Raw genomic sequence first — 111,973 nt, 5'->3', positions numbered from 1 at the left:
ACAGGATTTTCTCTAGAGACAGCGTTTCTCAAAGACCTTCTTATGAAGGTTCTTAGCAGTGAATTTAACAGAGATTTCTGTAGGTACACAGGGTGTTAAAAATGTGACTTTAGTCTTAATGGATTTTAAGGCTAACATAAGAGTCAAATCACTCGCTCCCACAGTTTACTTAAGAATTGAGCATCTATCAACATATCACTATCCAAAGAAATTACAGCATCTTAGTACTTAGGCTACACATGCTTCAAGCACAATACATATTAAATTGCAAATCCAGAGATGCTATGAACTAATATATGCCCCCCCGCAACATTTATCACGAATTCTAGCATACACTTTTTAACGGCAAGACTATTTAACCATCTCCCAAGCTTAGTATGATTTCTTCGACTATGTCACAAGTTTCTCTTCAGCTTCTCACATTTTATTTGATTTTTTTTCTTCTGCTAGATCCGAATGGTAGAAAACACTGAAAAGCAAGACTAATGTCATTACAAAACAAAGATCCTTTTATATTAACCTTTAAACTACAGAAAGTAAGGGCTTTGTTACACCAGCTACGTTCACAGCATGCAGTTAATAACTCTTCTAGAATTCACAATGTATTTTTCTACGCTAAAATATGTGAAGTATTTAACCCCATTTTATACATCCAACATTTTTAACATACTGCTGCTTCTCAGGACCAAGCTAGATAGATTGCATTTCCTCTGGTCAATATGTCTCCAAAAACAAATAAACATTTCCATTTATACTGTATCTGCCACAATTCTTCAGCCAGTGTCAACGAAAGAGCAGAAGGCAGGACTCAGGCCGCCAGACTTGTTCGAGCTCCACCCCGTCATACCAGCAGGAATTTAGTAGCAAAGTGACGGTTTTAGCACAAGTAGGAGGTCTGACACCCAATTCAGCACATGCAAGGAGCAGAGTTAAAGGCCCAACAACTAACTTGCTTCTTTCAGGAAACAGCATGGGTTTGAATGTTTAAAAGCATCTGCCAAATACCGAATCAAACAACGACTTTTTTTTTCTGAAATTTACACATATAAAAATTTAATGAAAATCAAAGTGGCATAAAAAAACCCCTATGCTATTTCAGTCCATAAGTGAATATATATTAAGATAACTAGTTTTATAATTTGATAAAGAATCCATATAGATACGTATGATTTTTAGCAGGATATGAAGGGCACAGGAACATTTTTTTTCACTTAACAAAAAACACCGATACAGTATTTTTGTTATACTGGTATTTTACGATGCTTAAAACAATATACACTAAAACACATCAGAATGTAACAATATAAAGGGGTGAACTGACTTTGCTGATGAGACCTGTGGAGATTTACACCTTACAGTGTTTAGTGCCTTACTGGAACAAAAAATAGGCAAGAGCATAAAACGTTGCATATTACTTTAAGGCAAACAGAACTCATTCTATACAAAAAAAGTCAGTTGGATGAATCTGACAATTATGCTATGCAACAAACCAGTTAATACAGATGAGAACATGGACCTGAATTCAAGCCGAACTGAACAGCAGCGGTAGTTAGCCTTGCAGTAATTTCATGACTTCTCCATCACATTTCTAGGCCCTAGTTAGGCCAAAATGTAGAGCTAGTATGTCCCCCACAGCTCACGGATGAGGGGTCTGTGATCATGACGGGGGTTCCTCTCCACCTGAACTGTTAGCTTTAGAACATGAGCCACTGTGCCCTGCACAGCCACGGACCACTGTCAGCCTGCATCAGCTGCACCAGCTGGGCAGGGAGAGTTCACACCGCCCCTCCTAAGGCAACTCTGATTGCTTACATTACACTGAAGCACTACTAAAGTGAAGAATTCACTGTATTGTAAAGGTACTACACAGGGCTTCATGTGTACCTTTCCATCTACTCTGACGAAGAGACACGAGATGCTTTCCAAAGAGGAGAGAAGGACCTGAAATGTGAGCAGAGTCACACTCTTGAACCCTGCTTCCCTTTAAGGAAAAAAGCCATGTAAGGCTTTTTCCTGTAGCGGATTTCAACCCCCAGGTCATACTCTGCTCATCTAAGCAGCGTGCTGGAGGAGGGGAGGGAATGATTGCCGCCCGCGCTGCCGTCCCACCTGCCTGGGAAGGGAGGTGAGCAGCTGTCCCCTCTGCTATGCGGGCAGCCTCTGACCTCCTACCTCCCCGCAACGGTGCAAAGGCCAGATCTCAGCAGGCCTCCGCGAAGGGCAGGAACGGCACGCGCGGACTCCACGTCTGTGCTGCCCACCCCACGTGCTCTCCAGCCACCGGCCGGGGATGTGTGGCAAGTCACCGCCTTGGCAGGAGAACGGGGCATTTGCCCCACAACCCACTTCCCACGTGGAAACCCATGCACACCAGCCAGAAAGCAAAGGGGTGCTCGCGAAACATCCAGCAGTTCAGACAGGTCACTGTCTACCCCGACCTACAGAGGTAGGCAGACCAGCTCCAAATTGAGCTACACAGCAACTCAGTGGCTGCCTTACCATAGCCACCCCATGCCCACTGCTGGAGCTGAGAAAACTAAAAAAAACCCAAATAAACCCTCGCTGTTACATAAAACACTCTTAAATGATGAACTGTAAACAACCAATGGTGTCTGACTTGGAATATTCGCTGAGTTTATATAGTTTTAAAGCAAATTCTTTGCTGATAAGCATTTGTTAGAGCAACGCAGCGGTGCTGAGATACCACAAAAATGAAGTCCAAGAATGAGGAGGAGCACAGGCAGTGGTACCAGATGGGGGGCAGACGCAGAATTTTCTCTGCTCTGGGGCAGAAGAGTATTTTTCCTCAGTGAGGACTTACTGCCATTTCCACTTCTCCCAGCTCTTAGGTAGCAAATGACTGGGATGAGCAAAGGATTTCATTTGCTTTGACTTAACTGGAACTTCTCCATTTAGCCTGGTTTCAGGAACAAAGATCCACACACACCTATTCACAGTGGGAACTGTGTGTAGGAAAAGCTAAATATATTAAGGAGTATCTGCTTGCCTGCATTAGCAAATGTCCCTATTAGCTGAGCTCAAAATGGGTTTTTGGTTTTTTTGTAGGGACAATAATGTACGAGGTGGTGTCCTTGCAACCTGTCACAGTGTGGGTATGTGACACTATGCTATATGCCACACCAACAGGCAGAGCTCAGTGTGGAGAGGTATTCACAAGCCAGTCTCCACAAGGATGTTTTCCGTATCGATGGAGCTTGAACTTCCAGAGAAGGAGGAAGAGACTTCCAGACCTCCATGGACTGTTTCCCTTCACTGACCGAGCTCTGAAATGGACTAAAGGATTTATCTATGCACTGGACGGAACTGAATATGTGAAACATATTTACCTAGAAATTATGAACAAAAGCTGTGACCTTCCTTAAACCCTGTTCAGCTGTGTGTCAGAGTAAATTTTATCCAAGTAGCAAGAGAGAGGTCCTGCCTAGCTAGTCCCTGGGCTTCAGCACTACTGCATTTGCATGACACTGTCAAGACACAGTATCACAGATTTCATACTAAACCATAACTGATAACATCATCATGTCTGACAAAGCTATGCAGTTGCTAGGAAGCTTATAAAGAACACAATACAACTACTAAAAGTAAAGAAACAAAAAACTGTTGCATTTGAGCTTAGTTCAGCAAAACTAGCATAATACTTCTGATTTCCAGCTCAGCTGTTCATCCCTCCCTAATCCAAATAAGTAGCTATATTTGTGAGCTTTCTAAAAAAACTTTTGATTCTCAGCAGCTGCACATACACAAAAAGAAGGGATTAAAAATTAACCAGTGATTGGCAATCTGCAACTTCCAAAACCTTGCCTCCATTTGAAACATGGAAATTGAAGAACTGTAGTACTCAAACTGATGTAAAACACATTTGTTATCAGATTTAATGAGCTATTACTTTGCAGATAAATTAATGAAGTTAAAATAGAATTGTATAGATACCTTTTTAGCTGTGACATCAAATGTATTTCGCATGTTCAATCCTCTGTTATTAAGGCTTCCAATAACTTATACACCAATGGGTAATAAATGTGATATGAAAATAAAGAAAACTGACAAAAGAGAAGGGGAAAAAATGTCGGAAACTTTACCTTACGGATGGCAGTTACACTAAGAGACAAAAATAGCATAAAAAGATCATGCAACCCAAACCCAAAATCTCAGCTGACAATTGCCACACATCAAACTGGACCACTACCACATCTATGCTACTAGAAATCCCCATCCAGCATTTTTTCTGCAAAAAAATGCTTCTAGTCCGGACACATTCCTATGATTAGAATGACTTTTTAAGTAAACCTGCATGAAATTTGGACGAATCCCATCCAAAAGGGAGAGGAAGTAAATGAGCGTTAAACAAGCATGAGCAGTTTCAAGCCCTTTTTATGAGCCTACGGAAGTCTCGCTGCACGAGCAGGTGGTTGGGCTTCGTCTAACCCAACACAGATGTCTGCAGCCGAGCTGGTTGTCATGGCTCCCTTTACAGTCAGTAGAGAAAGACCAGTGCTTCTTGGGCATATTTATTCCAATCTTGCAGCAAAACTGTAAAATCCATGAGATGAACTGTGCCCTGCACAGTTTCTGGAGAAGCCACCGCGGAAAGCAGCTCGGAGGCTGGCAGGGTATTAGTCCTTCTCAGCGCTGGTTCTGAGCAGCAGTAGGGACAAGAAGCGGTGTCCTGACTCTTCTATGGCACACTGAGCACATATTAAATGGAAATCCCTGAGGTTTTTCAGGTATGCCATCTCTGTCAGTGATGGAGGACAGAACCCAGAATGACTGAACCCGCAGCGGACAACCAACAACTGCAGGTCTCGTTTCAGAGCTCTGACGTAAATACACAGAAGCACTCTCCAAATACAGTGGATTTAGGTTCATTTTCTTCAGGCCTTAAGTGCTGTTCATTCAAAACAAAATATGTAACACAAATTCAGTCTATCCTTAAGAAGTAATGACTTGCGGAAACAAGGTTTCTTCTGAGCAATAGCTCCAAGGAAGGACATCCTGGATTTTGAGGAAGAAAACCACAGTGCCAAAGCACATTTGTTCACATCTGGTTAGTTCTTATTTCACTCTACAATATATTACACTATCATTAAATATTTTCATACTTTTTTACATGAAAAATAATATCTCTTTATGTATTTCAGCAATATTTCTGCTTGTTTCTTTTCAGTATCATCCATCGTACTGTACAGCTGTTCCCTGTTTCATTTCAAATACTTTAACCTGTAAAATTTGTTGTAATTTGCTTTAGGTTCTTTTCCAGATGCTGGAAATGTGCAGAGGCAGACAGGACCGGCACAGTACCGCGATGAAAGTGAGTGTGTGAGAGTGTGTGAGAGCGGGCATTGCTGTGCTGGTCCAGCTGAGCATCGGGAGGATAACGCACTCCTTCCCCGAGACTGCCGCTGCCAGTACAATGTGATGCATGTTATCATTTTTAATGTAGTTTGGTGACAGGCTTACTGTATGTATCTATGTAGGTTTGTGCATCAAAATTAAAGTTGAATATAAGTTTAAAAAGCTAAATGCAGAGAATAGTAGTGCAACGTGAAAATAACAGATTAGTGTTAATTTTAGCTGTGTAGTAGATATTATACTAGTAGCAGTAAACTCAGGAATATGATTGAACAGTCTTTAGGAAAACCACTTTTGTACATACACAGCTACACATTAGAGTACAGGAAAAATAAAACTCAAGGCTAAACCTGGAGAGAAGATGCTGAGTTGCCTTTATAACATGGTTTGACACATAGGATTTGACTCAGTGGATGACAGACCAACTTGCCTGTGGGCTTCGGGTGCCTGTGCCAAAATTAGTAGACTTCTCAGTGAGAGCTCGCATGGAACTATCACTAAGGGAAATCAGATCGGGGAAGAAAAACAAAAATGTGAGTTAAATGTTGCTAAAACAGTAAGTTTATTCATCCTAATCTGGTCTGCTTAAGACAAAAGTAGCCTGATTCTTTTTTAGGGTACAAGAAAGCTGTGGGCATTCTTCTTTAGATCTCTGCATGTTATATGAGCGACTACATGCTGTTTGTACTTGAAGATTAACAAGGGTGCACCTTGTACATTTATTCCCTTTTAGATGAGCAGAATGTTTCTTATTTTAGCCATGGCAGCTATTTGATAAGAGAGTAATATTTTGAACTGAAGTGTAAGAGAAAAACACACAAAAGAGATATTGCAGAGCTTAACTTTCATTGTAGCCCTTCGTGCTTTCTTCCAAGCTCCTACACTCACTGTCAGGCTATTGTACTCAAGGTACTATACATGACATGCTCTTCCTTTACTGAGCAAAATCGAAAAGGCATTCATCAGTGCTCAGTACGGTGTGGAGAAAAAGGACACGTCTAGCAGCTCATAAAGCCACCCGGCCAAAACCAGCATCGTTATTTTCTTTCTGTTGTGCACACTGCTGACCTGCATTTAACTGGCTGGATAAAAAGATCCGTCCAATTGTGCTGGGGGTTTCTGGTCAACGCCACTTAGCAACAGAAGGAAGAGACGGCTACCGTCACTGGACAAGAGCTGAGCTCTAATACTGGCTTGGCCAGTGACCTCCTGGGTAACCTTGAAAAAGTCATTTCAACTCTCAGTGCTTTCATCTGTGGCTGTTTTGCTCATAGCACTTCAGACCAGCGGCTGCTTCTTCCTGTGCAAGCACACTTTTAAGGACTTAGTGTGGCCGACAGCGCCTACTGCTAACAGCAAATGCAAAAAAAAAAAAAAAAAAATTTCAGAAAAAAAACCTTAGCAACGAACTACGTTATCAATTTATCAAAAAAATACATTATCCAGTAAAAATTTCAGTTTTATCTTTTTCCCCTGTGTATTAAAAGCACAGATATTAGCAATATGTAAATAGTATGCAAGCAACGTAACACAATGTAATTTAAAAGGCACCTGTATTGTTACTTCCCACAATGCCCCAAACTCCGGGCCAAGCAGTGCTAACCACCTGTTGAACTCTGAGCATAGTAGGACGGTATAAAATGAGCACGAAGATCCAGCAAGCTTTCCAAAGCTTTCACGTGACAAGGTGAAGTTTCTCCTTGGTTCCCCAAGGCTTTCTCAGCAAGCAGACCATCAGGAGGTGTCATGCCGGTGAGTAATGGCAACAGTTCTATTACTAAGAGCTTCTTTGCATTTGTAAACAGATCACTGCTTTTATGTTCTATTACACATTGAAGACGTCCTAGCTTATGAACACTGCCTGCAGAAATACCTGTTTTATCACTTTTTCATTAGCGGACTCCTTTCTACTCCCGTACCAGCTCTCAAATACCGGCTTGTTTGAAACCAAGCCTTACGGCATCTGGCCTCCTTGTACCCTGCGTGTGAAATGAAACACAGGGTACCCCCACATCGAGATGCCCTGGGCAGAGAGGGCTCCTGCCCACTCACACCAGCCTCTGCAGGAGCTCCCTAAAGAGCAGCTCCCAAGCACGTGAGGAAGACAAGCAGGGAAAACCACGCAGCATTTTCAGAGCCTTTCAGTGTTGGCATCTGAATGTTATGGGGTGACATTTTAAATTTTTCTCTTCACTGCTATGCAACCTGAATAACAACTGCTTGTATTCTTTGTAGTCTCTTAGGGTTGTATCTGAGATATACAAACTCTGAAGGACACCATAATTAATAATTAACCATTGATGAGATGGTGAAAATGAGAACAAAGAAAGAGATGCTCAGAGATCGGGTGAAAGCCTCTACGTATGACAGCGTATGGCTTAGGGGTAGAAGACGGTCCTCACACAGCAAGAGAAATGTCAGTGGCCAAGAAAACAGGACCCACAATAACCAAGGAACTCGGTGAGGAGTTACTGTTCTCTGCAAACAGGGGGTAAGGGCTCAGCTTTGCAGCAGTGGGAGCCTTGCTGTGGCTGCGGAGACCACAGAAATGCCCCAGGAGGCAAAGAGAAACTGAGGAAGACAGCCAGCGTTACTCTTGAAGAGCAAGCTCCATCAAAGCTGCTTCTTGCTCTCCATTTCCACACCTCTTCCTTTCTCCCTGCACCAGGCACAGCAGCCTCCAGCTCCACCAGCCCTGCGAGCTCCAGCAAAGGCCCCGTTGGGGCAGCAGATCACCCACACCCCTTCAAACCCAACAGGGAGGAACCCGGGGCTTCCTCTGAGCTGAGCTCCACCGGCACAACCCAAACCCTGTTGCCTCCTGCTGCTCCAGCCCCTGCGGATTCTGAGAAAATTTGGTAATTTTGGATTTAAAAGAAAATAAAGAAAATTTGGGGAACTGCGCATTGTTAAACGACTCTCCGCAGAAAGAATGGGAAAGGGAAGCAGGCTCCCGATGCCGCTATTTCTAATCTGTCCCCCAATTCTCACTCTTCAGATAAAACTTTCAGAGGCTCCTTTGACCCTGAACAGTTATTGTAATTCAAGTCGTAACTCTAGAAGTAGCTTTAGCAACTTAACCCCCTCATCACATGTGATTAAATATGCATGTACTCCTACTGCAGAGATAGTAGACAATGTCTATCCTCTTCTTTAAAAATATAAAAAAGTATGTTACACAAATTTGATGGTCAAAAAACTATCCTTCTGAAGGAAAAAAAAAATCACTAATCACTGCATTTGCTCCTTCCCTCCACATTTTACCCTCATTTCTGTAAGGGGGAATCTATTTCTTTACCATTCCTGACAGTTAGGAGGCATTTAGAGAATATACCCTAATTTGTTCTAAGGGAATAAGGGCTTGGGTTTTTGTTCTGTTTTTTTGTTTTTGTTTTTACAGATACTTAAAAAGCCCTGTAGTAAGAGAGCTATACCACATATTAAAATGTAGCGCCTCTGTCCTTCAACTGCACTAAAGCAGGAGTCAGCTACTGAATATTCAGAGCCAATATAAAAAAAAAGATAGAAATTGAACAAGGCCCCCAGCAAAACACCCATTTCAGCAGAGAAAAAAAACAGAAGGCCCTGATAGGCCTTGAAACTGTGCTATACGCTTCACAAGGGAAGGTTGCTCAAGAAACAAAGTCTGAAAAATGGGTAAAAAAGATGTAGAGAAGATTCAGTGAACAAAGCTGAAATGACTGCCTGGTAGATTTGAGAGGAAGAGGACACTTGCAGTCTTATCTGCTCCCATGGGCTTCTGCACCTCTGCAGAGCACCTTGCAACTGGAGAGGCTTCTATGCCGGGACAGGGGTGCCTGCCTGTGCACAGATCACACTACACCCAGATAACATCACAGGTGTAATGCCGCAGGTATGGAAAGTAACACTATAGGCACGGAGGAAACAGGCTGAGGGACATGACTTTCAACTAGTATTTAAAGGATACCCACTGACTTGATGCTCATCGATTGTACCTTTATAAAGGACTCCAACCATCAGAAATCTGACAGAAATATTCTACTTTTTCCTTTAGCAGGCAACTTTTAACAACAAATACTTGTGAGTCTCTGTTTGTTTCGCAAGGTCCTTACAGTATTACTATGTACTGGTCTTCTCACTCCTGCAGCCCACCAACCTTGCCGCATAAACCCAATACATACACCAATACCTATGTTGTTGCATGGGCGACGTATGGTTGGTAAGAGTAATAAATATCAGTTCTTCAAGGTCATGCTTTTAACAAGCATCCATGAATTTCCAACCATGCCCCATCACTAAATACTGGAAAGGAACAACCTGTTCAAGGTACCTCTAAATACCATCTGCTTAAATATCTTCAGAAAGTTTGAACCGAAAGCCATGTAGGACCTATAATTTCTCTATATTCTCTTAAATGAAGAGTAAAACTTCTGAAAAGGTCTAGCAACACTTCTGTTTCGTTCAATGAAAAAGTTCATCAGAAATGAAAGTGTCAAAATGCAAGGCAAAAGAAAAGTTACAGAAATGAACTAGGAAGTCCAGAGCAAGTAGCCCACAAAATAATTCCTTTCACGCCCCCGCCACCTGTGTACACCCAGTCCGTTGACCAGACTATGGGGAAAGTAAAACCGTTCAGAAACCGTATTGCAATGCCTGGCAGTACAGACATTCATCTAAAACCATGAGCAACGACTCATTTTTCAAATGCCAAATGATACGATGACAACTCCTGGGGTCCTACACTACATAATGCTACACACCACGAAACCATCAATATGATATAAGAAACTGAGAATTTTCACTCCAGAGCACTCTCAGACTGAAAGAAAGATTGAAAGCTAGAAAAGAAAAACCACTCTTTACTGTACGTTATTTCAGTGGTATAAATTGGAATAATCCTGGCTGCTTCTGTTTCAAACGACTTTGTGCAGAGAAGTCAGGTGAGGCAATGGTATTCTGCATCTGGACAGTATCACCAGGTTTTTACCCCAAATAATAGAGGTGAAAAGGTGAATAGTGGAGCAAGTCTGGACTGCTAAACCAATTAAGTCTCTCTTGAAAAGGAATCCAAAACAACAGCAAGAGCTCAGATACTACAAAGCATCCTTTTCAGAGGTATTTCATTACACCTGGCTTTCTTCCTGGGCTGAGGTCCAGAAATATCAGTGCTGCCTTATTTTTTTCCAAGAAATAAGTTGCTTGAATAATGTGCACCTTGTGCTCTGCATTGAAACAGATGATCATTCATCTCCTTGAATTTTTTTTTGCCATTCTGATCTTTCTTCCCTGAGTTATATGGAAGTATTTTTCAATTTTTAGCAGAAGCCTGAAAACAAACTTGTGAATTACAAACAAAAATCTCACAAAACACAGAAAGACCTTTTCTCGGTAGTTCTTTATTCACTCCAGGGATCCCACCTCACCCTATGATTCGTACCAAGGAGTGTACAAAAACCCAAAGACGACCACAGCCCCACTGCAGAACGATGAAAGAAAAGTCTAGCCTCTGCTGAAGCTCAGCTCGGGTATCTTCCCCGTCCCTGTGGGGAAGGCAGGACAGAGACACCCAAAGGAAACCCCCGCTCCCATAAAGACGTCACAGATCTCTTCTCTTCGAAAAAAGACTGCACTTAAATACTTTAAAATTACTCCTTTGATGTGCCCTTTGACTACCTCCCTATCCCGGAGGGAATTTCTCATGCCTTTTAATTCTTATCACCAAATTCAGCACCTCTGACTCTCATCTTGTCTGAGGGCAATGATCTAGTGAGAACTGACTTCAACCCATACTCAAACAGGGTAATTTAAATAAATATAATATCTATGTCTTTGTGACTCAGAATCATGACAATTTAGTACGTAGCTCCCTCTTTATCAGCAGTGGACCATCTGGAAGATGCTGTTGCATTTTGCTTTTTCGATGACGTAAAATTAAAATCCCTACCACTTGTGGCCTCTGGAAAACAGAGTCATCTGGGAACCTTTCAGCACTGTCACACCTTGCCAGGCAGATTAAAATCTTTGAAAGGTACTTGCAATTTTAACCTTAGTGGTAATCTCTGCTTCACAAGGGATACCCAAAGGAGACAACGGCATTTTCACGGAGGCTATTACAGTGGCCACAAATTCAGCTGTAGTCCTGGATGTATCTGCTGCAGCTTTCAAGGCCAGTTTAGACACACCTCAGACGTTGAGCGCAGCTGTGTCTGCTGGCTTTCCAAAGCGGGGGGCATCTTTTTCTTCTGTATTCACTCACTCACAGAAGAGCCCGTGACTATGGGTGCAGACTGACGTCTGGCCACAGAGTGGATTTCACAGCTCTGAGCCGCGAGGGCAGCCGGCTACACGTTCCTTCACGCCTCTGGGCTGTCCTGACACAGCCACTGCTGTCCTTGCCCTCCGCCAACTTTTCAGCCAGATCTGTTCATCAGTCTGGCTCGCTGGTGTGCCTGCAAACTGGGAAAGAACAGAGGTTCTTGCAGCAATCCTTGTGTGCTTTAGCTATTGTTTCCTTTCATCTCCATAGCACTTTACAGCTTTTAAATATTATATTCATAAATGCTGAATGCTTCCTCTGCTACTTAAACAGCAATTTAAGAGAGCAGCTTGAAGTACTATGCCTCATAAAAATGGAGCTTGTCATGGAGAAGAAGGAAAAACATTGTAAGCTATAATCGTTTTGAGAAAACATTGCTGGAAGATATATAATCCAACATGACACTTGAAGTTCTTGCCACGGAGCATTGGATCATAAAAGGAAAAATACAATTTTTAAGGTCTATTTTCACATCAGTGCACTATACATCCTGTCAGAACAAATGGTGCACTAACTTAAATGGTAAATAAAAAATACTTTATTTTCACAGCCAAAGTATTTCCATTCCAAGAGTAACTGTAAAAACAGAGCTACTGAAAGTGAGTGGAACTGTAAGAACATTATATCATAACAGAAATTTTATATCTCAGCAGAGAACAGTATGAGGTTACTACACCTCCTTAAGCCAGAACAAAACAATAGGAAAAGATTGACCTTTCTGTCCCACCTTGGGTTTCAAATATTATCGGTTAAACAAAGCTCAGTGATGTAAATCAAAAGCAAACCACACACCCTACCATGTCACTCCACTGGGGATAGCACTAGATTGTCCTAAGAAGTGCAGCAGCACGGCAGCTGTGGGTGAGGAACAGCCAGAGGAGCGAGCATGCCCGCGGAGCCCCACGCTGAAACCACTCTGGGGGTCACCATGAAACCCAACAATGTGGCCAAATGCTTTTCAAACCAAGGGATGGCAAAAGAGGACTTTTCACCAGCACTAGATTATATATGTTCTCCTACTGTAAAGAACAGGAGCTAGCAGGTGAATGAAATCGCTGTATTTTAGAATATAGCAGGGGTAATGAAAGGGTTGAAAAGCAGAAAAGTTCTTTTCTACGCAGGGAAAAGAACATGCACCTTTGCTACTATGAATAAGAGCCCAGAGAGAGCGAAAGGACATGTACATGGTACGTATGTGTGACATGTGATACTCCAAAACTCAGTCTCCTCCTCCTACCTGAAGGCCCCGGGAGAAGACCGCATGGTTTTTGCCAGGGGTGGGAGTCCACAAGGACCCTTTGGAGCAGCACTACCTACACCCCCCTGTGACATGCATTACCTTCCCGTTGGGCAGAGATGGAGGGCTTTTACCTGGTCACACTGCACCCATGCTCCGCCGTCACCCCACGCTACGCCGTCGCCCCACGCTACGCCGTCGCCCCACGCTATGCTGTCACCCACGCTGTGCCGTCGCCCCAGCCGCACAGCACGAAGGGCAGGGCTCACCGCACCCAGCGGGCAGCCCTTACGCTCCAAGGCTTCGCGCGGGGAAGTCCGGGCCGCCGTTCGGGCCGGGTGAGGAACACGTTTCCAGACACCCGACCCAGCCCGCCCGGCCGCGTAACCCTAAGTGTTGTGAAACCCGGGGTCTCCCAGCTCCCCCGAACCCGCCGCCAGCGCCGCTCCCCGCCCGACGCCCGTTTCCCGCCAGAGGCCGCGGGCGGGCCCGGCGGGGCGCTCACCCGCGCAGCGCAGGCCCTGCGAGAGGACGAAGCGGCAGCAGAGGTCGCACCACGTTCCCGCCGCCGCCGGCCCGAAGCGGTGCGGCGGCTCCGGCGGCGGCGCCTCGAAGATGGTGCGGACGTGGCGGGGCCGCGGAGGCGCCGGCCGGCGGCGGCCGCGGTACCCGGGACTCGGGACGCCGGCGGGCGCGTCCGGCTGCGGGAACATCGCCCGCGCCGCCCGGCCCCGCGGCGGCTTCCCCCGCCCGTCGCCCGGCGCCGCCGCCATGCGGAGCGGGGCGCGCCGGCCGCTGCCTGCCTCTGCCCGCCGAGCGGCCGGGGCGGGCGGCGGTTGACGCCTCACGCACATGACACCCGCGGGCGAGGGGAGCGGGGAGGCGGCGGCGGCGGCGAAGAGGGGGGGCGCCGCGGCGCGCCCGCGTCCTCGCCCGACCTGGCGGCCGCCGCGCGGCTCAGCTGAGGGCCGCGCCGGGGAGGGTGCGGGCCGGGGAGCGCGGCGCGGCCGCCGGCGGCTCCCCTCAGCGCCGCTCTGCCGCGGCCTCGCTTCCCGAGTCCCCTCAGCGTGAGACGTCTCGGGGAGAAACAGCCACAGCCGGGGGCTCTGAAACGCCTCCGGTCTGCCGGCCCCCTGCCCCTGCCCGCCGCCGCAGGAAGCGGTTGGTGTAACCAGCACTTTCACCTGCCGCTCTCAAGGCGTTCGCTAACACGGTGTGTTACAAACAGAAGATGCGGAGCGTTCCCAGGAGGTACGTCTTACTGCCGTAGGTAAAACAATTAAGACCTACACTGCTTGTGGCGACTTTGGTTTTTTGTTTCCCAAGCTGAAGTTTCCACGGGACGCGTTTCAGAGAGTCGCTGCCTGTCGCGGCAGGTGAGAGCCGTGAGCCGAGCCGTGAGCCCCGCCGGCAGCCGCCCCGCGCCGGGCACGCCGGCAGCGGCGGCCGCGGAGGGGAGGGGGAGGCGGGCGCAGGGCGGGCCCCGGCCCCGCCGATCACTCTTCCGAGGCCAGCCTGCGTTTTTGTAGCGAGCTGGCAGCAAGTGGCAGCACCGTAAGCAAGGTAAAGCCCGGATCGACCAAACCTACAGCTTCAGAAAACATTGTCAGTGAGCTGCTACTGCGTTTGACTGTCACGTCCCCTACGCAGTAGAAACATCGTCTACTTTAATGCAGCCTTGCACAGATTTTAAGTGGTATAAAGTGGGATGTGGCCCGGCTGTGAGGCGTTTTCAGGATGTGGAGGTGCAGGATTTACGAACAATTCATCTGCACATTCACGCAGAGGGTTCCAAGGAATGAAAGTGCAAAAAAAAAAGCGAAGTCTTTTCACTTGATTTCTTTGAAGATTGTAAACTGCTCCTGTCCACTTAAATTTGAAACTGCTGTAGGGCTCCCATGGCCGTCACCACGGGAGCAGCAGTACGATTTTGCCAGCGTCATCTACTTTCACCATGAGTTAGCAAATATGCCTGCCAAGCAAAGCTAAGCGCTTGCGTAGCAAGGTGCCAAGCTCGGCTCTCCCCAGCACGGCGGCAGGGCCACACAGCCGGACGCGCTTGCTCACAGCCAGCTCTGCAATTGCTAACAAACCCTGCGTCGTACGGCATAAACGTACACGAGGATGCTGAAGCGACCCTCACGCTGGCAGAGGGGGAGCTGGCAAGAGCTGATGATGCACTTCAGTAGGTTCTCATTAAAATGATCTGCCCAAGTTACTTAAAGCAACTAGTCCAGGAATGTTTCGCGTGGCTGGGCAGCGGTGACACAACCCGTGCCTTGGTGGGATGGCTGTGGAAGCCTGGGTAGTCACAGACTTCATTGGACACTTTTGTAAGTTTTCAGGAGCAGAATACAACTTTGAACAACTGCAGTGTGCCCGTGTTTGTAGCGCGCCAGCAGCTCTACCTGTTGCTGTCAGTCTTCCTTGTCAATAGGAAGCAAAGTTCTCCAAAAGATGTGCATCTACAAGCACAGCTACTGCTGGCCGGGTTTGTACCAGTGTGAAAATCGCAAACTCCACTGAGGGATACTACCCCTGCCACATTTTTTTGTGATCAGTGGAACAAATAACAAAAAAACCCAGAAAATTAAAAGGTCATGCAGCCTTGCCAATGGCAGAATTGGCCACAAGAGCTCCCAACAGTTAACGTGTTCCTAAAACCCCTCTTCAACCGATTCTGCTCACTCCCCAGAACAACCTGTTCTGGCACTCGACTCTCTTTACTATTGGAAAGATTTTTCCAAAGTCATAGTCTGGATTTTTTTGTTTTGTGCACTACAATCTATTACTATCCATAATCTCTAATCCTTTTACCACATACATAGTGGTGAACGCTGATCTTCTGTAACAGCCTTTAGATGACTGAAGACTTTTGCTCCCCCCTTCTTCCAATCTTCTCTTGTTTCAGCCAAGCAACTGGCGAGAGGAAATGGTCTCAAGTTGCGTCAAGGGAGGCTTAGACTGGACATCAGGAAAAATTTCTTTACTGAAAGAGTGGTTAAACATTGGAACAGGCTGCCCAGGGAAGTGGTTGAGTCACCATCCCCGGAGGTATTTAAAAGACGTGTAGATGAGGCGCCTAGGGACATGGTGTAGTGGGCATGGTGGTGTTGGGTTGACGGTTGGACTTGATGATCTTGGAGGTCTTTTCCAACCTTAATAATTCTATGATTCTAATTCCCATTTTTTCCCAGTCCCCCTCAGGTGAGTTTTCCAGACCCTACCCATTTGTTTTTTCTCCCCTAACTTTTCTTCAGGTGGCCAGTCTGTTTTTTAATTTTTATAAGCCGGTTTAGAAGTGCTTGTCATCGGACTGGTCACAGGTAAACCAAGTTTTCCTCTGCACAGACCGGGGTGGGTGTCCATCCCACTGATTTTCAGGTCCCTAGCTAGAAGCCATCAAATGTGGCTAGCCAAACCAATTACCGTGCCCTCCCTGGAAGGGATTTCACAGTAACAGCAGGCTATGCAACTACTTAGTAATAGTTCTGTGTTTTATTTTACCCAAAAAAGTTTACGCAACTGCAGTTTATTCCACATCTCCCCTCTCCTAGGCTTCAAGCTTAAAAAAACCCGAAAAGTAATCTTTTCCATTCAGCCTTTTTAATCCTTGCCATAGTATTATATCCAAAATTATTCTATGATTACCGCTTCTACAGTGATTAACTAAATGAGTACCGATTGAGCTCCACCAGTGGACTGTTTCACGCCGAACAGAGACAAGGAATTTTGCCATCGTCACAGAGAACTAATATTGTTCAGAACACACGTCCGCAGAGTGGTTAAAAAATAAAAACAAAGGATTAGTGGCTCTACCATATTAGCCTATGCTAGTGATTCTATTGTACAGGACATGTTTTCTGGACAGCTGGCTAATGCAAGCTAAGCTGCAATTTGCTACTTCAGATTTCAGGCTTTGTATTGTACTTATGAGGAAATAAAAATTATAAGGTAATACTGAAATTAACAGAAAGTGAAATTATGGAAAGACACAGAAGTAAGTACACACCATAAGTGGTTGATGATATCTTTATGCCATTAAGTCATTCACTCATGCATTTTCACAATTCATATGAAGGCAGGTTTGTTCAAGTAACAGATAATTAATATACCAAGCTAAACCCCCCAAAACAGTAAACCAGCTTCAGGAGGAAGAACCATATATTACTTTCTATTACTTCTTTTGGCAAATCAGTAGCATGACTGATAGTATCAGGACACTTAGTTTGAGCCAAAAATGGATGGTACTGTACACTATGCTTTGACTTGAAAAATATATTTGCTTCATAAGAATGTAATCAGCAGATAATGAACTGATTACTTCAAGTTCCTTAGCTACCGCTTAGTTAAAATTACTTTAGGAAAAGAAATTTTAACAAGATTAAAATTACTGATGTATTTAGCAACACTAAAACCAGCAATGTTTAAAATGAACATAAAATATAACAAAACATTTTCAACCATGTAAAAGAATGCTGCGTGTACTTCAATATACAGACTATATCGTTACAATTAACTTTCTTTTTCAGACTGCTTCAGTATAAAGAAGTTGAAAATGACATATGCCAACTAACACTTGATTCCTTTCAAAATTAAGAACTTTTGAAACAATGAAGTGTTACAGACATAATATTGGAAAAAAATACAATTTATGCACCGTTTGAGAGGCCAATTCTTTTAACTCTTTATGCACGTGTTTTACTGACACTTAGTGATACTGCAGCCGTGAATGAACAAATATACAAGCAGGCATTAAAACATTCCAGTTAGACATGATTCTGGTATTTTAAAACAAACAGTTAAGAATGCCATGGCTAACCAAGGAAAAACATGTAACAAACTGTTGCACTCCTTTTGCATAGCTAGATATTTTGGGGGACAAAGCTTGCAAAGAAAGAAGCTGCTCACATGGGTGTAAAAATATTTGAATTCCCTTTTAATATTGATTCTCACCAAGAACACTGGAAAGCAGGTCTCGGACATCAAGGCAGTGAATTTGCTCTTCTTTTAACAATGAAAGAATCAATTATAAATTTCATAAGTTTCTATTCAAATATTAAAAAAAAAAAAGCAATGTTTTGTATTCTGACCTGGACAGATAAGCAGGGAATAAGCATCACAAAACTATCAGATGCTATCACAGGTTACCGCTGTTTAGTTTATACCTAAATGTTTCACCATTAATTATGGAAAATTCTAAATATAGTTGGTCCAGCTCTTCTTACAGATGTAATATAGCAATTAGAAGTGCTGTTGGACACCATTGAACATCCAGGGCCAGGTTTCCGCAAGGAAAGAATGAGTCCTGCAGTATTTGCATGCTCTTCATCTGAAACAAGTAAGTACACCTGCAGTATCCAAACAAAGTAAGGGATGTTTTCTGAGTTTTTGTTTGTTTGTTTTCCTCTTTTCTTTCTCCTCTCCTACGTATTTTGGAGCGGACTGTTTCATTCTGCATCTCTGCAACCCAATCAGTTACTGAAAGTAGTAACTACTGATACTGGAAATATAGTCTTACAAAATTTTCCACCTAAGTTTGATATCTCAGTCGTAAGTCAGCAGTAGGTGTGGTCCCTTTTCAAGATCTAGACTGGTAACTTATTTTTCCAATATTCAGTTACTACTGAGGCATGATGCTATCTAGTCTACTGACTGCCCACAAATTCTCCTAATACTGATTTTTAACCTTTTTTAAAAATTATGCCTGCAAATAGGATTCTGAAAATGCTACTTTATTTTAAGAACCCGCTTCTCTTGCAGCGAACAACAGGATTTCAGGGAAACTCTGAAAATGCTGTACTCTAAAAAAGGAATTTTTACATTCAGTCTTGACAACCTGGAATGCAAAACTTCCACATACAGAGCAGTCAAATGATTACAGACAACATGGCACCAAATGTGGAGAGGAACTTAAAAAAATATCGTGAATTTGTTTTCTCAAGTAGAAGTGAACTAACAGTTTGGATGTGAAGAAAAGAGAAATGCATTTCCACTCTGTCCTATCTGCGCTTTTAGTCCCTATTCACACTTATTTAAAAAGATCTCATTTAAAACAGTCGTCATGTTCTGTGATGACCAGAGTCATTCAGCTGGACTCCAAAATAATAGTGGTGGTTAAAGGAAATCCAAAACACACTTTAAAGACCATTCATAATATTTAGAATTCTGCAAGTCCTCTTGCAATAAAGACTAAATTGCATTATGAAAAAGGGGCAATATTCAAAGCAAACAAATGTTTCATCAACAACACTTTTGCCTTTGTCAGAGATCCTCCAAGGGGCTAAATTCCCTGCCAGGAGTAATTCTATTCTAACATTGACCAAAAAAAGATATATATTTCTTTTATATTTACATACTATACATATTTACATTTTTTTAATACTACAGTTGTAGAGGAAAAAAAAACCTGGATACAGATTTATTATCTGCCTTTAAATGTCCCAACAGTATTTTTTTCCCTTTGAAAAAATTTACAAGTCATCCAGCTCCTTTGAAAGCTAGATACAGTCCACGTTCCGCAGGCCACCATCCACAGTCAAAGCACCAAATCTAAAATGAAAAAACAGTGTCTTCTTAGGTGATTGACTAGCTTATAGAATCAATCCTTAATTCATTATAATTTATTTATGGGTTTTTCTTTTCCCTTGCCACATGCCAACACATGCATTTGTATCTAACTTTTGTATGTGAAAAGAAGATAGAAGAAAGAATACTGTGCTCCAAGTATGGGACTCTGGGTGGGGAACAAAACAAAACCAATTCAGCTTGAAGCTAAGCTCAGCTCTACCAGCAATTTACCCTGAAGCTTTCAGGAGATCATTATTTTAATATATTTTATCATCATCATAAGAAAAAAAGCAAAGTCAGTCTGAATGTGGTAGTGACAGTAAGATTGTAAGAAATATGTTGGCCTCTTTCTCTTCACTTTATTTAAGCAATCTGAAAACTGAAAAATCATTCATTCAGATTGGTATAATTCCACAGTTGTTAAAAATTATGTCTAAAAGTGAGGTGTTAAAAGACACCACTGGATTGCTGCAAAAGTATTGTGTTTCAATTCAGAATTAATCTGTCTGTGCAACAGATACTTTTATTAGCTAAACATAAGTAACATGAAACAAAAATGCCATGATTGCTGCATCAGAATGATTTTACAGTAAGATTTCAAGGTTTTGAATACATTCTTTTTTTGTTACACCTCACATCAACAGTTCAAAAATATATTTACAGTTAAAGAGATTATAGAATCGTCCCTTAGTTTAAGTTCTGGATCTACAAAATGTAACAAATTAAGCCGGTTCCTAGTATCAGCCCAAAAAGGGAAAACAATTGCTTGCCTTTCCAAAATGTGATTGTTCTCAGCCAGCTCTTTAACAACCCCTTCCATTTGCTCCTTTAGTTTCTTCATACTGTAGTAACAAGAAGCGAAAGAAAGGTTAAGATTTTTATGGGAACAGTTATCTGCTACGATCACTCACCACCACAAAGCTTTCAGCAACTTGTCATTACATACAAAATAAAGGACAAATAACAGGTTGGTTATTTACTAAAAGCTTCCAAATCTGTACCACTACTTCAGCAATATAAAGTTTTTTCTGCAATATAAAATTCTTGGTCTTAATACAGCAATCACTAAGTCAACCGTAATTTTTTTTTTCAATTCACCTGTATAACAGGTATAGAATATTACATCAATCCAATTAAGAAATTCTCACCCAAGAGTCATTTCCACTAATGTGTTTGAGCTTGGATAGACTGTATTCATTGTATGTTTCATCCCACTGGAAGCTGCAAACATTTTCTGTGGCAGAGCATCTTGTAACTGCAATGGATAAAAAGGAAATGTAAGTTACAAAATAAGTTGTCATATATATCTTGATGTCCACCTTAAAATCCTTCTTTAAATTCTTCATTGCTACAATGCCTCATAAAATCATTACAGTAGTAAGGTGATCATGGCAAGTTCTGTATTGACGTGACCTATAGTTCCCTGATTTGTTCCATCTTCTTAACTGTCTTATACTTTGATAATAAACTCTCAAACGGAAGAATTATCTATTTGTTATGTTTGTAGATATCCTATGGCACCAGGATCCTAATCAACAACTGACTTTTTAGTAGTGCTACTAAAATACAAACAAGTAACACGTAAAATGCTGCTCTCCACCATTCCTTAATTGCTTTTACATGTATCAGGTGCTTTTCTTTTACACCTATCAGGTGCTATATTTCCTTTATAAAGAATAATAATTTTACTGCATGAAAATGCTCTTATTCTCTCAATTTTGAGGTAATTCTGATAAGTTTGCATCCTGCAGAGTCACCATCCAAATTTTAACGAAACATTTTCTTTCATGTCACCAGCCCCGTTGGTTTAGCATGTATCCTTAAGCACGTATCCCCTAATCTTGAATATGGGAGTAGTGTTTTAATGCTTCTTAAGAGTATTAAGATAAACCTCTAAGTGCTCAGATACCATTATGATAACAGTTACACAGAACACTTCTCAATGAACCCATGTCCATTTGCACAGATCTTTTGGGCGGGAATGCTAACACTACCAAAAAAAAAACAAACCCCAAAACCAAACCCCACAAAAAAAACCCCAAACAATCCACCACCACCCCCCCCCAAACCCCAAATCAAGTCAGGATTCAAAAAATCACGCCACTTTCTACGCCATTCCAACATCAGCAATGAAGCTACTATAGACCAAATACTACATCCATGCAGCCCTATATTTTAATACGACTGCATTAATGTAAGACTCACTATAAACAACACTATTGACATTAAACAATATGGCATAGTTTTTTATCTACGCAAACACTTTACGTAATTTTGAAGCATTTTACCTCATTTATATAATCCTGGTATTTGGATACCTCTTCTTCAATATCAAAACACTGGTTGGTGAGAGCCAGTAACTGCTTCCTTGTGTGAAGCATTTTCCTAAAAGAAAAAAAGTTTTCTTTTAAGAGCTTCCTTTTATAAATGTGGTGCAGTGAACATTACCAAATATTAAAGAAGAAATCAATAGCTTGCCTTGTCCAGTCCTCAGCCTTGTCCAAAAATGTATCATACTTGCTGACACATTCATCTTTGAATAGAGCTATGGCTTTTGTAGCATGCAAATACAGCTTTTGCCTGCAACACAGAACAATCGGAACAGTGTTAAACTGCTTTCAAAACACCATTGCTCTAACTTACTTTCTGAAGCTTGGCGAAGAGGTATGTGGACTTAAAATCCCTTCAGCCAACTTTATTCATGCTGTTGTAATGTGTAAGAATTCAACACACTGCATTAACTGACAGTTTATGTTTCAAAAATATTCCCTAGTGGGGAGGAAAAAAAAATACTTGAAGCATTTAGTTGTAATTATTTGTATACGAACAAATGGTCAAATGTATTCTCTCAGTCAGTATTTATCCGAGCAGGTATATTTAAGGAAAAGGGATTCTAAATAGAAAGGACAGAAATCCTTATTATTTCTTTTTTGTCTTCTGCAGCTACTTGGAACTTCCAGCGTATATGAATAATCCTTTGTGCTGAGTAACCTACATGCAAGCAAAAAACAGGATTTTTGTGTCAGCTTAAATTTATGACAAGAGAAAAAAGCAAGCAGGTAAGGACAGGAAAGCAAAACAAAACCCAAATCTGGTTAGTGTTGCAGACAGTAATCCCAGTGTAACTGCCATACCATGCTATGCATTACACCAGTAAGCAAAACTAAGGGATACTGGGACATTACAGTCTAACACCTGCTTCTGGTATTTCATTAAGTCTTGCATGATAGCTATTGGTTAATCAGATTCTGGCTGGAGTGTAGCTGGATTGTCATCAGGCATGCATACCTGTCATTCAACCAGAAAAAAATTTGAACTGAGTGCTGCTCCCTTGTCTATCTAGTGGTAAATATTACAAAGGACAGCCTCTGTTGCTAATGGCACACAGTTCTTAACAAAATCCATTGCCATTTCTCTCTGTGATGAATCAAGTAAAATAAGATGTAGTTAGCATCTCAAAGATACCGGAACAATCCCAAGGAGATGCTTGTGGCATATATACCAGTATTCAAAACCACGAAAATGAAGCCTCTTTATTTAAAGTTATTCACATATTAATGCAAGGACACAGTTTGAGTAGTAGAAAAAGCCCGAAAATTTCTTTAATCTGCCTAAGCGAGTGCAGTTTTAAAATGAGCTATGGACTGTGTCCCAATGTTTGCCTGTTTTCCAACCATATCCTTAAGAACATATGACGAAATTATCACTCACATTATCTCTCACATTAAGTTCAGTCCCTTGCTGTTGCAGGGCAGTGATGTCTCCAAGTCTCTTTCAGTGTATCAAGATCTATCTTACAGGTTTCCTGCCCCTACTGTCCTTCATCTTAAGGCAATCTCGCCTCCACTTGGCAGTTATCCCATTTATCTTTCACTATGGGAAAATGAAGTGGCATGGTTGTGAGAATACCAGTGCCTTCTGCATGTTAGCTTTCTATCTGTAATTGTCAGTGAAGCCACACTAGTGGTAGCAACAGCAAGAATTTTTAGAAAATTACAGAAGCGGTGTCTAAATTCATATAGCACTCAGCAAAGTCTAGGGAACCACTCAACTGACCAGCCACTAGGAGAATAACTTAATTACTTAAACACGAGTGTCCAGCATCATTTGAGATGCACACGGATATCCTGCCCTGCTGTCCATCCAGAAAGGTGTAGGTTTCCCATTTGTCTTGTGTCCTACCTCCCAGTCTCAGAGCATGTCTCAAATACCATAGAATCATAGAATCGTTTAGGCTGCAAAGGACCTTTAAGATCATCGAGCCCAACTGTTAACCTAACACTGCCAAGTCCACCACCAAACCATGTCCCTAAGCACCACATCTACGTGTCTTTTAAATATCCTCAGGGATGGTGACTCCACCACTTTCCTGGGCAGTCTGTTCCAATGCTTGACAACCCTTTCGGTGAAGAAATTTTTCCTAATGTCAATCTAAACCTCCCCTGGCGCAACTTGAGGCCATTTTCTCTTGTCCTACCGCTAGTTACTTGGGAGAAGAGACCAACACCCACCTCGCTACAACCTCCTTTCAGGTAGTTGTAGAGCGCAATGAGGTCCCCCCTCAGCCTCCTCTTCTCCAGACTAAACAACCCCAGTTCCCTCAGCCGCTCCTCATAAGACTTGTGCTCCAGGCCCTTCACCAGCTTCGTTGCCCTTCTCTGGACACGCTCCAGCACCTCCATGTCCTTCTTGTAGTGAGGGGCCCAAAACTGAACACAGTATTCGAGGTGCGGCCTCACCAGTGCCGAGTACAGGGGCACGATCACTTCCCTATTCCTGCTGGCCACACTATTTCTGATACAGGCCAGGATGCCATTGGCCTTCTTGGCCAACTTCTTGGCTCATGTTCAGCCGGCTGTCAACCAGCACCCCCAGGTCCTTTTCCAGCCACTCTTCCCCAAGCCTGTAGCGTTGCATGGGGTTGTTGTGACCCAAGTGCAGGACCCGGCACTTGGCCTTGTTGAACCTCATACACTTGGCCTCGGCCCATCGATCCAGCCTGTCCAGGTCCCTCTGCAGAGCCTTCCTACCCTCGAGCAGATCAACACTCCCGCCCAGCTTGGTGTCGTCTGCAAACTTACTGAGGGAGCACTCGATCCCCTCGTCCAGATCATTGATAAAGATATGGAACAGGACCGGCCCCAGTTCTGAGCCCTGGAACATCACTTGTGACCGGCCGCCAACTGGATTTAACTCCATTCACCACAACCCTTTTGGCTCGGCCGTCCAGCCCGTTTTTTACCTTAGAGCAACTTAAATAATATTAGGCATCTGCGTATGAGGAACGGAATCAATCCTGAGACACGCACAGCAGCATGAGCAGAGCAGCTGTTCACAGTTGCTCAAGAGTTAGTCAGTAGAGTCAGTGGAGCCTCATGGGAGTCTAGACACTCAGGTTACATACAGACACTTAATGTGGCCACCTCTCATAAGTGATAATTTTAAAAAGGCATGGAGAACTGCATTAAAATCTATTTTGCATGCTATATTTCCTGGAAGATTAAATCATTCTAGAATGTCATTCAGCTAGCCCGTATTTTATTCATCTGTAGAAAATTATCTCCGCCTTAGTTAAAAAGTCACTTTACTCTTACTGAGGGTTTTTTCCTCCGTAAAAAATCGGGAAGAAAAATGTACTTCCTATAAGACAGTTATGTCCAGATAACAAACATGTATTTCGTATCTACATTTAGAAGGTCTATCAGTGAAGAAACTCCACTGCCAGAAAGCACCTCATTATCGTATGCTGGCACCCCTATGTATTTAAGATATTTAAAGGAAATTTTTTACAAAGCAATCCTAAAGAGGTTATAATTTACAATAAAAATCAACAGAAGAGGTTATTGGCAAAAGCACCTGAAGGACCTGAAAGCAATCATGGTATTTCCCAAAGGTAACTTCAAAACTTACTTGTCAAACTTGTGAATTTGTTCTTCATTATAAGGAAGCCCTAGGATCAGAGCAGATGACAGACATTACCAGTTTAATTCTGTTAGTTGTATTTATGTAAAACTCCAGTAAGTTTACCATTTCCTATATAGTTTCCTTCTCCTATCCTGATAGGTGAAAGTGGTCATTTACGTTTTTTTTTCCTCCTCTTCAGTCTTGCAATTCAAATTTATGAGATTAATGGCATTTCATTCATATGGGCTTTAAGACAGTACCTCACTAAGAAAGACCTACAGATATATTCACTGTTGCTGACTAACTCTCCATTCCTACCACAAATATCCTAGTGGAATAAGGAATGACCTCTCCTTTACATTGTAGTTAATGTTAAAAGTGAATCAAGTAAGTTACTTACTTCGTTCTGCTTTGTCTTTTTTGAACTGATAATAAATATCTGTGATGGAACGTAGCAGTGCCTGCAGCCTTTCTGGACTAGAGTGACAAAAGGAAGAAAATGAGATATTTCTATATATAAACTTAAGTACCTATCAATGAGTTTTATGAGCTATAACTCAATGTAGAATTCAATACATATTAAAACAATTAATACAGTTACTCACTTTCTGTCTTTTGGATGCATGCCTTCCTGACTTGCCCAGGTGTCAGCCAGTAAACCACCAGGAGAAAGCTTGTTTTTGGTATCTTGAAGACTAGTTTCTATTGTGCCTTGAGAGCTGGAGAGCTACGTTAAGAGCAAGAAAGTTCAATCTTACCACTGGGTAAAGTAAAAAATTACTTGAGGCTGAAAACAGACTGAGCACGTTAATACTAAAAACCCATTGTTTCACTGACCTTCATTAAAGAAATATGCCCACTTATCTGCATCGGCTTTGCTAGAACATGGTATTATTAAAGAAAGAATCATCTTTGATGCTGGCATTTCTGTTAGTTAATATTTATTTTCTTTCAGCATCCTCAACAATAAGTTTCTACCTTTCATATATTCCCTATTTACTTCTACACTTGTTCTTCTGGTTTGTTAATAATTCATATAATGACTATCCCCATAATTCATACATTCCTTTCTCCGCAGTTCATACAACCTTCAAAATAAAAATGCACTAATCAACTTTTGCTTTTAGAATGGAGAACTTGATACCTGCTCCCAGGACACCAGTGTGTAAAGTTATTTTCAATTTTCCCTTACTTGTCTGGAAACATGATGCAAATTTCAAAGCAGATCACTCTGCAGTGTGTTTGTATATGTATCATGTTAGAAAGCCAACAAAGTAGTTTAAAGTTCCTTAAGGAAAGGGAAAAAAAACTTCAAAGTAAAATATTTCATAATTTTAATTTTTTACTTGAATATTTTAGAAAATGAGACTGTATTTTCAGGTGGTACTTATTATTTTCACTACACTGGGCTAATAAAAAGATTTACTCTGTTTCCAGAAAGATATCCACATCTCAGTACGGGCATTTTAAAAACCTTTGAAATGTCTTTGAAATTACTTTGAAAATTCAGAGTTGTTATTCACAGAAAAATCTATGTTATCACATATTGCCTTTTTCTTTAGAAACACCATTTTGAGAATGACACGAGCTTTGTAACAGACTTACACGCAACAGTTTTGTGTGTATCTCTGAAATTTCATCCACTTCTGATGCTTCCAAGTTGATCTGCATCAAATTCTCATATCTGACCACAAAAAATACAGTTAGAAAAGAAAATAAACAAACATTGAATACACTCAAAACATCCTTTGAATCTAGAGATTAACAATAACTACCTTTTCTTGATATGAAATACAGTATCTATCAAGCAGCAACCATGAAACACTGACAACCTTTAATGGCCATTAATAATGTAAACATTTTAGTTATAAAAAAAATTCCTTGAATTTTTTTCCTACATTTGAACGGTTAAAAAGAAGTTTGAAACTTCCATTCCTGACTTCTTTATTCTATTCTCTTTACTTACACTCGACAGGCAGTGGAAAACTATTCCCTCTCATCAAATAATTTTTAAAAGGTTACCAAACTAAAGTTACTTAAAGTAGTCAATGACACACAATGAATTAATACTCCGGTGCACCAAAATGCTTTTCTGTGGAAACTTACTGGAAAGGCTGAGTTACCAAAACCTTAAAGGCTGGGTTAATAGCACCATCTGTTCATATTGATACTTTCCATATGACCATAGCTCAAGTGCCAAGTAAATCATTCGGGCCGGTATTTTTCCTGTTGAGTCTCAGGTACATTTTATTTTTAAAAACACCATCAAAACCAGCTCAGCTGCTTTCAGAAAATACCTACTTTGCCTAAGTTCAATACTTTGTTTACCTTTTCAAATAAAAACTTCGCATTGTGATGCTTTGAAGCATAGCCTTGAAAAGGGAGGACAAACAAGAGGACATGTCCTTTGCTAACTCCATAAAAGTCTTCTGAAGTCAAATAAACTGAAAATCCTGCCCCTTCGTAAGGAGGGGGAGGCCAAAAGACTATGTACAAACACATAGCAAATTTCTGTTTACATGAGAACTACTCCAGTTCACAAGTGAACATAATTTTTCTTCAAATTGCTGCTCTGAGATACTGCTGAATGCACTAGAGTCACAAATCAGAACCTACAGCGGTTTCTTCTGAGCTCTAAGTGGCTTTCTTCTGTGAGGACCTGGCAGAATGCAGGAAGAAGATACCTGGACCAAATACAGAGTGAACAAGAACCAGTCCTGTCAACTAGTGTAAACTGGCTTGAAGGAGAGTTTGGATTACAGCCCTGATGATTTGTAACTAGGCTACAGAGGTATACTTTATCTTTCTAGTTTCACTGTTGTTTTTTTTTTTTATTTTTAAAAGCAAGTACCTTAAAGCCCAGGTGTGTCAGTTTGTACTTGTTTGGCATGCACACAGCAAATCTGACAAATTATGTTGTATCCATAATTACTACGTACAAGCTTTTCAATTCACACATGTGTAGCAGCTCCAACATGGCTTAAGTCTATTCTTAAGTCTACTCCGCAAACCCAATGGCTCTACATGTGTGCATTAATCATCTTCTGGGCATCTGCATTTTCAGAGCAGCCTGGAAGCAAGTTTAGAGAATCCTATGACCAAGACAGCATTTGGGGGAGACTGGCATCTGGTGGAATAGGAAAACAACTACCCACAGGAGAATCCTATGAAGAGCTGGGGTTTAAAGTTTGTATCAAAACGCATAAGAATAACACACCTTAAAGACTAAGCTAATGCTAGTTTGTGGAAAGACTGAACAAAACACTGCAAGGACAGTGGAAAAGAATGTGACTGAGGACTGGACATTGAGTGGCACTCTGAGATGAAACAAAGATCGGGAGAGAGAAAAAATGAAACTTGGATGGAGAATTCAATGGTGCAATCCCATCTCCTACAGACAGCACTTGACTGAAAGAGGTAGGACAGAAGAGTCTGACCACTGAAAAACATTTGCTTCCTTGGAATGGAAAACAAGAGAAATAAGTCTCTTCTGTGGTCTTTGAAACTTGCAAGTCTCCTATGCTAAAAGATAACAATTCTTTGGTTGCTCCTTATTATAAATTTTGTCAGTTTTAAAGAAAGTGCTCTAAAAAACTTTCTACTATTATAGATCTAAATGGGTCCATATGGGCAACAGTGAAATTCTGTGATACAGACCTCTGCCATTTGAATTAACCAAAATAGAGAAAAATAACATAATAGTCAGGCACTTAAAAAAATGACAAGTAGAATTTCCTCTGCAGTTTACTTGGCATCCCTATGTGCATGCACTGTGATCTAGTGATATCCTAATGCAGATTTGTCTTTTGGGGGGGGGTTGGTTGGGTTTTTTTTTCCCAGCTGCTCTATGTTATATTTCAACATTAAAATTCCTTCCATGCAGAAAATGCTATGGTCTTAAAGCTGTGGAAGGGGCAGTATTTAAAGTCATCCTTAGTAAACACACACAACCAAACTCAGTGACAAAAGCACTAAAGCACTAATGAAAGGAAAGCTACTCGATTCTTCGTCTTTGATAGCTTCTAAAGTAAACAACAGCAAATGAGCTGAGTCAGAGAAGAAAGGAGAAAAAGAACACATACAATTACTACTCAATAGTAACTACTTGTTCCCATTAAGTTAAGCAGCAAAATTAACACTCTAATTTGAGTAAAACATATTACTAAATCTGCTTAAGTCACTGCCATCAGCAAATCCATGCCGATTCAAATTTAATTTTTATATGCAAAAACTCTGTAAATAAACATAACTTAAAATACCACTGTCATTAAAGATGATAATGAAAATCAGTGCATTCAGTGTAGTGCTTCTACTCACATTTTCTCAGCTTTCTCAATGTTTCTGCTGCAGAAATCCAGCCTGATGACAACCTCTGTCTTTTTATGAACCATTTCATTGTAATCATCCTTGATTATTTCACTAAAAAAGTGAAGCATTAGTCTATAACAAAAGTATTCAACTGCCATCTTACCAGCAATCAGTAATACAATAATATACCTACAGTAATAACTGCTAGTAAGAATTGCTTTCTGTTAGAGATGCATTAGTATAATCCTCATATAAAACTATCTTGTGCAAGCTGCTCAATTGTACCTGCATGTCACCAGAGGTTAGACTTAAATTATCCACAGAAGAAAGTGAAATTGCAAATACCTAAACCTTATTGTCAGAAAAAATGATTTTTGTTTCCTTAATGACAGAAAGAAGGAAAAAATTCAGAAAGTCTATTCATATTCAAGGAGTAAAGAAAATGTCCCAAGATACTGGGAGATCACAGAATTGTGTGTTGATAATCAAGGCATACCTCAATTAAAAAAAAGAAAATCACAATGAAATTCAATCAGTTGCTTACATTAGCCATCGTACTCCTTTTCGCATCAGCTCCTGGTAAAGTAGCAAAGAACTGGCAACTCTACAGGCATAACATACGATACCTGTTACTGCCTGGTGGAAAAAACAATCAACATTAATACTAACCTGGCATTCTCTTAACAATTGTTTCGAGTCAATTAATCACAACAAAGCAACACAGATTAATGAAAGAAAGAGCAACATGAAGATGGTAGTTTAAAATACATAACTTTGCCCAAACTTTAGTCGGGAGATAACCAAACGCTCATTATGGAGGCAGAGCTAAACATGGTAGTGAGTTTTTCCAGTTATGCTGAAATATCTGTTAGGGATGAAAATAAGCCTCCTATAAACAAAAATGACACTGCTTACTCTCAGGATTTACTTTAATTTCTGGAAAGTCACAAGTACATTTCTTCAGTAGTTTAGGAATTAAACACACACATTAAAAGAAACTTGTAAAAAATGACATGTTTTTAAATTCTAAGGATAGGGACTCTCCTCATTCACCTAATTCCACTTACAAGTTTGCTGCATTATTTAGAATTGTGAACAAAGTTTCAGAAATGATAATTTACAATATTTTAAATAATTATTATCAACTGATGACTTTATTAATTGTAAAGAATTGTAAAGGTATTCAAAGAGACATATGCCTTCAGGACTACCATGCCTGAATACAAGGCTCCTCAGCAGTCAGTATTTCATAGGCATAGTATAAACGGTGGTCACAAAGTCAAAGCATGGCAATGCATACATTCAGTAGTTTTAGAAAAACGACCAAAAGAATGAAACATCCTCTACTTGTCTCCCACAGATTCTGAAAATTTGCAAGAGAGGCAACAGAAATTCCAGTCTTCTGTAGAGTCCTACAGACTCCTCTCTATTGAGAGAAAGATGAAAGTTATTTTTCTTATGTTAAGTTTTGCACCCTCACAGGCATGTTATGAATCTTCTGGTTAACTTCAGGACTCCAAAGTGGCAGGTTCCTTTCCCCCACATCACTGAATTATGCAATAACAAAGCACTTGGACTTTAGAAGGCTGTTTTTTGGGTTTGTTCTTTTTTTAAAAATACAAACATATTCTGTATACAAAGTATGGCTTTAATATACTTTTGGAGACCTTGTTAACAAATACATTTCTGTCAATCAGAATCCTCACTAGCATATTAAAAATTGTTTCATTAACATTATTAATCTGAAAATCAAGTAGCTTTCATTTCAGTATCATTATCTGAGACAGGTATATAAATTAAAATCATAATTACTCACTTTAGCCATACTGGCATCCCCATCCAAATCATAACGTTGATGTACTTTAGGAAGTAAAACTGAAACATAAAACAAACATCTGTATTTTCTTATTTTCCGTAAGAGACTTCAAAAGTTCAGACTGTTTCCCCTCTCCACCCTGTACATTGTTTTTATGTGTATGTACATGGATTTTCATCTAATCTGTTACTGCCAAGCCTTTTAATATCATGTGGTTCTCATGCACACCTTCAAAACCAGCCTTTGTCTTAAATGCTTTAAATAACTTGGTATCTTCAGCAAACCTTCCTTCACTTCCTTTTCCAGACTCACTTTTGAACATGCTGCACAGCACAGATTTCATGCAGGTCTCCACTAGCGATCTCTCTCCATTGAGAAAGCCAATTATTTATTTCTGTTCTTCAGCCCTATATTTGCCTGCATGGGAGACAGTTCCCTCTTATCTCATGGCTGCTTAGTTTCATTGAGACTCTTAAGGGCAGGACTTCACCAAATAGCTTTTTAAAACCTAGGGTAGCCTCTATCAGCTGAATCTCCTTTGTTCTCATGCTCATTGACTCCTTCAGAAAGCTCTGACACAATGTAAAGGTCCTACTGATCCTTCCACAAACAGCTCACCTACCCACACTCTTCAGCACCTCTGTCTGAGTGCCAGCTGGCCCAAGCAGTCAGTTCGTAGGACATACTGACAAAAGCAACACAGACCTCTCAGCTGGAGGCATGTCCTCCAGCTCACCTCTTAAGAAAAAGGACTCTGGCATAGGGCCCTCTATAAGCCTCCCAATGATAAATGGAAATGCAAAAACTTAATTTCTTTTTTTTCTGTTATGGCATTACCTTATCTTCTAAGCAAAGGTAAGTTGTTAAGACCTCCTTTGTTAACTGAAAGGCTAACCACATTCATGACAAATTAAAAAAAAAAAAAAGGCAAAACTTGAATTTCCACTTAGTGAGTAATGGAACAAAAGAACCAGCTTTGAGTTACATTCTATAATGTTCCTTTCTACTTGTTGAAAGTGTCATGTTTCAAAAAATTTCAGAACTCCATATGCACCACTGCATCTTAACACACAAATGCTCAGGTTCACAGCACTAGGAACATTACAAGCAGCTACTGTTTCTGTAAAAATATGCTGGATACTCCGCATTTTTGAAAAAAATTGGACTGCATACTTAGAACTTCAGGCATCAACAGAGAAAATTTTCAAACACTGTTTCTAAGACATAACAGACATAAACCGATAATTAAATAACCCAAACTATTCACAAAAGACAGCAATAAGAAAGAGGAAATGACTTTCATATACCTTCTTCATAGATTAATCCGACAATGTTCACAGCCTCCCTGCTTACTACAAAGATAGGATTCTCCTCAGTTGTTCTGGGGAAGTGCTGTGCCAATCTGCCAGGCTCTAGTATTAATCGCCGACCTTCATATATCAGTTCTTGATTCTGAGATGGTATTTTTGTCTGTTTGTAGACCAACTCATGAAATATAGCAGCTCTATGACACAAACAATATATTTAGTAGTAGTTAGACTCACTACAATAGTTCAACAATTCAGATTTTGTATTACTTAAATAAAAATCCCTTTTACTTCTGATTAATTAAGAACTGGTTTTACACATAAAGCTTTTGACTTACAAGCAGAACAAAAAGCAGAACACTGCCTAAGGCTCCAGGTTGCTCCATAACAAAAATAAATACTATTTCCTACAAAATATCAAACTTCCCTTTCTACCTCTGATTTTCCACCGAAGTTTATGTCTACGTAAACAAACTTGGCCTGAAGTCTGAAGGTCAGTAAAAACAGGCAACACCAGATGAGAGGAAGGAAGCATACTTTAGTTTTCTTGGGCATACCCATTTCTTCAAAGGAGATGGATGATCTCTCTAAGAGAAAAGTCTGGCGTTTTACATGTCAAAAAGCACATACCTTAAATTCAGCCTGTAAGCTAACAGACAGCCAGATTATCTCCTAAAACAGCAGTGATAAGGAAGACCAAAGACACTTTGGTATTTTATTTCCAGCAATCAATGGATACAAGGCATAAGAATTTATTCCCCCCCCCCCCCCCCCAAAAAAAAAACCCCAAACAACAAACAAACAAACAAAACCTCCCACAAAGAAGAAAAACCTTAACAACACTAACAGGAAGGACCAATTTGCCTCCTGTGCAGCACTAGTACACTGTCACTTCTTAATACTACAGCTAGTATATAAATAATTATAAAGGTAAATAATAATAAAATAAATTTAAAAAAATAAAGTACAAATAGCAGTTTGAGCTACAAGCAAGATATCTCTGCAAAAATAGTCTTTGAGCTCTCTCAAAATACAAATGACAGAATACAAAAATTGGAAACGGCCAGAATTGTATTTACACATTTGATGAAATAACTGTATCTGTTCACGTATTAGAGAATAACACATGCTCTGTATTATGTGTAATAAGGCAGAGAAAAGGCACTTATTTTTGTATCAAACTGTTAACCAGACTTTACAGCTTTTAACATCAGCACTTAATGACCATAAAGTGAACTCCATATAACTCAGGCTCAGGATCCTAAATTGTACCAACTACAACTTCAGAACTCCTGTGAGAGTTTTATGTCAGACACAGATGATATGCACATTTTGTATTCTTGAGGACAAGGTAAGAAAAGCGAGAGTTGAGAACAGTCTCTGGAAAACTACTTTGTCAATAAGTAACATATACAAATGTGGGATGAGTTGGTATCCATTATGAACACAGACACATTGTATCACGTCAAGGATTAAGTCTGTGTTCTGTCACTGATTAAGACCAAGTTTAAGATCAGTTTATTTGACCTTCAATGATTTTATTTGTATTTTTGATCAACATGCTTCTATGCACTGTGACTACACAGGAGAATTACAAGCTTCACTTCCTCAGATAAACCGCCAAGGAAAGGCTAATGAATTTGTAACACTGGTGATCTGAGGTCACAGTACTGTTTGCCTGAATAAGAGCAAAGTCATGAAAATAGAGAGAGAGAAAACTTACGTATTATAGCTGTGAATATAAATTTTGTGCAAGGTCATCTGCTGTAGTGAAAAGATGTGGATTATTATTCGGTGCAGTATGTCACTCGTCTCTGCAAAGAACTGGTCAAATCCCCAGCATTTTTCCTGGTCTGCTTCAAGAATATTTGCAAGGACAGGTGTGAGCAGTACCTGCAGACCCCTAGAGGACACCAGGAAGAGATAAGACAGCTTGGATCTACTTGGATCTTTTCACCTTGTAACCAATTGCAATACTTCATTTGACTTGTCTCATGAATGCAAATCTATTATCCCTTGAAGAATACTCCAGTGCCTTTTTTTTCCCCCCTCTACTGAACAACAAAATGTTCAATGGTAATGTCCATTGTTTTTCATTGATACACACACTTTATCTCTTTCCTTTTTAGGCTCAACTATCAAGTATTTTTTCCTTGGTATTTGACAAATTTCACGGGCATTGGAAAAACAGCATGCAATTTAAAAAGTCTACATTGTAGAACTAAGGTCACCTTCTATCACTGCTGGGCAGTAGTCTTTTACCCAGCTCACCCCACACACTTACCACAGTTCATCACTTTGAAGGAAGCCACTGCCATTTATGGTTTGCTGGCTGAGTTGCTTGTGTGAGCACACTATGTTGCTTTCAATCAAAATCAGCTGGGTTAGCAAAGACTCATTATTTAAATTGACAACACTAACAGAATTCATCCTGATTGATATGGGGCTAAATAAGTACTCCACACATGCAGCTCAACTGCTGCAAAGAAAAATGTGCAACTATTGCCTTCAGTCATTACTATTCCAAGAGAAAGGCCAGCTTAAATTTCTTGTATTTCTACTTTGAGAACCTGAGTTGCAAGAAACTCTATGGATCCTACTCCTGTGTTACCATGAACAACTTCTTCAAAGTTTTATCATTATATACACGTCAAACCTGAATCCAGCGGCAACACCGGTAACATTTTGAAGCAAGCTCCAGTGGCTTACAAGCACACTGATGGCCCCATTAGAGGTCAGTGGATGCTGCTCAAACTCACTTTAGTACTAACCTTACAACAGTAAATACTGTTTGAATGCTACTTGAAAATATTACTGTAAAGAGATGTTTAATGAAAAAATCTGCTTCCTTTATTATTTCAAGCACTTCAATTATATGGAATAAGCAGAGGAAACAACCGAGCAGTATCACGAAAAATACAAATAAATTGCAAGTTCTGCACACTATAAACTAATGAATTGACATAAAACAGACTTTCACTCTACACCCCTTATGGATCTACATATTTGGCTTTCAGAAAAGTTTGCTTCTAGAGTCTTTCATTCATTTCTTTCTCCCTTTACCGTGAAAGAGCAGTAACTTTAAAGTACTGAAGAAGTCTCAGGAAGATAAATAGGTAAATGGGTTATGGGAGGTGTTTTTAAGATCATATGGAGATTAGATCTTCCATGGCTCTTCCTACTCAGTATTAAGACATATGAAGCAAAAATATGATGATAAAAAAATTTAAAAGATACTGTGAGATTATGTTAAATGTGCTGATGTGAATTTTTTTCTGGCAAAAATGCAAGTCTCTGAACTGTCTTTTCTTGTAATTTCCTTCCTACTGCCTAATCTTTGTAATGTCTGAAGTCACATTCTTGCAAGAAAGGGGGGCCGTCAATTCAAAGTTTATTAAATCTTCATACTCTTTCCTGAGGGTGGAGAAAAAATAGTAATAATCTTTCTTCTACTCACACCACTTGAGATTCTTAGATGCTCATTTGTAAATTAGCAGTCATAAAACTATTTGGACAGATGGGAAGAAAAAACACTTGATAACCTAATAGTCGACTGTACTGATCTACTGAAGAGTTCAAAGAAAACAACTGCAACAGTCAGATCTCTGTTCCAAAGACCCAATCCTGAGACAGTAACTGGTAAAGCCCAATCAAGTAGCATTGAAACATTTTGTGAGAAGTTCAAACTTACTTTGAAAGACTACAAGAAACAGGCATCTCCCAGCTCCACTCAATTGGTCCATTTTCTGCTTTCTGTATTCCAGAAATGGCACCAGAAGGCTTTCCAGTGATTATTTTATACCTGTAATACATTATAAAAATAATAAAGACTTCAACTACTACCTCTTATATATACATAGGTCGAGTAACTCATCCTCAAAGGTTTATCAATAATATAAATCTAAACAAGAGGTTGGCCTACATTTGTAGGGGGTGCAATAATTAGGAAGTTTCACTTACAAGCTGACAGAGAGTGTTAGTAAACAATGAAAAGGAAACACATGTTGGAGAAGCAACTTCGTCTACCTCAGGTTTGGGAAAAAATTAGGACAGATTTCAGGCATCACTGAAGGAAGCTGCAGTTTTTTCACAAGTGTAAATTAATCAAAGTCAGATTTCCAAGGCAGTTCAATTTAGGCATTCACATGACTAACTTCTAGCATGTTCCATGGCAAGAGGTGACATTTAGCCACCACTTGGGGATAAAGTCACTTGGGGATAAAGAAGGAACAGGAGGTGGACTTTGAGAAATTACTTTAACTTGGAAACATCTAGCAATTTGGATACAATTTGGCATTGTCTAACTTTGTACTGAACAGGCTAGTATTTCTCAAGTTTCTCATAAAACGCATCAGGAGCAATAGGCTTTTTGCAGCAGAAAATTTCAGTTGTGCTTTCTCTTTTTGGAGGACGAGGTACATACAAAACATATGTTCCTTGCTTATCTCTCAAGCAGATACAACAAGAATGCCTGTGGGATAATCACAGGATGGGCAGTTCTTAAACTAAGAAAATCGGAGTCAGCTTTGCAAGATGTTACTGGCCTATTAGAGTCCCTGAGTACCACCTTGCTTTATTTTTTAAATGCAACACACAGAACAACAACAAAATAGAACTAGACTGAGATGAAACAGGAATCAATTCCAACCAGCATGTCATAGACACATCTCTGTTTCCCATTCAGGAGCTACCCCTGCTATCTTCAGCCACAGTCCACAACTATGCTACTCAAAAAATGTCAGTCTCATGGGTAATGCATGGGAAGACAATCATTTAAAGGACAACAAAAATTTGCAGCACTGAAAATCCACTTCAGAATACCATAATTTTGCCTGAATATCCAAGTTATATACACCATACTGCAACAGACCAGCCTAGTGCCATGGTAAAGGAAAGATGTGTGGAAAAACATCAGTATTTTGGGGGAGCTCTGATGCTTAATTCACGTCTTAAGGTGCCACACAGTAAAATCCTTGTTGAAGCAGAATGTTTATACTGGTTTTGGCTGGGATAGAGTTAATTTTCTTCATAGTAGCTCATATGGTGCTGTGTTTTGGATTTGTGACCAAAACAGTGTTGATAACACAGGGATGTTTTAGCCATTGCTGAGCAGTGCTTACACTGAGCGTCAAGGCCTTTTCTGCTTCTCACACCGCCCTGCCAGTGAGTAGGCTGAGGGCAGGCAAGAAGTTGGAAAGGGACACAGCCAGGACAGCTGACCCCAAGGGATATTCCATACTATATGACATCATGCTCAGCAATAAAAGCTGGGGGGAGAAATTTGCCAGCGCAGCAGTTGGTCAGGGACTGACTGGGCATCAGCTGGCTGGTGGTGAGCAATTGGGGTTTTTTTGCATCACTTGTTTTTGTTGGTTTTGTTTTCCTTTGGGTTTAGGGGTGGGGGGGTTTTGTTGTTGGTTTTTTGTTTGTTTTTTTTTTTTACTTATTAAACTGTCTTTGTCTCAACCATGAGTTTTTGCACTTTTATCCTTCCAATTCTCTTCCCCATCCCACTGCGGGGGAGTGAGCGAACAGCTGCGTGGTGCTCAGCTGCCTACTGGGGTTAAACCACAATAAAGTTAAAGAATGCTTTTCCTTAAATATTTTCACTATTTTAATGTTTACTGTATGTGTGTAGGATTCCTTGATAAAAAGCATTTCATGGACTGACTTAATTTATGAATAGGTAAAATTCTCCTTCTAAATTACCTACATCACTTCCTTGTTTCTACGAGGTCCTTCAAAAGGTCGGAAAGGCAAACTCCCTGTTGCAGCATGGTAAAAGGTCACTCCTATGCTCCACAGATCAACTGTTGCTCCGTACTTTTTCTGATGCTCTTTCCTCAAAACTGCTCGCTCATACATATCAGGATGCTAAAGAGAAAAAAAAAAACAGAAAAAAAAGAAGTTAGAATTCCTTTATGAACAATATAAAGAACAAAAACCCAATCTATCATTTCACAGCAAGATAATTTGTCATTCTAAACTTTCAGCTCTTTAATCGAAAAGCAAAGTTAGCTTGTATCATAGAATTTGCTTAAGTTATTCTGACAGAGTATCACAAAAGCGTTCCTAGGTATGATAGCCACTTTTACTAAAGGTTTGCAAACAATATTTTAAAATTTAGCTAAAGATTGACTATTAGAATAAAACACCACTAAAAAAGAGGACAAAGCCAGTATTCCTCCAGATGATTCTGAAACAACAGAAACCAAACTGGAAAAAGATCCACAGCAAAGGAGAATATCGGTTACAATACTACATGTGGGAAACCATGGCAGGAAGAAAATTATGCCTAAGATGTTTGTATTGATGCTTCTCTGCCTGCCTCTCTTTGGTTAACTAAGACGTCAAGTGAATCTTAACTACATCTAACGTCATCCAAGTAGCTCAAATACAAACCGAAAAAATATCTACAGAGATAAAGGCAAAGGCATTCATAACTAAAACACTGTTGTTCTTTCTTTCACACAAGGTAACAGTGGAAGTTGGACCTGGAAATTAATTAAAGGCTACTGTGCTCAGATCAGCAGAAGAACTGGCATGACCCAAGGTGAAAAAGTGGAAAGTTATAAAAACAATTATAAGACAAAGGACTAAATACTAATGCCCAACAGTCCAACCTTCACCTATTCAACTCTCATCACAAAGGACTCCGGGCTTCAAACAGTTCTTCAACAGAAAGTGAAATCATATGGGCTTACTAAATACTCTTCTGTGCCGTAGAGAGAAACAAATTGTTCATCATCTTCAAGTTCTCTTGCAGCACCAAAGTCTGTAAGTTTGTAAACAGACTGACCATCTTCACCTATAACACGCATTATATTGCCTGGTTTGATGTCACGGTGCACTATTCCATTCTCCCGGAGATGATTCATCCCAGCCACTTCAATTAAAAAAAAAAAAACAACAGAATTTATGTATACATCTTGACACAGACTGCACAAGCATTGAATTGTAACTGAGGCTAGGAAGACATATGTGTTTAGTTTCTCATTGGGAAATGGGAACGAGAAGGGACACTCAATTAGCAAAAAGACCAGGACCAGACAATACTCTAAGCATTTTTGCCTTTTTTGCTTTCAAACAGCTGAATTACAGTTGTTCTTGCTCTCAGCAACATCTTTCCCATAAAGTAATGGCGGAAAATTTTATAAGAGGCAGACACAGGTAAACCTCATTATTTTTCTGATTTACTCTTCTGAGATTAATTATCACTAGGAATCAGTCCAACATGTGACAAATAATCTTGAAACAAACAAACAAAAAATAATTACAGCAATGCTTTAAACGGAAATGGCTTCTTAATGCAGCTATCTATACCAATATAGACATAAATAAAAGATGGGACTCCTTATGACCATATTAATTTGTTCAATTAGTTGACAGTCATTCAAATTCCTCGTCTCTTGCTGTTTCAAAATAAACAAAACAAGTATGAGTTCGTTTCAGTCAACAAATTAGACTAAAGAGTGAAGTCTACATACCCACATCTCTCAAAACAATTAAGAACTCAGACTCTGGCAAACCAAAGGCATTAGACGGCTCCTCTAAAACTGTATATAAACTCCCACATGGACAAAATTCCATAACTAGTACTTTGTGTCTAGTCGTTGTCTGGAAAAAAATTAAAAAAGATAAGTCTGTGACTATTGTGAAAACAATGTCAGAAATTACATATAACCACAGGATCTTACTTTCGGGGAAAAAAAAAAATTTGCAGCTAGATCATAAATCCCATTCTGGTGATCTTCTTCAAAAGAAGTGCAGGTGAACTTTTATATGTTTCATGTATTCTAACTTGGAGAGGGGGAAAAAAATTAAGCAAGCCTCATGTTCTAGGCACTTAGCGGGTTGACAGCAGTATTGATAGGTGGACAAATGAGGAACTATAGCACAGGAAAGCAGAGAGCAGCAATTGTCCTTCCTTCCTCTTTACTAATCTCAGCATTTGGGTCATTTCAACTGAGCAGTCTCAGTTTCAGCACAACTACTGCAATTCATACTAACATACAGTTCTACATGTCCTATGTCATTATTTTAGCTGGTTGCAAAGCAAAAGCATAAAATTGTCAGGATTATTGAAACACCTCCAACTATCAGTATGTATTAAATACTCATACAGGTAGATAGCTTAAAAATCCTAATTCAAGACAAAGCTTAGGACAGTGGCTTCTCGAGATGGCTTTGAAGAATCATAACCTGTGCCTAAACATTGAAAGCAAGCATATTCTTTCAACAACAAAAAAGAAAGAAAAACAAAAAACGGTGGTGGTTGGGTCAGAGTATATCATCATATATTACCATTCTTTAAAAATATAACTTTATCCTCTATAGTAAGGATAAAGCAAAAAGACAGTCACTGCGGTTACTACCATGCATCTCAGATCACAACTACAACAATTCATTACCTCTTCTTCGATGGCAAACAATTTGACAATGTTCTTATGATTCAGTTTCTTCAGCACTTCAAACTCTCGCATCTGAACATCCACCGGACGAAGGAAACTTATACTGTTAAATACTTTGACAGCATATAAATCCCCAGTTTTCTATTCAAAACAAACAAACAAATTACTAATCAAACAGAAGCATAAGATTGTAAATGTACACATACCCATTATCCAAGCATTTCGAGATCTTCTGTTGTGCGTATGAGCATACCCAGATTAGAAATAGTTCAAAATAGTATTTTGTGTTAAGGTGGAAATTAAGACCCCACTAAAAAAAAATATGTGTATATTGGTTTCGTTTAATATAGACTAGAAGCAAACAGACTAGCAGAATGGAAACTCAACATTAGCCCACAAAATCTAAGTGCTTTTAAAAAAGAACAGTTAGCATAAGAAAGGCTACACATTTAAGAATGACCCATGAACTTCGCTGAAAAAAAATTTTTCAGCAAGAGGTAAGCCACTTGCACAAATCAGCAAGAGACACGCACATACTACAGTTGAGAATCTTGGCTTGCTTAAGAGACAATTTTTGGAAGCTAAACATTGCTTTCTTTTTCTTTATTGTTCTGTTTATACTAATAAAGCAGTATTTTGTTTTTCCAAAGAAGGCAGTGTCAAGCACTACATACCACTCATGCAAATTCCTGAAGCAATTCAAACCCACATAATAAGTGACATGAGCACAGTCCTGAGCTTAATCAGAGACTTAAGTTCTCGAGTGGGACTAAGCCCCAACATGCTCAGGCACCCACAGCACCAGCTGAGAGTGCAACTCCTGTTCCTCTTAGGGCAAAGTACCTCCCTGCGCCCACTCTAGGAATAAGCTTACACTAGCAGTATTCGACAGATTCTTTCTAAGGAGAAAGCCCTCCTGTGCTTAGACTAGGTGTGTTGTACAGCACACTTATGTGCACTAGGCGCCCAGGTAAAAGTTTTCTCCCTTTGACAATGAGCTGCAGGTCATGTGCTCAGACTAGTGAGGGTGATGAGAGGTGCAACCATGAAACCATAAGCTTTGCAGGGGAACCATTCTGTGTTGAAATTCACTCACCCAGAAAAGCACATTAACTGCTAAATTATTGCTTAGTGTTGCTTCACAGTTAAATGTGGAACATAGAAAACACTGTAGCTTATATATAACTTCATATTGATTTCACACCGACTGTCATTACTATAAGGGAACATCACTTTCACAGCTAGGGTTATCTTCATTTTGTGAGACATACCGTGAAGTTCATAGGAATAGAATGACCTACACAAGTAAGGTCATTTTAGCCCCTCACTCAGGTTACAACATACACATCAGTATAACATTTATATGGCAAAACTGCTCAAAGATGTACTATTTTGTACTGGTTACTCAAGGCATGTCACCAAGAAGATGGTGTCCTAGACACGTATGAAGCATTGACTTACGGACAAAGACTAACTGAAACTTCATCCAATACGATAATATGTTAAGAATATTTCACTTACGGTACTTAATCACAGAAATCACAAAAAACAGGTTTTAAAAAAACAGGGAAAAACTATGAAAAGAGAATTTAACAAAGACAAAAATAACATATCATGTAATAAAAACTGATAAGACTTTTATTCCTATTTAAATTCTTAAGCAAGGAGTATTTTTTCCATAAAACTGAAGAATGGAGGAATGAAAAATTAATAACAGTTCATATTTTACAAGGACAAATAATGCAGTATCAAAAACAAATCCTCAGAAATAACTGTATAGAACTCTAATTCAGTGGATGAATATTAAAAATTAAAAACTAAGTATGAATAGTTACAAAGATATATTTGCTTTAGGCCTAAATCTTGAATGCTTTTTTGTTGATTTCATGACACTACTCACATATGAAAAAAATTCAGTTTTACATGTTACTCAGATTAGTAATTCCTCACAAACCTTATGTCGTCCCCGGAAAACATTTGCAGTAGCTCCCTGTCCTAGAATGTCAGACAACAGCCAGAGGTAATTTGAAGTGCTCTGCATCTTTGCTCTTTGATTAGACAGTTTTCTTTTCCACCTTAAAAACAAAAGGTTAAAAATATTGAATTATAATTTAGTAAAATACACGAAAGGGACTTATTTTAATTAGAAGGAAAAAAAGAAGAACTCCAGCCACAACTCCAAAGACATACAGAAATAATTAAGAACAACCAAGCAGAGGAGTAAGAGGTGAAATAACGAAACAACAACATGCTCAACAATCAAAACTAATGCCATAGACACAATACCTCTCTGCATTTGAGGTCTTTAATTCCCCAAAATTTGTTTGAAAAATCAACTAGAAAAGTGAAAGCTTTATAATCCCTTTTCTATTGTACACAGGTGTTTAAATGATACAGTAACAAAAACTATAGGAAAGAGTCAAAAACACGTGCATAAGGTCTTTTGAAAATAAGCAAGACCTGTAATCGAATTCCATTATTCAGTATATATGCCAAAGAACAGACATTAGAGATGATGGCAGATATGTATACAGATCTTTTGGATCACTTTGGCTCTGGAAGCTGCACTTCAGTACAACTGTAAAGGAACTGGACTAACTATTTACAAAAAGCTATTTTTACATGAGCTAGATAAAAGTCACAATTAACACAGGTATTTTCAGCTACTTGTTAGAACCACCGATTACTGCTGGAAGAAATTAAGGTACATTTCTCTCATTTCTAAAATCTCACATTTGGTATGTCACATCATTTCTAGAGAGACAGCCTGGCTTCCCCACCCTTCCTGAAATGTAAATTGTCAGATACTCGAGAGAGAGAAAGTTCGATTAAATTAAAACAATTTAAAAAGCCATTAGAACTGCCAGATTTCCCCCCTTGCCAAAACAGCAGGAGCTGCAGGTGAATACCCTTACCTTTTTGGCTTAATTAAAGCACTGATTTTGCCATTAAATCTAGCAAAAGGCTCTAAGATCAAAGATGTAGCTTCCTGGATCTAAAGAATCTTAAGAGCAAAATGGCAACCGGACCAGGAGAAGGTCCTACAGCAGCAGCCTTTCCACACAGTCTGGCAGGGGACCCTGCATCTGCCTACGATAACTGGCAAGAAAGAGTTAACTGAGACTCAAAAGAAACAAAAAAAGCCTCTCCTGTAACTACTGGAAGAAGAGGTATGACAGAATTTCCTGTGCATGTTTATTACGAGAAGGTGGTTGGCACTTTTTGAGAGCTCCTTGGTGCACAAGATGACACCACCAGAAGCCTCACAGCGTACACCGCAGGAGAGCGGAGGAAGCCGCACGCCAGCCACCCCAGCACCGCTCGCCCATCCCGCTCCAGCAGCCAGCTGAAGCACCTGCCTTTGCACTGTTCCTGATCGTACCCATGCCACGCCGCAGAGAGACAGAAATTTTCTCATGACTTTGAACGCATTTCTCTCTGCGTAGCGACTGCAGATTTCATACTTCCATTTAGCTATTCCCTCATGTAAGATGTGGAGTTTCTTGCAAAGCTGTCCCAAAACATCCAGGCAATGACATGTAGCATACAGAATGCAATGACACGATGCAAAGACCTGACATTAAACTAAATTCAGAGTCATGCAGCAACACCATTTTTAAAATCTAGATAAAGTTCTTAATGCCTAGAGAAGGGAAGAAAGGTTTTATCTTAAATCTGAACCAATAAAAACACCACCACACCCCAAACCATTACAATTCTCAGTTAACTCTGACAAGACAATTTGCAATAGTACAATAAGATAACTTCTCCCAGCTGGCAATTACTGTAGATGCCAAAGAGCTATCTATGATGTAGGCATAGAAGGTAAGGAAGAGGTCTGCAAGGAAATAATGCATAGCCTACTCTCTAAAATCTCCGAATTCAAAAATTCCTCATAAGTAAAACCCTGCTTGTAACAAGGTAGCTGGCACGTTACCAGTAAACGTATATTTTGTCATTTATTTCAAAGCAACATTAGACTCATACCAAGACACACAAACACAATGAATCCTTTCCAAGCAGACAGAAAGGGCGCAGAAGGATCAAGTAAATACAGTGTTTCTTCACCGATGTCTATTCAAATACTAAAAATTTTAGCAGCCTATTAGAGACTGAATTATTATGTTGCCCAAAGTGATAAAGATGAGGTAGCTTATGTATGAGATCAGCTCTCTTCCCTTACTTTCTTACTTTCTAATTAAATTTGCAAGAAAACAAAACAAAAGGACAAGTTTGTGACAGATAAGCTTGAATATCATTCGATGGATTTAAAAAAACCCAGCAAGTCACTAATGGGTTCTCAAGGTCTGGTTTCACTCGTAAAACCACAGATATAATTATGCCAGTATTAATCGCGGAGTACATATCCAGTGCCAAACCAAACTCAGTGTTGCACTATTATACTTTTTTTGTCAAAACAGTATTTTTATAATAGAATCATAGAATCATAGAATCATTAAGGTTGGAAAAGACCTCTAAGATCATCGAGTCCAATCGTCAACCCAACACCACCATGCCCACTACACCATGTCCCTAGGCGCCTCATCTACACGTCTTTTAAATACTTCCAGGGATGGTGACTCCACCACTTCCCTGGGCAGCCTGTTCCAAGGCCTGACCACTCCTTCAGTAAAGAAATTTCTCCTAATGTCCAATCTAAACCTCCCTTGGCACAACTTGAGGCCATTTCCTCTCGTCCTGTCACTAGTTACTTGGGAGAAGAGACCAACACCCACCTCGCTACAACCTCCTTTCAGGTAGTTGTAGAGCACGATGAGGTCTCCCCTCAGCCTCCTCTTCTCCAGGCTAAACAACCCCAGTTCCCTCAGCCGCTCCTCACAAGACTTGTGCTCCAGGCCCTTCACCAGCTTCGTTGGCCTCCTCTGGACATGCTCCAGCACCTCCATGTCCTTCTTGTAGTGAGGGGCCCAAAACTGAACACAGGATTCGAGGTGCAGCCTCACCAGTGCCGAGTACAGGGGCACGATCACCTCCCTACTCCTGCTAGCCACACTATTTCTGACACAGGCCAGGGTGCCGTTGGCCTTCTTGGCCACCTGGGCACACTGCCGGCTCATGTTCAGCCGGCTGTCAATCAGCACCCCCAGGTCCTTTTCCTCGGGGCAGCTTTCCAGCCACTCTTCCCCAAGCCTGTAGCGTTGCATGGGGTTGTTGTGACCCAAGTGCAGGACCCGGCACTTGGCCTTGTTGAACCTCATACAGTTGGCCCTCGGCCCATCAATCCAGCCTGTCCAGGTCCCTCTGCAGAGCCTTCCTACCCTCGAGCAGATCAACACTCCCGCCCAGCTTGGTGTCGTCTGCAAACTTACTGAGGGAGCACTCGATCCCCTCGTCCAGATCATTGATGAAGATATGGAACAGGACCGGCCCCAGTACTGAGCCCTGGGGAACACCGCTCGTGACCGGCTGCCAACTGGATTTAACTCCATTCACCACAACTCTCTGGGCTCGGCCGTCCAGCCAGTTTTTTCCCCAGCGAAGAGTGTACCTGTCTAAGCCATGAGCCGCCAGCTTCTCTAGGAGAATGCTGTGGGAGACAGTGTCAAAGGCTTTACTGAAGTCCAAGTAGACCACATCCACTGCCTTTCCCTCATCCACTAGGCAGGTCACGTGCTCATAGAAGGAGATCAGCTTGGTCAAGCAGGACCTGCCTTCCATGAACCCATGCTGGCTGGGCCTGATCCCCTAGTTGTCTCGCACATGGCTTGTGAGCGCCCTCAAGACAAACCGCTCCATAATCTTCCCTGGCACCGAGTTCAGGCTGACCGGCCTGTAGTTCCCCGGATCCTCCTTCCGGCCCTTCTTGTAGATGGGCGTCACATTGGCAAGCCTCCAGTCGTCCGGGACCTCCCCTGTTAACCAGGACTGCTGGTAAATGATGGAGAGTGGCTTGGCAAGCTCCTCCGCCAGCTCCCCTCGGGTGGATCCCATCCGGCCCCATAGACTTGTGAACGTCCAGGTGGCGTAGCAGGTTGTTAACTTCTTCCTCTTGGATTATGGGGGATTTATCCTGCTCACCGTCCCTGTCTTCCAGCTCAGGGGGCTGAGTACCCTGAGGATAACCACTCTGACTATTAAAGACTGAGGCAAAGAAGGTGTTAAGTACCTCAGCCTCATCCTCGTCCTTGGTGGCAATGTTCCATCCCGCATCCAATAAAGGATGGAGATTCTCCTTGGCTCTCCTTTTGTCATTAATATACTTGTAGAAGCATTTTTTGTTGTCTCTCACGACAGTGGCCGGGTTGAGTTCTAGCTGGGCTTTTGCCTTTCTAATTTCCTCTATGCACAACCTAACGAGATCCCTGTACTCTTCTTGAGTTGCCTGCCCCTTCTTCCAAAGGTGATAAACTCTCCTTTTTTTCCTGAGTCCCAGCCAGAGCTCCCCATTCAGCCAGGCCGGTCATCTTCCCCACCCGTTCTTCGCACATGGGGACAGCCCATTCCTGCACCTTTAAGACTTCCTTCTTGAAGAACATCCAGCCTTCCTGGACCCTTCTGCCCTTCAGGACTGTCTTCCAAGGGACCCTCTCGACCAGTGTCCTGAGCAGGCCAAAGCCTGCCCTCCGGAAGTCCATGGTAGCGGTTTTACTGGCCCCCCTCCCTACTTCACTAAGTATTGAGTATTCTCTCATTTCATGGTCGCTAAGCCCAAGCCGGCCTCCGACCACCACATCTCCCACCAGTCCTTCTCTGTTTGTGAACAGCAGGTCAAGCGAGGCACCTCCCCTAGTGCGCTCGCTTACCAGCTGCGTCAGGAAGTTATCTCCCACACACTCCAGGAACCTCCTCGACTGTTTCCTCTCTGCCGTGTGGTATTTCCAGCAGACGTCCAGAAAGTTGAAGTCCCCCACGAGAACAAGGGCTAGCGACTGGGAGACTTCTGCGAGCCTCTGGTAGAATATTTCGTCTGCCTCCTCGTCCTGGTTAGGTGGTCTATAAATAACAATAATAATAACAAAGTCTACACTCTTTTGGCGGAGTCTTCACTTTTAAGGCATAAAGTCTCATTCAGCTTTAGTTTTAATCTTCAAATTGTAATAATTTGATTCAGTAACTTATATAACGTTAGACCTCCTTTGATTTAATACCTTTCCTTTCTTAGACTGATTCAGAACCGATCTTTGTTAAACACTCAGCATGCCAGATTTTCTTTTCCTATCTTCCATTATCTTCCTAAATCAATTCACTAAGAGTTTCATATTAAAAAAATATATCTCTAACTGTACAATTGGTCCTGTCACTAGATTTAATGCTGAACTTTCTATTTCTTTACATCTCACTTAAGGTCATTAAGTCTGATACTAGATGAGCCAGAAGGTCCTCACATATATCTAAAGGTATCTCTCCTACCAGCAGTTTGAGTCTCCATGACTCATTAGCATTTCAAAGGTTTGGGGGGCTGCTTTTTGGGTTTTTTTGAATATTTTTCTGCTTCTGGTGATGCTACTACTAATTTACTTGTCAGCAGGGGGGACTGTAATAGAAAAAGACTGCATTACTAATGTGATTTTTTTTTTTAAACTCCCAATGCTTTGAAGCAGGAGTACTGACTACTTCTAATTAATACGAAGAAGTTTGCTGTTACCTCAGGCACGCGGGATAAGCACACAAAGCAGGTACTTCCCCTGTTAATAGCTGCAATGTACACGTTCACCAGGCAAGTAGGGACAGATGATTAAGTGATGGCTCTTTCTGTCTACAGGCAAGATGCTATATGCCACCAAAGCCGACAGGTGCTGAGGTTCCACATAAATGTTATGTTAGCACTATACAGTCTGGTAAATACAAAGGTTTTATGTTTTCCTGTATGCCCTCTCTTAACGCCTAGAAAAGAGGTTTCTCCCCCTGAAGTTCCTGCCTCCTACCCCTGCTTTCTTCACCTAACCTCTTCCGGGAGTTTCCAGCCCAACAGCTAGTATCTGAATTACCGAAATACCCTGCCCTGGGCCAGAGGAGTTGCTGCCTGAATGTATACGAAGCAGCACACGCTTCCAAAGGCCCGCAAAACAAATGGCAAGCCTGGCTCCAGTGCTGCTCATCACCACTGCTCTCGGCGTTTCCAGCCCGTAATGGGGGAAGAGGACTCGGCCTCTGTCAGGGACGGCAGCTCCTGGAAAGCTGTGGAGGGCCACAGGCTCGCCTAAGCGACCCAGCCAGCCCCACACTCAGAAACGGCATGCACAGCCGGGCCCGCTGCTGCCTCAGGGGGACTCCGCCGCCGCCCGCGACCCTCCTCGGGAGCCGGCAGCTCCCGGGAAGGCCCCGCCGCCGACCCGGGAAACCGAAACCATCTCGCCCCGGCGGCAGCGCGTAGGGAGCCACTTCCCCTCGCGCAAGGGGAAACGGCTCCCTCCGCGCTGCCGCCCACCTGAGCTGGGCTCGACACGGCCTCCACCCACCCTGCCCTGCCCTGCCCACCAGCCCCGGCCCCACGCACCGAGCCGCCTCTCGCCCTGCCTGCCCAGCGCCCCGGCTGCTTCCGGCTTCCTGCAGCGGCGCTGGGGAGGCGGGGCGGCAGAAGCACCGCCTCGGCGGCCGGCATCTCCCGGCCGCCCCCAGCCCTTCCCCGCCCGGCGGGGCGCTGAGGTGAGGGGTGGCGGGGGTCGGCTGACGGGGGCGGGCGTCGCCGCCGGCCGCTGTGTTGAGGAGTGAGGGGGCGGCGGTGGTCCCTGAGGCGAGGGGACCGCGAAACATCTGGGAAACACCGAAAAGTGGAAGTAGGATGTTCCTTAAAAACGGTCGCTCCGGGTATTTGGGCTGGTGTGGTGTTCAAAGGGAGCTGAGACCGGTTCCGGTAAGGATTTCCGTGGCGATATTTTGCTGCGTAACCGCCTCAGCGATCGTTTCGTTTCTTCGCCCCCCGCCTGAGGCAGGGCTGCCGGTCTTCCCTCTGCCCGGTGACCGCTGAAGTTACGGTTCCCTGTGTGAACCCCCCTTACCTCGCTGACTGCTTTTCCCAGGGGTATCCAGGAGAAATATTTCCCCGCCCCGTCTAATTTCTCTCAGTTTCACCCTTGTTAAACCTCACGAAGTGTTGGTATTTTTCATATATTCGTGCTCTCGCTTATTTTTTACTTAAATGTTTTAAAGCAAGGTTCCCTGCTGATTTATCTCTTGCTCTTTTTGTGTGTGCGTGTGTCTGTCCAGTAATGTTGCTGTTCCAATAAATGGTCTGTACAGCTTTTATAAGGAAAAATACTGATAATTCTAATTTATGTATAATGTAATTGAAACATAATTACGGTGGGAAAATAAAGAAAACACCCCCCCCCCCCCCCCCCAAGACTATCCTTTTTTGCATTTCCCATTTGGAATTACCATCTTCCCAAATCTTAGCAGCCTATCCTTCCTAAGATAAAAGTTTAACAACTTCTACAACCACAAAGGCGATGCCACTACTGAGGAAAGCTTTATACAAACTGGCAAACACAGAAGATAGCAACCTTTTGCTCACAGGCTTTGTTTATTGTTTTTGTCTTACCTTCCTTAAGCTTTATCACAACCCCAAACTTCCGCTAGTTCATTTGTTACAGGTACTAAGCTTGTTGGAAAATTCTGCTTAGTGGAACCAATAAATTAATTTTGATGCATTTTATGCTGTTAATATATTCCCCATTTGTTGGCATCTGAGTTTTCTTTCATAATGCTTTGGCATTATACAGGGAATAGTTCCCTACCACACTTGCATTCTGTCCTTGTGTCTTTCAAATCATTGCTGTGCTCCCCAGAAGTTACATGGTTTATTTATGCCACTCCTTCCTCTGTACCCAGCTTTACAAGCCTTTTTTATTTTTTCATCATGTGGATACCCATAGGTCAGCTTTGTCTTCTTCAGAAATATTGATCAGATCATTCATAGGGATTTTAGCAAAAGCCCTCTCAAAATCAGGAAAATGGCAGTGAACTTTTCTCTGTATGTTGAATGTGTACTTGCTTCTGCTTCTGAATAAACCCAAGCTGTGGGCTCGGTATTGTTGATGCTTTTGGGAACCGGCCATTTTAAATCATAGTCTCATTCAGGCTGAATAGGACATCAGGCGGTCTCTGGTCCAACACCTTGCTCAAAGCAGGGTCAGCGCTGATTTCAGATGTTCCCCAGGACTTTGTTCACTTAGGACCTAGAGCATCTCAGCCCCAATGTCAGGCTGCCCCTGGGTCTGACTGCTTTCGCTGCAGTTACCAGCCCACGTGCTTTCCCCAGGTCTTGAATCGATGAAGATGTCCATTTTTCTAGGGTATATTTGTAACATAATCAATGATCCTTACGCAAGGAGGATCTTCTCTAGCCTCTAAATGTTTCACAGTATGAATCACAGGAAAATGGTATGTTGAATATAAGAATAGGAAAAACAGACACCAGAAAGTGTCATTACAGCTTCACTCTAGAAATTTTTACTTTGCTTCTTTCCACTTCTTTTCAATGTATTAGTAAAACTTTGGTATTCCTCACCTCTCTTGTATTGGATTCTCATTCACGTTACAAATTGAGCTGTCTGTAGCTGCATACTATTACAGCTCTTCATCCTAAAAATACAGCTATACAAATTGCAACTGAAGCTGGCATGTTGCATAGAGTCTTCTCCCACATACAGTTCTGAAAGCCAGAATTCAGAAAAGAAAAAGATGCTGGGGGAAAAAGTCAAATTGATTATAATTTTGGAGCTTTGCTCTAGAATATTGAATAATTATCACATCCTGAAGTAGTGGTGAGGAGAATTAAGTTAGAGCACAGCTTCTGAAACACCTGGAAGAGACAGGAATACCATTCTATGGATGTATTATCAAATGACGCAGTTTCAGCAGTTGTATGGTCAGGGAAAATAGATGAACAGGAAGAAAGCAAGGCAGCTGTGTTTGTTAGAGAATGGACATTAACAGCTCAACCATGACTTTCACTGAGAGGGAAAGTTGTGATCAGTAATTCCTGGGATTCTGACTTGTATCTTTGGGGTGCTTAGCTGCTGGATACTCTAATAGAGTTCTTACTGCAGGCACACAGACTAAAACTCTGAGGAATGACTGTGAGTAGCCATATTTGGTTGAAGGATCTCATGGAAAATATGATGGCCGCAAGCGTGATCTCACCTTCCAAATTTCCAAGGCCCTATTTCCAAACATGGAAGCACTAAACAAAGCTTTTTTCCAACCAGAGCTGAGAGCATTAAAACAGGCAAAATACAGTATCATCTTCTACTCTTACTCTTGGGACCCTCTGGGCAACCTAGCAACAATGAGATAAGAACAGGGGAAAGTGGAAATCAACCACAGTAGATGCTTGCCAAGGAAAAAACATGTGATTGAATTATTTGATTTTCAAAAATTTTGAGTGAAAAATTGCATCTTACCAACCTTACCAAAAGCAGAACCACTAATTTTACCAGTAAGTCAGGTGAGAACAGTAACTCTAGAAATTCCTGAGCAAGCTAAACGTTGTTTTTTCTCCATCATTAAAGAATTGTCTAAAGAAAACTGAAGCTTTTAAGCCATTTACTCTGATAAATTGTTTTCCATATTTGATTTAAATGTTTAGGTGGCATCACAGCTGAACCAACATAAGCAAATCTATTAAGCAGTCAACTGCCTTTCGTAGTTCCACATTATTTAAGCCATTTTCTCTTCTGTAGTTTTGCAGAGAGAGAAGGGAAGCAATTCCACAATGTAAGACAGCTCTTACTAGCTCTGCTTTTTTTCCAGCTTGGCACCAGAGAATTCATTCCAAAGCTGTTTATAACATGTACAGATTAATGCTCCCAAACAAATCTTAGTCCAAAAGTATTTATGCTAAGTAGTCCACAAATTATATTCTTCCTCTTGTCCCATAGTTATGAAGCTATCTAGGAGAGTTCAGTGGAATAGTGGCTAGTGTTAACAGTCAAAAAACATTATTAGATTTAAAAAATTTTGTTTTGGAGGCTGCTTTCTCCCACTTCTCTGAAATGCTTGGGATATAATGAACAATGCGTATGAAGGAAGAACAGAGAAACAGAATGTGAGCGGGGAAAAACCTTCATGCTAGAGCAACAAATGCAAAACCAATCTACCAAACAACCTCCACAATCACCAGAGCATCCTCCGACTGTGTGCCTGTGTAACATGCATAATTCGCATAACCTACAGGTACCCACCTCACAACAAACCAGAAACACTGAATGCAACACCCTAAGACAAACTGCAGACAAATAAAACCACCCATGCATCTGTCAGAATGAAAGTGGGCAACCAGTGGAGAAGAGACCCGCTGAAGAGTAAAAAGCTCATCAATTGCCTTTTTAAACCTTGATTCTTTGCAAAGATAGTTACTAGGCACTGCATACCCACCACATAACCCAACTCTAATGTAACAGCTGCAGACCTGCGGTCTCTGCATCGCTGAAGGAAATTGCAGAAAAAATAACCTGCTAGTAGCCAGAATCAGTGTTTACATGTTTATCTAAAGATATAGAAACCAACCCACAGATCCTGTTTTTCAGCTCACACCTTGCATAATCCCTGACAGTACACTGTTCTGATTCAACAGGGTCAAAGCATAGGAAAGTAAACAATCCTTTTTGAATTCTTCAGGCTGAACCAAATTAGTTTCTCCGAAGATCCAGACTACCTAACCATTCATTCTACAGGATACTCTTTCAGTCACGGATGGAAGGTGAGAGTACAAGTTTGTAATACAGCCAGGCCGACGGCTGCCACGCACAGCTCACTCCCACACTCTGCACTCTCTGCTTTATATCCATTCTCACCTGACACCACCATGGCAGGCAACATGCTTTGAGGGGGAAGTGTTTCTGCCACTTCAGCTTCCCAAATAGCTCATTATTAGTTAGATGGGGTTAGATGAACACCAGATTTGGCACAGAGGAAGCTACAGGGTGGTGGTGGGGATGAGGAAGAGCAGCAATCTCTTTTAGCAGTGGCCAGTTTAAAGACTTTTCTCATGAGGGTGTAATTTGATATTAGCTAAATCATGCTCTGTTAGACAAATGACACAGTCGATTATACTAACAGAATTAGTAAGTGTAGGCATTTTTCCTGCTTTTACAAAGTACTAAAAGCAGCAGTACTACACTTACTTCAGAAGGCAAAAGTCTAAACCATGTATGAAAGAGTGACTCCATTACAATGACACTGTAATTTAAAACCAAAAAACTTCCGTCTTTGCTAAAGAGAGAAGAGCCCTACCTTATTTTTTGCTTCATAATCCGCCCAGTGAAAACTCTTCCTTCCGTGTGGTAAAGCTGCCATAACTGCAGGAGAAGGAGACCTAGCCAAACACAGAGAAGACCGACAGCAAACACTGGGCAATAGCTGCAGTGGCCAGGGGGTGCAGCCCCTTGAGCTGGGGAGGGGCAGGAACACGGCAGCATTTGCAAAGCACCAAGTCAAAGATGGAAGGCTTCTAGTGCTACAGGAGAAAACGAAACAGATATTGGACCCAGGGGACCTCTAGCATTGGTATGGCAGCAAAGGGAGGGAAATGGGATTGTGAGACTAGGAAGTATAAAAAGCGCCACAAGCACTTAATCTGTGATAAAACAAATCAAGTAACAAACTTTTGATTAAACGTACAAAAATCAGGAACAAAAATCTTGTAGTAAAGGTAAGCACCCTCTACTTTCTTCCCTCAGTGAAAAGGGAGGGAATGGCAGTGAGTATTGTCAAAACATCACCACATTCCACTCCTGGCTGCTGTTTCTGATCCACCTCCTCATTTATTTCCATTTAAATTGGATGAAGAACCTAGCACCACACAGTCTAGAAAAATGCTCATCTGATTATGCTAGAGGCAAGTCAGTTTTTACTATGGATATCAGTTCTTAAGGAAAGTATTAAATCCCACGCATGAGAAGACTCCTAGCTTCCCCCTGCCCCTATGAAACAGCTATGAAAACCGTAATGTCATAGAATTAAAAAAAAAAAAGCAAAGAAACAAACTGACCAACCGATACAGTTTTGGGACAGAAGTAGCAACATTCTAGTACATCTCTGTATAGACCATTGACCCTACTGAAATACTGCAGTGAATGCAATTCTTTCTGCCAGCACCTTCCACATGCAAGACTGTAATACAATTTATTATTCAAGCATCGGAAAAATTGCCAGGTTCTACTCAAATGTAACAGCCAGAAGGTTAAAGAATGCTGTAGCTTCTAAAGATTCAACCAAAATGATTCGAAGAGACTTAACATTTCACTGGATAAAATTTTATTTTTTTTTTATAAAAAAAGATAGAACCAGATGCTACTTTTAAATGAAATCATTTATTAAACCAATCTGTTTTATAGGAGGTATATATATTTTTTATAATTAAGACAACTTCAATGAAATGACTATCTACAAGAATGACTTTGATTGCTTTATTTTCATGTCACCATACATGAACAAATGAATTTTATGTCTTATGAAAACATTTTACTCAGTATCAAAAATGTACACATTTTAATAACCATTGCTATGGTCTGAAGGGATTTTTACATTTAATTTCAAAAATAAGTGTCATTTCATTGCTGTACGTGTTACAGCTGAAATCATCCTATACATAATAGAACTTTGTGTAGGTTTACAGATTTTTTTTTCATGTTGTCACATACCTTCATGTTTGAGACACGGGGGATTTGCATTTCTCTTTTTTTGCGAAAGGCTAAAATACGTACTGATGTAAGCACAAAGCAACATTTCTTAAAAACAAAACCAGTTTGAATGGCACAAGAGTTAGCGTTTTTATAAATTAACAACCAGAGTTCTGGATTATGGAAACAGGTACATGAGATTCCAGTACTTCCCTTAGGGCTTCGCTCTCTGGAAGAATACCTGTTAAAAATTTATTAAAAAAACATTTTAAGACAAAGGAAATGTAAGACATGGAATGGTTGAGGTGTAAGATAATTAGTTTGACAGAGCTCATTTTCTTGTTTAACATATTGGTTAACACACTAGGTTCAAGGATGTGACTTGTACTATTCAATTACACTCACATCCTCAAAAATGAAGCATTCTGACACATTCTTTACAAGTATAGCATCACTTTTTTGCTATTTCAACTATTAAACATAAACCACAAGAATATCAAAAGCTATTGAGGAGATGGCAAGGTGCTGAGTATAAGTGACGATTCTTCAGATACAGGTTTGTTGTTGTTGTTGCTGTTTTTCCAAATAACTGCTTTCCAAATAACTATAAGTAAAAACTATTAAATAATTCATTATTTCAATATTTCAATTTTACTTCAGGTCACTACCACGACTGAATTTTGTGACAAAGTTCAAATGGAAGTAAAAGCTATTTAAAGAAAAAAATAATCTTTACCTTTAAGTAATTTTTAAAAACTTTAGCATCAGGCTGCTGAAGTGCTTGACAGAATTCCTGTGAGAGAGAATAAAGAAATACTAGATAGCTAAATGAAGCAGTAAGACAACCTGAGATATGTTAGGAGCATATAGAATACCTTGTATGTAAAGCCATTGATATTAGTTTGTATTTTCCCTAACGTGCAACCAAAGAAAAGCATGTTATGGATAAAAAATTGTAATAGGCTATGACAGGGCAAGTGCATTCTGGGGTGAAAAAATTGTATTTTTAAGTACAGGATATCACATTAACTTTTAGTTGAATAGACAGAAACGGGACTATCTATGAGGACTGCAATCAAGGAGATTCTAAACCTTTAACTTTTCCAGTAACTTTTGGTGGCTTTGAAATGGTGGCTTCAGAAGAACATTTACGCTGAAGAAGTATTATGCATACACGAAGTGACTCCAGATTACAGCAGAGCATGTCTCTCACTTGAAAAAGTTATAATCTTAGATCAGAAAACACTGGGGCGCCAGCAAGAGATAATACTTGACCCTTACATATATTTAATGCCACTTAAAAGTTCTACAGTTTAAGTCTTATAATGAGTATAATTGCCTCCTAATGCAGCAAACCCGATTACTGTAGTATCCAAATTAGTTGCAATTAAAATTAAGTTGTCAGTGTTCATCTAACAATTTCTTCATGGCAATGCTTACCATATGGCTAGCAATGCTTAATGTTGAGACAACGGTCAGGTGTAAAGTTTCACTTTTGAGAAACCTCTTACACTACTCCAAAATAAGCACACAAAAACCCCACACTTAATGTTGTACATAATTTTTGACAGTAGAACCAGTGCTGTGGCTTAAGGTTCTGTAGTGTTGAACACATCCTTTATCATCACACCTTCTATACATTCAACATTCTTCATTTTACTTTTGAGTTATTACTCTAACTATTCTGATACTTTTCCCTCAAGTTAAAATTTGAATTAAAAGTAGGAAGATGGCTTAGACAGTCACATGCACTGGACTCCTTATTTGCAGTAACTTTAATCCTTACGCTAAAGTAATCCTATTCTGATATGCAATATCAGAGTAAGTATACTGAGGGATGGTAGGTGGTTAACTTTGTCAGTATTCATTTTGCTCCCATTTAACCTTTGGAAAACTCTTAACAATCATAAATGTTCTTTTAGGAATTCCTACCTGAATTATCTCAGGAGCTACTTGCAAAGAAGGCAAATACTCTTGCTGAAGATACTGAATGCACTCAGGACCCTAAAGAAAAGCAGTACATAATTTGTTCAAGTATATTTTCAAACATATGGGAAGTCATAGCCCTACACTGTATGGTACAGAAGAATTTGAAAACAGGTGGTCTACATGACTATTTTACAGAGAAGTTATGCATATCAAATACCAAATGCTCATGTTATTCTTAGCTGTTAGCAAATAAAGATTTCTCAACCTTGGCATTAAGGATTCTACTGCAATTCAGTATCTTTTGTTACATAGCAGAAGAATACACTGAAAAGTGCACTGAAATAAGAATTACAATACAGCCAGTCAGTTTGTGACATGTCAATTGTAAAAGTCAGTTAAGGAAGATGACCCTAATTTCATTATCTGACATATGAAAGAAAAAAAAATTGGCAATTAGTATCTGCCAACTGCTTTACCATACTGCTCCCATTGTGAAATTTAGTAGCCAAGTACCCCTGAACATAGTGTTTCTTTTCTTGTAACATTGACTATGTAATTTGCGGTGGACCGAACAGTAATAAAAATGGAACTTCCAAACCTTGAGCGAAGCAGACAGTCAGGTCTGTTTTGATTAACACATTAGTTTTTGTTTTCTTTATCTGCATTTTTTCAGATACCTCTCATCACACGAGGGATTACTGTGCACTTGCAGTATACAAACACGACCCAAAACATCTACCAGGGGGAAGTAAATCAACTTTACTAATTCAGGCATAAGTTACCCTAGAACTAGAACATGGTATGCAGTTCACATGAGGGGAAAAGAAGATTTCAGATCATTTTCCTATATTTGTATCGGTAATGCTAAAAGAAACAGTATTTGTAATAGGAAGTTATTTCATTTACTAAAGCTTGATTTCCTACAGATTTACCTCTTCATTGCTTTTGGGGAAAAAGGAACAAATTCAGAAGCTCTCCTCAATTAAAACACAATCTCTTCTCTGCCAGTTTATAACTTCTTACAATTTTTGTGTAGTTGTGACTTTTACTTGCATTTGACAGAAAAGTTAGCCAGCAAGTTAAAGGGTGTAGTGGGAAACAGTAACACGAACACAGAAACTGTTTCATTTCCCATTAAAAATGGAAATATGCTATAGCATTTTAGTCATTAGACAATGCAAAATTCATTTTTTTCCATAAATGTTTTTCAATCTAGTCTCCTACACATTGAAAGATACCTTTAGTTTTCACAGAAGTACTCAATAGTACGTCTCTAATTGCTCTTTTATGTCAGTTTAAGTACTACACTGAAAAGTGAAAGAATGTCAATTGATCAATTAAACAGTAACACTCAGTAAGCGAGCAGATTTTTCTCCTTAATGAAGAGTCAGTATTTTGCAGTAATTTATCAAGAGGTAGAACTACTGGATCCTGTATCCCTACACAGCATCATAGTAATCCTATTATTTTATTTAAGAGTAGAGTAGTAATTCACCATAGTAAGTATATAATTTTTAGAAATTGATAAAAGCACTAGAAAGAAACCTGCAAGAGTTATTCCCTGCAAAATATTATGAAGCTTACCCTTTTGAGATGAATTGTTTTTAACGTCACTGCACATTCTGATAAAGCCTGCAATGTAATACATAACATTAGACTGTTCGATTAGTCTATTGGTTAAGTATTCAAAGCCAAGGAACCTAGTGAGGCCCAAAACAAGGGCTAGCCATTATTCTCTCATTTCCCCTCACACAATGACAACAGCCTCAACCTTCCAATTTTTGTTCCACTCTAACCAGAAAAATTTCTGTCACAGCTGAACCCAAAATGAACTAAATAACAGCCACCTGTGTGTGTTCACTTTCACTGAACATTAGTTAATAAGTAATATAGGTCAATGTTAAATACTCAGATCTGCAATTCTCTAGCTTGATTTTGAGCATAGGCGAACTACAGAATACAGTACCACAATATTCAATAATTAATCATCCAGGTACCTCAATAAAAAACATAAGGGATTTTATTTGTGAGATGACAATCTTTGATACCACATGGTCAGTGTAGGTTTCTTAGCTTGAATCTGCCCCACAAGAACGAAAGCAAAAAAACCAAATGTCCATAATACACACCAATACTGTCTGGGCATCTGCTAAGTCAAATGTTTGCTTCAAAGGTGCTAAGAAACATGCAGGAACAATGTGCTTGTAGACAAAGTCTGCAAAACCTACTGGTCCATCTTTACCTCCTGAAAAGAAAAATAACATTCCTTGTTCTATTATTGCTTCATGATTAGTAGCAGCTGCAAAGGAATTATGGAAAGACAGTCTTACCCCAAAGCTCCACCAACTTAGAAAGAATAATAAAACAAGTCTTCTGTGCAATAGGATCTGGGTAATCCACTGCTCCTTGAATGACAGTGAACAACACCCGCTCCACATTCTCTGCACCTTAAACACATTACAATGAGCTTGTCATTTCAACTTGCAGCATAAAATGTTTCTGTACTCTTACACTATTTTATATACATACTGACCTGGAAGACATGCTTCAACTTCAAAATAGCTCTTTTTTGCACAAATCTCAAATATTTTTGGGAAGTTTCCCCTACGATGCAAGACAACTCTTATTTAGGTTAGAATTGGTGGGTTTGTTGTGGTTTTGTTTGTTTGTTTGTTTTTTAAAGTTTGGAGATTTTAATTGGTCTTCTGGCCTTTAATACACACAAAGGTGAGGGGGGTACTTTGACCTGCTTACAAATACAAGTTTTCTCCTCTCTACCCAAACCTGGTAGAGTTAATTAAAACTCAGCAGCACTGAAGTAGTTCGCTTGTCTTCCAATATATGCAAAGATTTTTTTATCACACTTCAAATTTCTGTGCTGCGTCTATACTTATCTCCGATTCTTTTAAAAATTTCTTGGCCCCCCACAACCACCAAAGAGCCTCTTTCAAGAAAGCTCTCACTACTTCTTAATGCCACCCTTTCCTTTCCCACAGGTATTACCATCATTTTAGGATGGGGGAAGGAAGTCTGAGCTCCACCTATCAGATGAGTCACTTTAAAGCTTCTCAAGTCCCTAGCCATTTTGATGGAATACAAACTGAACAAATTACTTAAAGAATCAAGCGACTGGACATTCGACTTCAAACTCCTGCTATGAAAAGCACTAATTTGCATTTGGCAACTAAGGGTGAGGAAAACTTGGTAACTACATATAGAAGTTACATGATGCCTTCTACCATAGATAACGAGATCAGGAGATAGTAATAAAAGATTACTAAAGTTACAGATGTATCCTTCAGAGAATGAACACTACAATGAATACTGGCAGCTGTGAGGGGTCTTGCCCAACAGTTTGAACATTGCTATACATTGTTATATATTGTATGATCTCCGATTCGCCAATCAAATACAATGATGCATGAGGATGTATGATACCCCTTCTTTCTCCTTATAGACCCAGTGATCACATTAAGCTGAAAAGATCAATAGGAAGAATATGCCTGTGATAGCTGGATTTGACAAACCCGAATTCTTGCGCAACAGGTATGTTGCATACTGTATTTACATTAGTCCATTCTACCATTAACTATTCTACATAGTTAATAGTACTTGGAACTAGGCTTCTGATTTTAGTAGACAAAACTTAGATGAGAATAACCATAGTACTATCCTTTGAGAAACTGAACTACTTACCTTGATTAGCTATGACTTCACTCATTCCACTGCCAGTTACTGTCTGCAGAAAAGCAAAGTAACTCCTCCGTAACATTTGCTTTTCTAAAGCAGCAGACTGGTCATTTTCTTCTGCTGGAAGGAGCAACACCTCAAAAATAGCATGAAGTAGTGGCATAAACATCTGTTGCAGAAAAGGTGAAACCTGTGTCTGTGGAGATTGGAAGAGGGTATCAACTCAAACAGTTACAGAAATCGAACGTTTGGAAATTAAAACTTCAGGGCTTGTTACAATTCTCAGTTTTGATTCACCTTTAAAGTTAGTTTTTTCATGGACCAACTACTTATTACAAAGTGAATCATATCAGGGTCACCATGAACATTACTGTATCTTGACTTACACGCCACCTATTTCAAGTCTTCTGTACAAAAATCTAGTCTCATTCTGATTAGGAAAAGAAGCTTTTTCAGCATTTCTCATCATTCTGTTCAGACAGACACTATTTCAAATTCCCTGAAAAATCCAGAAGGGCTATTGTAGAGTCACTGTAGTTACAGAAAATGCATCTCTGAGATGTTAAAACACACAGCAGGCCACCTTTTGTAGCACTTGTCTTTAAAGACTGCTTAAAGAAAAAAGTTTTCCTGAGCTGAAATACTACTGGCATTACAGAATAAACTTGTCATTTACGTCCTACTTGCAGTAAGAAATATATAAGGGCACTAAATTAGTTGAACACTTATGAATTGAAAAACTGAAGGTGTGCCATTCAGCCAAACCCTAGTGTTCCATGAAGAGGCAACTCAGATGTTCATTTCTTAATGCTTAAGCAAGTAAAGAGAAGATTAAAGATAAAACCTTGAAAGTATTCAAGGTGAAACTATTGAAGCTAGGATCTTTACTTTAACATACTGTAATAAGAATGTTACAGTATCATACAAAGTTAAACATTACACCTGAACATGGTATTTGTCCAGTCTTGCTCCTGTGACTTTTTTTTTTTAATCTTCTTTACCTTACCCAGACTATTTTTAATTATCTACTGTTATCTTGAATTGCTTTTAGCATAACTTGCGAAAAGGACTAGAGTAATAAGAGTCTTCCTCCCTAACCACTGAAATACTTGATTTTTCAAAATTCCTTCTCTCTGCTCTGCAGATGGGATATTCCAAACAGAGGTCCACATGCGAGCTTCACCCAGGTATATTATGGCTCTGTTCTACAGCTCACAAAACGCACTTCTCTTCACTTTTAGTAATTTTAATATTGCATTCTGCTGAAAGACTTATTTAAGCCTATTTAAAGGGCTTCTTAACTTTGTCATACAGCAATGAATTTCCCATCCCATTCACAACAGTGCAATATGCTTGTGGCAGCCTCAGGGAATGAACCACGAGTAACAGGTTAGTAACTTCATACATTTCATTGACTTTGCATTTGAACTGTTTGAAACTAGGAAGCTCTCAAGGGCTACACTTCAAGAACCTTTGCCAAATAATCAGCTGACGGTCCGACTCCCACTTAATACATATCTCATGCCTCCATTTCAAAGCCTCCGTATTTGTCAACCTATTTTGAATAACAATGCATTAAGCCTAGTGTACATTTTTATGTAACACCACTGCATCGAGATCTTGTAAATCAATATTCCTCCTTATACACCCATCTGATATTTCTGTATCTCTATCTCCTGGAAATCCCATTATAAGAAATAAGAAAATTCACTTCAGAGCTTGTATAGTTTGTAATATTAGCTTAACATTTCTTTGGGAGGCATGAAGTTAATTGTGTCAATAAAAAAAAAAATTTTGTGCTGCAAGTAGCATTTTAAGATATTAAACTCAAAAATTTAGAAGCAACATAAAATTATGAGACTAATCAATGAAAAACACTCATTTAATCACTGCGAGTCCAGCAACATACAACTGTGGTTGAAGACTATGTTTCCCAGTAGCAGCCTTCGAAATATACTTATTTCTTAATTGTGAGATAAGGTTCTGACACATAGCTATTTTTCTGGAACCAGAAACACTTCAGCAACACTTCGACCCTGAAAAGCTTATGCAATATCATACCTTAAACTTAGCTGTTATTTGGTTTATAAGAGGAATGAATTCTTGAAGATCTTTTGCTTCACAATCTTTAAGCATGTGTTCAGAGGCAGAAGGAATGAATGGAAGAACTTCTTCCTCTAGGCAAATAATCATGCGGTGAAGGAAAGTGCGGACACCACTTCTCAGAACTTCCTTTTGTAATGGACAACTGAGAGCTGGCAAAAATGTTTGTAAGCAGTCCAGATAAACCTCTGAGCAGCCACATTGTTTTACAGTTTGCTTATTGCTGAAAGCCTTGCTGGTTCGGCTGTAAAAGCAATACACCAAGTTTTATATAAGCTCACGTTCCATTACAATGAAGAAGCATTAACACTGAGAACAACATATGCTTTAAAACCCATGCACTAAACTAGAATATTACACTTCATGAAATGGGAGCCAAACACTGGAAGTAACGAACAGAATTATTTTATATGAAGTAGCTGCACTTTGGCAGTTTTTGGAGAATTAAATTCTAACAATTTACAAACAACATATGATTAGAATAGCTCCATACAATTCTTTGAGGAAGGGAATAGATGCTGGTTCATTATAAACTTGCTCAGTATTCTCTGTATCTACATCCATAGCAGCCTTTTCTAAGGAGACTTAACTCATTTTCTGGGCTACCATCAGAAATCCTACCACCACTGATGATTTTCTAGGTCAATAAAGCACAGGTAGAAACTCAACCCCTCCTCCCAATAAATCCTTTATATTTCCCTTTTACTCAAACCAGAAACTCACACAGAGTCACTGTGCTGTACCTACCTAGCAAACCCAACGGCATGATTGAGGCAGTCAGCCAGTGCCATCTGTCTGTCCTCATCTTGTGCCATCATCAGTTTTTCTAACAATACTTTGAACTTCTCCATCAGTGGAGTCAACAAATTCCTCATTAGAACTTGTTTTCTTTCTGCAGAGTATTCGCTGTTAACTATTAATACTCCAGCTGTTTCATAAATGAAAAGTTGATCATCACTGCTTAACAGAGCCTGGTAACCATTTTCCTAAAATGGAAGATAACAGGCATAATTCACTAAATGTCCTTTATCAAAGTTGTCTCCTCAAAGTTTAAAGATACTACTCTTCCTTTAATCATGCCTAAGTAATCTCTATAGTACATTTACAATAATTTTATTCTCTTCCTACTTAAGTAGAAGTGTCAAGTACAGGTAAAAAAATGGTTAAAGGAACAACTATGTTTATACAATTTCAGACAGATAGCCTTCTATATATACGCATCTCTAGCCTATACTCCCAGAAACCCACATAAGCAAGACTATTAAAATTAGGTACAAATGTAAGCATGCGAGTGATCTCACACCAAAAAAGCAAGACAATTATTTGCATTTAAATGTTTGTGTGCTAAGTTTACAATTCAGTAAGTACTCAGACACATCAATGAATAAGTGCAAGCCTTATTTATTACAAAAACCTGCTGTAAATACTCACAGGAGGAGAAAGTTCCAGCAGATCTTGTATTCTATTCAGAACATCTTCAATAAAGGGATTCATTTGCTTACTGAAGTAAAACACAAGTACATAACATTATTTAGAACTGTGTGCATTTTTACGAATTTTCTGGTATTTTATTTAAGCTGTAAAGCTAGACACTAAACTACCTTCTCAATATAGAAACTCCCCTTGAAATATCAAATATCACTGTGTAGAAAAACCTGGCTTATGGATATGGTGCTTGTGGCAGGCTAAATAGATACATGGCACAATAGGGAATAAACATTTCTTTCTTTCCCTCTTTTTTTCTTTTTTTTTTAAAAAAACGTGCATAAATAGCCTAAGTGAAATATTTTCAATATTTTCGTTGAAAAATAGGGTCCTTCTGAAATCTGAACCATCTTGGAGTTTCTCCTGCCTCTACATTAAATACATGCCTGTGAAATAAGACCAATAGGACAGGACTGTTGGAAGGACTCTAATACACTGAATAAACTTCACCACTATAAATTCTGTAAACATTCAGAATTTGGTCAGGGAAGAGTTACTCTTGGGAGTCTCCAGATCCACTCCTCTGCTCACTGAGGAAAAGCAGGACAGACATTTGCACTGTTGATCACTTTTAACATCTAATCAAAATAAGCTAAGCATATATATTCCAGCTCTTCGTTCTGTGACAAATTTTTCCACTGCTACTTTAGTATTATACAATAGGACAACCCTGCTAGAGTACTGTTTTGATATATTACTTCATTGCAGTCCATTTGAAGCCCAGCCTGTTTTAATGACAACTGTGATGTACAGAAGGGCTATGTATGGTAAATTCCATGCAGTTTGGATATATTTATAACAGCTTAACTCACTTAAGAGACTTGACAAATCTGGAAAAGAGGTAAGCTGTTCGACTTCGTACTTTGGGACTTGTATGGCGAAGTCCACGGTGATCTAAAAATGCCATCTGCAATCAAGAAAATATGTCAGCCTTAGAATCCCTGAACAAGGTGGGGAAAAGCTAATCATCCAACAATTTAAGAAACACAGCTTCTTTAGTGACCTTCAGAAAATAAGAAAATTTCCCAAGTCCAAAGAACTTATCTAGTCTTATCTAGTTGAAAATGTAAATGAGATGAGACTTACCAGAACAGTTGGAATGTGCTGAGGTTCAACAGCAAAGAATTTTTCGTATCTAACCACTGTTTCAAAGAATTCCAGGGTCACTGATGTATGTTGATAGGCACTAACACCAGAAGTCACCAGCTACAAATAAAAGCATTAACAAGTTAGTACTTCAGCTGTTTATAACACCGAACTACAATGTAGCTGACGTGCTGGTAATTAAGATGAGCCATTTGAACTGGAATGTTCCAGTCTTTATTAGCATTTTTAAATAGCTCCCACAACACACATGCTTACTGTTCTCATCATGTCTTGTAAAGCCGTAGCTTTTGTAACATCACCAGAGAAGTGAGCACCGTGAGATACAGGAAGAGCCTCAGCCAACATATACAACAGCCTTATTGCTACTTCTACTTCCATAAATCGTGTAGTCTGCCAATTTCTGGAGAAAGAATATGAGGATCATGTTAGTCTGCAGTAGCTTATGAAATAATCAGTTCTACCACCTTAGTATTTTCTTTTGAGCCTTCTTCAGATGCACAGCGTAAAAAGAGCAGATTTAAACTAAGAAAAACATTGTAAAACCTAGGCAGTATTTCAGGATGCTTCTGGAAGACTTCATCCACAAATGCAGCACCTCTCCATCAGAGCGCTACCAATTTTCTTTTACCAGTTTCAACTTAAAAGCTACAGATTTCTTGAAGTGCTTATTTAGGTACAAAACCACCTACTATGACGCATGGACAAGCCATTCAGCTTCACTTAAAAAGAGGGCTCACTGAAGAGCAAGGTACAAGGAAGCCACCAACAATAATAGATTCCTATTTGTATACACATAACTGTCCTCCTAGTCAGGCAACTAGTAATAACATTTCTTTATTTACATGCATAGTTTCCAGGATTGGTTCTGCTCTTTTTGTAAAAAGTACTTTACTTTTGTTTCTTTTCCCTACCCAACCTTGGTTTTCTGATAGCAGCAATACATAAAATTATTTGCCACATCTCAAACATCTCCTCGGGGTGTAAAGTGAACACCTGACCAAATGGCTGTTGCTGTGTAGGTAAATGACAAAGATCAAGAAACATCTCTAGGGAAAAAAAAAATTAGCTGCCATTTAAGGTTACAAAAAGAAAGCTTTTTCTTTCTAAGCAGCTAAGTAAAAGATTATACAAAGTCATATTTATCATGAAGTTGTAACAATTCCATCTATCAATTGGCTTTGCCTTGCTACATCACACTTATGTTCATTACAAAGTCTGACAGTTACAAGAGGCAAAAAAAGCTAAGGGCATTGTGTAAACAAGTTAAAACACCCAACTTACTGAAGTGTAGTGTTAAAAACTCTGCGGACAGACGCCAACAGTAACTCTGGTGAGACCTGAGCAAGTCTGTCCAGCAACAGTTTCAACTGTTTTCTGTACTCCACAAACATTGCTTCATCTTCACCCTACAAAATACTCACGTCAGTGAAGTCCATATTTTCATGTTTAAATTAATGCACAACTGTTTTGGACAATTACACCTAAAACAAAAATGTGTACATACAAGAACAGTATACCACACTCAGAGAATTCAATAATGCTCACCCTATGCTCTTTGCAACATAACAGCAGGCTCCTTTTTTGGCTGGTTGTAATATGTTGAGATCCACTGCATTCAGTCCAGAAACATATTAAAAAGGCTTTCCAAACTGAAAACTAGCCAAAAGTATAAGAAAGAAAATGCTCTTGGCAAAGCCTTATTGACCCAATTCTTGAAAATTGACTCACTCCTCAAAGATGTTCTTTCTCAGCATCTAGCTTAGTTTTAAAATTAAACGGACAGAAACATTTATGATGGACTGCACACAGTTAAGTTAACCTTTTTAAGACTATAGCTCTCCAAACAGCCTGGAGCAAAAGTAAGTCTGTCTAACATATTCAATCATTATTGCTGGCTGACAGAGACGTAAGCATGGGAGGAAAGTGAAATCAAAGACCTTCCACCTCCTTTAGCTTGTTTTTGCAGAGGTTTGACCATCTGAAGTCGGTCAAGCAGCATCTCTTAAAAAGTTTCATTACACAATGTTTCTCAAATCTTTTTGCAAGACAGAAGTGATGTGCAAAAACACGCAAACTCACACTGAACAAGCCAGCTCAACAGCTATCTTTAGCTAACAGCACAGCTGTATTTGCCTAGGAATAATTCTGCACAAATGCAGCCAGAAATATTCTGTTAACTGAACTGGCTTGGATACCCCCTTACTATGTTGTTTTGTCCTATGCAGACATGCCCAGAGTTTAAAAAAGCTTTCCACATAGGAAAAAAATTCAGCCTACAGACCTTTGCTTCCTACCTTCAAATCCTTAGTCTATGAAAAAATACAGATTTTAAAAGCATGAGCAAGTTTTACTACATGTAATTTAAGTTGCACTTGTGTGTTTATTCATATAACACAATACCTCATTTTCAAAATTATATTCTTCATCATATGTCAACTTCTTCATAACAGCCAACATGATTGCCTAAGATAAAAACAGAACTGTAAGTGTAGCAGCAGACAAGTGACAAGAAGCAACAGTTAAAATCCTACAGTAAAGGAAACGTTAAAGCAAGTGTTAAATGTTTACAAATATTTTAAATCCCATTTGAATTATTATTTTCAGAGATCTAGCAGAAGGAACAGTCCAAATTAAAACAGACAGATTATATCCAAACAATACATAGATGCCATTCCAGATACACAGCATAGATGACTTGGAGCTCTCAGTCTCCGACAGTATTATCCGGCTTTGTTTCCTGCTTATAATCCTTGCTGTTCGGTTCACACTGAAAACAACAATTAAGATGACTGAACTAGGCAGAGGAAGCTAAACAGGTTGTCAAGATCCTATTTTTTAAAGGGGCAGGTCAGCTTAGCTGTAACATTAACTTCTCCAATAGCTCAACATCCTTGAAAGGTTTTTTTGGGATAAGTTAACAAGCTGAATTGGTTCAGCAAAGAATCCAACAGTAAGAGCTAGGAGCAGCAAACAAGAGTAAGAAAAGCAACATCTTCCCTTTTCAGCAGCAGCAAGTTTTTAGATCAGTTAAAGCACTGATGTGCAATTTCATCTTAGTGGGGACTGTTGGTAAGTCCTAAAACAGGAATAGAGACTTGATCTCATCTCTGCTGAAGTCTCAAACTCTAAATGTATCACTTTGATCTTACTAAGCATTTACTATTTCAGGTTTTTAGAACTCTGATTTAACGTTTAAAATACATGGAGTACTCAATTCCATTCATGCTTTCCAGGATGGATAGAAATTGGACTGACACACACAGTTAGCTAAAACAAGTGTTTTAAAATGTATTATATTTTAATTTTCACTTTAGTTTAACAGTTTGTTCTGGGGAACCTACAAAAATGTGTATTAAATCTAAATATTCCAAATGGACAGAAAGCTATTCTGAATAATTAAAACTGAATACGAGGCAGACCATTTTTATATCTATGACAACAAAAAAGTATTAGAAGCCCAAGAGAATATTAAATAGCAACAAGTAATGGGGCAGGACATATCCATATACCTATTACAAGGAATGGGTTCACTGAATATTGGAGAAGACTCAGTAGAATTAACAGGTATTTGATCAGCATTACAGAGCACCTCATCCCTGTGCCTACTACCAAGTGAAAAAACAAAACTTGCGTCTTTTTTTTCATGTTGGTTAAATTCAGTGGGCAACAGCTTTTACTGTAACTATAGCAAATGAAAATGATGATCATATCAGCAAGAACTTGATTAGCATTTTGCGATTCTCTTCCAGTACTGGAGGTTCTGAATTGCAGACAGCCATAGTTTTCAGACAAATAATAAACAAGGGAACAAGGTAAACTATAAAAAAAAACCCAACAAGACTTTTGACAAATGAATCATGATTACATATTTTTCATTTTAAGTGCAAATCCTGAAGTTCTTTAACACCAAAATGGACCAATGAATTAAACTTAGGTTACTGAGGTGAAATTCTTGGTGATCTTGCAGAAATAGACACTTGTAATACTTTGAGGAAGAACGTAGTCAAACAGCAAGAATGTGATCACGCTTTCTATTGACACCAAGTGTCAGCATCGTCTGTGAGAAGTGATATTAAAGAATTAAAATAATCGCAAAACATTAATGCGATATGCTTGTAGCCAGAAATGCTTAGAAACACCTGTCATTTTAAGAATTAAAACCATGATCCTGCTGATGAGAAAAAAACTGCGGGATTTCAAAGGCACAATAAACAAGGTCCATCCCCTTTTTTCCTGACCAAATAACAAACAAGTTGAAAGTGCGAACTTCTTAGGTGCAAAACTTTAAAGGAATGCTACTAAGCACGCAACTTAAAGCTTAAGACAGACAACAATAAGATTTAGACTACTTCCAAATACTTTCTTATTATGAGTTGGATGAAAGAAGAAAGATTGGTATGACTGCTGCTCAGTTTAACACAAATCCTCAAAAAGTGCTCAGTAAAATTAAGAAATAATTATAACATGAAGTTCTTCGGTATGAAAGCAAGTTTAACAAAACAACAGATTTTGGGACAGTAACACATTTAAATTTTAAGTGTCTTAAGTGCATTGCAGTAGTAATTTGGATTGATACAGTTATAAGAACAAAAGAGACATAGTAACAAAAATAAAAAGATTCAGTGATGTTATCAAACTTCTCTTATTGTGTTACCTCATCCAATTTAAACAGACATTAGACAAAACCAGATCAAGACCATCTAGACAACAGTTATCCAATTTCAACTTTTCATGTTAGAACAGGTACAGAATTCAGTTTTCTTTGTAAAGGAAAAGGAATCACAGCTGCCAGCTGTGTGAACTTACAAAATACCTGCACCAATCTAACCAGTTCAACATCTAAAGTAGTACATCCACATTGGTGCAGAAGGGTCATAGGAAAAAAGAAATTAAGAAAGGACTGTGCTGAAAAAACTAAACAAGTTTACTACCTCCAAAACTAGACACAAACTTTATTTATTAAACTTAACGCTTTATATATAAACTTAAGCTTATGTATAAACTCAAGCATATAAACTCAAGCTTAATGTATAGTTCAATGTAATGCTTAACATATAACTGCTCATTATAAGTACAACTGTTATATTTGAATTGCAGCTTCTTTAGTAAGTTTAACTTATGATACTATCAAGGGTTGCATTTTATGACAACCCTTCCCATACTTCCTCCAATCCTTTGAAATTAGGGCAGGTTTTAATAAAAATACAAAGCTTCAGGACAAAAAACTCTTCCTCTCTCTTGATTTAAGAACATTCTATCAACAATACAGACTGTACAGGAGCTTACCAACATATGCCTAAGGGTTCCTTGGGAAGACCAGCTCTAAAATAGCTTTCATTTTCATATACAATTCAATATAGGTTTACTATTTAAAGAAACAGCTGTCGTTACTTAGAAGAAAATGGAACATACTGTCCTTACTTTTAAAGTCTTCCCTTCTAATTATTATCACATGCACATTTTAAGGCATATAAAGAAAACATGATTTATTTCAGCCAAAGGAAAGATTCTGACCCAATGTGTTCTTGAAAAAAAAAGAATCTCTAGTAAAAAGAAAATACTTACCTCTACATTAGCTTTTTGTTGGTCTGAAAGTGCAGAAAGCTGTAAAATAAGTTTCAAGTGTTATTTTTTGTATAGTAACTCCTTTATTACTATCTAATAGTAAAAGACAGGTTTGCTTTTTTTAACAGCCATATGATCTGCAAGCCTTCTTTCCACTTAATGCAAGATTTAACCCAATTCCTTCAGACTTCTAAACAACACTATAGAAATAGCATGACCACAGCCATTAAAGATACTGAATGCTAATTAGTCAAAAAAACTATTCTGCAAGTCAGCTTGCACATAGTATGAGATTCATATATTCCCACAAAAATCAAACTAAATCATATGTCAAAAAGTGATGTTAAATTGAAGCCAGATATATTTACTTGTTTCAAGATGTGAAGGTAGTCATAACAAAAGCCAATGATATTAGATGAGATGTCGTCATCTTCATGAATTAGCAATTGCAACATTAGGGCCACTTTTGCTTCAATAGCTTGCAGAGTGTCTTGAGCACTCTTCATATCACCATTTTTTATCAGTTTAGTCCAACTAGCTATTAATGCTTGCCCCATCCCGTTGACCAACTTAGAAAATCTCGCCAGAAAATCCACATCATCTTCCTGCAAGAAAAGACATCCAATTAAAAATGCTAGCAGAGCTCATGTTTATATGGCATGAGCTTACAGACTGTACTACCCGTGTCTAGTATGCAGAAGAATTAAAACCAGCATTTGTCTCCTAGATGGAAAGTACAATTGCCTGGTTCGTTTTCCCGGGGAATGTAGAGAGAAAAATTAAAGCAATGCCAGATTTGGCTGTCCTCCATCATACAACAGTAACTTGCTTCATCTCTTCAGATTAGTTTGTTTCTCTTTTTACTTTACAGCAAGAAGCAGGTTCAAAATAAAAGCAGAAGCACATACCTACCATAAATTTTAGGCTGTATAAGAAGAAAATCTTTTTATGGGAAAACTTCAAAGAATTAACAGCTGTAGCTCACTTCAGAAATACTGATAACGAGTAACTTTCAGTACTGCCTGTAAGAGTGAGTTCATATTAAATATTTATGGCTTGCTTTTGCAGAAATACATTGATCAGAATTGAGAAATACCCCTATACCAGTCAGCCCGAACAGATGCTTTGCTCCCTGCCATAACTGTACAAAAGCAGAAGAATAACAAGTCTTCCTCAGAGATTGAGGTAAGATTTTTAGAGGAACACCTCTTGAACTGATGAATGCACATTTTCTGCATTCTAGTAGGAATACGAATTTGACAAAGGCTTCAAAAATGAAGAGATAACTGCCTTGCAATCTAAGGAATACAGCTTCATAAGGACTGGTTCCTCTTTCTCCATGGCAGGTAGCAAATAGCTAGCTGTTCCTTAAACACTGCAACTGCCAGGGAATGTGTGTTTGGTTAGTATGTGTATTTTTCCAGCTTACAGATAAGAATTTCAAGCCTCATGCCTAATGGTGCAGACATGCAGAACAGCATATGTGCCCTTAAGAAAGCTCCTTCCTCTACCTAATTATGCACAGCTGATCTAATGTCTCACCCTAAAAAACTCTACCTTGGCTACAATACCTATTGCAGAATCATTCAGAAGAGAAGATTCAAGGCAATGAAACACAGAAGCAGCATTAACTGTAAGCACAACATGCTTTAGGAGAAGAACAGAGGAGTTGCATAATACCTTGCTTCTAAAATGAAAAACTCATGCTGAGGACAAACAAAATGCAGTGTGTTTTAAATGAATGAAGAATATTAGTAACAAGCTGTTTATTTAAGTATGAGAAAAGTGTAAGAAGTGTTTAGCTTTGATGCAGAAGCCCAACTAATTCTCCCTAATCTGTGGACTTAGTTTTATAGTTTTCTGTTCATTTGCTTATTTAAGAACTGTTGGAAACCTATGACTCATTCCTATTGTAAAAATCAATATACAAACCTGATCAATACTGAAGAGGCCAGCAGACTGCAATACTTGACATAAAGATTCAACCAATTTTGTTTTATCAATTGGGTCCATTCCCTTATTTACAATTTCAAACAAACAATCACAAGCTTCTTCCCGGAGAACTTCCACAGACATGTGACCTAGCAGCATATTTATAAACCTTCAGAGATAAAAAAAAAAGGTCGTTTTTATACATACACAGTAGCGTCGTATAGAAGCTTTATATTATTTGTGTGCATATTTACAATGGTTTCTTTTTATAAGACAGTTTTAAAGTCTATTGTACTGACTAAACCCAGCATTTTGTACATTTTAAGGAGAACCCAGCAAACTGTGTAGTGTCTATTTTGGCCATTTTATCAGCTTGGCTTGCAAAGTCAATCACTCTATTAAAAAAAACCCCAAAACTCCAAAGATTTGTATAGAATTAAAGTCCTTTCTCAAAGATGAGTTTTAATTCTGTTTCATAGAAATACAGTCAGCACACTATCAAGGTTATTTTTGCAAAGATATTCCACCAAAAAACCCCTACCTTTCATTGGCTATCAGGCCCAAATCTATCCAGGATACATAAGCTCCAACTACTTCAAGGCACTGGCATGTCAACTCTGAGTTATTATATTGATAGTTTTGTAAGATTTGGTACCACGATTCCACCAAACTTGGAATGCACTGTTCCCTCATAGTATCTTTTAACAAGGTGTTCCTACGAGCCTCCTATCAATACAGAAAAAGGATAAATCAGTCTCGTCATAGATTAGCATCTTGTCAAATTAGCAGCATTTTTCTATCCATTACCAGACATCACTTGTCCTAGCAAGATAAGTAACTCAAATCAGAAACCCAAAGAGAGAACATTTTTTTTCTTGCAAGAAATAAAACCAAAATACCCTAGTGTTTGCTCTTTTTTTTATACCACAATGCCCAAACACTGAAGAAAGGCAGACAAAGGGGAAAAGTCCTCTAGATCATTAAATGGATTTTTGGTGAGAGGACTCCTTAAAACAGGCACTTAACATTTTAAAATGAGTCAGTCTAACATTAAATTGGCTAACTCAGTCCATTAGTTTTTGTTTGCTAGCTCTTCAAGCAAAAAATACATTAACTGAAAAGTATGAAATCATAAAAAGCATTAAACAACATATGGCTTTTGAATCTAAACCACCTAATGTCTCTAAGGTAGAGTTGCCACGGGAAAAAAACAGCATATCTGCAAGTCTTCTGCTCTAATTAAAGAGAACTTTTTCAAAATTTAAAACAAATGTTAATGCAAAATAATAACTTGCCTCTGATGTATGAACAACATCCCGGTCTACCAGCTCAGCATCAACAGCCATCAGGATTCTGAGGTACATATCCACGCCTCGTGGATTAAGGTCAACTACTGATAGAATATCAAAAAAAAACTTGGGCCATTTTGTGAGATATTCAGTAACAAAAAGCAATGCAAAGACTTGAGCTGCTTTGTTGCGAATAAAAGTCTTCTCAGGCTGGGGATTCAGCATCTGGTAGAAACAAGATATTTTATTTGTATATTTTTACTAAATTAGAGAAGAATCATATATGCTTGTTGATCTCTGCACAGTGATTAATGTACCACCTCTCTTCCTGGCTGAGATCAATAAAGCGCCTTACCTTTCCAAGGATTTTGAAGAAAATTTAGCTGAATTGTAATGAAACAGGAAAAACATTCTCTGGGTGATACAGTCCTAAGCTCTTCATTCAGTACTAAGTGTACTATTAAGTGTACTATTCAAAGACTAAAAGCTAATTTGTTAGTTTGGTGAAAGGAGCAAACAAGAACTTCAGAAAACAAGTTACAGTCCTCTTGTAGCTAGCTTGTGCCTAAATTAGATGTTAGCTTTAAGAATAGTAAAGGAAGTTTCTAAATCTAAGCTTGTCAGGAGAGAAAAAGAAAAAAAAAATCTGTAACTACCTATCTCCCTCTCTCTCCCCTTCCCCTGTTCCATAAACTCATCCTAAATGGAACAGTTTGCCACAAAGCAAAATTAAAAGCAGTTTAATTCATTTCACAATGATCTGTTCTTTTTCAAGTTGTATTATATTCCACTTCCTACTGTTAAGTTTTCTACAAAGCAACTATGTTAATTTCCAGTGCAGATGTTTAATGATAACTAGATAATGGCAGGTATTGCCAAAGACTTGTATCAGCCCACTTGATGGTTCTGCTGATTGCAAACTCTTGGGTCCAAGTGATACTACATGTTCAGCTACAGTAACTAATGCTACAAGAAAGAGTAGCCAGTACTCTCCCATAGTATTAACAGAGGAGTGATGCTGTTCATTCATAAACATCTGCTAGTATTCTAAGTACACAGGAGTTAGGCCAGGAGGGTCTTAAAAACAGAATTACTGCTCCTCCTCCAGACACTCAGGAACATCAAGAATCTGATTAGGATTATACTCTCTAAAGGGAAACTTTTAATACTCCTTTTTTCACACCCAACTGATTAAACCACAATCATTATCTGATGTAAGAGTTTTATTTTTAGTAATAAGCTCAAGAACAGACTTCTTTACAACATCTGATTTAAAGAATTTCTAATACAGATTAGCATGTTAAAAGCTTTTAACCATCAGATATCGTGTATCTTCAGGAAGCCATCTTTAAACTCGAATGACAGATTAAACATTTAGCCCACACTCAATGCCTTATGTTAGCCTACTAATAAGCCTACTATGTAAGATAAGACTGCTGTGAAGGGACGTACTTACCTGTGCTTGCAGCCATGTTATGAGTGTTTCCCTAATTAGCTGCTGCTGGACTTCAGTAAGTTCAGAGTATCTGAAACAAAGCATAATGACATCAAAACACAACTGCTTCATGACAAGCACAACATTCAGTAAGGCAAAAACTCTTTTAATATTGCACATAATACTCCACATTAATGTAAATCAAAGGTTCCTAGAAAAGGAATTTACACAGCTATTTGCATGTTAAAATTTTGAATCAAAGACATAAAAATAAGGAAAAACATTTTGCCTATACTAATGGATTACATTTTGAGGAACTACTGCCTCCTATAATGGAGTAGGAGCTTGAAATTTTGCAGGAAGGTTGTTCTATAAGGGACAGGACTCATGACCCTGATAAAAATACACACTTGACCATAAGCCACAGAGAGAAGGAAGAGACATCTGCACATGCTCAAACTTGTTTACTACACATTGAAGACTGTCAATAGTGAGCACAAGGAAGTCCTTCCTGATCTGATCTACAGTACATGTATTATCATACATACATCAAAACAAAAAAGTAAACAAGTAATTCTGCTTTACGTCATACATCTAGTCTTGTTAAAATTTGACATGATACCCAGCCCACCTCAAATACTACCTACACAACATGTTCCTTCCCAGGACTAGCTAAGCTGAGAACACTTGCCTTGCAATAGAGCTAGGTATAGGTTTGGTACAGTCCTTAACAGGAATGACTGCTGAACGTGACTCCAGTGTTCCTGTCACAAGTAACTATTCATTAAGGAGAAGAAAAAAGCAACCCCACTGAAGATGGTCAAAGAAAATAAGAAGCAGGAAAACAAGAGAAAACACACCGCAGGAAGCAGGTGAGAGGAGTAGAACAAGCAGAGGAAGATGGACAATGAGATAAAATCAGGTAAATAAAATCACAGAACGTTAAGTCTTTCATTTTTGCTCTGATACATAATTGTGAAAATCAGTCGCAAAATACATCTTATTCCTACCTAAAGCCTGACCCACATGTTCAGTGTATTGCAACCAGTCATGAAGATATTCCAGGAGGCAGACACCCCTGCCATGATGTTCAAGTCCAGACCCAAGGAGCCCGAAATGTGAAAAAAATATAGTTCCATGCAATGAAACTTATATTATTTCAAAGTATTTTTTCCTAAAATTATGATTCTACGAAAACACCACTCAGTGAAAAGGTTACTTTCTCTTAACATCTCTGCCATGGTTACTGAATGAATAGGGCTTTGTCTTAAGTGCAGGACTCTGTACTGAGCAAGATTCTGCTTGCAGGACTCTTCTGCAAAAATCAGTGAGAGTACAGAGTAAGGCTTGAATCTCCAGAAAGGAAGGGCTAAGTAAGCTTCAAGCAATCCTTGGTAATTGGGTCTGTTTGGGCCATACACAGGTGTTAGACTAGCTAAGTCAAGTAGCTGCTCAAAACCCAACAGCTGCTCAAAACCTAACTATTCCTCTCCCAGGAAAGAAAGTCCTCTGGAGCTTAAAGCCACCTCATCAACCACACTGAGATGACAGATATCTTTTAAGTTTCTTCGCAAACAGAATAAAAAGGGAAAATTAAATTGATGTATATGGCTGGTATCAAGAAAGATTACTCACTTGAACTTAATTTGATGTTCCAGAACTTGAAAGCAAAAGAACTTGATGTGATCATCACTAGAAAAGAAAAGAAAATTCTGTTACTGGTGGCAATATGATACACTTCCCTGGGAAGAAAAAAATTCCTCAAATATTACAACCAGGTCGTCCCTTTGACAGATCAAGAATTACTGTGCACCAGAGAAAAATACTACTGCTATTACTTCAAAGCAAAAATGACAAATACTCAAGCAGTTCATTTGGTAAAAATAATCAACTGTTAAACTAATATTTATGTTTGATATTATAATCTTTTTTCTACAGCCACCCATTTGTTACGCTTTGATTTCAGTATTGAACATACAAAACTACAATACCTGTTGTATCCTGCCTTTATAAAGGGCTTCAATAATACGTGTCCATTAGTACACTAAGCACAAGTTGTATATTGTGTCTTAAAGAGCAAAGCGAAAGACAAACTGAGGTATAGATTAGGAAGGGACATTCCACATGCTATAAAATCTACATGCGTTTTTTATCTTATTATCTAAAAATTGTAACAATCAATGTATTTTGGTAAAGATTATAAAACGCTGTTTTCAAATCTTGTGCGGTTTTGTTAATTACTGCATACTCCATTGGAGTCAGAAGTTTTGACAAATCATTTACAAAAAAGCATTCACTATAAATCACTGTTGTTATTCAGGAGATATACATCCCTCAGTTTCCTTCCAACCTGAATTATTCTGTGATACAGCAACCACCTAGTATTTGAGATCTAATTATACAACTTTGTGCAAAAATAGTGGTGACTACACACTCTCTGCATCTTGAAAAATGGGATGGCCTACTCCATAGAATAGGGGCAAGGAACTGCTTCTGAGATTACTGCATATAAAGCCTATAGCCTCACAATAGGAAATGTTCAGCACTCCTCCCCAAAAGATAGCACGAGAACTCACTCTTTTCCCATGGATTTCATAAAGCAGCAGTCTTTAGGCTACTAAATTAATATGGAGTTTTATTTATACATTGATCTTCCTTGAAAGGCATTATACAGAAGCCATAGATCAACTATGATACTAAAAACAGTATGAAGACCATATTAATTTTTTACAGTTTACTTATTATGCTGTAGAGCTAAAACCAGACCCAAACATCTTACTAATGAAAATAAGCAATGCTTCTTATCTACATTACCTGTATATGCTCTGAGCTAACGCTTCTGCACAGACTTGCCAAGCATCCTGAGATATCTTCAGCTGCTCAAAGTAGGCTAGTGCCTGCAAACATCCAAGTAAGTTTCATTTAAAAAAGAACAAACAAACCACACAGCAAGACATCTCATTCACACTTAGACTCACATTTAAAAGCTCTCCTTCAAAAAAACCAAACTATTTGGATACATCCAAGTATTTATATGACTCCCTAATTACCATAATGCAAGAGTGTTTCTTCAAATGCTAGTATCATAGGCATCCATTTCCACTTTACATTCCATACAAAGATTTTTGTTACTGGAATATAAAAGTCATAGAATCAGAAATGTTAAGGTTAGAAGGGACCTCTGGAGATAGGGTCGACTAGAGGAAGTTGCTCAGGGCCTTTTAATTTGGGTGGAAGTTCACATCCAAGTTAAAATTATAAAGAGAAAGCGATTTAGATTTTTCACTGAAAACAACTCACTATTTTTGATGCACCACTTCGGCTGTATTCTACACTTGAAGCTCAAGAAACATTCAAACACTGATCACCTGACAACTGTTGATTTATGAATCTATTACAGAGACTGGAAAAAAATTCTACCAAATTTTAGATAATCAACTTGCTTATCAGAACTTCTAAATAGCTTTTGACAACAGTTGACTTGATCTAACTGCTTTAAGATTTAGCATGGCCTGTTGTACAAAACAGTAAAGTAACTTTTGAAACAAAGATTAGATTAACAGCATTATTTCAATTCTATGTATGTATTCAAATGTATGTATTTCAAGAGGGTTTTTTGCATTAGTTCATAACTATTTCCATTCACCAAAGTAATTTTCCAAAGTAATTATTCAGTGAGTTGAAATAAGTTCTTAAAACAAGAATTCACTTCCTGTAAATTGTACTGGTAATTTTCTTATACTGCACAGTTTTACTAGAAATTGTTTGATATTTTCTTTGTGTGTTACATCTTACATGATTAGTGAAAAGGTAAGTCACCTTTTACTATAAAATATTTCAAAATTAGGCAGACTGCATAGTTAAAAGGTCAATAAATCAATGAGCTTCAAATTTTACAGTGATATTCTATTAACAGAACACTAAAGATTAGCTACATCCATCCTTTCAAAAAGGACAAATACCCAGAACCAACATATTTAACAGGCTGCTTAGCAATATGAGGTTGCATCAAACTACGTTTTTAACTTTCTTATACATTCCAGGATTTGTTTTATGAACACGAAACCAAAGTACTAACATCCTCATTTCTGAAATATTTTACTGGAGTTTATCTTGTAGACAGTTGAATCAACTTGATAATCAATCAGTAAGCAGAAATATTTACTCATTAAATAGTTATATAAATTGTAATGCCTTTTCATAGGAGCATCTCTCTTTTATGAAGGAAGTAACTGTTACCCACATACCATGATTACTTTCTTAACCTACTCTACACTTAATACAAGCTTCGCTACAGTTAAAACACACATTTCATTAAAAGATACTAAAGGTAGGTAATCCATTCAAATAAAAAACCCACACCTAAGAATTAAAAGGGCAATTGCAAGCAACTCATTGTTTTCAGTGGCTGCTTTTCATTCTATGGGAACCTACGTAAGAAGGAGAACAACAAGTACAAAGAATTGAAAGGACTGAAAAAGTCAGAGCCCAGAAAAACAAATTCTGTGCACGTTAAGTGTAATTTCACAGAATTGGTGACACACAACCTTCAGTTTACATGCTTGCTTGCGACATGACTTTGTTTTGTACTTGCCGCCACAAACCATATGTATTGGTTAACCAAAAAAAACCAAACCCCCAATCCCCCGGCCAAGAAAATATGAGACTTTTGCACTGAAACAGCACTCCCAATTATTAGAGAGATAGGCAAGTTAATTACATACCCTTTGTCTGAAGTCCGCATCAGCGTTTGGGTTTAGCCCTAAAAGGGCTTGTTCATCCATCTCTATTGATACACTCTTTGTTTCCTACTCCTAACTGGTTTGCCCACTTCTTCTAGAGGGGAAACTACGATCATCTGCAAATAGAGAAAGAGAAAATTTATTTGCTCAGCAGAAGAACAAAAATTAAAAGCAGGACATCAACAACCACAGAAGTTTACCCACAAACCTCAAGCATGTATGTACTCCACCAAAACATGAATGCGCATACTTCTGATATAGATATCAGAATTCTAAGTCCTTTAATCAACTTTTAATAGTACTAAACTTATTGAAAAAGGAAAATTTGAAGTGCCCATATATTTCAGTTCTCTTGAAAAGAGCTAATATAATCTTAATTAACAGAGAAATGGCATGATGTGTACTATTCAACTGAAAGGCTTGAACTCAAATTTCAAGCATGCAGAGAACATTTCAGCAAGATATGACATACGCATAAATCTGCTACTTAAATGATAGACCGCTGTATTTTTTTCCCACCACAAACTTCACAACTGCAAAAAAAAAATTTCTACTCATCTAATATTGTTAAGATGCTTCATAAACCCATTTATGAAGTATTTCCCCTAGGGGGGCAAAGCCATTAGGAGGTCTTTCTTCTAAAGCAAGCGCACACAAGAGAAGTGTCTCAGAAATTAACCACAAAATACATCATACTGAGTTGTTAACAAAGTTTTCTGTTCCTACTAATGGCTGCTGATTTACTAGCAATGATGTTTATTTAGAAAATTCAGTGTAAAATTAACGAGCAAGCTAGATAAATGTTCTAAAGATGATGTGCCTCTACAGGCTGTTCTGCAATGCTCTGGATTAAAAAAAAAATCTTTGACAAATACTAGGATGCTGTTAAAACGCAAGAGAGGACAAAAACTCATCTATCCTTCAAAGCCCTGCCTCTTCCCCCCCCCCCCCCGTAACATAGTTAATTAGGCCTGAAATAAGGCCTTGTTACATAAGCATGTAGGAGGTAGGGGAAAGGAAGATAGACAAGGAGATTAAATACAAAGGAGCTGTGGTTTGAAGCTGCCTACATGCCTATAGGTAGAACTTCTGATTTCTTAGTATTGCCTGTCTTGCGCACACTCTGCTGTTCACCCTCCCCCACTGGAAGAAAGGTGGCACAGTGACAACTGACAGCAAGCATACCTGAAACGGAGAGCCCAAAATTTAATGTAGTAACAGACATTTCTATAAAACTCATTACAGAATACACTATAACAAAATGCATCATGAAAAGCAATTTAATAAGTAAAATTGAGTTCATACAAAAAAAAATTGCAGGTTGCGGCAGTATAGAAACCAGAAAATCTGGAACAAAGCGATGACTCGTGGCAAAACAAGCTTCACACACTGCTTTACGACAGAGAGCAATCCCGCTCAGGGTCAAAACCTTTAGGGATTAAAGTTGCTCTGCTGAGTCTTCTCCCCCTGCATCCCCAGCCCCCAGCTCATTTTCCCCATAATCAACATCCAAACCAGCCAGATTAAAATAAAGGTAAAATGCTGCGGGGAAAATGATTTTTTTTTTTTACAGCATCTTTTGATTAGGGCCTGGTCCAGAGTTATACAAGTAAAACTATTTAATATACAGAAGCATATTTTTGGCATATTTTCCTGCTGATATCACTACATTATCTGCCCAAAAGGTAGTAATTTTCTACACCTGGGTGACAAGTTTTGCTATTAAAAATAACCTGGCTCAAACATGTATTCTCTTCACTTGTTTAGCTAACAGCAATGGCAACCAGTTCTACTGATTTTGTATATGCTACATGAGCATATTTAATATGTCATCTTCTACCATATATCCTTTTCTAAGGGTTTCAGCTCGACTAGCCAACTGTAGAGACAACTAATGAGATAGACCATTTGAATGAGCCTTTTGAGAAAGCCAGCAAAATAGCTTCTCATGCTATATGCCTTTAGTTAGGCAGGTAGCTTTTCCACCACAAATCTATTTTACCAGCCAGTTATACTTCAAAAGCAAAATCAAACTGCAATTTTAATAGTACTTATAGTTCACAAAATCCATTGCAAGATATACTCAGCTATAACATCAAGTATGTCATTAAAGTAAGTTTTATTTATAAAAAATAATCAATAACATTAATAGTTAATATGCAGCTGTGTAGAAAGTATTGCCTTATTTAGGTAGAGACACTTTCTTGTTAAGCAGTACACTATGTTGGGTGGCAAACTGATCTTACTATAATAGGAGGGTGCAGTTCCTTAACGGTGAAGTCATACAGGTATATGTTTCCCTTTCACATATTAAATACTTATAAATGCATTTGACAGTAGAGACTGCTTTCATACAGGAAAGCAAGAAAAAAATAGTCACACTTCAAGTGGAGAAGATTGCCCAGATTAACAATACTAACATGGTCAAAGGTGTGTAATTTGGATCCAGATATGCCCTAATAATGAAAGCATTCAGAACATTTTAACTACAGATGCTAACCACGGGAACAATTAGTAATTAAAGAATACTTCATTTACAGCACTTATTTTAGGTATTTTCAAGATTGTGATAGCACACAGGGAGCCAGTGACATCCTTCATTTTAATTCCCTCAAGTTTTCTCTCTAATAAAACAAAGACAGTAAAAGATCATCTTTCACATTCTTTATCTCTGTTTTGCTTGCTGCAAATCTTGAGCATATTTACAGACTCTTAGGCTCTAGAGCCTCTACACTGACCTAACATGCAGTTAAAATGAACAGCTGTGTAATTATAGCTACTTCGAGAACTTTTCAACTGGACTAGAAAGTTTTTCTTTCTGGAAGTGACATATGCGGTCTTCATTTCAGGCACATTCTCACTGGCCAGGAATTCCCCGTGAGGAGCAAGGCCTTCTTGCCCCCCCCCCCGACTCGGTCAAAGAGCCCAGCCTCCTCCCGCCGGAGAGCCAACACCACCGCCTGGCTCCAGCTCAGCCGAGGAGGGTGATCAGGCATTCACACCCCACCGCGTCCGGATCTGCGGCGAAGGCACCGGGGCTGCAAATTAACCCCTTCTGCCCCTTCCCGAGGCCACTGCGGAGTGACAAAGCACTCCTCCTGCGGCGTGCGGCCGCTGCGGGGCCCGGCGGCAGCTCTCCCACGGCGGGACGGCGGGGAACCACCGTACTGAAGCACGCCGAGAGCAGCGGAATATGGAGGTGCGGGGGAGGTCCCTCCCCTCACGTTGCAGCCTAAGAGCTTATGGTTACTTCCTTCCCCCACCGGAGCCATAACGGAGGACGGCTACCGAGGCAGCTCCCGCAGCACGCGAATACAACCGCAGGGCGGGCGGGGAGGCTGCGGCGCCTCCCCCCCTTCCCCAGAGCCTCACAGCTGCGAAGGAGGCGGCGCCGGGCTGACTGGAACCGGCCGGGTGACTCGAGGGAGCCCGCCGCCGCCGCCAGCTCAGCGGCGACGCCCGCCGGCGCCCACACCGCCCCTTCCCCGCCGCTGAGGCGCCGCAGCCGCCGCCAACGGCCGGGGAGGCCCAGCCCCCCCTCCGCCACCGCCGGGCTGAGTCACCCCGCGCCGCGTGTCGTGTCCCGTCCCCGTCCCCCCCGCCATTACCTTCCCGGTCACTCCTCCATCGCGGCGGCGCTGCCGGCTCCCACCCCCACAGCTCCGCGGCCGCAACGAGCATAGGGAGCGGGCCGGGCCAGGCCGCGCCGCCTCGGCTGGCGGCGGGAGGAGGAGAAGGAGGAAGACGCCCAGAGGAGGAGCCGCGGCCCTCGCGCGTGCGGAACGGCCTCCGGGAAAGAAAGCTGCCGCTGCCCCCGCCCCTCAGCCCGCCCGCTCGCGGCCGGGCCGCCGCCCCGCAAGACTACGGCTCCCAGCGTGCCGCGCGGCGCTGCCGCCGCTGGCCCGGCCTGCCGCGCTCAACCTCCCCTCTCCGACAAGGCGGACAGCCGCAGGGCACGCCGGGACGTGCCACCTCCCCGGCCCCGCGGCACCCTGGGAGCCGTAGTCCCGCCCCCTGCGGCGCGTGGGCGTGGCCTCCAGCGCCCCGGCTCCCGCCGGTGCTGTCCCTCGTTACTATCAACGCCCCGCGGCACCGTAAAGCCAACTGCACCGATTTAATAAACCGGGATTGGCCCGTTCCGCCCCCAAACTCCCTCTGGGATCCGGAAACCGTGCTTTGTCAGCAGCAGCTGGGCGGGGCGCTCGGTGCCGCTGGTGCGAGCTGGGCGGTCAGGAGCGGAGTGACCTGCTCGGTGGCCCGCACGAGAACGCGCCCGAGCTCACACGCTGCCAGAGCATCGGCATGGGCTCGCCCGCGAGGAGACGAGTAATCCAGCTGACGTCTGCAAACGTGACATCGGTCTCGTCCGCAAACTGCTCTGCAACGAAGCAATGCACACGGGGGTTTGGCGTGATCAGAGGCGTGTGCGCCTGTAGAACCAGACTTAAAGAAAAAAAAGACTAAATGCAAATAACTGCAGCAGCAAGATGCACCTCTTTACAAAACCGTTACAGCAGCGTTGCTGTATCTTTCAAGGCAAAAAACATCCGCGTCTCACGGGTACGGCAGCGCAGCTTTCAAAAGCGTGAGGCGCACGACACTTGGGAGACCTCCGCCCCTCACTACCGCAGAGCCGTTCCTAGCTCGCGGTGCACAGGAGTGCAAGCACTCGGGACCAGCCGTGAAAAAGAAGATCCCAAACTGAGCGTGCGGGGGGACGCACCGGGCAGCCTCACGGCAGCCTGCAACCCCGGTCTCCCACGGGACCACGGGTGACAAAGGTTCCCCCGGCAGCCTCCCCCGCCCGGCTACTGCCCCGAAGGGAGCGCGGTGCTGGCTGCCTCCGCCGGGGGCCTCCCTGCCACGTCCTCCGCGGCAACGCGAGCAGGGCCAGCGGGAGACGGAGTCACGCACAGCCGGGCCTCTTCCTACCGGTACCGGCACCATGCGCGGCCACGGTGACGAGGAGAGGGGCCCGCGGCACTGCGGGCTCCGGTGCGCAGGGGAGGACGAGCTTCTGCGGCCAGCCTGGCCGACCGCCGTGCTCCCCCGCCGCGGACCGCGCCCGGACCAGGCCACGCGGCCCCCGCCGGCCCGGAACCCAGCACCGGCCGCCGCAGGCGGAGACTGACGGCTGCCTCCTCCAATCGCGCTCCCCTCCCAGCCAATGGGCGGAGAGGGCGGCCGGGGGCGGGGCTGCCGGCGGGCGGGTGACGGGAGGCGGCGGCGCACGCGGCCTTTCCTTTCCTACGGGCCGCGGAGGAGGGAGCACCATGAAGGCGTCGGGCACCGTGAGTGAAGGCTGGGGCGGGGGGCCACGGCCGGGACCGGGACCGGGACCGGGACTGAGACCGAGACCGAGACCGAGGCCGCCGTTGGGAGGGCGGCGGCGCGGTCTTGCGGCGCCTAAGCGGCCCTGCCTGGCCCTTGAGGGAGGCGAGCGGCCAACATGGCGGCGGCGCCGCTCCCGCAAGACGGGTGAGGAGGCCACGCCGCCCCTGGGCGGGGAGCCGTGATCGGCGGGCGGCACAGCTGGGCCCGCGGGGCGATCCGCCTGGCCCGGTGGTCTCTCTCTTCGCCTTCCACCTGCTCTCGCCGCCGTGTTCATACGTGAGGCCGCGGTGCCTTCCACGGGGTGGGCCCGTGGCGGGGCGGGATCGGGCTGGCGCGGGGGTGGCTCCGCGGCGGCGGGGCCGGCGGCGCGGAGGGGCTCACGCTGCGGGCGGCCTGTCTTTCGTCTCCCTCCAGCTGCGGGAGTACAAGGTGGTCGGGCGATGCCTGCCCACGCCGAAATGCACGACCCCTCCTCTCTACCGCATGCGGATCTTCGCTCCGAACCATGTTGTCGCCAAGTCCCGGTTCTGGTACTTCGTTTCTCAGCTGAAGAAGATGAAGAAGTCTTCTGGAGAGATTGTGTACTGTGGCCAGGTGCGGGATTAAAAACCTACAAAAGTGGGAGATTTGTAAGGAATTCCAGCTGGTGCATGTGAAAGGAATTTATATGAAGCGCTGTTATTGGGGGTGAGGTTGAAATTCATTTGTCCTTCAGTTGCTGTGAAGCTGAGTGACAAATTCATTTTTTCAAAGTGACAGTATATGTACAGTAAACTAAAAAACTTACATCCCATGGCTTCCGAGTTATGAACCAATCCGCTAGTCAGTGCTGCTGTCTGGTTCTTATGCTTGCTTCGTTGCGGAATATGCCTTGTAAGAGTCATCTGGACATTCATAACCCTTCGAAAGTAGATATCTGTATGCTTACACTCCTCTACCTTGATGCTTAAAGGACGTTCTTTAGAGCTGAAATCTTGTGTGTATTTTTCTTTCCACACTGAATTACTAAAACTCTTCACTCTGAATTACCAAGACTTGAATGTAGCTATGTAGGTGTGGGAGAAAGAGGAAACGGTTGTTTTTGACCATAAAACTTATTACCACACAGTGGTTTCATTAGAGCTCTAAAATATTTATTCTTAAACTTGTAAAATGCTGATGATGTACTGTCTCTAAGAACTTTTGTGCTCTTGTGTAATTCCAGGTGTATGAGAAGTCCCCTCTGCGTGTAAAAAATTTTGGTATTTGGTTGCGCTATGATTCTCGTAGCGGAACTCACAACATGTACAGGGAGTACAGGGATTTGACCACGGCTGGTGCTGTCACTCAGTGCTGTAAGTACATAAAACTGTTCGAGGTATGAAATGGTAGGACCAGTATATAAGCACAAGATTAAATCTTAAAAGCGTAAAGCATGCTGACTTGATCCATGATAAGATAACTCAAACCCTGGAAAAATAAAATGGGGAGTTCCTAGAGAAGTCCATAGATGTGTATGTATGATGTATGTGGTAATTTATTTGTTACCACTCTTTATACAGTTTCTCTAGCTGAAAATACTCCCATTTCATCTCAGTGTGACTTTCTACAATTCTAGTAATAAGTTTTGCTATACAGACTGAGAGTTTCATGATCTTTTATGTGCTGTATATATTTCTTGCACTATGTTTATTGTTTTAATATAATTGAGTATGTCTTCCCAAGTCTTGTGGAGAGAATATTTCAGATATCACGTGGAACATGTTAGCATCTGTCCTTTGGAGAGCAAGTAAAAAAAAAAAATCACAGGGAGAAAAAAAAAAAATCTGTGTTACTCCAAGATCTCATTGCCTCGGTTCAGGGAGAATTAAAGGTTGTCCTGATTTCAGTCTGTTATGTGAAGTACTTGAGAGATAGACCATTTGTATAGCTGATGCTGTTGATATTTGAATCCAGAAGTGTTACAAACACTATAGAATGCACATAAAAACCCAAAGAATATTGTTCTAAATAATGATATTCTTGTCATGTGTGCAAATATTAAATGTATCTTGTCGCCTTTCAAAAGCTGAAGTGCTGTTGAAAGTGAAATTTAAGGTTCTACATTAACTTACAATAATTCCTGTTAATTAACATACTGAAGGACTGCTTAAGAGACCTGAGAACTTAATTTATCATGATAAAATGACTTTGAAACCTTTATGTTAAAGAACACTTTTGACAGGTAAGTTTTTAATAGGTGTGTTGGATCTTCATGGGAAGCATTGTAAGCACAACAGTATTTCAACAGGCATATCTTGTGGAACTAGCTATGGACATCATTAGTTTAAGGCAGTGATTTTCACTGCCTTAGAGAGGAATTTTCAGGTACCCCACGTACAGATGGCTTCCTACTGTTCTGAAAGCCTAATTATGTGGGCAAAATACCAATTCATGTTTCTATCACTTGTCAATTTTAAGAAAAGATAACCTCAGATCCTACCTTTACTTGCACCTTGCTTTTGGCAGGGAAGTTTTTTTGAAGTTCACGTCTTTCCAGTAATCATATTTCAGTGTTGATTCTGAATCACAGTTTTCTTGTGCAAAAAATGAAATAGTCCCACGTAGATTACTTTTGTACGTATGTACTGTCTTGAAATCAGACAAGAAGAATAAGATGGCACTTCTGTGGAGGAGTTTGGTTACGAGATCCAGAAAGAATTTGCTGCTGCATGTTGGTTCTGTGATATTTCTGACATCACTTCAGATACTAAAACCAGTGTGATTAAGTAGAGCTGATCAGAAATTTTAGAAGTTGTAGATGGTACTATAAACATTTCCTGAAAAGATGGTAGTAAGATTTTTGAACTGAAAATGTCTTAAGATTTATTTTTAATGAGATCTCTTGTTACAGACCGCGATATGGGCGCCCGTCATCGTGCCCGTGCTCACTCTATTCAGATCATGAAAGTTGAGGAAATTGCTGCTAGCAAGTGCCGTAGACCAGCAGTCAAGCAGTTCCATGTAAGTGAAGTAACGTTGCGGTGGCTGGTGGGTCCCGGTCTAACATTGGGCTGGAAGGGCGGAGCTCTCTTGTCTGGTACAGGTTTGCTTTGCAGGCAAAAGTAGGGAGGGAGCCAAACTTACACGCATAGGTTTACAATTATGTTGTATTATGATCAAGACTTCTAACTGAAAGAAAGTCAAACTAAACCAAATATGTATTATGTGGCAGAAAACGTGCCTTTAACAGGCATTTCTTTCAAAAAGAATTGCAAAATTAAGGCATCATTAAGCTCCTATGAAGTGTATCTAATCTGTGGATGCATTACTTCTCTATACACAAGTTAGCAGTTTAATATAGCTTAGCTATTTGTTGCAAACTATTTTCTGTGGTTCATCTAATATCTCAATTAACATAGAAACATTTTTCTTGCAGGATTCTAAAATCAAGTTCCCTCTGCCACACAGAGTTCTGCGTCGCCAGCACAAACCACGTTTCACCACTAAGAGACCAAATACTTTCTTTTAAATACGAAAACGTGTTATCAACTCTGTGTTGTAATAAAGGTCTTATTTGAACCTTTGACTCCCGGTTGTCTTTTGGAAACACTGTCCTGGATACTTAGGAGTCCCCCTTCCTACTCTTTATTTTCTGTACACTATTGGTAGCTGTTTTAGAGTGGGTTTCGAGGATTCCTTTAGAAGGTGAGCACACACAGACAGACTATAAGGAAGGGGAAAAAACAAGCACTTTATTAAATATAATCATGCATTACACTAAGGGTATTTAGCAAAGCGATTGTCTTACCAACCCGAGGCCCAGAAGAAAGATGAACCATCCGTACATTCTTGTTTCGTCCTGTGCCACGAACAGCCCAGCAGTCGGTAGGTGCCAGCTTTACGTGGGCGTCCCCACGGAGGCAACGGTGACCTCGCTGTACACCGGCCCACTGTTCTTCGGGAAAATCCCGGTATTTATACATTTGCAAAGGAAACGGGTTCCGACACACGTGGCCAGCAGGTGCCGAAACGTGCTTCGATTGGAACATAGGGAGCCTATAGCACATGAGCTCACTGATCAGGTGCGCTGCACGAGCCATAGCCACCCCGTCTGTTGGTTCGTAGGCCTTGTTCACGCGACATATTACCGTAGTCCAACATTTACGTATTAACCTATACTCATGCCAACAGCAAAATGTAACAAAGCAAGCAAAATTATACATTGTAGTTTATATTTCTTCATTATTGCACGTCTCTCACATCCTTCACGTCCTCCCCTAACATATTCTCAACCTTCCTTATCCTCCTGTATTCAGCATTTTCACACAATAGACAATAAACCGTCTATTTTCTATGCTGACTACGGTTTTCTTAGCTATCTATTTCTCACCCAGTGTCCATCCACGGACCAAAATCCCATCTTTTAACCCTTCTGTATACAGCAGCCTACTATTTACAGTTATGATTGCCTTGAAACAGGTGAATGTTTCAGGTGCTGACTTAAATTACCAAAATATCCCATCAATAAACCAAAATTTTAATAACCAGCTTTCCAGGTCAGAGTAAGTCTATGGTCGAGCAGCTACATTCCTACATGTAGCTGAATCCTACATTCATTTTGTCCCTTAGGCACGCTAAGTAAAGAGTTGAATTCAGGAAGAAGGCAGCTTTTTGTGCATGCAGAACTCAAACTTGTCGGCTGTAAGAATAAGACCTCGTAACTTCAGTTCAGCTCTTTAAGTTTTAAGCATTTAAAGCCAAAACTTTAGTTCTAACCTGAACCTTTCCAAGGATGTTACACACCATTCTGAATTAACTCATGTACATGTACAGAGGTGCCTGCATCTAGAAATGAAAAGTGATGAAGGGCTTGGAAGACTGTTACTAGACCAATTGTTCTGATGAAAATTAATTTTTGTATGCAAACTCGATCCTTAGGCTACCCTATTTACAATATAATGCCACAGTAAAAAAATATGTGTTGTGGACATTGTAGTTAGGGTTAGTTAAAAAGGCTGCTTCACACCTAAAGCCATTTTTTGTATCTGGTGCCTATTTTAAATCACAGTGTGTTCTGAGTGTTTTCTGGACAAGAGGTAGGCAGCTAGTTTAATTGGTATATGGGTCTTGCCCAGAGTTAGAGAGCTGGTGCTGTGTTTTGTATAGATGTCAACTTAGAAACAAATGCAGGTGCGAGTAGAGTGCAGGGAAATACTGTCCAGAGAGGAATCTGGGAATGTTTTCATTTTGGGGTAGCTGGAGAGCTGCAACTCAACTGACTGTTGATTTCAGGCGAGAGCCTTGCTCACTGTAAGGGGAGGCGGCTGTTCCGCAAGAGTTGGACCAGCTAGTGCTGCCACAGCAGCCCCCCTTCCATGGGCCTCGTGCCCCTATGGGTTGCTCAGCTTTGCACTCCTCGTTGTCTCCGCAGTGAATCAGTTCGGGGAGCTCATCTGTCCCAAACATGATCCAAAAAAAAGGGATTAATTTGGGCAATTCACAGTCTCCCAGTCACAAGGGAGGGAAAAACATAAATAAAAAATGTCTGGGCAAGCTGGAGGGTCCTGCAGGAATCCCACTGGGGCAATGCCAAAGGTCACCTGCAAGACCTTGTGTTTTGGAACTTTTTAATTGAAAGAACAATTTAGCATGAAAATAGGCTTCAGACTTAAGTTTCATAAAAACCAAAGCGGCAGGCTGGAGGAGAGCTGGTTGCAGGAGCCAGCGCGGCCAACCTGAACACATCAACGCGCGTGGCGGCCCTGGCCGGCCCGTGGGCAGGTAATTGCACGCAGCTGTGGTACCTCGCATTTGGCCTCTGGCTTTGGCCTCTAGGGCTCCGGGCTCCCAGCTTCCCTGAGCGAGGACGCCGCTGGAACACCCACTGCTTATGGCGGTGCTCGGCGGAACCTCCGCCGCCAGGCCAAAACGCTCCGCGCGCAGCAACCCCCCGCCCCCAGCCGTTACACGGGCGCTGCGAGTCCCGCCCCCTCACGTGACCCCGAGCCGGCGCCCCCCCGCCCGCTCCCCGCCTCGCTGGTCACGTGACAAGGGCAGGCGCGTGGGGAGAGGTGGTGCGAGCATTTTTCCCTCACGCGGCCGCGGCGCCGGACCCGGAAGTAGTGGCCGTTGCGGAGGAGGCGGCGGCACCGCCGGGCGGGATGGGGGAGTCGATCCCGCTGGGCGCGCCGGTACCGGTGGAGCAGGCCGTGCTGGAGACCTTCTTCTCCCATCTGGGCATCTTCTCCTACGACAAGGCCAAGGACAATGTGGAGAAGGAGCGGGAGGCCAACAAGAGCGCGGGGGCCAGCTGGCTGGCCCTGCTGGCCGGGCTGGCGCACCTGGCCGCCGCCGAGAAGGCCTACCACAGCATGACCTTCCTGGGCCAGAAGCTAGGTACCGCCCGGCCGCGGGATCCCTCTCCGCCCCCCCCGTCCCTCGGGCCCCCCTGTCCCCCGCCCCTCTCCGGGCCTCCCCTCTCTCACGCCTGAGGTCGCTGCTGGGGTGCGCAGCGCGCCCGTGCCTGCGCACGGCCTGCCCCGGGTTTAGCTCCACGGGTGTCGGCAGCGCGGTAGGGAACGGGCGGCTGCCGTAGCCGTGTGAGGTAATCAGTCAACCGGTAGTTGCACAGTGCGCGGTACCTGAGGACCCTGGCCTCGGTGAGGTGGGTGTCTGTGCGTCGGAAACACAGGTGCTGGGTCAGCAAGTGTCCGTGGGCCCAGGGAGAAATCGGCTATGACATCTGGGCTACCCCTAAAGAATAAATAAGAGTGCAGGTGGCACAGTGGCTGTGCAAATAGGTACATCTCTTTATTGGCTGGTAGGCCACCTACCTGCCATTCCCAAGATTTAGCCAGAGGTGTTTCTGTGCTGGGATGCTCTGGCTGAGATTCTGAAAAAGGTGAGCTCGGTGGGGTGACCAAAGGGTTAAAGCTTTTTCACGTCACAGTTCCAGGGCCTAACATTAGAGCTGCGTATGTGTAAGTACATGAATAAGTACTTGGGGCTGGAGAGCCTCCTAAAAATTGTTATTCATGTAGACTCTGCAGGATCTCGGAAAGTTTTGGCCACAATCTTGGCTGCTTCTCACTTTCTCAATATGTGAATAGAAAAATCCCAGACTGGCACAGGATGAGTTGTCATCATGTTGCCCTCTGGGCAAAGCTACTTATTTGCTCTTTGAACTGCAGACTGGCATGGAGATGGATCAAGGGATATGAGTCTGATGTGTAATGCAGTAAAGCATCAAGAAAATTCTGCTTTGCTGTTTAAGTGGTGACTTGGAACTATTTTATAAGAAGATCTTTACAGACAAAACTCTATCTATAAAGCTGACTTTAAAAAGTGAATTTGGTGCTTGCAGAAAGGATAAAATTGACAACAGAAGGGACAAAGGTTTTTTTGTTTGTATACTTCATGAACAACAGCAATAGATGATTCTTCATCCTGCCCATGACCTGGGGGCAGCTCTTGGCTTAGGAAGGTAGCTGTTTCACTGTGATAACCAATTCTCTGCCTTTCTGCCTCAAATTGCTAAGGTCGCTTTTGAACATTATATGTGTAAAATGGATGTGAAAAGGACTATCTACCATTACAAAATCTATAAGCAGTTTCAAAGTGGAACCTAAATTTGGAATTTCTTTAAAAGTTCCACATATTCAGTCCCTGTGATCCTTGCTCTGCTGCAGCTGTTGAGTGCCACAGCAGCACATAAGGCCATCTGTAAATAGAAATTATGAAATAAGGTTAGTACCTTTGTACAGTCTTTTGGTAGTGTCAAAGTTAAATATCTTTTACTTTGACCTTCTACTTTTGTCTTTTTTTCTTTTTTAGATTCCTCATAGTGTTGAGCAGGTAGGGAGAAGCACAGACTTCTTTTTTTTTTTCCCCTCAGTTTTAGTTATGGATTAACCTGCACTGTGGTCTCACTGAGATAAACTATAATTGTCTTCCCTTTGAATTCTGGTTTATATTAAGATTGTGTAGGGACTGGAAACATTTGGTTTGTACACACAAATGTCACATGGTTCTCATTTAAAGGTTGCTTTGCAAATTTGAGTGCTTCCTGATTGAAGAGGTATTGTTAGGGGAATTCTCTTGAAAAGGTCTAGAGTTATTAATAGGAGTGGAGGCTATTAAAATTTCATGATGACTTGATTCTTCTGACTTCCACAGATAACAGTATTTCCAGGTCATGTATCGTAGTAGCAAATTTAACTGAACCCTTGTTTTCTGAAAGGTCACGCCATAACTGAGGCATATGTGAGGGAGTTGAAGTTTTGCAGCAGTCATTGGCTGCTGAGATATGAATTTGGACAAGTGTAACTTGCATGAAATTGCGTAAAGCGCTTCTGAGTATATGCTATGTGTAATTCAGTTACTTCCAAAATAATACATTGAAATTTGTTTCTTGATTAAAAAAAAACCCACTGTGATCAAACAACACTTAGGACGACCTAGGGGGAAGCAAGTGTAGTTATATACAATTTTCCAGTACTGCTGTCTATCTTTGCTCTCCCTGGATTTTGGTAATACCTCCATATTTATCTGAACAGGTGGTCAGTCATTCTTCAGCCGAAAGGACTCCATCCGAACCATCTACACATCTCTGCATAATGAGCTGAAGAAGGTGGTGGCAACGGGTCGCAATGCTCTAGGAGGAACAGCTCCTCACTTGGAAGAGCTGCTTTCTCACCTGTCTGAACAGCTCTGTTTTTTTGTTCAGGCTCGGATGGAAATTGCTGACTTCTATGAAAAAATGTACACGCTCAGCACCCAAAAGTTCATTAACTCTGAGGAACTGGTAAATATTTTGGAATCCATCTTAAAGAAATACAGCTCAAGGTCAGTGCTTATTTGCTGGCAGTAAGTACTCAGACATATGATCTGTAATAAATGATGTTGAGGTTCAAAGCAAGCCTAAAGACTTTGCTGTCCTTTGACTGCTGAGCAACACAGCCCCTTGCATGAATTCATACATGAAATCAGTGTTGGTCAGCAGCATCAGATGCGTGAAGTCTCAAAATATGACTCCTGAAGAAAAAAAATAAAAAAGGGAGAGTGTTTCTACTCATCATGTTCTAGGAGCCATATTCCCTATTCGTTAATTAATACTCTGCATGTTCATATTCAGCAGAGAAGAAGAGTCATTTTCCTTATAAAAGATGTAAGACTTCTTGCACTTTTTCATTAGGAGTGGAGGGAAAACAAGACTTAATTCCATATGGACTTCAGTAAAACTGACATGTAAATAAAACAGATATTTGTGTGACAATTTTACTTTTAGACTAGAATATATGTCTGCTTAATTCTAAAAGCTACACCATCGCTATCTGGTCTACCTAGTAGGGTTTTATGGTGCTCTGTTATCACCTCTCTTGAGAGGTATTGGAGCCAGTAGAAGGAGCACCTCTGAGTCTTTGGTCCCTGCCATTATGGTTTCTTGAAGTTAAGATCTAACAGTTCTTGTTACAAGAATCGCAGGATGTTTCTAAATGACTCTGGGGTGGGTATTTCACATCTAACACATGTGAACCTTGAAAGTGATGGCAGTTTAAAAAAGAGAATTTTTGAATTCTTGTCAACAGACTCAAGTTCTAGCTCTTTATTTTAAAACAAAACAAGTAGCCATTGTAGGAAGATAACTTTCAAACGTAGTTGAATTTTTTAGAATCTTTGTTAGTGAAATAGTGTCTAATAAGACATTTGGGGACAATATTCTGAGGTCTTTTTTTTCAGTTAGAATTTTTAAAATGTACACCTAGGAAAAATCAGAATAATTCAGTGCTGCTTTCTGACGTTCCAAATCTAAGCTGCCTCCCTTATTTTGCAGCTGACTCCTTTATTTTTTTAGGAATAACTTAGACAAATTGCTACGTAATTTTGCTATTTGAAAATCAAAACTAGTCTGTATGATCTTACTAGTGATTGTTTTGCAGTTCTTGGTTTGTGAACCCTTACAATATCAGGGCTGTTAGTCCAATGAAAAATGAAACTTACATATTTTTTCCTTGGTGCGATAAACATTAAAGAGTAAAGGGAGGTAAGTTTTTTTTTAAAAGTTTATTTATGTTGTACACTAAGCATTGCCATCTATTCTGAGCCTGTGCTGAGTCAACAGCACTGTTAAAAATCTGAAAACCAAAACTGATACTTTGACAAGTGACTGAAACTGTTACATATGAAATGTTTTACTACACTATTTAAATAAATTTCAGTGACACATCTGTACTTCTAAGGCATTATAATAACCTCTTTCAAAAAATAAGCAGTGTCTCCATGGGAAAAATACTGATGATCTTGCTTTGGGTTAATGAGCAATCTTTAAGATGGAGACGTTCTAAGATACTGTTAGAGCTAATTCAGTAGCTGCTGTGTGGTCCTCCCCAGTCACGTACAGAATATTTCTGAAAAAAGTGGGGATAATGATATCTTCCTTTAGTCCTTCTTTTAGTTTCTTCGTATCTCAGATCAGTTTCAGGGGGCTGTTATGTTGATGTGTGCTGGCTGGAAGGCATTTCTGTTTTACAGTCTCTACCTGACCCTCTCAGGTGAAAGGTCAAATAAACTCATCTTTACCCAGTCTCTTCCCTCTGTCAATACATTCCTCGCTTGTAGTTGAGGATGTGTGCCATTATTTCAGCCAACTGTGCTAAGGCCAGACAGGGCATCTGTTCTGTAGATAGGTTCTGGCCTTGGTTTCTTTCCTTTAGATCTAAAAATAGCTGTTCAGATAATGTAGAGCAAATAACTGCTTGCTGGTAAAGGAATGACAGAATTCATTGACTGTCAACAACCAAGTCATATTGTCTGTATCTGAAAAATTATTAACTCTTGAACGGTTTAAAGCTATTTTGTTACTAATTATTGCTGACTTGTACACAGCCAGTACTAGACATTTTCCTCTCTGTTTTTCTGTAGAATACAGTTGGAGAAGTAACTTTTCCTGAATTTTTTAACTGTTGGTTTGGGTGGGATCTTAACTGAAATAATTAAAATAGCATCAGAAACAGGATCCTTTAAAAGCTTAGTATAAAATGAAAAAGTAACTAGTAAACATATTTTGATGTAACTATTTTTAAGTGTTAAATGTTTTTCATCTAGTCAGCATTTTGTAAATACATGCATGCATGTGTGATCAGAAATAAAAAGTTGTAGAAAAATGAGGCTTCTTCATAGTCTGCAAAACAAAACTCTAGCATCCCTCTGCTTTTGAGAATGATTAGAGGGAAAAAAATCAATTTTTCGATGTGTTTTTAAGTTCTTAACACTCTGGCTTATTGAAATATCGTAAAAACCTGTGTGTTTTATGTGATGCTGAGCTCAGTCAGATGCTTCTGTGTTATGAAAGTTAATTGCAGCGTATATACTGAGTACATAACCTGTTAGTTTATTCTGCAACCATATCAAGCTTCTCAGCTGTGGCTGAGGTGTGTATTTTTGGATTAAAACAGTTTCACAAATCCTGCTGTGCAGTGAAACATGAGAATAGCTATGAGCCATGAAGCAAAGTAGAAGTGGGAAGCCATACATCATAATGTTAGTCCAGAAGACTTGGCAGTGCTGCATTAGTAGGGATTTTGTAATTGCTTTTAAGGTTGAAGAATAACCTTCTTGGTCTGACTGCAGGTGTGTTGAATACACTGTGCTAAGTGTGCACTTGATGGGAATATTTGGAATAAATAATGTTGCATAATGCTTTTTTCCCTGTTCTAGTACAGGGCAACAAAACTGTTTTTCTGCTGAATACCAGAAACATTGGAAATACATAATGTTGACTGTTAGCAGAACATTATTTTAATTGACTCTTGTTTGTTCAAAGAAATGTAAATATACTCTGGACTTCTCAGCTCACCAAAGTAGCCAATAATCACTGTATCTCTGCTATAGCAGGTAGATATGATGGTTGCTGACATGTACTGTGTACAGAAGGTGGCTGGTCACTCAACCTAGCCTGTTTGCAGAATATGGTGCATCAACTGACTTATGATACTCATAATTTCATTTTCTTCAATAAATTTGGACTTGCATCTTAATAGCAAATCCTTTCAAGACGTGTATTGTTGCTGTCAAAAAAAGAGACACTTAAAAGTAGTGATTTCACTTTGTCTGAAGATGAGCTGTTAAAGGTTGGAAGGATTCAGTATAAACTTTTTTGTTTTAAAGCAATAACAAGACCCAGGATATTTTTCTGAAGTGAGGGTATAAATCCATCTTTACTTAAGTGGAAACCTCATCAAGTCTTGTCTTTAAACTATTGGTTGTTCTTTGTTGGAGACCTCTTTAAGAGTCCTAAATGCCTATTAGGGAACACATTTACTAAAAAGGCCATTTCTGTCTTTGCTGAAGACTCGTTCTTCCTAAAGTTACATATTTAGCTTCTGTAACTGGAACAGTTTTGCACAGTTTGAATTAAGTATGTATTTATTGATGATGATGTTATAAATTTACAAGTAATTTGAATATCAAGGGAAGGGAGGTAGGCTTGATCTGTCTTTTTTCCTGATGTTTACAAAAAATGAAATGAGAAGAGAAAGCTATAGAACGGATCTATGAAATTACATTTCATCTATAAAATTACATTTCTGCATGTTCTAGTAGTAGGATCACTCTTGTGAATAAGATGTGCAGTGGCACTTCTACCTGGTAGATGAGCTCTACCTGCTAGATAAGCTGGTTTGGTGTTGATTTTTTTTTTTTTAAACATCTGTTAAATTGAGAACTGATCTTGACCTGAATTTTTAGTGAGAGGGAAATCGATTGTTACAGCGTCTTCATTGTAATATGATGAAATCCTGCCAAATGTTTTTCCCCTTCATTGCTTTTAGCACACCAAGGTTTGAAGTTTGAGACCGGGTTCATTGGTAGATACAATTAATCATGGTTCTGTAGACTAATTTCCCGTCACAATTTTATTGTGACTTTAAAAAAAGAAAAAAAAAGCTTGGCTTGGCTTCCTCATAGCTTCCCTATACAAACAGCAAATTTATGACATAATTCCTTCAATTTAGCTTAATGTCTTACTGCTATTCCAGAAGTATCAAGACATATTTTACCACCAGAAGGGATCTTAAATTGGAACAAAACCACCTGAATTTAAAGAGAGATGGTGCTATAGTAGTCCATGGATCAAGATAAGCAGTGGTTATTGTTGAACGGATCAAATATAACTCTCTTGCTTTGATAGAGAATATCTGACAGATGTTTTTGTCAAATACCAAGTGCTATATGCTCATTAATGTTATTTGCCCTAATTATGTTAAAAGAACTGTTTTTTAAAATTAACAAGGTTATTTTTTGGTTTACACTTTACTCTGCTTTGATGTTTGGTCTTCTGTCAGTGAATTGACAAATACTATCTGATTATTTCACTGTTGTGTACAGCAGTTCTCATGTCTTGAATAATATTATGTTTTCTAGGTTTCATCATCCAATCCTCAGTCCTCTTGAAAGCAGTTTCCAGCTGGAAGTGGATGTGCTTGCACATCTCTTAAAGGCTCAGGCTCAGATCTCAGAGTGGAAGTTCCTTCCATCCCTGGTCAACTTGCACACTGCTCACACAAAACTACAGACTTGGGGCCAAATTTTCGAGAAACAGCGAGAGACCAAGAAGCATCTGTTTGGAGGGCAGTCTCAGAAGGCTGTACAACCTCCGCACCTCTTCCTCTGGCTGATGAAGCTCAAAAACATTCTCCTTGCCAAGTTTAGCTTTTACTTTCACGAGGCCCTTAGTCGACAAACAACAGCATCTGAAATGAAAACTTTGACTGCTAAAACAAATCCTGATTACTTTGGGAAAATTTCCAGCTTCATCCGGAAGTATGATGCCATCAATGTTTCCTTAATTTTTGACAATCGTGGATCAGAGAGTTTTCAGGGACATGGTTATCATCATCCCCATTCTTACAGGGAAGCTCCCAAAGGAGTGGATCAGTACCCTGCAGTGGTGTCTCTGCCCAGCGACAGGCCTGTTATGCACTGGCCCAATGTAATCATGATTATGACTGATAGAACCTCTGACCTCAACAGTTTGGAGAAGGTTGTTCACTTCTACGATGACAAAGTCCAAAGCACATACTTTCTGACTCGCCCTGAACCTCACTTTACCATTGTAGTTATTTTTGAGTCCAAGAAGTCAGAAAGGGACTATCATTTTATTTCTTTTCTCAATGAAATTTCACATTCCCTTAAGAACTCCAAAGCTTTTGCAAGCTTGAAGCCTGGATCCAAAGGGTAAAATGCAAACTACTTACAAGTTGTCAAGGCAGTATGCCAGCCTTGGGGGAGCCATAGCTTTCAAGGATTACATAAATTCATGATTCTCAGAGCCTAATTAAAAAGGAACCATTATTTTTAATATTATAAGTTCTTTTTTTTTTTTAAGCTAACAGACACTTGAAGAAAAGTATTTTTGGGCAGTACTCAGTGGGACAACTTAATTGTCGGGTGCAAAATCCACAGTAGGATTTTTTTTTTTGTGTGGTTTCAGTATGATTTATTTTTTCAATCCACAACTTTGTTGCCTGTATCAGAAAGGAATATATGCACTTTATCTTAGTCTGATCATTGACTGACTTCTACAGGGTTTATTGAAAATGTGGTGAGGATGGAAGATACTATCTTTTCAGAAAACTGCATTGCCTGACAGGAATTATTTCTGGGAACTATACACTGATACAAGGGAATATTAAAAAAGCGAACCTGCAAGAACAAATTTTAAATAAAAATACAAGAATCATAAAAGGCACTATTGTTAATTATAACTTAGTTTTCAAATGGTTTAAAATGATAATTGAGGTCTCTGACACTCTCTGTTAAGCACCAGTCTCTATTCTGAACACCCTGTGTCATAAAGCTTTGTCATTGCTCCAGAATCCAGGCTGGGGCAAAAAAAGCTGCAGCATGGGCTGGAAGGCCAGTATTCACTGGAGTGTTGTGACATTGTGTGTCCAGTACCAGTCTTGGCTCTGATTAACTGAAGGAGGCAAGCCGAGTTGCGCAGGTATTCTAGACAGAATAGCTCCACGGAAAAAGCAAAGCTCTTTTCAAATTGTGCTTTTGTCAGTCTACCTTAAGAAAAAAAAAAAAGACAGTAGGAAATGCTCATTGTAAATGAGTTATTTTGTGATTTGCTGTAAAGGTCAACCTGGATTTGTTTTCAGGTTTTTATAAGTATATAGTTTTTTCTTTCTGTTCAGTTTTAAATAATTTCACAATTAAGCCAAATCACTTTTGGAATTCGGATTTAAATATCTAGCCTATGCAGTATCTTTACCTCATTCTAAAATGTCTCTTTCACCGCTAACTTGTAGGCTCCACATTTGGAAAAAATACATTTTCTAGTGCTTTATTTTGGAAATCAGTATTTCCAAATACAATAAAAGGGTCAATTTGGCTGTACCTGTAGCCTTATCTTGCATGATTCTTCTGACCGTTAGCTATGCAGTTGTGCAAGCACTTTCATGGGAATTCAGGAGGACTGATACGGGTCTGCTGTATGATGTGTGTAAATGTAGTAAAGTTACATCCTTAGTTGACACTGTGCATGGTATAACATCATAAGGTTTGTTTTAAAAGGGAGTTTAAGTCAAAATGTTGGTTTCTGTTAAGACTGAAATATAAAAGATACCGCTGCAGACATGGCTTTTACTGATTCCCTTTCTCTCCCACAAAAGGTTATGGTAACTTGTCTTGCCTCTTGCTGCAAGTACTGATTTCTTTACAATCACATAAGCATGTTCTGTTCTGGAAATGCAAGCTCTGACTTTCCACTTCGTGCCAAATAGGGCCTTCGATGCTTTGCTGTAATTATGTGTTTGTCTGTTGTGAATATCTCTGGGGCTGCCTTTCATCTGAAGTCTTAGTCTGACTCCAGTATCACTCTCAAAAGTTTAGAGACTGCTCTTTGCCGTTGGAAAATAACAGGAGTTGCAAATATACTAGCAACTGGAGGGCACCTGGTTGTAACAGCATTACTCTTTGCAGCTTGAATTGCCCTTTTAACAGGACGAAGTTGCAAATGACAGTATTGGGAGAGTTTGTGTGCTTCCCTCTGGGGGACAGTGACCTTGTAATAACATTGTACTATTGACTTCCTCAGCCTGAGTAACAGAAAAGAGGCTGTCACCAGAACTGATTCTCAGTCTTCAGCAGTGTAATAAAGTATTGCACAAATTCTGTCTGCCTCTACAGTATTTCCCCATTTTACTAGCTGTCTGTGGGAAGGGGGAAGGAAGAGACTGCATGTGGGTACAGATACCTTGCTCATTTCTGAGTTGCAGTGGGCATTTGGAAGAGGTGAAGGAGAAATCTGCTGCCCTTTGGAGCAGACCAGCAGCTTCTACAGTTTCCTGAAATGGCTGGAGGCTGTTCCCAGTGGTTTTTATGGAGAGAGGAAAAGGAGGCAACTCTCTTCAGAAGACCTGGTGGTTTGCTGCATGCTCCTGCCACTCTTTTTGGCAAGTAGTGTCTCAGGGAATGGGGAGAGGATGCTAGGTAATGTTTCTGTGCAGGAGGACGTGAGACTTGCTTTGCCCCTTGTCAATGGTGGGATTGTTTGCTGCAGTTTTCTCCAGAGGCTCTTAGGGAAGCAGCCAGAGGAGCCATCCGACTTGTGGGTAAGAATTTCTGAATATTTAGGCTGATGAAGAACCAAAGGAACCCATAACCATTACTCTTCCATGGTGTGGGAAGGGAGGGAATGGGAGAGATGTGCAGACAAATGGTGGGAGAGAACAGGGTGCTGGAGAGAGAAACTTTTGTGGAGCTGTCTCTGGGTTTCAGAGTCCTGTCCCCGAGACTCTCCTGGTAATATCTCAGCCTTAAATTAATACAAGGTGGGGAGCAGAAAATCCAGGCTGTAGGAAGTGGCTTGGATGAAAGTTGCAGGGGTGAGGTTGAAGAGAGGTAACTGCACTAGAATCGATATCAAACAGCTTTGTAGAGTTGAGACCAAAAACTGTGTGTGGGGTTTGAGTACACGTGTGAGGAATCAGTATTTGCAGATTTGTTAGCTCCATGCAGACTTACAGCACAGTTTCTTATTCAATGCTTTGAGGAGTATACATTTTAAATGACAAATGCGTTCTCTACGATGTAAAATTGGCTAGGGCAGTAATGAAAACCTGTATAATTAAGGGGGGGAACATATATGTGGAGTAAGTAAAGGTGACCAGAAACTCAGTAACTGGAAAAAAATATACTCATTATTAACTTCAATACTGGAAAGATTGATCAGTCGCTTTACTATAAGAATTGGAGAACAAATGCACTTTTGCTGAGCTGGGTGATATCCTGTCTGCCAGCTTTTTCTCTCCACCAATTTAGCTAAGCAAGATTGAATATACTAACGTACTTTAAAAGTCTTGTATAAATGACTGCTTTAAATGCAAGATGTAGAGATGTTTATGCTAACATAATGAAAGCCATCGCTTCCAGACATACTTAAAAGTTCTTAAAACAGGTACTGTGATTTGATATTCTTGGTACCACTCAGATTGCATAGAATAGCAATGTGGGAGCTTATCTTGTAGTAAATTTCATATACCTCATCACCTACTTGAGTCCCTGAGGATTTTGGCAGAACATTTAATTTGGTATCCTTTGCCTGGAAGTAAATTTGACAGCAAATGTATTCTCAGATCTCTTACATATTTTATATTTATGTCTTGTAAGCTGTTTCCTTTTACATGCGGTGTTTGGGTTTTTTTCTTGAATAAAGCATCTTTCCTTTTCTCCCCCCTTTGCATGAAGAGGTAACACGGGGAGTGGAAACTTAATATATTTTGTATTGTGCTGCAAAGGACTGCAATATATGCACAATGCACATAACATTCAGGTTTTAATGATCTGAAAGTAATGTAAATTCCTGGTATCTATTTGAATACTAACACTCAGTGTTTATCTAATTCACTTTTAAAAAAAAGAGTCTGTGCTATAAGTGGAAATAATTTTATGCACTCTCCCAGTTAATTATTGCTCTGGTCCACTCTTCATATATGAGCTTTTTGAGACACTTGTGATCATTCTAGTGGTTGTTCTTTGTTTGACATCAGTTATCTGAGGCTTCCTGCACGTGTCTGTGATGCCTGCTGCCGCAGGTCAGCCTGCTGCCTTTTACTGCACTTGGTCCCGATCTTCTTGTAACCCAGCTTTGCTTAAGAAAATCAACAATGTGCTGTGCTTCGCTCCTCAAGTCCCGTTTTTGTCCCAGTATCTACAAGCCCTCATGTAGTAAGAAGAGTGTCGCGCAGTGTGGCTGGCCCTGGGCTTGCGGTTAGCTCTGTGATTGCTTCCAGAAGCCCTGGCACTAAGCTAACTAGCTTGGCTGAAACTTTGGTGTTTCTGCCCTGTTTTCTCCAGAATTCCCATTTTCAGACTCCCAGAGATGTGAGCCAGCCCTGCCAGGGTGGACACAGCCGAGGCCAAGCACTGCTCGTTTGCTTGGGCTCTGCCTGAGCCTCAAGAGTAGTAAGTCAGTGTCCTGCCTGCTGGGGACAACTGTTGTGCTGCTCAGCAGGGATGGCCTTCGGGCTGCGATTGTGCCAAGGCAGGAGCCGTTTATGGGAAAAGCAGGAGAGGCTCTGGAAATGAGAATGCTGACGAAGGACAGCAATAGCATAATGCTTCACAGAGCAGGCACACGAAATAAAGAAGTCAAATGCAAGATGGAATTGGACTTTGATTTTCTTTTCCTGCTAGTGAAGGACTGATTTAAAGATCAAGTCTCCTTTGGAGGATAAAGGTAACGGATTCTTTTATGATGGAATTGTTTAAGTACTCAATCATTTTCCCCCAGGAACTGCCTCTTTTCCTCTCTTGTGCATGCGTGGTTTCAACACATTGCCTGACTTGTTTTTGTAATCGCTGTGGAGCTTTTCTGGGAGAGTTTGCCTGTTTGAGTTCAGTGCACTCCTAACTTTCAACCTGGCATGGCAGCTGCTGGGTTTGTGGTAGAATAACAGAGCTTTCCACCTTGCAGCTGGGACCTGATCGTGCCCTCGCTGTACGTAGCAGCAGTAAGAGTAGCAAAGTGCAGGAGAAGAGGAGGCAAGTCACTACCAGATGGGCTGGGGCGGATGACAGGGAGGCTGGGAAAGACAGGCAGGGAGAAAACAGACGCAAAAGGACTGCAATGCAGACGGACCGTGAACAGAAGGTTTTCGTTGGCCCCTCTGCGTTGCTGGCCTAATTTCACAGCAATCTATATGAATTTTATATCCTGCAAAAGCTGTGCTAGACCCCGCCTGTAGTTGCAGCTGCTGGTTTTATGTGACTACATATTTCTAGGATGGTGGCGTTCAATCTTTAGGTACCAACAATCTTGGCAAAGCAGCTGGTTGTGGGCAGGTGATTAAGAAAGGCTTCGCTGTATCCCATTATTAGCTGGGATATGCTGCTATGATGTTACAAGCTAACATCTGAAGCTTCAGAGCAGTGCACTGTCGTGCTTTATTTGTGCAGCTCACTGCTGATCAGATAAAATATTTAGTGGCACTAAATTTTTGGCTCTGTGACGTGTGCATCATTTGTTACAAAAGTGCTGAGAGGTTTTTTAGTGTGTGCAAGTCAAATTCCTCAGGTTAGAGCCATAAAGAGCCAGCAACGCCGTGATCCCATACTGGGATGCACAACCTTGAACCAAGACCTTTAAGTTTCCTGTGGGGAGGATGATGTGGTCCTCATTCAAGGTGGTCAGAGGCAAAACGAGGGCCAGTGAGAGATGCTAAGGGAGGCTGGGGGTGTCTGTGTTAGACTGAATTCCCAGCCTTTGATTTTGTCTTGCAGTTAATCCTCTCTGAGAACACAAGCAGAGGAAACATTGTCTCCCACAGTACAGAATAGCCTTGATGGTCTCTTAAGCATTTCTTTAGTAAAATGTCATACCCAGGTTCAATGTCGTCTTTGACCAAGTCAACATCTCCCTCCTCCGCATGTTTACGCAGATGTTCAGCAGAGCCTCCAGGTATTTCCCTGCTCTCTCAGGTGAGGAGCAGGCTTCCTCCCCCTGACCCTGGGCCATTCTCTTGGCAAATGGGGGATGAGAGATTAAACTGCCTGAAGAGGAGAAACTCATCTACTTTCCGGGTGGGTGTAGTCACCACTGGGCTATTGTATGAACAGCGGACAGTAGCGAAAGGACCACCCTACTTTCAGCAGGATCAGGGGTGGCTGCTGCAGTCTGGGGTTACGTGTCCTCCCAGTGCACTTGCTGGGTCTGGTTCTTTGGGGACTGGGAGTGATGTTTCTCCAAGGACTGCCTGGGACTGCGTGACACTCCATATCACCTGGAGGTAAAACTCTAGGAACATGTAAGTCTTAAAGAGTGAAAACTTGGTTTATGAGACCATGCTTTTCATCTGAGGGCTCTACATTAGACTTGTAGTGGAAGAGCTGAAGCTGCTTTTGTCTCCAGCAGTGCAGCCAGCCCATGTCCCCACCCTGAGAGATGCCAGCACTTGTCAGAGGGATGGGATGAGGGGTTGGGAGCACTAACAGGTTTAGCCTTCTGCTTTTAATTTGATGCTGCAAATCTGTCTGAACTATTTTCAAAAGTTGGCCGATTAAGTCCCATTCTAGGTGTGGAAGCCTTTTTGCAGAGCTCATCTCCGAGTAAAGTGCCTGGAGCTCTGCTGAAGGCAAGATGCGTAAGCTGAGTAAAAGTTATCTTCCCCTTCTCTTCACACATCCCTGTCCAGAGAGAGCAAGAGCAAATTACTTTCAACTGTCATTGGCTAATAGGTTTTAGGGAAAAGCCTGTTCCTCATTTATTGTTACAGAAGTGGGGAATTAGTGCGATGAATCAAGTCCCCACCCCAACCTCCTAAGCAATTTATCTATGCCGTTTTGCCTGCAAATTCAATACGCTTAGATGTAGTTGAACAGCTATTTCCACGCTGAAGTTATACTCTGCATGCAGGCTGGCTTTGCTTGGAGAGCTCCAAAATTTCATACGCTGAGTTTTCCCAATCCAGCGGTTGCCTCAAGCCAGCTGACCTGCTGACTGCACCTTGCAGTGAGGAAAGCAGGGGGCAAATTTCTGAAGCTGTGCATTACTCGCTTTCTATTAGGTATAAAAATAGATGGGCCTAAATCTTGGACCAGCCCAGTGGGATTCGTGGCACTATCTCCTTTTTTTGCTATCCCTGTAGACTGAAATGATACCCCAGATCCACTCATCCCTGAACACATACGGGTTTCAATATTTAAATATGCCTTAGGTGCCTCAGGCCCATCTCCAGTTAGGAATGACTTGTTAAATGATGGCTGCTAGATTAGGAATGGCTCATTCTAGATGTTTCTGACTGTAATTGTAAAAGCACAGTAAAAAAACCAAACCACCACCACCTTATTGATGAGTTTGTAGTATGTTCAAGAAGGAGGTGCAAGTCCAGAGACTGAACTGTCACAAGTTCTTGCAATATCTATCTTTAAAGCTGTCAACTAAAATGTCTTCAGGGGGCTAATAAGATAATAATATATTAAAAGCATAAGGCTCATGCTTCAGAGTGTAATTTGCTCACCGAGCACTGAGGAACTTACCCATCTGGAAGGTTATTCTGCAACTGTGCGTTATAGGGACTTTATTATTTTATGCTTTTCATGGTAGCGTTCTCTTAGGCACTTATTTTTATAATTTATGTTTGAAATGAGCCAGATACGGCTTTTTCCAAAGCTGCAGAGACTCAGAGACTGCAGAGTGTGGGCGTTAAATTAAGCGCAGGTAAGCAAATTGCTGTTTGCAATTTTTGTACCATTTCTTAATGCAGAAGATCAATATGTTAAACTATATTTTTGCTTCAGTAAAGCAGAAAAACTGCCACTAGAGGGTGGTGTTAATACAAAAAGAAAAAAGTCATTTTGGAATCAGTCTCTTTCCAGGATAAAGTAATTTATACTCTCATACGCGTTTATAAACATGGGATAGATCGTACTGCTCTAGTCAGATTTGTTTGAGTCTTGTTGGCTTTTTTCCCTCTCGAGTGATTTATGTAGTTCTGTTTCAGCTGTAAACAGCAATAGCAGGTATCTAGTTTCATACCTTAATGTATATATGAATACTGAAATGATGTTGTTTCATCTTCTTTGCGAGGGATTTTTTTTTATTGAATTGCAAAAAAAAAATGTAAAAAAGCTTTTATGATTTTTCTATTGAAAACTACCCATTCACTTAAAATTGCATTCCATTTTAGAAAAGATGGTGAGGTTTGTTTTTTTTTTTTCTTCCTCCTTCCTCTTTTTTCCTTCCTAAACAGTGGGAAAACTAAATTATTTTTTACCAAGGCAGTGCAGTACGATCAAATACTGTTAAAGTCCATTTAGGGAGTGTCAGGCTAGGGTTTAAGCCTAATGCAAAGTAAGAGGGTTTTGGTAATCTAATGTAGGCAGAGCTACTGTGGTATATAACACTCTCTTTCTCTCTCTCTCTCTATGGTATGTGCTGTATATACATGGTGTATGGTATAAGCATACATTATATGGTTTTTAATATGTATATATATGTTATATGTGTGTTGTATATGTATTTTATATGGTTTTTTATATATGTATGTTTTTTATATATATATGTTATATACCATACCAGCCAAAGTAAACCATACGAACCCTGAGCGGTGGAGGCCGAGGTGCAGCGAGGGGGCGGTGCAGGGGCTGGTGGCCGGTCCCAGGCTGGGTGGCTCAGACGCTGGGGCTGATGCTGCTTTGGGCCATCTCGAGCCCCACGAGACGCTGCTGGGTGTGCTCGGGCGTGAGGGCTGCGGGCAGGTCCCTGTGCAGCCCCACCGCTGCCCTTCGGCGCCGAAATCGGGGAGTTTCACCGGTGCTGCAGCCCGCATCAACCCCAAGGGGAAGCTGCGGGAGGCAGAGGAGGGGTGCGAGAAACGGAGGGAAAGTGGAGGGGAGACAAGGGCCGAGGCAGCAGCGGGGACCTCGCCCTCTCCCACCTGTCCTCCAAGAGGAGAACAAGCTAATTTCATGGCACCTTCAGCATGACTGATGCCCACAGGGTCGATCCACAGGGCTCGGCAGGGGCGCAGGCTTGCTGTGCCCAAGAGCTGGGTGGGGACGGTGCCCCCGGGCCGTGGGAAGGGGACCCCCACCACAAACTGCTCCAAACCCCCTATATCCTTCTGTGCTGACCACCAAGCTCGTGCGTCACCCGTGCTTCACCCTCTGCCCCCAGGCTGGGTCGAAACCCAGCAATAACTGTATTTATTTTTCCTTCTTCCGTGTTGGAAGATAGCTGGATGAAAGACATTATCTAGCTGCGAACTTTTGGGCTTTGATGTGATCTGAAAAGCGTTAGTGCTGCTGTTTTACATCACCGCACACGATGACAACTCGGCCAGGGAGGCAGCGGCCCGGCCTGAGCTGGTGTATTAAGATGACGATCGCATGGGTTTTGGTGGTGCACAGTAAACACATTCCTTCGCCATGACGATGTTGAAATCGTGGCTCTTCAGGGGACAGGACGGTGCCTTTGAACTGATATTGCGACTGCGTGCGTGGGATGCAAATGCAGCATGTAAAGCTACCCTGTGGTGCGCTGGTTTAATAGAACAGATTTTCAATGACTCAATGGGAAGATGAAAATTTTCTACTTGTATTTAGTGTTAGCCTGATAAATCACTCGGTGGGGAGGTGGGGGGAAAGCAACAGTAAAATGCATGAAATTAGTGCTCTGGCGATGAGATGGACTTGGATTTGGAGAGCCCGTGGTGGCGGGGAGCTCGGCCGGTGGCGTGGGGCTGGGAAACGTGGAAGGAGGTTGGATTAAACCGCAAAGATGGGTTGGGGTGGGACCGGCTGCAGGGCAGAGCCGGGCACCCAGCCGCGGTGGTGGCTCCTCCTCATTGGCATGTTGGCCACCGTGCGTGTGGTTAAAAACTAACGATGTTCAGCCGGTTACTATGGCAATGATGTAGCACGAGTTGTCATAGCGATGGAGCAGAATTTTTTGTCAAGTTCCTGCAGGAGGGTGATGGATGCCATTTTGGGGGGCTCTGAACTTGACCGTTCACCTCGTTATCTTTTTCCTTGGTAGAAACGCTCGCACCCGTGGCAGATGGTGAATGTACCTGTCCTTCCAGTACCATTACCTGGTTTTCTGCATCCCAATACTAAATTTTTCTTTCACATTTAGAAAGTTAAGAACAGTTCTGGTAAGCCATAAGTTGCTAAGCCTAACCTAATTATGTACACTATTATACAAAGTTTGTTAATAAAACATACTTCTGCTAGTGAGGCTGTTTCCAGACCCTTCCTTAATCTTGCGCGTGCTCTTCACCTCTGTATCTGCCCACGATAAAATTCAATCGGACATTAGGTGCCCATTTGACAAAATAATTTTAAGCTGATCTGAAGTAAATTTGCTTCAAATACTCCCTTGTAGCACAGAATAATGTATGTTCTGCCTTGCAAATGCATCTAAAAAGATGCAGTTTTATTTAAATTGCCTTTGCTTTCTCCTCCTTCTCGGGCTTTAAGAGCAATGCACAATCTTTTTCCCTTACTCATGAGCTATGCATCAGTTCCTCCTTGTCAGGGTTTGTTTCATATAGGTCATCAACAGGACAAGTACACTGTATGTAAATTATATTGCTTTCAATGGTCCTTTCCTTAGAAGAGCTGGTGTATTTCCTATTTTACCCCTATAGAAACGAAAGCGTACCTATCAGCTGTGTTTTTTCAGTTGTCCAAGAAAGTAAACTCCTAGAGCGCAGGGCATATTCAACCATTTGGTCTTGTAAGGATAAAAATCTCACATTCAGCATGATTCAAGATGATAGCTGTTTTCAAAAAGCAAAACATTCTGCTCATAATCTACTTTTAAAAATCCCTAAGCCTTCATTACACATAAATTTCTGTGCTGAACCATATACCTCAAAACGAAGCCTGAAAATAGCATTAGTGGTGTTTCACACCAGGGCATACCTACTGCTTTCATAAACTGTCATTTGCAGGCGCCAGGGAGTCTGGGAAATGGAAAATCTGAATTTGGGGTGTGAAACTTAATAGCACCGATATTTCATAAATGTTTTCAATATTTTGTTTTGTCCTGTGCTTTTTAGCAGGTAAGTCTTGGCAGGGTGTGCCAGCGGAACTGTATTTATTGCCGGGGAGCATAGGAACAATATTGGCCCCAAAACGTGTTGGGATTTGTGTCTGTACAGTGAGTTGGAATCTGGGTTGTGCTTGAGGCTGCATAGCTTTGGATTTAAGAAAGAAATCGCAGTGATATGTTTTAAGCCCTTTTTGCTTTAAGAACCTCTGATTGCTGTGTGCTTCAGCATTTGACTAATGTGAGGAGCTCCCATGGGCTACCCGCGCTGGAGTGCTTGTTCTAGTTCCTTTAAACGAAGTTCAGCTTTTACAGCATCACTAAGACATCTACAAAAGATAGTTTCTTTTATTTTTTGCTTGTTCACAGTTTTGTAATTACTCCCATGAATGATGTTAAACTCATGGACCTAAGAAACTAAGTTTTCAGAAACTCACTGGACTGTGTGGTACCCATGTATTAATTTAAGCACAAAAATGCAGCCTCTGGGTGAGGTAAACTCTCAGCTGCAAGTCGCTGGGAAGCAGCGAAGTACCAC

The 111,973-nt window shown here is 40.8% G+C and overlaps 4 protein-coding genes, 1 long non-coding RNA gene and 1 other non-coding gene across 16 annotated transcripts; 4 read left to right on the top strand and 2 right to left on the bottom strand.

Annotated features, from left to right (window-relative positions):
• Positions 1-16,923: 16,923 nt before the first annotated feature.
• TBK1 (TANK binding kinase 1) lies at positions 16,924-49,730 on the bottom strand. Of its 3 annotated transcripts, none has more exons than XM_075148967.1 (21): positions 49,680-49,730; positions 43,176-43,296; positions 41,222-41,362; positions 40,298-40,427; positions 39,515-39,696; positions 38,524-38,684; positions 36,502-36,612; positions 34,534-34,713; positions 32,811-33,007; positions 31,504-31,562; positions 30,232-30,323; positions 29,697-29,798; positions 26,985-27,063; positions 25,985-26,106; positions 25,780-25,856; positions 25,386-25,425; positions 21,954-22,055; positions 21,764-21,860; positions 20,624-20,730; positions 20,246-20,317; positions 16,924-19,457 (listed from the first exon to the last, which is right to left on the bottom strand). In XM_075148967.1, exons 2-21 carry the CDS (start codon positions 43,260-43,262, stop codon positions 19,406-19,408), a joined length of 2,190 nt encoding a protein of 729 aa, XP_075005068.1. In that variant the 5' UTR covers positions 43,263-43,296; positions 49,680-49,730; the 3' UTR covers positions 16,924-19,405. The 3 variants fall into 3 exon arrangements, with proteins under 3 accessions (XP_075005068.1, XP_075005058.1, XP_075005076.1); XM_075148957.1 differs by lacking the exon at positions 49,680-49,730 and adding an exon at positions 47,986-48,091; XM_075148975.1 differs by lacking the exon at positions 49,680-49,730 and adding an exon at positions 45,958-46,023.
• Positions 49,731-55,478: 5,748 nt separating this feature from the next.
• XPOT (exportin for tRNA) lies at positions 55,479-85,064 on the bottom strand. 7 transcript variants are annotated; one of them, XM_075148885.1, is made up of 26 exons: positions 84,692-84,897; positions 82,389-82,512; positions 81,066-81,199; positions 79,156-79,238; positions 77,977-78,033; positions 76,363-76,432; positions 74,913-75,131; positions 74,159-74,343; positions 73,618-73,786; positions 72,054-72,290; positions 71,686-71,724; positions 68,521-68,583; positions 67,402-67,526; positions 66,376-66,520; positions 66,100-66,219; positions 65,826-65,920; positions 64,960-65,029; positions 64,276-64,514; positions 63,487-63,772; positions 61,432-61,621; positions 60,066-60,182; positions 59,865-59,980; positions 59,320-59,367; positions 57,739-57,810; positions 56,543-56,599; positions 55,479-56,047 (listed from the first exon to the last, which is right to left on the bottom strand). In XM_075148885.1, the coding sequence occupies exons 3-26, from the start codon at positions 81,123-81,125 to the stop codon at positions 56,021-56,023; spliced, it is 2,889 nt and encodes a 962-aa protein (XP_075004986.1). In that variant the 5' UTR covers positions 81,126-81,199; positions 82,389-82,512; positions 84,692-84,897; the 3' UTR covers positions 55,479-56,020. The 7 variants fall into 7 exon arrangements, with proteins under 7 accessions (XP_075004986.1, XP_075005004.1, XP_075004970.1 ...); XM_075148903.1 differs by lacking the exons at positions 82,389-82,512; positions 84,692-84,897 and adding an exon at positions 85,005-85,064; XM_075148869.1 differs by lacking the exon at positions 82,389-82,512 and having other exon boundaries at positions 84,692-85,023.
• LOC142081796 (uncharacterized) lies at positions 60,736-72,831 on the top strand. Its single transcript, XR_012673483.1, has 3 exons — positions 60,736-60,925; positions 61,193-61,281; positions 72,754-72,831. It is a non-coding gene; the product is annotated as an uncharacterized LOC142081796 (long non-coding RNA).
• Positions 85,065-86,260: 1,196 nt separating the features above from the next.
• RPL18A (ribosomal protein L18a) lies at positions 86,261-89,957 on the top strand. Its single transcript, XM_075148937.1, has 5 exons — positions 86,261-86,374; positions 86,832-87,011; positions 87,622-87,751; positions 89,290-89,399; positions 89,815-89,957. The coding sequence occupies exons 1-5, from the start codon at positions 86,357-86,359 to the stop codon at positions 89,905-89,907; spliced, it is 531 nt and encodes a 176-aa protein (XP_075005038.1). The 5' UTR covers positions 86,261-86,356; the 3' UTR covers positions 89,908-89,957.
• LOC142078108 (small nucleolar RNA SNORA68) lies at positions 88,373-88,504 on the top strand. The gene has a single exon (XR_012672119.1). It is a non-coding gene; the product is annotated as a small nucleolar RNA SNORA68 (small nucleolar RNA).
• Positions 89,958-92,418: 2,461 nt separating the features above from the next.
• On the top strand, positions 92,419-110,618 carry KICS2 (KICSTOR subunit 2). 3 transcript variants are annotated; one of them, XM_075148856.1, is made up of 4 exons: positions 92,419-92,774; positions 94,934-95,007; positions 95,104-95,222; positions 99,798-110,618. In XM_075148856.1, exons 1-4 carry the CDS (start codon positions 92,540-92,542, stop codon positions 100,612-100,614), a joined length of 1,245 nt encoding a protein of 414 aa, XP_075004957.1. In that variant the 5' UTR covers positions 92,419-92,539; the 3' UTR covers positions 100,615-110,618. The 3 variants fall into 3 exon arrangements, with proteins under 3 accessions (XP_075004957.1, XP_075004947.1, XP_075004937.1); XM_075148846.1 differs by having other exon boundaries at positions 95,086-95,222; XM_075148836.1 differs by having other exon boundaries at positions 94,934-95,222.
• The last annotated feature ends 1,355 nt before the right edge of the window (positions 110,619-111,973 follow it).

The sequence above is a fragment of the Calonectris borealis genome, chromosome 1 (assembly GCF_964195595.1).
Source record: "Calonectris borealis chromosome 1, bCalBor7.hap1.2, whole genome shotgun sequence".
Classification (NCBI taxonomy): domain Eukaryota; kingdom Metazoa; phylum Chordata; class Aves; order Procellariiformes; family Procellariidae; genus Calonectris; species Calonectris borealis.
Note: the sequence above shows the minus strand (reverse complement) of the source record. Positions and strands in the feature narration are given on the sequence as shown.

Coding starts and splice junctions, on each gene's coding strand:
- RPL18A (XM_075148937.1), top strand. Junction 87,012..87,621: donor AGATTGTGTACTGTGGCCAG/GTGCGGGATTAA, acceptor GTGTAATTCCAG/GTGTATGAGAAGTCCCCTCT. Junction 89,400..89,814: donor CAGCAGTCAAGCAGTTCCAT/GTAAGTGAAGTA, acceptor TTTTTCTTGCAG/GATTCTAAAATCAAGTTCCC.
- TBK1 (XM_075148967.1), bottom strand. CDS start 43,262: ATGCAGAGCACTTCAAATTACCTCTGGCTGTTGTCTGACATTCTAGGA. Junction 40,428..41,221: donor TGTTTGCCATCGAAGAAGAG/GTAATGAATTGT, acceptor ATTTTTTTCCAG/ACAACGACTAGACACAAAGT. Junction 33,008..34,533: donor TATATTCACAGCTATAATAC/GTAAGTTTTCTC, acceptor TTTGTGTCATAG/AGCTGCTATATTTCATGAGT.
- XPOT (XM_075148903.1), bottom strand. CDS start 81,125: ATGGATGAACAAGCCCTTTTAGGGCTAAACCCAAACGCTGATGCGGAC. Junction 66,521..67,401: donor GTTTTTAACACTACACTTCA/GTAAGTTGGGTG, acceptor TTCTTTCTCCAG/AAATTGGCAGACTACACGAT. Junction 59,368..59,864: donor CAGATGCCCAGACAGTATTG/GTGTGTATTATG, acceptor ATTACATTGCAG/GCTTTATCAGAATGTGCAGT.
- KICS2 (XM_075148836.1), top strand. CDS start 92,540: ATGGGGGAGTCGATCCCGCTGGGCGCGCCGGTACCGGTGGAGCAGGCC. Junction 92,775..94,933: donor CTTCCTGGGCCAGAAGCTAG/GTACCGCCCGGC, acceptor TTATCTGAACAG/GTGGTCAGTCATTCTTCAGC. Junction 95,223..99,797: donor TTAAAGAAATACAGCTCAAG/GTCAGTGCTTAT, acceptor TATGTTTTCTAG/GTTTCATCATCCAATCCTCA.